This window comes from Siniperca chuatsi, linkage group LG15 (assembly GCF_020085105.1).
Source record: "Siniperca chuatsi isolate FFG_IHB_CAS linkage group LG15, ASM2008510v1, whole genome shotgun sequence".
Taxonomy (NCBI): domain Eukaryota; kingdom Metazoa; phylum Chordata; class Actinopteri; order Centrarchiformes; family Sinipercidae; genus Siniperca; species Siniperca chuatsi.
Window position 1 is genome coordinate 9,931,195 of NC_058056.1, and position 116,336 is coordinate 10,047,530.

At 40.8% G+C, this 116,336-nt stretch overlaps 5 protein-coding genes and 3 long non-coding RNA genes across 23 annotated transcripts; 3 read left to right on the forward strand and 5 right to left on the reverse strand.

Moving 5' to 3' along the window:
• Nucleotides 1–5,207: 5,207 nt before the first annotated feature.
• Nucleotides 5,208–6,428, reverse strand: LOC122861694. Its single transcript, XR_006374553.1, has 3 exons — nucleotides 5,957–6,428; nucleotides 5,694–5,790; nucleotides 5,208–5,440 (listed from the first exon to the last, which is right to left on the reverse strand). It is a non-coding gene; the product is annotated as an uncharacterized LOC122861694 (long non-coding RNA).
• Nucleotides 6,429–6,902: 474 nt separating this feature from the next.
• On the forward strand, nucleotides 6,903–45,330 carry fndc5a (fibronectin type III domain containing 5a). Of its 4 annotated transcripts, none has more exons than XM_044166873.1 (7): nucleotides 6,903–8,307; nucleotides 30,876–30,991; nucleotides 32,230–32,350; nucleotides 32,536–32,734; nucleotides 40,057–40,146; nucleotides 40,298–40,431; nucleotides 40,884–45,330. In XM_044166873.1, the coding sequence occupies exons 4-7, from the start codon at nucleotides 32,551–32,553 to the stop codon at nucleotides 40,935–40,937; spliced, it is 462 nt and encodes a 153-aa protein (XP_044022808.1). In that variant the 5' UTR covers nucleotides 6,903–8,307; nucleotides 30,876–30,991; nucleotides 32,230–32,350; nucleotides 32,536–32,550; the 3' UTR covers nucleotides 40,938–45,330. The 4 variants fall into 4 exon arrangements, 3 of the variants coding, with proteins under 3 accessions (XP_044022808.1, XP_044022807.1, XP_044022806.1); XM_044166871.1 differs by lacking the exons at nucleotides 6,903–8,307; nucleotides 32,230–32,350 and adding exons at nucleotides 8,330–8,824; nucleotides 8,934–9,498; XM_044166872.1 differs by lacking the exon at nucleotides 32,230–32,350 and having other exon boundaries at nucleotides 6,906–8,307.
• A 1,084-nt stretch (nucleotides 45,331–46,414) lies between these two features.
• On the reverse strand, nucleotides 46,415–53,108 carry LOC122861864. Of its 6 annotated transcripts, none has more exons than XM_044166869.1 (7): nucleotides 52,972–53,108; nucleotides 50,389–50,462; nucleotides 48,987–50,215; nucleotides 48,701–48,858; nucleotides 48,343–48,443; nucleotides 48,121–48,220; nucleotides 46,415–48,029 (listed from the first exon to the last, which is right to left on the reverse strand). In XM_044166869.1, exons 2-7 carry the CDS (start codon nucleotides 50,441–50,443, stop codon nucleotides 47,900–47,902), a joined length of 1,773 nt encoding a protein of 590 aa, XP_044022804.1. In that variant the 5' UTR covers nucleotides 50,444–50,462; nucleotides 52,972–53,108; the 3' UTR covers nucleotides 46,415–47,899. The 6 variants fall into 6 exon arrangements, with proteins under 6 accessions (XP_044022804.1, XP_044022801.1, XP_044022803.1 ...); XM_044166866.1 differs by having other exon boundaries at nucleotides 48,987–50,218; XM_044166868.1 differs by lacking the exon at nucleotides 52,972–53,108 and adding an exon at nucleotides 52,550–52,862.
• A 142-nt stretch (nucleotides 53,109–53,250) lies between these two features.
• Nucleotides 53,251–58,414, forward strand: LOC122861863 (WD repeat-containing protein on Y chromosome-like). The gene has a single exon (XM_044166864.1). It carries the CDS (start codon nucleotides 54,105–54,107, stop codon nucleotides 57,498–57,500), a length of 3,396 nt encoding a protein of 1,131 aa, XP_044022799.1. The 5' UTR covers nucleotides 53,251–54,104; the 3' UTR covers nucleotides 57,501–58,414.
• Nucleotides 58,415–65,334: 6,920 nt separating this feature from the next.
• Nucleotides 65,335–70,502, reverse strand: LOC122861982. Of its 4 annotated transcripts, none has more exons than XM_044167121.1 (7): nucleotides 70,357–70,502; nucleotides 68,904–69,058; nucleotides 68,315–68,437; nucleotides 68,189–68,216; nucleotides 67,964–68,008; nucleotides 67,151–67,259; nucleotides 65,335–67,063 (listed from the first exon to the last, which is right to left on the reverse strand). In XM_044167121.1, the coding sequence occupies exons 1-7, from the start codon at nucleotides 70,421–70,423 to the stop codon at nucleotides 66,967–66,969; spliced, it is 624 nt and encodes a 207-aa protein (XP_044023056.1). In that variant the 5' UTR covers nucleotides 70,424–70,502; the 3' UTR covers nucleotides 65,335–66,966. The 4 variants fall into 4 exon arrangements, with proteins under 4 accessions (XP_044023056.1, XP_044023058.1, XP_044023057.1 ...); XM_044167123.1 differs by lacking the exon at nucleotides 70,357–70,502 and adding an exon at nucleotides 70,200–70,337; XM_044167122.1 differs by lacking the exon at nucleotides 70,357–70,502 and adding an exon at nucleotides 70,043–70,136.
• Nucleotides 70,503–73,165: 2,663 nt separating this feature from the next.
• LOC122861640 lies at nucleotides 73,166–76,946 on the reverse strand. Its single transcript, XR_006374518.1, has 3 exons — nucleotides 76,250–76,946; nucleotides 74,280–74,364; nucleotides 73,166–73,718 (listed from the first exon to the last, which is right to left on the reverse strand). It is a non-coding gene; the product is annotated as an uncharacterized LOC122861640 (long non-coding RNA).
• A 1,521-nt stretch (nucleotides 76,947–78,467) lies between these two features.
• Nucleotides 78,468–111,505, reverse strand: ldlrap1b (low density lipoprotein receptor adaptor protein 1b). 5 transcript variants are annotated; one of them, XM_044167919.1, is made up of 10 exons: nucleotides 111,255–111,505; nucleotides 95,559–95,701; nucleotides 94,362–94,474; nucleotides 91,503–91,617; nucleotides 90,388–90,460; nucleotides 86,963–87,058; nucleotides 84,125–84,219; nucleotides 83,656–83,690; nucleotides 81,256–81,287; nucleotides 78,468–80,511 (listed from the first exon to the last, which is right to left on the reverse strand). In XM_044167919.1, exons 1-10 carry the CDS (start codon nucleotides 111,337–111,339, stop codon nucleotides 80,465–80,467), a joined length of 834 nt encoding a protein of 277 aa, XP_044023854.1. In that variant the 5' UTR covers nucleotides 111,340–111,505; the 3' UTR covers nucleotides 78,468–80,464. The 5 variants fall into 5 exon arrangements, with proteins under 5 accessions (XP_044023854.1, XP_044023853.1, XP_044023852.1 ...); XM_044167918.1 differs by having other exon boundaries at nucleotides 84,086–84,219; nucleotides 111,255–111,502; XM_044167917.1 differs by lacking the exon at nucleotides 81,256–81,287 and having other exon boundaries at nucleotides 111,255–111,502.
• A 10-nt stretch (nucleotides 111,506–111,515) lies between these two features.
• LOC122862429 lies at nucleotides 111,516–114,812 on the forward strand. Its single transcript, XR_006374695.1, has 2 exons — nucleotides 111,516–111,654; nucleotides 112,114–114,812. It is a non-coding gene; the product is annotated as an uncharacterized LOC122862429 (long non-coding RNA).
• The last annotated feature ends 1,524 nt before the right edge of the window (nucleotides 114,813–116,336 follow it).

Genomic DNA, 116,336 nt, shown 5'->3' on the forward strand with positions numbered 1-116,336 from the left:
GAAAAAATGTTAAGTTAGTCTCACTTCAAACTTTGATGCATCTTAGAGTACTGATGGTACACACATGGCATTAATATTACAGTCATTTGAAGGCCATTGAGGGCCTTAAGTTAGCGCAAAGCCAGTGGTATCATATGAATCTTGAGATTGCAATGAATCTGTTGATAGCATGTCACGCTAGCTTACTGGGAAAGGGGCTAAATTTCGCTCAAAGTTGAACTGTCTATACCAAGTGGTCCGCGACACCTCAATGTCAAATGATTGCTTGTAATAACTTTTAAAGTGAAGTGAAGGGGCTTCATGAGCTCACCTTGTCTCACGTCCTCGGTAACCTGCCGCTGCTCCACTCTCAGTGGCTGTTTCTGAAACTGAGGGCCATGTGTGTCATGATGTTAAGCTTTGCTAGGTAGTGTTGATATAATTCTTATGATATAATGTCATTATATCATAAGACATTATATCTAGCTTAAACCATTCTTAAACTGCGTTAGTTGTGCTCACCTTTCTTTTGAAAGAAATTAGTCAAAAGCTGTTTTCCATCAGTTTGCTTTCTTTCTCTTTCCTTTCTTTCTTTTCTTTTTTGGTACACCAATGACTTACAGTGCATGTTGGTGCTCCAGCATCAGCAGTCACTCGGCTCCAATTAGCTGCATCATTCCAGGCTTTTCGACAAAGCATGTTGACAGATAAAATTGCCCTTCATCAAATCAGTCACAATTACAAAAACCAAGAAACAAGAGTAATTTGCCTAATTTTGGAGAGAGCACATTGACAAAAAAAAAGGCGTTTACTTGTTGCCCGTCAGAGGTGGCTGTGCCTTCTGCTACCATTAAAATTCATTTAGTTTAATTTCGGTCAGTTTAAAAGCTTCATCTTCTGTCGTAAGAAGCTTTGAGTCAGTGAGCTGCTGCCAGTTCAGATTTTCCCAATTTTCAGACGGGAGCGTGTCTTCCCACAAAAGCTACAGATGAACTCTGAATCTGCAGCGCTGTAATGGGATTATGAGCGGGAACTCAATCATCCAAGAGCTACAGTTGCTCCACATGTGAGCAGAACCAACACATTCGCTCCTCCTAACGTGTCAACAGTGGGTGCCAATCCAAATTTTGCTAAGACTAAAGAAGGGGAATGAAAGTAGGGAAGTTTATTGAACTTATTCCACATGTGAATTATAGTTCTTCTCTTCTCTTCCTCTCGCAGGTTTAATCGAACCTTCACCTGCTGTCACAGCTCAGTATTTGCACTGTCTCCTCTCCCTGGGCCAGAGTCCCAATCCTATCAAGCTGAAACCGGAACAAAAACCACTGTCCCTCGCCTCCTACTCTCCTTCCATCCCCGCTTCCACCCCACACCAATCTCTAAAAAATCCCCTCTCGGTCCTGGTCCTCACCTCTGAGCGACCTGCCAGAGCTCATAATCCAAACTCATTTTGAAAGGCAGAAAAGTCCCGGTAAGCTCCAATGTCGCATCAGGAAATATTGGTGCATGTAAAATATTTATGCCGGGGTGTTTTATTTGCTATTTCATTCAGTGTTTAAGAAAAAAAATGCTATATCAGGTTGTGGATTTTAGCAACTGTTTTGGACTTTTATATAATCCTCTGTGGCTGTTGTGCTAGGTCAGATAGAGTTCTTACTTTGTGACAAAAAGTGATAATGACTGGGTGTCGTGCCTCAGCAATTTCAAATTAAACGCATAATAAAATGTTTAAATTGTCTCAAACAACCATGGACTAATGCCCCCTGGCTGCAATATACATGGGATTTTATATTTTATAGCAAATAAAAATGAATATATGGACCATAATAGAGGTTCAGGATTGAGGTTATTTGCTGACATCTGAACAATCACCTCATAATGTTGTTGTGGTGGCAGCAGACTAAGCAAGATATCCAAGATGTTTTTATTCCCGGCCACCTCCAGCTCATGTTGGGGTATCCTGGTGGCATTCCCAATCTGGATGGGAACACACTAACATATACAATTTTAGATCCAATCAGTAATTTCTTTCCAATATTTCTCATCAGCACATTCTGTATTGTGTTTCTCAGCTGTCAATAAAAAAAAGACTTGTCTGTCATGATGTCTACGTTGCAGCTTTAATCTTCACATGTTCAGCTCTGTGGGCTATAAACTGTGCCTTATAATTATTCCAAACAAACTGAAAATTAAAAAGGCTTCACTTCCTGTGCTGCAGACAGAACTGTAGCTACTGGTTAGCTGGTTACGTCGTCTGTATTTTTACTGGGACTTTGCGGAATTTCACAACAAGGGGTGGAGTTTACCTTGTACAATTTAAAACTTACTTACTTACTAGGAGTAAGAGGTAATATGCAGCCCATCCTGACCAGAAAAACGGTTGTATAGGTCTTCTGTGCAAGCAGCTTAATACGACCCTATATACGTTTATTGTTAGGCGGCGGCTTTCAGTGGCCGTAGTAATTATGACTAGAGCAGTCCTCGTATGGAGGTGGATGGGGTGGATGGATGGGTCAGTTCACATTCAGTAAATACACTCTGCTTGTCGTCCATATTGTCCAGCCCAGAAATGCGGTCCTTGGTTATCCAATTCGGTGGGTGGGGCCGTTGCAAAAAACGAGGGTCCTAGAACTTCGGCCCTAAATATGCGGCCCTGAAACTGCAGCCTCCTCTACTGCAGCAACATGCTACTCTAAGCAAACACAGGACTTTGAACCAGGAGACCGGGGTTCGTGTCCCGTGTGAAACCAAAAGTATGTGAATTATGTGACTTTGGAGAACGGTCATATACGTTTGTTTTGGGATTCATTGCCAGTCGACCTGGCATGCTGTCAACTTATTTGACCTGAAACTTGACAAATGCTGCTTAATAATAACTCTTAAGTTTAATTATAACTCTTAAGATTTAAAATAACATTTCACAAAAATAACACAATATATCTCAAATTACGAAATGTTGTGACAATAACATTTGACTAAATAAGTAAATAACATCAGTTAGCATAGCATAATCTGACTTTTTCCACCCTTTCTAAACTGGATGAATACTACTACCTCTGAAACACACATATTTCTCCATGTATGCAGACATCAATAAAACAAAGATACTGATGTTTTGCACCTCTAAACTACTACTGATACTGTCAGTTTTGGATGTTATGCATGCATGCAGCCACCGACATGGAGACAACTCTGTTGTGAAATTTGCGGATGACACCATTATCATTGGCCAGATTTCAAACAACGATCAGACTTCATGTCGGGAGGAAATCAGAGGTGAGGTGCCTGCGCAGAGCCCAAAGGATAAGACAGTACCCACCCCAGCCACAGCCTGTTCAGCCTGCTGCCGTCTGGCAAGACATACAGAAGTATCTGCTGTCGGAACACCAGACTACAGAGCAGCCTCTTCCCTCAGGCTGTGAGACTGCTAAATTCACCCCCAGCACTCCCCATGTAAAATTGCTTTATCTCTATGACTTATTATTTATTCACCAATCTACTGTATATCATTTTTGTATATAACATTTGTTTGTTTTTTTGTTTTTGTGAGTAACAAAAAAGGGAACTGCAACTTAAATCTCGTTTCACAACCCTATGTTGTAAAATGATAAATAAATCAACCTTGTAACCTTGTAAGTTATGCTAGCTTGTATTGCTACATTGACTTCTTGTTTACATAGTTCATTGCTCTTGATTGGACAGCGCTATAGATGTTTCCTAGCAACCGATACACATTGCTAAAGTCTTTACTAGCTAAAACATTTCTTAAGGTTTAATGGTGCAATTTAGTAAATCACTAGTTTGAAACTAGCTAGTAGAAGTTAGGAGGGACTTTGTTAAATCTTAGTAAGGATTTATGAATAGCTGGTGCTACCCAATCCTGGTTCATGAACTACTATAGCTGGTGTGCTGACACGCTAGCAAGCCGGAACATGCTATTGCTATGCTAGAACTACTATCGTGCAATAGTTCCTGGAGCTTATTTCTCTTTTGTCTGTACTGGGCCATTTACTCCTCCCTGGCATTTTGTTAACACGATTGTACATCATTTTGTTCCTTTAAAGAGCTTTATTGAGGAGTGAAAAAGCTTCCAAGCTAATGAGCATGCTAAATGCTTGCTAACAGACTAACAACATCCAATTACCATGAATGCATCACCAAATCAGTTCTCACTCTTTGCTCTTGCCTTCAGTGTCTCTCGGCAGATCAGTAGTCTGTCAGGTGTGACCCAGGCCTGCTGCCTCCCTGCTTTCATTATATAAGCAGCGAGGCAGCAGTGAGCTGCACACTCAGAGCTTCCTAAAGGCAGTGTTAGCAAAAGGGACACTTCAAAGAGCAGGATAAGCTGAGCGTAACCTCTATAACTTTAGATGTTCCACTTCATGGCCCTCCACTCCACCTTTTGAAAAATGATTACAGGTACCATACAAATCCTTTTCCCTGACCAAACACAAACACTACCACACACACACACACACACACACACACACACACACACACCGATATAAACAACGTCTCCCTCCACTGGGTTGAAGCTCACAGGAACATAGATGAACTAGAATGTCCATAAAGACATCAGATTTATTGCTGATTTTCTGCTTGATCTGCGCTTATGTAGAAGACTGTAAAGTATCAGTGGGGCCAATTTCCAGAAGCAAATTACTCGCTTGGACTGAGTCCTTTATGTGTTTGCTGAGTGCTGAATTTAAAGACCATTAACATTCTGTTGGCCCAGGAATTTCATTGCAGTTCTGAATTGGAAACAACTTGTTGGCATCCAAACTTTTATAACACTTCTCCCTTGCTTATGCTGTTGGAAATCACAGGTTATGCTCATTTTCATCACAGATGCCTGTGAGCATCAGTCAGAATCAGAATCTCATTCTGGCATTAACACCATATCACTGAAGGGTCTTATATTTTAATTTTACAGTTAGTCAAGGATCATATTCATGAATGCAAATTTATGAATGGACAGCCAGAAAACTGTATTTTGGAGGGGAAAAAAACTAAAACTACACTAGATCCACACAGAAAACTCTTCAACACTCATCATTTGTAAAATATGTAATAGTTTCAGCCTTCATTATGTCTTAACGGTTTGATATTTAAATAGTTTGTGTTTTGTACTGAAGTGATGACATTAGTACAAATGGCTAGATCGATTCTGAGTACCTCTACAACAATCATATTAGCTGAATACACAGAAATAAAACAAGAACCATGGACGTGTTTGCTGATGCTGAACTTTAATTGCAGTACATTTAGAAGCTTGAGTTTGCTGTGGGAAGAAATTGAAGTATTATGCATTAGCTTTTTTTTTTGCTAATGCTTAATATTTGTTGCATGTTTGCAGTAGTTTACATGAAACAGGCCCAACCGCAGCAAGCAAACATCATTGATGATGATCGCATTTTCTACACACAGAGGGCCTCCTGGCTGAGCATCTTTCATCCCCACACTAGAAAACACACAACAGAAAACATCATTATGAGCTACATAAATTTTAACACTGACTCTGTCCGCATCATCCACTGGTTTATTAAACATGCCAGCATCCTGACAGAATAACCTCGTTAATTAGGAGGCTGTCTACAGAAACAACACATTTTATGTGAGGACAGAGATTTTCTTTATGTAAAGAAAAAAAAAGTCACTCCAATAATAATTCTTCATCCCTTACTCTCCTCCAGAGCCATTTCTTGATAACTTACCCAGATATGTCATCTCTACACAGTGCTCCCTGAAAAAACAGTTGCCCCATCTGCTGAACGTCATGTGTCCAGTTTTATCAACCCAGTGAAATCATCCCTAGAAAGACAAAGTCAGTCAAGTGGGAATAAGAAACAATAATCATCTTTCAGTAACTCAGAGTATCTGCTTGGTACTTAACTTACCTAACTACTAACTTATTGGTATAACTTATTTTTGTAACTTTGTCAATCGCCTCTAACAGTTGCGTTAGCAATTTACTCACCACGTTAATGGCTGAGATCTGTGAACACGGTGACATCACTAAAAACTAGTCCGATGGGGCTGCAGCCTGTGGAGGGGTGAGCTGAAGGGGTCGGGATCATACAGGAGAGGAGAGAGAGACTCTGGGTCTCTGCTGTAGATGGTTTTGTTTTGGGGCGGCCTGGTTCGTTTGACCAGACAAACCCATCTCCAGTCCTTCAGTTCAGTTCAGGAGAAAAGGCAGCATGGCATGAAGCCAAGAGTTCCGAGCATAAAAGCGGAAGAGATGAGAGGAAGAGGAAGAGAGTGGACAAAGGATGGCCAAACCAGTTCTAGGTTTGGGTTAGAGAAGCAGCGACCATGGGGAGTGGTGGCGCGAACACGTTACACCTCTTTTAACAGATTACTCAGATTTGGACATATCTTGCATGTCGCACAAGATATATATATTTCAGAATCAGAATCAGAAATATTTCCCTGAGGGGAAACTCTTTCGTTACAGCTGCTCACTATCCTGTCTGCACACAGGAACAGAGTACTAAGCAAATCAAAATATAATATGTTATAATACAGCTAAGATAAATTAAGTACAAAGTGGATATAAGGATAAAAGCTAAAATAAGTGTAAGTACCAAAGTGGATTTAGAGGTTGATAAGTATGTTCGGTATAATACAATATAATAATATAAGTAATAAGTAATAGTGCAATAATGAGTACTGTCAAGTTAAGTGTAGCTTATTAAGATGATTATGAGACGGTGGATATTGCACAGCAGTAATAGAAGTATGAATAAATATCAATAAATTAAACTGAAAACAGAGTATATTGCACTAGAGTAATAAACAGAGAATATTACAATTATTTCAAGTATTGCAGTGATGTTAATGATCCAATGTCCAGTTTAGTGACTTAGGTTCATACAGACTGACACTTAGAGGGAGGAGTTAAAGAGTCAAGAAGTCATTCCTGCCTGTGGAGGTCAAAGGAAAGCTAAAAGTTGGAAAAAGTAAGACGACGAGACGGAGCAACGGCAACAAGCAGCATGTACGTTGGCACATGCGCACTAAATTCTTTAGTTAATCTGAGAATAGTTTTCCCAGACATCCCCAACATCTATCATTTAAATACCAAATTTTAGGGATCATCCAAAAAGAGCTTAGTGTGTGTTATCATATTCTGACCTCCTCTTTCACACACACATACCAACATCCTGTGGGTCACTCAGTGTAGGAGAAGAGTGGCAGAGATGAAGAGGTCAGAGATGTGGTGTAGGGGGAGCTGTGAGAAGTAGGCCGTGTGCACTACAGTTTTGTCGTTATGCTGTAACCCCATCGCTATACAAGAACATCAATACTGGACGATTCTTCAAAACTCAGGGTTATGTGAGACTGTTCTCAGAAGAACTCCCTGGAGTGAATGTCTGCATCCCATATTTACTTCCTTTGTTTTGTTTTTGTTTCCTCGCTACTTCCTCATTGTGGGTATTAATACAGATTGTGGCCTATTGCTAGTTTGCACTAATGTTTGCCATTCAACCCATTTTTGGGCAAGTAACGTATTATCATTGTCTTTTTCTGTTTTTGCAATTTACTTTTCTTTTCTATGTAGTAGTTTCTATGATAATTGTCACCTTTTTGGATAATTTACACGATTCACGTAATACATTTTGTTTAATATTTCTGATGTCACAGACTCAACATGTTCTGTTACAATACATTTTTACTATGTGTTTTTTTCTATTTTGTCTCTGTCTGATATTCCTTATAAGGGTGTATTATTCAGTGTTATCCAGCTCTGCACTGATTGGTCCACTCTAGGAGTAGACTGACTCTTGATCATGCAGATCACAAACAGCTGAAGCGTGTTTTTGTCTTTATATATTGCTTGTAGTATTTTTACATCAGCCTGTTACAACTTGACCGCAAGTAAAGGATGTGGATACTTCCTCCACCGCTGCTGCTCATGGACACATTATGGTGATGATAGAGGTGTTTGGTACAGTGCATCTCTTTCTGTGTCAATGCAAACTCTCTTACTCTCCCTCTCACTTACACACACACACACACACACAGATGGCGGGAGAGAGCAGTAGCCTACAGGAGAGTGAAGCATGCAGAACAGCACAATAACCCCTCCACCAGCACCACCACCACCAGCACCACCACCAACAGTGTTCCTCTGAAGCACGTCAGAGGCAGCTGTGAATCGAGGTGCACAGCGGGGTGAAGAAAACACTTCTTGGGGACACAGCTAGGAGACAGTGCCGGTCTCCTGACTCAGGACTTACACCCCCACACACACACACACACACACACACACACATATATCCCAGAAAGCTTCAAGTCCACCGCGCGCTGCAGGGAAACCATCAGGTACTGTATGCAGACTTTATCCACCACTTATCCACTACTCGCTTCATCATGCGCTCTCGGTGCTTGTGAAACAATGGGGGGGGGGCAACCCCGCGCTAAAGTCAAGAGGCGTGTTTGTTTTGGAAGTGGAAAAAAGCAGTTCAAAGCAGAGACTTTATCTTTCCACCGGCGACTGTTTGCGTGGGCCACTGCATGCATATTTAATCGATGAGTGGGCAGCAGTAATTCAGAGTACTGGCTCACCGAGTGGGCAAGTAAAACAGGAGGATGAGAGAGAGAAAGTAGCCATGCTCGATCAAAGGAGATGGCTTTTGGTGACAAGTTTGATCAGACGGGTTCGTCGCTCGCTTCTGGAGACATGGAAGAAGTCAGCATATGAAATTATTACAGCTGTTAGTGTTTGATGGCTGGTCTCTGCGTTTATAATGTGAAATATGCGGGATGGAGAAGAAAATGGGCAAAGGCTGCTAAACTAAAAGCAGGCCATAACTATTAGAACAATAGAGAACAGTGGCCTGTAAGTATAGAAAACCCTCAAAGTTTCCTTTTATATTCCAGTTTTTTCGACATATAGTGACTTTTATTTTTATGGATTATTTAGCCAGGTTGTCTTGACTGTCTTGCAGCCTCCCTCTCTCACTGCGAAGCCTTAAATAAGGAGTCGGTGTGGCAGGCAGGGACAGTCCAGGCCCTCATATACAAAGCCAGCACGTTTCACTCTGTCTGCAGCAGCCGAGCGGCGCTGAGCATCACCTCCAGCAGCAGCAGCAGCAGCAGATCGGGGAGGGTTTTTGTGGAGCACAGTTGGAGGACCGATGACGCGAACGAGCGGCTCCAGGCTCGAGATCAGTCGATAATAATGCTCACTGGCTGGTCGCCGGTTGCCAGTTGCTGGTCGCTGGTTGCCGGTGGCTCGGGGACAGTCGAGGCTGTTGAATGAGCGGAGGTGTTGCTGTCCGAGGTGCTGAAAAGCGGCCGACAGATCCGTCGTTGTCCCTTTTCCAGTCGAGACGACACGCATGAACTGACCGTGAATGCCGAGCAGCACAACACACCAGCACACCAGTTCGGCGGTTAACACAGCTCCTCCGGCCAGAGTAAATGGGAGCGCACGTCGTCCCAGCGTTAGAAAGATGGAGAGATTTTTCCTGCTCGTCCTCAGCTGTCTCTGCGTCTCTCGAGTCACAGCGGGTAAGTTTATGTTTATGTGCAATTAGAGGGATGTTTCCATGGATTTTGGAGCAGCAGCTCGCACAGTGCTATTTTATTGCCTAATTAAACGAACCATGGAGGGATTGCAGTGTGTGAAACGCTGCTGTCTTACATGGAGCCGTGTTGTGGAGGCTTTAGATTTTAACCGGTATTGTTGCGAGACGTTGCGTAGTCTGTGGAAAGGCTGACGGTGTTTGCAGGCATTTCTGTGCTGTCATCTAATGAAACAAATACGAAGGGTTAAAATTCGTGGTTTGAACAATTCACATCTGAGAAATCTACATTGAGTCACAATCAGACAGTTGTCATGTGGATTCATTAATGTTAGTGGGGCCAAACTGACCTGTAACAAACTATGTTATTGTCTGTCTCTTAAAACAAAAAAAGCAAAGCAGTGTGTATGTTTGTGTGAGCCAAGCTGACCTTTTGAATCTCATTTCAGGCAGGTACTATAAGCTGCTGCACACACATTTACGAGCTCAATGTTGACCTGAGTCAGTGTGAAAACCAAAATATTGTAAGATTATTTGTTGACTGCTGATCATTACTAGACATTTTTATCCAAAATCTGACGGAGGGACTGAGGGATCACTGTGCTGCTCTTCTCTCTTGCACACACACACACACACACACACACATTTTATTTTTAAAAATGCAAGGTAGTCTTCATGTTTTGTTTTTATATTTTTAAGACTTACAAACATTTTCTGCACCTTTAGGTTTTTCATTACTTAACATTTATGAGCAGTATATAACGCTTCATGAATGGTTCATAACATACTATAACACACATCTTAGATTGCTTTGTTATATACATTTTTAAGTGTTTATTCATGTATTTGTAACTCCTCTGATGAAATATCCATAACTGATGAATACAGTTAACGAATACTTGATAATAGAGTATAACAGAGCAATAATCATACATAATGATGTAAGATTGCACATATGAATGAGGCCTTACAGTGCGTTATAAAGCATTTATTCAGTGTCTATACACATGTAGAAATCATTCAAGGGGAGGGTATCTATGTTATATTATGTTATCAAGCATTTATTAGATAGAAAACCTTGATTCAGCTCAGAATACAAAGAACAAGAAACTTCAGGTCATCATTTGATCACTGGTTTTTGCGATGTGCTTAAATGTTCACAACAACCTCACCTTAAGGTCCATTTAGTACCTGCCCTGGAGCTTTAGTTCATATCAAATGATCTTCATCTGCAACTTTGAACCTCAACTTTTAAGCAAACATGGTAAAAAAGGCTTCTCCCATCCTGATTTAAAATCCTGTCCAATGACAGTTGTACATTGTATTGTATTGATAAAGACCCCATAGTGTCAAAACGTTGGTCTGTTTGCACTATTACAGTAAAGACTGCAAATCAATTTGTGTGCTCCAGTCCCTTTTTTCAGATGGTCGAGAAGTCCTTAATGTTCCTTTATGTCATCCCACTGGTAAGCCTTGTGACGCTGTCCTGTCACATGTTCATGTTGATTCTGCAAGTAAATTCTGTGAAGCTTTCTCCATGACATTAACCTCAAGCTCTCTTATGCAACAACAGTGCCCGATGCCTTGGCTAATTCTTTCAACAATATCTGTCTCTCAATCCTTGACCGTATTGCTCCTCTCAGAATCAGAGAGAAAAAGCATAATCCTTCTTCATGGCTCAATGAGCACACTCTGGCCCTGTAGTTTAGCAATTTAATTAACATTCTCCACCATTAACATGTAGTTAAATTCTATCTCTTGATAAGTCAAGAGATAGGGCTTTGTGAGGAAATTAACCTGGAATCAGGTAGCAAGAGGTAAAATAAGGAACGAATATGTAAAATAACTGAAAGTAAGTTACAGAAAACAAAGAACGAGAAAGTAAAATAAAATCAGTACAGGTCAGTGTTATGTCCATATTCTTCACAGGAATGTCTTTTCTTTGTCTCTGAGAGGCATGCAGAAGAAGGGGGAAGAACAAACCCCCGAGCCATCATAAATGCACCCTGATGGGAAGGGGTGCAGATGAAGTGTGGCTGGTTCTGGTTCGTTCAGTTCCTGCATCAAAATCAGCATGTTGAAATAAAACTTCACATTCTGCCTATAACATTAATTTATCATGGTATATCAATTAATGTACATTTGACTCTGAATTGCAAAATTGTCTTCTTTTGTTGCTTGTGCCTTTATGGGTTATTGATGAAGTCCAGAAAGATATCATCCTGAGGGTTATTGAGGGTCATAAATTGGCCCATTGACAACTTTTATTGGTGTCCTCTTTGAGTCCTGGTGGGGGTCGGTTTTATGACCCGAAAGAACGTGAAGACAGGATGTTTGGGGAAGAGTTCCTCACAGAGCTTATTTCATGACACAGAGACCATGAGGAGAAAATGTTAATTATTTTATCAGTAAAAGATACAAAATGTAGAATCTACATTGATCCACCTTACAGCCCTCAAGAGACAATGCAGGAAAACTGAACAAATATGGAAGGCTAATAGGTTACAAGTCTCCCTTGACATCCTGAGAAGTCACATGGTCAACTATCAGACTGCTGTTAAAGAGGCAAGATCTGCCTATTTCTCCAGTTTGATTTCCAGAAACTCTGATAACTCCAAAGTCTTATTTAAGGTTATTGATTCTGTTGTGAGCTGTTCCTCCACCTCTATTACTGAGCTTAGCCCAGACAGCGAAGGAACTTACTTGAATTATTTTGTTAAAAAGGTGGAGATTAGGACTCGGATCAGTTAGTGCGCATGCGCCAACGTGCATGCTCCCTGTTGCTGTAACAAAAGAGTTTCCCCTTGGGGATCAATAAAGTATTTCTGATTCTGATTCTGATTGTTTCAGAAACGTGTGTCCTATATGTGTCGTCCCCCCACCACCACCACCAACTTATATGACTGTTTACAGCATTTTCGATAACTATCAGTCTGGTTTCAGAGCTCTACACAGTACTGAGACAGCCTTAATTAAGGTGACAAATGACACTCCTTTCTGCAGATAAAGCTCCATTCTGCTAGACTTGAGTGCAGCCTTTGATACAGTAGACCATTCCATCCTTCTACAGCATCTTGAAACTTGGGTTGGTCTAAAAGGGTATGCTCTCAACTTATTACGCTCCTATCTGTCTAATAGAACCTTTTCTGTTATTGTTGGAAATTCCCCATCATCTGTTTCCCATTTCACTCATGGCGTTCCTCAAGGGTCAATCTTGGGTCTGTTACTGTTCTCCATTTATATGCTGCCTTTGGGTCAGGTCATTAATAATGATAATGTACAGTACCATTATGCCAAGTTATATGTCCCGTTAAAATCGACTAATCATCGCAGCCTAACCCAACTTACCGCCTTTCTGAAATCAATTGTTGGACTTCTCAAAGCTTCCACAAACTGAATGACAAAAATGGAAATGATCTTGTTTGCCACACCCAATTCTTTCAGTCCGATAACCTGCCCTATTACAAAACATTAAGCCAACTGCGAGAAATTTTGGTGTTTTGATGACCAAGTAAAGAAGGTTGTTCAGTCATGCTTCTTTCAACTTAAGTTCATTTCAAAAATCAGATCCTTCTTATCCTTTGAGGATTTACACATGACTGTCCATGCCTTTATTTTTTCCCGTCTAGTTTTCTGTAAAGCCCTCTCACAGGCATTACTCAGGCTTCCCTCTAGCACCTTCAATTGGTTCAAAATGCTGCTGCTAGGATTATGACCGGTTCAAGAAAACAAGATGATATAACTCCAATTCTGGCCTCCCTGCATTGGCTTCCCATTCATCTTCACATTGATTTATATGCTGACCCTAAGGCAGCATATAAGCAGCAGGAGAACAGTGGCCCTCTGATTGGCTTTCTGGTTGTTCCTTGAGCCCGACTGGTGACTAAGGGCTATCTGACTTTCGCAGTCCGGGCCCCCAAACTCGGGAATGACATATCTGTTGGGATTAGGTTTACTAAATCTATCACTGCTTTTAAATCTCCTCTTAAAACATTCTTTTTTTAAGAGCTTTAATCTCTGTGTGATTTTTATTTTTATTTTGTTTCATTTTATTTATTTAGATTTTATTATTAATGTTCTATTGTATTTTATCTTTTTGATAAGAAATAATAAAATAAACTTATATACATTATATATTAAACTATATAAATAAAGTTTATTATTATTATTATTAAATGGACCTCAAAGTGAGAGTGTTTTGTCAACAGCTGTTTTCAAGCTCGAGAATAAATTATGAACCTCAGTGAGTCCAAATGTGACCACTTCAGAAACTTGCAGACTGAACTGTAACTGCATTAGTTTTGGATTCACAACTCAACTCAATTCAAGTATTTGTCTCCCAGTTTATTTTAAGACTTAGTCAGACACCTGCACCAGGAAAACCAGGCCAAATCAATGTCGAGGAGGATTGGAGGACTGGCAGGAGTGAGTGGGTGCGCTACTGCACCATAAAACTTACACTAAGGTGACGTCTTTACTGTGTCAGTGTTTATAGTGACTCATAAACAGTCGGCTGATCCTGGGAAAGGAAAGGTAATGTTTCCATTTAAAATGTAAATTGACTCTCTAACACATTCATCATAAATGAGGACATAAATCCTCACAGGCAATTTTCCCCGGTCCCTAACAGTTTGGAGAAAGAAAGAAAAAAAGAAAATCAATGAATCAATCAACGAATTGAACAGTGATGCAAGCAGTGCACAGGCTCCAGGCTCTTCTCTTTGTTTGAGCGACGCTTATAATAATGAGTGACGAAAGCTGAGTCTTTCAAGAGCTTAAAGGTTATTTTTTATGCTGTAAACCAAAAAATCTAGGAAAAGTTAGGCAGCCAGGTGATACATTCTCTGTGAGTGCAATATATTATGTGTCAAGTGCTAAGCCATCTAGCATCCATAGAGAGGAGTTAGAGGCCTCAGCTGTGAGAGCCAAAGTTTGCAAAAGCTACCCATCTTCTCCTCTCTCACACCAAATTACCATCAATCGACAAACAGACTTGGACTGTGAATATCCCTGAGCCGACATCCAATCAGTCAGAGAGGTGCAGAAATCAAAATCAAAATCATAATTAATGTGGTTTCATAAGATTCTCTGTGCTTTTGGTCACAAACATAGCAGTTTCTCAAATGCACATTACAAATATTTGTTTATGCTTTAAGGACTGTTTGGCAGACACGACATACTGCATTATTCTTTTTTCACAGCCTTCGGGGCTCTGATGTTATTGTTTCCAGACAGCAGTTTTGTCACGTGCATGAAATTAGATGAGTGATCACCACTGAACAAAGTCCATCATCAGAGTCAGAGGAGAAGCAGACAGTGTGCAGGGCTCATGTTCATGGTCCGACACTGAAACAATGATGTGGTTAGTTTTACCGTAAACATTAAATGAACTAATTATACAGCGGCAGAGTGTCTTTTTGGTGTATCTTTAGTCCTCTAAATGCAACACTGCTACCCTCATTTTATTCAAATGTGTGTCCTTTAGACCTGCTGGGTATCTGGGGCAGCCTCCTGATTGGAGAGCTGAATCATTACTGTTACTCTGAATAGGCTCTTTAACAGGGCACGGAAAGGATGGGATGTGTGTGTGTGTGTGTGTGTGTGTGTGTGTGTGTGTGTGTGTGTGCATGCAAGAGTCGTAGGGGATGCAGAATTGTGTGTGGATGTGATTTTATTAGTTTCCCTCTAGTCAATTGTTTGAGCACAATTAGCTGTTTGTAATTATTAGCATGTTTGCTGTTTGTACATTTTTTAAAAGCAGTTTACTGCACTTTTTTTCAGGAACTTATTACAGTATAGTTACAGTACACCACATAGTCACTGCATTTTCCTCATACAAATATGTTGCATCAGATTTAGGGTTTTTGACGGGGAAATGCAATTCCATGTAACTACAGTATGTTTTGTGACTTTCACTGACAGCATTTGTTTATTTCACAGTGCTACTTCTACCATATAATTTACAAGAAGACATAAAACATGCATTGGCAAGCCACCACTACAGTTAACTTAAGTTCCGAGGCTGCAGTCGACAACACAGTAAGGAGGTCTGCATCTCATATATTTACCAATCCATCTCACCCACTCTTTATTTTAATTATTAGAGGAAAGTGATGCCAGCTCTTTGTTACTTTACTACAGAATCAGTGGGAAGTTTATTTTCTAAATGTACAATGAATGAATTAATTAATCAGATTTTCTGACCTTCATGTTTAAAACAAAATTCATAAATCACTGACAGACTATGCTCTGTATAACAGTCCATCTTGGCGTCTTTTACAGGGTTTTGAGACAAAGTTAGCAAACTAAAACATATCAAAACTGAACCAATCTACAAAATAAGATCACTGTCACAAATCTCCCAAATCATACAGCTCACACAATCTGATATTTGGCTTCAAGATAAATGAGATGTGACAAATAATTCAGAGTTATTCTTTTGTTTAATATGCATATATGTCCTAAATTTAGTTTTTGACAAGATATCTTCAAAACATTTTTCTTCAAACTTGAATAAAAGCTTTCAAATTTCTAATTTAATTTAATAAAAGCTGGTTATATGTATATTGGTACTCTATGTTGGTTTTTGGCTGCATGCACACATGCATTTTTGGTGTAAAGACAGAACAAGCTTCAATATACAAAGATGAAGCTAGAACTAATTTATAAGCTTGACTTGACAGAGCTGGTGTATTTCTGGCACACAGAATTGGGGCTGGAAGACAAAAAAGAAACAATATATGTTTGAGAAGTCTGTCCTCCCCGTCGCTTTGCTGTTGTTGCTGTGTCAACACTGCCAAGATAATTCTCCTTTATCTTTCTTGTACCCTGTCACGTTTTAATTGTCACCCGTCCTCTTACATAAGTCTTTTTTTTTTTGACGAAAATGGAATGAAACAGGCATTAGAGGACAGACTGGTGTGATCATCTGGACACTGGTCCTGTGGGAGAAAGAGATGGCAATGCCAAAAGACTGACGTGGCAGCTGCAGCTCGCTGACGCACTCTGTCGTCTGTCCAGTATGACAGTATCACGTCTGTCATGTCGTGTGTGTAGGTGGAGGGAATCAATGCCAAGGATGTAAACCATTACATCCATTTACAAATAGAAATGCTTCCAGAATGCCATATACAGTCAACTGCATCCCTTTGAAAGTCCTTGTAGCGTTAATGTTGTGGACAAAAGCAGCAACTGAGAAAAATAAAGACAAAAATCATCCCAGGCAGTTAGCGTGAGATACTGAAACGTCTCGAGTGCAGGCATCCGGGAAACAAACATGGTTTCGCCAAGAGCTGTTCTGGCTGTTAATTCCCTAAAAATACTAATGGCTGATAAATCACTGTAGTATTTAATGAAATTCAGCTAAACTAAACTGTATTATTTGACACATTCACAAGTGACTTGTCCAAAGATAAATAAATATTGTGAAGATACAGTATGGGGAGAGGTAAAAAAAAAAATTCATTTTATGTGATGGTCACATAAAGTACACAAAATAGACACTGACACTGACTCAGCACTAAAACAAGGACAAAAACGAGGCATTAAGGAAATATTTCACTCTGAAATAAATGATTTCCTTGTTTTCCAATTAAAAAGGGAAATGCGCGTCTTCAGGAATGATAGATTACAAAATATGTGCGTAGGCCCCTGGATTACTCCTCTTCCAATTCTCCTCAGCAGCCCAGCAGAGGATAAAAAATACTATTTTTATTTGGCACTGGGCAGTCAAATCAGTGGGGGGTCCAGATGGTGTGTTTTACATCTGAGCAGTCTGCAGCACAGGTGGGCCCCCTAGGAGGTTACCTGCACTACACACTCACACACACACTTTTGCTCATTTGTCTTCTCTTACAAAAGTTTTGTGTCCTGTTGCAGAACTTGTGTCTGACACAGATAATGGAATGCATTTTCAGTGCTTGTGTAAATGTGACCATGTTGACAGATGCATACATACGTTAAGGTGTATGTCATTCAGTTTCCCACGATCGACCTTGTGCGTGGAGTGGCAAGTCTGGTTTGTGTGAGGGGCCTCAATCCTCAGTCAGGGGCCAGTAGTCACACAGCATGTACATGGACGTAGTGTCCGTGAAGTCACCCAAAGGTTTCTGAAGAGCCGTTGTGAAGCGCAAAGTGGGCCGCTCCTGGTGGCTCCGGCCATCGCCAGTACCTGACTGCGGCCAATCCAAAAATGGGCAAAGAGGTGGAGCTGAGGCGGGTCGAATGAAGCCTGGTTGCTGAACCACCTGATAGGGCACCCAGCTGTCACTCAAAGCAGCCACATCCTTAAATTATGCATAACTTTAAGCCTTAATATAATTTAAACAGGTTAGTTCCCCCCTCACAGTTGTCATGAAGTGGGAAAGTAGCTATAGAGACCAAAACTGTTTTTTGTACCAGGCTGTAGACATGTTTATTTCTGCTTTAAAGTTGGGCATGGTGGTCTATGGGGATTGACTTGCTTTTGGAGCCAGCCTCAAGTGGCCATTTGAGGAACTGCAGTTTTTGGCTTCATTTTTCAGCCCGAAAGGTTGCCGCTTGGTTTTTCTAAGGGGAACACTTGCTAGAGAGAGACACAGATATGAAGGGTAGTGATGGATAGAGAGAAAGCAAATGGATGTATGCAAAAGGGAGAGAGTGCTAACATTAGAGCCAGAAGAGAGAAAGACATTGCCGGAGAGAGACAGAGAAAATTCTAGTGGCAAAAGGAGAGAGTGAAACATGAAGGAATGTGAGAGAGAGTATTATTCACGCTCTACCCCTCCAACTGCCTGTGACACCAATCCTCCCAGGCAGCTACTGTAGGTGTTACTCTACCAGCTGTGTATAAGTCTGAAGTGAACACATTCATAAACTTAAATGAATCTCGGGGGGGGGGGGCTTGTAAAATAATCAGCCTCACGGCACTCCTTTGCCTTTTTGAATTAGCTGGCTTGTATTCTCTCTGCACACAATGCTGCATTGATTTTCATACCCTGCCTTTTGACATTTACTTGAGAAAAGTGTGTGTGTGTATGTGTCTATCTGATGGAAAGAACAGGAGAAAGATTCTGTTTTGCAATCCCACCCTCCCCACCTCAGCATTCTCATGGCCAGCGGGGTTGGAAATTTCATTTCCTATGAGTAAATAACTCATTTCTCTACAAAGGGACAAAAAGGCTCTTAGGTGTGATTATTTGACTGCGCTGGGCTGCTGTGTGCAGAGGCAGAATGGACCACAGAAAATGCACAGGCTCTGTTTCAACATGCACATGCAGAAAACACACGTACAGCCTGAGCTCTGTGCGCAAAAGTTTGGGCATGTCACGTTTTAAGAGCATATAGGTTAATCGTTTGTGAGCTCAGATCTTGAACACATTTGCTGCTTCTGTTCCTGTGGTGTAACTCGTAGTTACTTGTTTTGAGTGTGTACGTCAGGTGGAACACTGTCTATGGAAGGCTATGGCCAGGCCTATCGTTCATGGAATTGACCAATATAATATGTAATATAACCAGAGCACTATGGCCATTCTATATTGTACCTAAATTATCTAAGAGGATTTGTATCATCCATATTATATACATGTGCTTTGAAAGTGCAACCTGTATTCAAACACAGCGTTGACTGATCTTGTAGTAAGTGTTGCGTTTTACGTAGGTTACAGCCCCCTGAATAGCATGACAGGACCATACTGAGTTGCACATGCAACGATTTATATATATATAAAATATTTAGGAAATAGGTCAGCTGGCTATGGCCATGAGTAAAGCCTCCTACACACACAAAAACAGGCACTCTGTGGCTGTTAAAGGAAGACATCCTAAATTAATTCAAAATTAAAATCTAAAGGTGGACATTAATCTAGCCTCAAACCAATTCTTCCATTTATAAGCTGCACATTAGCCTACATTGTAAACCATGCTGATCAGCAGCCAGTGTGTGAGTAGCATGAGGCTAATCAATAGCAGAATGGTACATGAGTGAGTCACAGCTAGGCTCCCCTTTTCACCCACCATCTCCTCTCTGCACCCAGATTCCCATTGAAGTGTCAGTTACAGGCTAGAGAGCTTTACACACAGGCTATGGAGGAGCTGCCAAAAAGCCCCGGTGCAGTAGCTGTACAAAAACACAGTGAGGGAGCGTTGGAGAGACAGACAGCGATGAAAAGGAAGAGAGACAAGAACAGATAGACTGTGCGGGTGTGTGTGTGTAAGGGGGAGGTTTAGCACCAAGTGGCTATTACAGTCACAAAGATGAATAGAGGAAGAAATGCAGGAAACGTATGAGGTGGATTTCCTCTGACAAAGGAGGTGGTGAATACAGATCCAAAAGCTCTGGCAGTTGTATGAAACAAATGGCGGGACCAAGAGGAAGAAAAGAGGATTTCCATAGGAGAGCTCCTTTTTGTGGTTTATGTAACATTTCAAGCAGCCGGAGCAAAAAGAGGTGGACCAGCTGTGAAACAGTAGAAGGTCTCTAATGAAAAAGGCATTATGGGCAGTCAATTATAAAACATGACACAGCGTTACTGTGTGACTCCAGTGCGAACACATGCGTTAGCTAGCATTTCTAAATTATTCACCAGATGCTTTAGCTTATAAACGAGACACACTAACTCCTTGTGTTTGCCTCCAGAGTGTCATCCTGTGATCCTCCTAACTTCTGTGTATGAGTATGAGTGTGTGCGTGGGTGTGTGTATGAGTGTGTGTATAGGTATGTGTTTGGGGGTGTGTATGTGTATCCACAAGGACGACACCACGTGCCAAGGTCTCCTCTGACACATGCAAGGGCGAACTCCAGATCAGCACAAAATCCTGATGGCTCTATCATGGCACATTAACTATGAATGAGGGGGAGCTGACGTCCCTACCCCAGCTGTATGTATGCTAACCCCGAGAGAACGCAGCGCAACCGCAGCTCGCACAGCTCTGAGACTCAATAACATGTTAGCAGGAGGAACAAGCGGCAAGCAATTATAATTCCCCCAGTGCTGTCATTAGCTGCGGCGCGAGACATCGCTAATCAACATGTGCTAATTTATTGCCGCTAATTCATCCGTGGCCTCGCGCTTTCTAGCCGTTATGGCTGCAGTACAAAGTTTTATTTCTTCCCTCTACCAAAGTGTTCCTTCAAATGCACACCGCTTTGATATTCACTCCCACCTGCTGGTTAGACACCTTCCATACAAAGTGACTGTTTACTTACTATTAGCTGTGAAACGAGCTAAAGTGGTTTAAGTTGCTAACATGAATTACTAGCAACACAGCGATCCCCAAAGGGATTCAAAGAATGGAACAGGAAGCAACAAACACCCGAGGCCTGTGCCTGCCTCCAAAATGCCAGATAACAGTGGAATATGCTGTAGCTAACAGGCAGTTTTCAAATTAGTTTACAAACCTACATGCTAACTCATCAGCATTCCAGGGAGCAGAACGGGTTGCCCCCATAGACTGCACATTCAAAAATGTACTTATATCCACAGTGGAGGCAGTAGTTGCTGAATGCTCTCTACCTGATGATTATTTAAAGGCAAAAGCAGACATACACGATGCAAAGAGATGAGGACCCACAGTTCAATCTTGCCCTGAACTGATTGCATGCAATGCATTCTGCCTGCATTTACATCTTGCATTAACATGCCAGAAACAGATGGCTTGTTAATACCAGGCGTAAATGCGGTCTCTTATACAAGACAATTGTTGGAAAGAAAAAAAAAGGCCATTTACGAAACTTCAGCATCAGCATTTAAAAAAAAAAAAGTAGAATTATTTGGTAAAATGAAAAACAAACAAAAAACAATTCGTAGCACTCTATGATCTCCACCTTACGACAGCCCATGTTACCTGCAATATTTCCCCATCTATAAATCCACTCAGAAATTCACTACCTTAAAAGCAGTGAACTGCACTTTACAGTTTTGGGAAGCGTATGCACACAGAACACACTGAAAAGAGATTCAGAGTAAGGGGTCAGGAGGGAGGGATGGCAGCAGGAGGTGTGGGAGGAGGGATCCTGTCTTTCTGAGGCCGACAGAGAGATGAGGAGAACGTTCATTAAATAATGATAGGCTTTATGGACTAGGACTGTACACTGTGTGTGTGTGTGTGTGTGTGTGTGTGTGTGCGTGCGTGCGTGCGTGTGTGTGTGTGTGTGTGTGTGTTCACAACATGTCTGTGTTGTGAAACAGCAGCTCAGCTTCCTCTCCTTGACTGCATACAATTTCACACACACATGCACACACGTACTCCCTCCCAGTGAGTTCTCTAATGAACAGGGATATTAAGGTGCTGTCACCCTTCACACTCCTCAGCATGGGATAGACAACTAGCTGTCACTCTGATCATCATTGGGCTTAAGACACACACACACACACACGCCAGGGACATCCGTCATGGCTCAAAGTCACCCCCCTCTCTCAGGGTGAGGCAGACTGTGTGCCACAACGATGAGAGAGAGTTTAGGAAGACATCTGTCTGGTGTTTCATTAGAGCTGACTGTCATGTCACGTGGATATTTAAGGCCCGCAGTCACAGCCAACGTCCCCTCTCGTTGTCCCTCAGTGTAGCGCAATCATACGGGGGAGAGGAGATGGACAAAGACAGACAAAAAGTGACCAGAAGCTGTGGGACGTGAGGACACTCAAAGAGATGGCTTAACTTTGTTTTTCAGAAGGCTAAGGAGAAATAACAAGGGCCTGTTGTTGTTTTTTTTAACACCACTCCCCACCTTGTTGCAATCTCCTGCAATCTATATGTAATCATTTTACATCTTACTTGTCTCATATTTAATCTGGGCGTCTCAGAGAGATCAAAGCCTGTTTTCCAGGAGAGACTTAAAAACACAATGATTAATTTTCACATTACAACAAGCAGTCAGCAATATATACAATGGAACAAAAGAAATGCTAAACTCTACTACAATTAAACAAACCAAGTTACAATAACATGTCATTATTTTAAGATCATCCAAAGGGAAAAGAATTTCTAATTTCAAAGGGCTTTGCAGCAGCCAGAGCAAAGAAAAAGTACTCTCACCAAGATCAGAAATTTAGAGGCTTTATTAAAAGCTAAAAGCTCTCTGCAAAATTATAGGATTTAAGAGACATGAGGTGTGAGGTACAGAGCTTCACAAGTAGAGCCTTATAAGTCAGGCGATTATTGAGAAGAAAGAGGGGTAGAGTGACACCAGACTGATTCTATTGTCACATCTGGAAGACAACATTTTCTTTTCTATTCATGTCGTCAACAGACGTCATGTTAAAAGTCAATATCAGCTTCCCCTTTCATTTTTTTCAGTCGTTACTTTCTTTGTCGTCTCTATCTTTACAGTCTGTTCTTGCCCTTTGAAGAGGCCGTCCACCAATTGTACAAATGCAGATCAGTTAACTAGTCACGAGGAGCTCTACTCAGCCTGTGAAAACACTTGTAATGTCTTTTTTGGCTGATTGTGCAGCCTGAGTTAATAACATGGTGACGTGGTAAGGGTTATCTCAGATTGGGCTTGGATAGTAAGTTTATAACAGAGAGCCTGTGTTACAAACTGGGCGCATGGAGTTTAAAGACATGGGCATTTACCAGGCAGGGAGGGTCTAACAAGAGACGCTATCGAGTTTAATTATGTGAAATCAACATCATGTGGAATTACCTGTGTATTTTGAGCTTGACCCACACTTGGGACCAAGGGTGCTTTCACACCTAACCTGCACGATGCTGTTCTGGTGTGTTTGCCCATTTTGTTCAGTTCATTTGGGCTGGTGTGAAAGCTGTTAGTGAAAGTGCGGTGCGGACTAAACAACCAGTCAGAGAATGCCTTAAAAGGAGGGTCAGCTTACAAGTGACTTTAGGATAAATGCAAAAGCCAAACTACTTAAATGCATCTTCTGGCCGTGAACTGCCAAGGACGTAATCGATCTGTGTGAGCGACTGATATATTCATCCAAATCACTTGGTAACCATGGGAACACCTATGAGCATATCGGCACGTGAGTGCAGGGGTTTTCCCTCGTGGATCAGAAAGTGAAAATGAGTTAAAACAGAGGTGTGTTGAGCGTCCTTTGTAAAAGTAAAAGTTCCTCATTAAAAAAGTAAGTGAAATATAGTGACCACCAGTGTTGGGTAATCACAGTAATGTGATTACTTTTTAAAGTAAGGAGTAGTTTAAGGAATTACAATAACAAGAAACAACAACAAGAAAGCTAGTCTGGCGTAAAATAGCATCAGCAATGAAAACAGGTGAAGTCTGGTGAAGGTACCAGACATGCTCGGCCTGGCAGATCTGCTCAGGGTCCTGCATTTACAGATGACATAACACAGTAACACATTATGATTGGCTGTACCACGGAAAGTGTACGGATGCTGTGTGTTTGCGCCACAGACTACCAAATTTTGATTGTGCGATTGTTTTTGCACTGTATTACGCCATCTGTAAATGCAGGACCCCGAGCAGATCTGCCAGGCCGAGCGGTCGTGTCGAGATGGTAACCCTAGATTTTCGAAACTCTCGCACATGCGCACTTGATTCAGCACAGCAGTGCTTGACTCCGCACATGCAAGCAATGGAAGATATACAGGGAGCCACTTCAAAATATTCTTTAACGATGGCAGAGGGGACTTATTAACTCATTAGATATTGTTGCTGTATTGTAATAATGTCTGTATCTGAATTACTTTAAAGTACTTGAAATAGTATAAAGAGCGACAACGTCCACATATCTGGTACCTACACCAGTAGGCTAGTTAGATCCAGAAACAAATAAATAGGCATTATGTGGTTATGCAGTCATATTTGGAATTACATTTCTACAGCCATCTGAAGGTAGCAGGACCGATATGTCGTTGAGGAAGCAGTGCGCATTTTCAAAGCGATGCCCAATTACGCATCCGGCACCAGAGTGGATACCTAAATTCAGTCATATGCCACCAGCACAAGGCTCTTGCAGAAGTACACAGACTTATTTGGTTTTGTACACACCAAACTGGTCGGCTATAACTTGAAGTTTATACAATGGAAAACAGTCGTCACTCTGCATCTTCATCCATAAACACCAGGGGAGCAACTGCCTGCATCCTCTTCTTTCTGACAGGTCTCCTAAAAGTAGCTCCTGAAGCACGATGCTTTCATTTCCAACAGAGAAAGGCCCGCAGACGTGATAAATCCGGTGTGCCAGAGCAGAAACATGGCTGTTGTTTTGGTTAAATCTCATTGTAGCGGACAGGAAACAAGTGTGTGTCTTTTGTTTTGTTTTGTTTTTTAACTGGATTTTCCACATTTCCCTCCCTGCTTAGAGTCAGAGTTATGAGAAGTTTTCAGTTTAAACCATCGTGTAGCTCAACAGTTTAACAGACCATTGCATTACTCGCATTTTTCAATTGCTGCTTCACTGCAAGCATTTAAATGTAGTTTTGACTAACTGAATGCAATTTAATTAATAATTTAATTCATTCGATTATTTATTTAAATGAATGAAAATTGTTTAAGGAAGATAAATTACAAGCAACCAACAAAACCATTGAAACAAAGTTTGCTATGCTACAAAGTTTGTTGCAACTTGCACTGTTATTGTATGAATGACATCAGCATCATTATGCACGGAAAATACGGTGACCCAACTTTCCCCGTCTCCAGAAACATGAATTCAACTCAGAAAGGAACATACTGACCACATATTTCTGCACTATAATGATACACAAATGGACATGGATAATATGGATAATATAATCTCGTTGTTAGTATTTTGGTCAAGGTCTTGGCTTTTCATTTGTATTTTAGAGAGCTGATGATAAACATGTCAGTTATTCATTATGATCGTCTGCTGGTAGTGCCATGCACAGAAAAGAAGGAATGCTTATGAAAAAGAAAGAGAGGGAGAGGAGAGATATTGCTATAGAATTTGCAGTACAGAAAATGTGTTTAAAGTAGTTTAAATTACATTGTCCAGAAGAAAGTGCTCTGACCCCATTGTTTACAACACTGATGTAGTAACGTGAGATAGGAAAGCACAACAAAACTAAGTACCTTTGTATAGTCATATTGGTGTAAAAGCAATGCATAATCCACATAGAAAATGTCTATTTTTTCCATTCCAGCTCAGAAATGTACTATATCTACCTCCATATCAATAGTTGAAATGCTCTTCCCTAAAATCAGTATCGTATTGGTCTCAAAAAAAAAAATCAGTCAGGCTCTTGAACATACTGGAATTCTGTTTGGATGCCATTAAATTGCATCCTTCCTAATTTTCCTTTCTGGAAGAAACCAATGATCTAATGTGACTGAACTGCTCTAAACAACTGAACAATGAATGAATTTCATGAAAATATGTCCAATTTGTGGTGTGTCATTATGAATGGCAGTGTGGCAACATCAGGGTGGGAATAGAGAATATGTGGGTGGGGTGAGTGCCCCCTTTTTTTGCTTGGGCCCCCCAAATGTCTGTGCACATCTCTGGCAGGACCTGCAAGCAGGAGTTTGAGGTTGTGGGGAGGCAGATAGCCTCTACCAAAAGAGGAGAAAAGCAATTTCCAAAGTTGTCTTATTTAAATGTTCTTGCTAAAATTAGCCGTTGGTACGCCTACATTCAGGAGTCGCCTAGTTTTGTTTAGAGTTGGAGAGTGTCTAACCGCGCTTCTGAGGTCGGGACATGTGGAGAGCTGCAGCCACTGAGGCTAAGCTAGCTGCTAGACGGTCAGTAGATCCCTCCAAAACGTAGGGCTGCCTGCTTTTTAAACCACAATGTCTTGTTTTCTATTTCTACACTTTAACACAGAAGATGTGACGTGTGTGTGGAGGAGTTGGAGTTGTTTAAAGGCACCTTAAAGTAAACACATTGCTGCTGAGTGATTAGTAAAATAAGCTCATTTCTTTTCCAATTAGTAATGTGTAATGAGTTATTGATTACAGTTTTCAATTAAGCTGCCCAACACTAATGAACACGCAGTAGCTAGGCTACCTCCCTGTAATATTGGAGTAAAAGCCTGCTCGGTATTCTTCATATATATGAGTAGCGCAGTAATGTTCTGAATAACTAATAAATATCAGAATCAGATTTCCTCACGCGGGTCCATGAAGCGCTGATAATGCAGGATGAAATCACCAAAACTGCCCAATCAGTGAGCAACCCATCAGTCCGTATGAGTTCATGTTTACTCCTCTTGAGTCATTTGTTAGAAATCGGTGTGAACATGATTCGGACCACAACTGAAAAACAACAATGTATACTCTTTTCCCTTTTTTAGCATGTGCAAACATAGCGCATGCGATAAAAAAGGACTGTGTCAGAGTCCCAGAGGTTAATGTATTCCCTGAGGGGCATTACGAGCCAAACGTTAACAAAGACAGTAAGCAAGGACTAACCAAGAGATAATGAGTTTGATTTGTGACTTCTTCAGTCCCACCAGCCCCCTCCAGACAGTAAACAAAAGTAAAGCCACTTCAAACATCCCAGTCTTCCTCGCTGATGAAGAGATGCAGCAGGTCTCCATCCTGTCATTTACTGTTAGTCAGGCCATTCATCAAAACGTCAGCAGCACGCGGATGGAAACGTAACACAGAGGCCTGCTTGGATATGGCGTGCTGAATGTACAGTATGTCAGTGTGTATACAAGTGCTACAGCAGCCCGTCATCCTGTAATTACCAGCTGTGTGATTTATTTCCGTCGAAGGGCAAGTGAGTGTTAACCTGTTCAGCAACTCATTGACAGCATTTGGTTGGCTGAATTAGATTTAGATCCTATTAAAGACAGAAGAGCAGCATCACTTCTCCTCGTCCCTATTCATCTCTCTCAGTTCTGCTTCACATTACAAATATCAATCAATCCCAACAGGCCACGGCGATTCCTAAGAATTGATGCCTGCTGCAAATTAAAGGTGTAACGACATAGGCGCAGTTTAAACTTTAAGGTTGGCGGTTCACAGAAAAAAAAAATCGATAGGAAATGTAATGTGTACAACAGAGGCTTCGGGTTTACACGAAAATTAATGATCAGAATAACAGCAGTTAGTTATAGTCAATAAGAAGACACAACAAGGTCGATATTATTCCAAAGTGCATGTCAAGTTATAGTCAAGTTTATTTATAAGCATGTTTAAAAACAACAGATGTTGACCAAAGTGCTGCACAAACTAAAAGAAGCAAGCTGTAAACATCTGGGACAAAATATATGATACAATAACACAATGAAATAAAACATATATAACACTCAAACCAAATAGAGTATATATACACATACACACATACATATATACATACACATAAATATACAAATAGAATCCAGAAATGTCAAAACTCAGTCTGATTTAAAAGCCAGAGAATAAAAATGGGTTTTCAAACCAGTTTTAAAAGTGTCCACTGTAGGTGAGCTCCTGATTTGGGGGGGTAGGCTGTTCCATAATTTAGGAGCAGCGATAGCAAAGGCCCGATCTCCCCTGTGCTTTAATCTGGATATACAAGGTTTAGTTCAGCTCCTGCTCAAGCTTGAAAACAGACAACTCACTCTTCTTTTCCTTTTTTTATTTTCAACCCGCTTCGCTTTGTTTACTTTGTTACAGTCCAGTTTTGTTTTTAATAAAAGTGATATGAGCACTTAGCAGAGTTTAGTCAGTCTTAACCTTTTAAGAAAAAAAGGAAACATGTACACAAATGCCATTACTTTCAAACAAGTCCGCTCTTTAAATTAAACATTTTCTTATTTACTGTACCTATTCCCTTTAAATATATTTTTACAGTATATTCATTTAATTAGGCCTACACCTTCATTACAGAGCTACAAAGTACAACCATAAATCAAGCCAGACTGATAGCTTGTGTATGCTGCTAAACATTATTACCAATCAATCAATTATTTAATATTACAGTAACTTAAATTACTACCATAACCGGCGTTTCTAACATCAATAGACCTACCAAAACCAACACTTCTTCGATCAATATTTATGATTCATTTCATAAGCGCGAGCTGAACCCACCTTTCTTCTCTCCATGTCGACACGGCGTTCTTAATGAGCGTTGCTTTCCTCTTAGTGATGTGTCGGGTGTCATTTTTGTTATACAACCACTTTTTAACCATCAGTATGACAGAATATTTGCAATGTATTGCAGTTGAAGAATCTTACATATTTATTTCTTGCAACAAATAAGAACAGCGACCAGCAGAAGTGGTATTAATGAAGAGCCGTTTGAAGAAAGAGCCGGCTCTCGGAAAGGATCGGAGCCATAAGATCCGGCTCCCTTCAAAGAACTGTAATTCCCATCACTATCTCCTTTCTCTTCAGCGGTGCGTTAATGTAATAGCTCCGCTAGAAACTGAAAGTGAAACTTAAGTTCTTTAAGCGTTATTTTAGTAGTTTATATTATCTGAGGTTTGAGTCAACAATGCATTTTGCAGGAAAGCAAATAAGCACATTCCACAAAATGTCAAAATAAATCTTCAATAAATGACAATAGTGAAGAGTAAATTGAGATTTAGGACTGTACTGTATGAATCATCATCATTTTGTGTCAAAACAAAATTTGTACATAAACTGAATAATAAAAAATGCCTGATTGAGAATGTACTGAATTAGACATTAAGATTAAAAGCTAATGTCTCAACTTGGTTGGCCACAAATCCTGATAAATACAGTATCTTCAGATCAACTGATTTTATATATTGGTTGATTATTTTCTGGCCTTTCTTTTAGAAAATCAGAATGTCAAAATTTTCAGACAGCAGTTAAGACCTCTGACAGTTCACAGTGTGAATAAAATTGAATTAGCCCCGCAGGCATTAATTGCATCAAAATTAAAAGAAGAAGGACACTTTGGGAGTCATAACTGATTAGATTAACATGAATTATGATCCATGTCGGGCTCCACGGTGCATACTGTTGTATTTTTCTGTCAAAAAATATCAAGCCCCAGTATATTGTTACACCTTTTCTGCAAGGCAATGATGTCTTGACGTTGCCAGTGAACAGTCTGAACTTTTTTGTCCATTATTCTTGACACAAATTAAACTGCAAATGTTTTTTTTATCAGAAAAGAAAACTTACAGTGTGAAAGACAAATCTATTTCACACTAATTTGAAGCAAACTGTTCTCCTCTGATTTAACTTTGATCGTCTGATCTGCACGCACGTTCATTTCAGACTTTAGCCATTAGTTGTGTGTGTGTGTGTGTGTGTGTGTGTGTGCAGTAATTAGAGAGTCTTATTCAGTAGCAGCTGAGGCCACCAAAGTACACATGGACACACACACAATCTCACACTTAATTATACATTGAAACCAAATCATTATCCTCAAATCTTGTAGCCTGTGGCTCTGCCTTCTGTTTTCATTTAATTGTACTTCATTCTGATTCAGAACTTCCCAAAATCTTGAAACAGGTCAGTCACTGTACTCTTCCAGGAAAGAGTCAGCAGTAGAATTTAATGAGGACTTACACTGTAGTCAAAACTTTAATTATCAGCTATGAACCAACAATTAAAGTGAGACAGAGCTCAATCGATGAAGCCATATTACTGTCTAGCTTTGGACACTACCAGGAGGTAAAAAAAAAAACTAGGATCTGAAAGGCTGGGTTTAAATTTTAAAGTAAAAATTGAATGTCTGACAATTGCTTTGTACCATATTATTTTCAGCTTAATTTTTGCAATTTGCAAACAAAACTTTAGTTTATATGAGTTATATTCTTTGCCAGGATTTCTCACACTTTTTTAATGAGAGAAATATTTTGGTATGTGCAAATAGTTTTTTAGTTTTCATTTTATTTCTTTTGTATATATAATGTATTCTGGCATCATCCTTGTTGTTTGTACATGCAATATATTGTATTTTGTCTGGCATTAAAAAGTGTCTACCTTACTGCAGCGATGTTTGCTTGGGTTTTGGGGAGACTAAACCAAGTTGTCCAACAAAGTTGTTTGGTCTTTGAATAGTTTGAAATCTCAGCAGCCATTAGGTAAGCAGGTATAATGTTCACAATCTTAGTTTAACATCTTAGCATGCTAACATTTGCTAATTGTCACTAAACTCAAAGTTTTGCAGGTATATGGTCATAAACCAAAGTAATTTAAATTTTGCCTTACACTAATTTCATGAAAAGTGAGACTGATTTTACTTCACAGACTGCATTGATCCTGTCACATCATACATACTGCAATGTCTGCTGAGCCTTGGGCAGTACCACTGTAACACTGAGGAACTGTTTTGTGTTACTCCTAGATTCCCCCTTACATGATGCATTCAGCCCAGCCATTTATTCACACCACTGAATTTGGTTGCTGCCATCCTGGTGGCCATTTCTGCAACCGGCAGAAACATAACGGAACTGAACTTCTCATTTGCTTCATACCACAGAAGCTAAAACAAGCTTTCGTTTCTCTCTGTCTGTCTCTCTGTTCGCAGATAGCTTGTCGCCTCCTGTCAATGTGACCATCAAAGCGGTGAAAGCAAACTCTGCTGTGGTGACATGGGACATCCCCGAGGGAGACCCCGTCATTGGCTTTGCCATCACACAGCAGGTGAGCAACACACAGTACAGACACAACATGGATATATATGTAAATGTACCAAAGGGGTAGATGCAGTTGCTTAAGCAAGTATAAACTACACAGACACACACACTAATTGAATTAAGTTGTGGTTCATCACTGGTTGTTTGCTGCCATGTCCAGTTCTCTTTATTCCCTTGCTCTGAGTCAGTATGCATCATGGGAATTATCACAGGACACTGGATCCTGTTGGACTGTCTGCTCTCTGACAGCAGCAGACTCTGTGAAAGGGGAAAAGGGATATTATTTGCTGCCATCGTGCTCACATAAACACACAAAGTCAGACATACATTACTCTTGTTCGCACCCACAGACATTAATCATATTACTTTACAAGCTCCCATCTCATGACTTTACGGACACAAACACACACATGCACACTCATTCAGGAGTTGGGAGTGACATGATTGAGGAGGACAGCTGCAGGGTCAGTGTGGGTCACTTTCTCACAGTGGTACCGAGAGGTGTGTACAGAGGAAAGAGAAATGCTGTAGATGTGAAGGTACAAATAACACATGACGTTATGTTATTTCCAAAAAATCAACTAAAGTAGCAGCAGTAATATGCATCTGCCTATATTGGTGATAAATTATACAAATTATTATTTTTTTCTTTCCCTCATCTTACCTTACTGTACCTGTTGCAATACTTCCATGTTTTTTGTCTCTATTTTCACAGTAGTAAATGACATTTTAAAGTTTGACATTTTGGGATATATGCTTATTTGCTTTCTTGCAGAGAAGATCGACGCCACTCTTGAATTTCTTTCCGTTAAACATGAAGCTACAGCCAGGACAGTTAGCTTAAACTAGCATAAAGACCGAACAGCTAGCCTGGCTCTGTTTAAAGGTAAAAAAAAATCCACCTTCCAACACCTAAAGCCGACTATTTAACATGTTAAATCTTGTTTGTTTAATCCATATAAAAACAGATTAAACAGAGCCAGGCTAGCTGTTTCCCCCTGCTTTCAGTCTTTATGCTAAGCTAAGCTAACCAACTCCTGGCTACATATTTACCGTATAGAAATGAGAGTGGTGTCAATCTCCCCACCTAACTCTCAGCAAGAAAGCATTCCTAAAATGTTGAACTAGTGCTTTAACAATGAGCTGTTTCTGTATAACAGTCTAAACTGTACAACAGCATTTCTCTCAATGTCAAACTATTAAGTTTAACTTTTATTCAACCAGGACTTCTCTCTGCCCTAATAGGACACTTCTAAACATCATTTTTGCCACAATGTCACTACAGAAGGCCTCTTGAGCAGCCCAAGTGCCCATATATGCACCACTGAGTGGCCCAAGCATCCCTCAGTTCGCTAAATTGGCATTCGTGAGTGAATTTAAAGCCTAACCATAAGCCTCTACATGGTGGGTGGTGCCCTTTTTTATTTTCATCACTGCCCCTTAGTGAGCCAATGTACACCACTGTTGTAAAGCATGTCGACAGAACACAAAACATCTGTCCTCCTGCCGTAAACGATGTTTACCATCCTCTCCCGTGTCATACTCCAACAGAAGAAAGACGTGCGCATGCTGCGATTTATCCAGGAAGTCAACACCACCACACGCTCCTGTGCATTATGGGACTTGGAGGAAGAGACAGACTACATTGTGCATGTCCAGTCCATCAGCATGTCTGGGACAAGCCCGCTGAGCGAACCCCTGCGCTTCCGGACGCCGAAGGAGGCCGAGACTCAGGCCTCTAAGGGTAAAGGTAAAGTGGCACAAAGACAAAACACACACACACACAAATACGAACACTTGCTCAGTCACCACATAAAAAATACTGCACATTTCCTCACTCTGTTTCTGAGTGCAGATGAAACTTGGCCTTTTGACAATATCTTGACTGATTTTGTCTAAAGACCAATAAAAATCAATAGGCACACAAAGCGTGAAATGAAATTTCACAACAGAGTGCTTCTGAAGCTCGCCCCCACTGACCGCAACTCGAGAATAAAACATCCGAGGGGGGTGCATACTTCATCGTGTATTGACTTGCCTCAACGGACCTCACCCTGCATGCACCCAGCACAACTGCATGCCAAACCAAAATGAGGAAAGACATTTATCAGACACAGAGAGGAGATAGTCAGAGCTGCGAAGGGGTGGCGAACCGATGTGCTTTTGGCTTTTGGCTGAAGCGCCGCTCCATCTATTACTCCTCTCATTTTCACTCATCACTCGTGAGCTGCCACTATACTTCGATGCTTCCCAGGCTGTGGAGCCAGAAGGAGTCTGAACTTCTGTTATGGTGGCAAGTGGGCTGGCAGAGACATGGAGAAGATAAATACAATCATTGCAGAGCAAGCAAAACATGCTCTTCTCACCACTGACGCCTAATTAGCACAGGAAGTGTTTGTCTGTGTGTTGTTGTTTCTACGAGGGGAAGAATTTACAGAAATCAGTAACTGCACAGGATCCAGATAAACAAGTGATTTTTTTTCAAGATTTCATCCTTTTGTGTACACGCACATGCTTGTTTCTTTGAAGTAGCAGATTTAATTCTCTCTCCTGCTGTTGAATGCCATGAAGACAGAACAGTGGCTCCAACTCATGCACAATGCACAGGAAAAAACAGAAGTGCCGCATTACCACAAACATACTCAGGCAAACAAAGAGACACATATATAGTTTTATTTAGAGTGGTAATTACATTTTTATGAGGAATGGTGACAACAGGAAAATGATACACTCCTTAGAGGAAAAGTTTGACATTTGTGTTCTTGCCAAGCGTTAGATGAAAAGATTGAAACTACTCTCGTGTCTGTACGTTAATCATGAAGCTATCGCCAGCAGTCGGCTAACTTAGCTTAGCATAAAGACTGAAAACAGGGGGAAACAGCTAGCCTGGCACTGTCCGTAGGTTTTAATATCCACCTACCAGCACCTTTAAAGCTCACTAATTAATTGTATTTTAAAGAAAACCAGAGTGTAAAAATGATAATTTGCCTTTTACTGGTGTGCTGGACTTTCTTGGCCAGGACAAGAAATAGTCTGGTACCTAAAACGAAAAATTGAGGTTTTTACACTTTGTTTTTGGTACAGATTCAACAAGCATGATATAATGTGTTAATTAGTGAGCTTTAGAAGTGCTGAAGGCAGATTTTGTTACCTTTACACAGACCCAGGCTAGCTGTTACCAGTCTTTATGTTAAGCTAAGTTAGCCGGCTGCCTCTCAAATAACTCTCAGGAAGAAAGCAAATAAGCGTATTTCCCAAAACAATGAATTATTCCTTTAAAATCAGCAGGTCATCGCCGCGTCCCAGAAGGCGACCTTCCGTTGTTTTTAAAAGAGATTGCTGAGTCGAATGCAGGAGATGCCTCTATGAATGTTTGTTTGCTTGTTTTATTTGGAAGGCTGTTAGAGGAAGCAGTACTCTGCCTCAGTTCACTCATCCATTGCCCAAAAATGTAAGATTTCCACATATTGGCAGACTCTGCACACACACACACACACAGCGAGTGAAAGTCCCTATTCGCTGCAAGGCAAAAAAGATTTCCCTGCTCCTCTACACATTTCCCACCATGCACACATTTCACAAAGCAAATCTCAACAGACAGCAGGTCTGTGATTAATCTTCCTTCCCTCGTGCTCAACAACAGCTTCACAGTTTAGCTCAACACCACACATCCTTCTGTCTCATTGACAGCACATGCTCAAGGATGTCTGTTTAATTAGCTTAGCTGCGTTGAGACAATGAAACCTTTTGATGACAGATGAGCAGATGTTCTTCAAGTCAACGTTTTGTAATGCAGTGGAAAATCAGTGTAGTTAGGATTCAGGATCTACCACAGTGTCAAAATGAATGTTAGTTCATTTTCCATATAAGAGCGAGACAGAGATTTGTTTGTTTACACTGAAGGGCTTTATTTTGCATGATTTGCCCATATTTTTTTCAACTAGGTAGACAAATAACAGATACTGCACAGGTGATCATTAATCATTTTTACTTCTTCTCTATTTCAGAACTTCTTAAGAGATGTGATGCACAAAATGAGCCAGAAAGAGAGAAATAGAGTTCTGTTACTGCAGATAATTGCACAGGGTAGAGAGTGTGAAAGAGAGAGTCTCTCAGTACAGCTGTTAGTCCATTGTCTCGATATGACAGGCGAACGTCCCTAGAAGAAAAGGGAAGTTTTCACCATCCTCGCTCAACTGCTTAGCCCTTCTGTTCTGCCATATCATGCTGATCTCAGTGGAAAGAGCAAAGGATGGGCCCAAAATGATGGATTATTCCATGTTGCTTCTAATTTCCTCTTTCACAATGGGTTTAAGCTTCAGTAGATCAAAGGAAGTGAGAGATGAAAAAAGAAAAACAGCACAACCTGTGCACAAAACAGAAGGAAGCAACAATGAATCAGAGAAGGGGGGGGGGGCAGAGAGTGACTGACAGAGATGAAACAAAGGGAGGACGTCACAGAGGATGCAGCAGCACAGGAAAATAAGAAATCCAGTCAGTGAGCAACAGACTGTTCCCCGAAAAAAACTATGTGTGTTTTCGCACAGATGTACATGTACACTCTCTTTGGACAAATTACTTACAGACACGCAAACATGGAATATAAAATGTACAGCAAACAAGACTCATTGGTCTCCTCAGATCTGATAAACGAAGAACTTCCTCTCAATGGCCCACAGGAAAATTCTCAAAAACAAGGATGGAACAAAAGTTTCTCCTTACATCTGTCACAAAGGAGTTTGATACGCATGTGAAAACAGGGCTGCGGCAAAATACTGTAAGATATCTCCCCAGACAGCATCCCTCAGCTCTGCTACATCCCATCGGATGAATAAAACTACTCCTGGGTTTTCTTTTACACTTTGTGGCCACTGAAGTAGAAGTAGCCACATAAAAGACAACGGAAAAATCCTCTATGGCTTTGGCACCTTAAAGGTATAGCTCAACATTTTGGGAAATACATTTCTTCACTTTCTTTACGAACAATATCAATCTCATGTCTACCACTGAAGACACAGAGGTTTTGTCCTCAGTGTTTTTTTCTAGGAATGTGGGGGAGCTGAAGTGCAGCATACATCTTGCAATATAAAGCTACACATAGTGGGTTTTCAAGACAGATACTAATATTTTTAAACTCCTTAAATCTGACAATTTTTAGGACAAGAAATACATTAATACATTTTACAACAACCTTACAGTTTATTCCTGGCGCAGTATAAAACACTTTCACATCATTTAGAGAAACTCTGGGACACACAAGTGTTTTTAAATGATGCCAAATTTTACAAAAATATAAGAACAGTTGAATGAATGAAAAAAATATCAAAATTAGGGGAAAATGTTACAGAATTTTCAGGCAGGTCGCTTCAAAATAATCGGTAGGTGCGGGGGCTTCTTGGAATAACCACTTCTTCTGTGCCTAGCTCCAGCTATAGCACGAGTTGCCAGATACGCTCGCTGAGCATACTGCAGATTGGAGACAGACAGAGGGTAATATATAGCTTTTTGTCCCTACTATGGGTCAAACCCAAACTCCATGCAAGTTTTTAACACAGGCCAGTGGTGGAAGAAGTACTCAGTCCTGCATTCGTATTTTTACTTAAGTAAAAGTACAAACCAATAAGCATCAAAATATACTTAAAGTACCAGAGGTAAAAGTACTCATTATGCAGAATGACCCATTTCAGAATAATATATATTATTGGATAATAATTAGGGATGCATTAATGTGTTCATCACTTTAATGTTGCAGCTGATAAATGTGAGGCAAATTATAACCATTTTATATACTTCATCTGCTGGGTAGCTTGTGAATTTCCCCCCAGGGATCAATAGAGTTTTGTCTTAACCTATAATAATACATTATCATTTATTTGTTGATTATTATTATGTATTATTAATCTGAATCTGCAAAGTAACTAGTAACTAAGTTATTAAACAAATGTAGTGGAGTAAAAAGTACAATATTTCCCTCTGAGATGTACTGTAGTAGAAGTATAAAGTAGCAGAAAATGGAAAACTAAAGTACCTCAAAATTGTACTCAAGTACAGTTCTTGAGTAAATGTATTTAGTTACTTTCCACCACTGACACAGGCTTTGTGTCAGAAGCCCCTGATGACATCATGGGTTATTTTCTCAACGGTGGAAAGATCGTCATGAGTAAAATCTGTAGAGTTGCCCTTTAAACAAACGCAATACATTGTTTCCCAAAATGTTGAATTAACCCTTTAAAGGACATTTCTTCTGGCCAATTGATGTAAATTGTTGCTCCGTTGTTTGATCCAGTAACATAACATCAGTTTTACGATGTCATGATGACACCACACAATCTAGTAGCAATGTAGGTATAGCAATGGTTATTAGGAGCTTCAGGTTTGCACTTTAAGTATGAAAACTAAATATTAGATTATAAAAGTGACAAAACAGCAAAATAGTCTCCTCTTTATTATCTCACAGAATTTAAGATGACATATCAGAAATATTCCAGTGCTGCTATCTGTTATCGCCTGGGGTATCAGTGTGCATCAGAGGTGTTACAGCTGACTGGTTAGCCCCAGTGAGGCTGGCTGGTAACAGTGTCAGGCGCCTTGGGCTGTTGCGCTTTGATTAGTTAATACTGGGCAACAGAGGCCAATCGATCAGCAGAATTGCTTGTTGCTAAAAGCTACTGGAGCGTGGGGTTCCTGCCACACTGGGCCGTCCAAATGTCACCCACTGCATATAATAAAAGGATAGGAGTGCTCTCTACGCTGCAGCGAACTTTAGATCAAGCCGCTGACTTCCTCAACACAGCAGTGCAATAAAAAGTTATTACGTGTTGCTGCTTTGTTCGACACAAACCTGCAGGCATCTACAGGCAGACTGCCGTATGTGCAAACTATCGAGAAAACACACTTCTCTCTTATCTCTCTGATATTTCTCCTGATGGTCATACGACTTCAAAGTTGATGATGGGATTTCATTGAGGCTGGTGTGGATTGATCCTGACCGCTGTGATTAACTTGTTTGCATTGCTTTATCTCTCCAGCACGCTCTAGTGCGAAGGATCCCCAATGGCCTAGATGAAGGCTTAACTATTCTCTTTATGTTCTGCCTCTCTGTGATCTTTTGACTCCAGCAGGCGCTCACAGAGTCAGGCATATTAGTGATCAAGCAAAACACATCTCTATAGCTGCTCATGTGCGCGTGCGTCTGGCTGTGTTTATATAGTTTAAGATGCCTGCCTGTATGAAGGCAGTCTTTTGAAAATCATCACTTCTTTTTCCTGCTGCAACCAAGGTCCTTATCAGCACCTGTCCTACAGCTCCCTGCCATTACTTTGCTGCACCTGTAATTTAACGGCGACAGAAGACTATATACTACTATAAAGTATAGACTGATCTCTGAACGGGTAAAAGAGCTCACAGAACATTCGGGGAATAAGACACCGACCCTCAAACACTGTGTGAGGAAGTTCAAGATCTCAAGAACTGCAACTGTCTAAAGTAATAAAGTATGTCAATGAAACCCCACATGGATAAAATGAGTGAGCGGCATAGTTCAATCAAGTCTGCTGTTGCTCTAGAGCAACATGCACTGAGAACTTGGACAGCAATCAGAATCGTATCCTCTCAGGAACAGCAGAAAACAGGGAAAAGGATGACTTTAAACCATATTTGTGGAGATAAGGTGCCCTACTGGGGTGCCTCGGGAAATAGCGAGAATTGGGAAACGAGCAGAAGTGAACTCGCCACATTGGCTGGTAATTACCAATACTACGGCAGAAGCAAAGGCAATAATAAATGGTAAAAAAGTTAAAGAATTTATCAAATTATGACCAGAAGAAAGTTGTTAGAGTAGCCCCTACAAATATTGCACACACTATCAGCACGCTGTTTGCAGATATCCCAGGCCAAGACATAAGACAGTACTTATATGATCAGATATGACAGAGTTAATAATCTAATTTAAAAAATGACCATGAGGGGCGCCCCAGTTCAAATCCAGCTTGCAGCCCTTTGTTCCTTTGTTGCATGTCATGTTATTTTGTTAAATTAGTCTCACAAGGGAAGGCTGAAATGAAATATACATTTGTGATGAGAAAAAGTGCTCTCTCAAAAGTCAGACTACTACTTCAGCAAAAAGAAAAACGACCCTCCCCCTTTTCTGACCCTCCTCCTTCCCTAATAATAATAATAATAATAATAATATTTCTCATACAGTCCCTTGATTACATAAGAGGAAGAAATGGATATCTGAAATTGTTTAGCGTTTGATATCTGAATGTTACATCAGCAGCACAAATTTTAAAGTTACTCGAAATACAAACCTCTTCTCTGATCACAGCACCCTGATCTGTCAACCGTTTTACCTCTGAGGAGATGGTTGATGCACAGTTGTTATACCACCCACAGGATCTATGTGCTCATTCTGTGATACAGCATCCTGGCAGTTCTTATTACAAGAGACTGGTACTGCATAAACACAGCGATGCTGACTTATTTGCCTCCAAGCTCAGCGTGCTTGATGTGTCAGTCATTAGACTCAAAAAACCCTGATTTTACAGATTTCTTTTTTTTTGCTGATATGTTGTATAATTTTGCTGTTTTGCTGCCAATTAGCTCCTTGTCCTCCAAACAACGACTTGCCTTAAGACTCAGAAATACTACCGCCTCAGTGGAAGCATAAAACAGGCTGCGATGATGATGCAAAAACTTTATGAGAGGCCAGTGAGTGTAAAAAGGAAATTATCCGAACTTTAGGTCAGGAAAGAACATCTGAGACAGTGAGACAGTGGACAATACTGTCATGTTGGCAACATCAAGAGAAAATTTAATTGAAAAAGTTGCTGGTAATTATGGGCTCTGATTATCAGTGTGGGCAGTGTGATAGCACATTTTAATGAATATACGTGTCTGGAGCAAATTTCCTGTGTTATTCAATGTTAATGTTAAATTTGTCATTTGTCTACTGTTTTTCAGTTATAATTATATTTATTTTTATAATTATTATATAGAATTTGACATTTTTGGTCAAGCCTAATCCACTTCCAGTAACAGCCAGATAAACATGTTGCCCGTTGACTCCTTCAGACGAAGTGACGATGGAGGAAGTGGGCCAGACCACCCAGCTGAGGGCAGGGGAGCTCATCATCATCGTGGTGGTACTTATCATGTGGGCAGGTGAGAACAAAAATGTTTATTTAACCAGGATCAGACGGCTTCTCACAGTGTTTCTGTCGTAATCGTGCTCCAAAAAACAGCAAATCCTGCGTTTGTGTTTAGAGGATCCCAGAGTTGGCTGACCATGAATCTATTCTGCCTCTTTTCCCAGGTGTGATCGCTCTCTTCTGTCGCCAGTACGACATAATCAAAGACAACGAGCCCAACAACAATAAGGACAAAGCCAAAAACTCCTCAGAGTGCAGCACTCCTGAACATCCGACGGGGGGGCTGTTGCGCAGTAAGGTATAACCCACCCCCATCCTCCCCCCGGGTGCCTCCCCCTCAGCGGCGCCGGGCAGGTGAATGGTCCCGGCCACTTCTAGACTTGTTCCACTGACACTTCATGCAATATCATAGTGTCATCTGAAGCTCAGCTTCAGGCGTCAGCTAAACACTGCTTCAACATGGCACCATTATGTGCATGACTTTGCAGCATTCAAATAGCAAACACACAAGTCATGGCTTCTAATAAGTTCTGCACAGGGCCCCCATACCATATCCATTTCCTGTGCTCATACCAGTGCAGAAAACAAAAGTCAAAACAAACCTTTATTCCTTTCGCTCTCTTGCTATATACATCAATAAAACATCCAAAGAACAGAGGCATCCTCATGCTCATTGAAGAAGCGTATTGTCTGATTCCTGTGAGTCCTCCAGCCTTCTCACACCTGTCATCTTCCTCTCTCCTCCCACAGTTCCCCAAGAACAACAACAATAGGATGCCATCTGTCAACATCATTGAGGTGTGACTGCCAGGACGTCTTCTCTTTATCCAAAAGACTTTGTGTTCTCACAAACAAGCGGGCCCCTTTTAAGCCCATCTGCTTGTTAGGATGAGGCTGGGACTCTGGGCCCCTCGGTGGCGCTTACTCTCCTTTGGCACGGGGCCTGGCGCTTAAGCGAACTTGAAGGACTCCAGGGGTCAGGCACGGCCTGGCTGGTGCCGGTCTGAGAGCAGAGTCGGAGGAGGAGTGACCGTGGCGAGAGTTCGGTGGCTGCACCGTGATCAGTACCATGGGGCAGCAGAGATTAGGGCCAAATGGCTCCGGCTGTGGAGAGACTGCAGACAAACCAACCCCAGGGACCAAAGCCCATGAACAGACCTTTTCATTCTCTGTCTCTCCCTCTGTCAGCTCTTTCTGCTCGCCACCTTTAAGTGCATCAACGACCATAAACCTGGACATTTCCCATTCCTGGGGGGCACTGAGATGCATCCACTTTGTTTGAAATCATCCCCTGTACTTTAATCTCATCTTCTACACAGTATGTATTCACAACATCCTGTTTTCTACGCGTTCTTAATTGAAGGTAAACACTGTAGATCATTCAAGTGTATCCCTGTAGTTTTACTTATTTGACTCTTAACAAGGTGCCACCAGAACAGTCCTGTTGTTCTGGTATCCGAAACTCTTCGATGTCCTGTGGGAAATGTTTTCATTCTGGCGAGCTCGTTTTCCCCCCTCAGGGAATCCAAACTCCACCTGGCTAATTTAGGAATCCATTTCTTAGATGTGCTGTGATGACGCCAGAGGAGCTTTAGAGGAATCACTCCAGGGCTCACCACCAGAGCTGAATCACACAGTCTTGTCGGCAAAGACGAAACTCAAATTGAAAGGCATCTTCTGATGTGAACACATATATACAGTAAGGTCCGTAACAGGCCAGGTTTGGCATCATCTTGGTCCCATTTGTCCTCTAACTTGCTTTTTTTTTTTTTAGATTTCTGAAATTTTACATTCCACATACAGTATGAGCCCTTTAGAAGTTCCTTGTGTCTTTCTCTTTGAGGGTAATGAATTTCAAACCATTCTGGGGAGGAAAAACAACAGTGCATTCATCTAATTAATGAACTTTAAAAGGGACTGGACTCTGTGGATGTCTCCGGAGAAGTGGACTTGCCATGTAGAGACGCTGAAGAGATCCCTAATATCAGCAATAACGGCCTTCGGAGAAGCACGGAAGCAAGGACTCAAACTCTATAGCCTCTTCATCCAAGGTTTCCCAGCATGCAATGTTCACACAGATGAACAAACTGCACATTGAATACGAGGGAATTAATCCTGAGCCTCATTTGCAGGTGATCCCTCTCCTGAACTATCAGAGAAAAGTATTTCAGCGCTGTTGTAAAAACTTGTAAAAAGTTTCTGATGAAGAGCATGGGGGAAAAAAAACTTTTTATGAACCCAGCCTTCAACCCTGAGACATCCTTATGACATCCTGAACAGAAGGGCTTCTATCAAGACGTTTTTCACAAATCAAAGTCAACATTTGTGTTGAAACTCCATGTTGAAGAGGCTAAAAACAAGGATGAGGGATCAACTGTCGCCATACGGTACTGTGCACTGTATACTGTAAGGGAACTTGTTTTAAAGAAAGCAAATGGTGTATTTGAGGGCTGATTCAAACTCAGTAGTGCTGCCTTAAAAATAGTTATATATTATGATTTATTTAATAAGATGGAAGGCCCTGTATCTCACTTTTGTGTCATATTCATTAGCTTTCACATGATATTTAAATGTGTGTGCAAAGTAAAAGGAAACATTAGCTGAGGTAAGTTTTAAAATCTGGAAGAACTGGTTGGCATTTAATGTGTAAATACATTTTATATTTCATTCTTGTTTGTTGGTGTCAGTTTAGAGAGCCTTTAATGAAATATGACACGACTAATGTGGAAAATGTATAGACTCCTAATGTAAAGGGGTACTGCTAATGGTGAAAATGTAGGCGATTTCTTTATGTTAATACACCGCTGTTAAAGTCCTGTCATTAATGAGCCTTTTCATAACTCTCCTCTATTATGTATTTATATTACATTATGTCATTGTGCTGTTTATGTGTAATAAGAAAAGACTCTTTCTTATGAGGGAAATTTATGAAAAGTGCTGGATGCTTTGAATAATCATCCAAACATAAGAGCCATTTAGCAGCATGATAAACACGTCGGCTCCTCTTGTTCTGCACGGACTCCATCTCAGTCTGCGATAGTCATTCATTGTAAACTCAGACGAATACATGTGTGGACACAAACACAAGAGGTCACAGCTCCCCCAGCCTCGAGTGCAGTGGAAGAGAGAGACACACTAAAGGCGGTTAAGAGAGAGCAATGAAGGTTGCGGTTGAGCAGAGTGGGTAGAATGATGAGTAATGCAATGGTAGGATTCTATCACTCCCTCTCTTAAGAAGAGTGGAAAAGCTCAAGGTTGCGCTCCTCCAATAAGCACTGAATCATGTCAGAGGAAGGAGCGGGTTTAAGGTAAAGTCACAGAGAGGGGAAAAGCGACTGATTAACACGGACGTTAAGCGGTTGCAGGACAAACTTGGTGAAGCCTTGAAACTGTGTGCTGCTGCGTTACCCAGAGTGATCAGCGCTTCACCGAAAACTTCTGCGGCTAAAGGTTGAATCCATTTTTCCCCAGGAACACTACACCGGTAGCTGGCTCTCTAATCGATAGGCATTCATCCACGCAGTAACGGATAATGATGATTGTCTCCCTGGATGATTTCTTTGAACTAGGGCCATGTCTTAAGTTAAGTTTGCCAACAATATATTTCTCAACGGCATTCCCTGCAGGCATTTCTTTTATTTACGTTCCTTCTCCTCCATTGCTTAAATGAGTTCAGCTAGCTACATAAGAGATTTACTTTTAAAGCTGTCACAGCAGTTTGACTGAATAAAGTTCTTTCAAAACTGAGTGTATCATCAAATCCAAAATATGATACACTGCTAGGTTGCCATTGTAAATACTGTATTCCTTATTACTGATTTAAATGTAGGGCTATTGTAAACATCAACTTTTGTGGCAGGTTAATTTTACTGTTAATCGTTTAGACATTTTGGAAAATTTGTTTATTCGCTTTCTTGTAGAGTTAGTTGAGAAGACTGAGCGTATTTCCCAAAATGTCAAACTGTTCCTTTAAGGATCTGAACATAAGCGATGTGTTTGAGTGAGTTCTCCTACACAGAGATGATAATCCAGCAGCCTCAGTTGGATGGTAAACAGCTGTGGAATATTATTTGATTTTACATAGAAGTGGGTTTGACCATGTTAAATAACTACAGAGATCTTAAATGTTGGGTGAATTATTGGAAGACAGCTGGGTATCTAATTAGTGTCCACACATTTCATACCGGGGCCCCGTTCTTCATACTTGGATAACCGAGTTATCCAAATCAGAATGTTGACAATTTGACTTGAGTCTGGATTATTTGGTTCTTCGAAGCTGGTTTAAAATTCATCTGGACCTGTTGTCAGAGCAACCAGTCCTTAAACCCAGACCTGTAAAAGTTCAGGCTTGTTGATAGTTTTTATGGTGAACCTCATACATGAAGTAATTTTCAAATACAAATGGCGCCAGGAGCCAGAACATGAGGCATTTAATTTGAAATTAAAATGTGTCATTTGAACACTGAAACTTATTAAATGATTAACTGCAGAACTCACTTTACTTAAATTGTTAATGCAATTAAAGCTGCTTTTTAAAGAGATTTTAATAAAGTTTCATTTTCACAGCAGGCTTATGATTATCACTTAAAGTCTCAATCGGGGAGAAAACTGGACCTAACTGGTCCTACTGCTAAAGAAACAAACTGATCATTTATAATAATGACAATCTAAAATAGTGTTTCTGGTTAAGCTGTAAGCTGACTGTAAGAACTCAACATTCCTCTTCCGCCCTTCTGGTGGCAAACCGCTCTTAACACACTGAGGACTTTCTTTTAGTGTGAGGCCCACAGTGTTTTCTCATGCTATGTATGATACAATGCCTGAAAAATACTGTATTCATGGACTATTTTGCAGCAAAAAAAAAAACAGGGCAGTAAAGAGACACTGGATTTTTCAAAACAACTTAGACAATGTGTATTTTGTATAAGACTAGAAACATGCCTGGAAACTGAAACATTACAGAGAAGTTGGACTATTTCATTATGGGTTCTTGAAATATAGGAATGAGATCCACAAAGAAGCATGGTTTTGAAAAATTAACTGCTTTATTAGTGTTATGTTTATATTCATTGTATGAAGTGTCATTGTTTAATGAGGGCTAGCATGGTTTAACTATTATGCACAAGGTTACACAACTTCAATTATGAAGAATACAGTGTATGCTTAAATAAAATTAAAATATCTAATATTTTCCACAGAAGGTCTGTGTTTGATCTTAATCGGGAACAAAAACATTAAGTGGTGATATTCAAAAAAAAAAAAAAAAAAAGAGATATGAGATTGTCTAAACCTTTTTGGACAAACAAAAGTCAGGGTGGTGAAGTATTTTTTTTCCAAAGAATACAATTCTACAGAATCCAGGAACACAGGCTCCCTTCTTTGGTGAATAATACATGTGATTCTCAGACTTCTCCAGGCTTCAACTGTCAGAGTTTGCTCCATCAAAAAAAGCACAGACCTACAACGGCCATCTTAGTTACAGGGCAGAAATGGAGTTTTGCCTCAAAGACATTAATCCTCCTGAAAAATTCACCCAACAACATGGTTTCAGGCAACTGCATTTACTGTTGAGTCAGCAACTTGTGTAAGAAAACGTGGCTGAATCTGCAATGAAATCAATGACACTTAAATAGCAAAACACAATAAATCATTGGATCAATTGGATCTTACTCAAGTTCCACATTAGATTATGTTTGTTTGTCTCTGCATCAATACAAGAGCAATCGTTTGACTGTGGGCTGAGCAGCAGAAAATGAGGCACTCCGATTTTGTAGCCGACATGCATGACTTGTATCTCTCAGAGTCTTTTGTTTTTGGTCGTGGAGTTTGTTTTGACAAAACCCAACACAGCCGCAGAACTGTGAGGCATGCCAGACGAACACAAACAGCTTCCTCGCTGCTGAGATCCTGCTGACTGTCCTGCATGACTCTGGCGGGGTGAGACATTGTTGGAAGGTGTAGAGAGGTGCTGTGGCTGCTCGGCTGCGCACGTGCCCTGCAGTCTGCGCAGCATGCAACACGAGACCTTCACTGACACCCACACACTCTGCCTTCTGGATGGCTGGCCAGGGACAGGCTGCCCCACTATCTGTACACACAGGATTACTTTAACAGCCTGCATTATTCAACGGATGGGACCCGTGCTGATTTGGGCTCCCTGGGGTCACTTATCAGCCTGTCCCTGTGCACAGCATTCAGATTGTGCGAAGTAGACTCAAAATAAAACTGACAAAGATGCAGCACTATTTAGCAAACATTAACAGAGGATGACAACTATTGAGTAAATTGAACAGGCTAGGCTTTATTATGAGTGCTTCACCAGCAGCACTGTCTCACCCCCACACAAAAACACAGTCCTGCTCTGACTCTAGGGGCAGAGTTCTCCATTCAGCGCCTGTGAGTGGCACTTACACTTTTCTTACAATGGGCTTTAACCACAGTGCAGAGAATACTCCAAGCAACTGAGAGTACACTGTGGTCGCTGCTGCTTTATAATTAAAAGGTCAGTTCACACAAATCACTAAAAACATTTAACCCCTAGTGGTAATGTTACTGGTCAGGTTTTGAAATATCCACCACAGACTTCTGCTGACTCCGCAAAAAGGAGGTACAAAAGAATTTTGTTTGTGGTGCTGACAAAATTACTTTTGAATAACTGAAAAGCAAAATTTCTGGGACCATGCACAGACCTTGTTGTGAACAGCTTTCCTATTTTATTCCAACGGTATAATGAAAGGTCTGTGACTCGGAGATAATCCATATTAGCCATGACATTATTAATGGACACATTTTCCCCCATTACAACTAAGGATATGGTTGAAAAATGCTTATATGATGTGGGTAAACTGACCTTAATAAACAACCAATTCCAGCTAACACCATGCTAATGTATGGAACACAAAATTCAAACAATTTCTGCCTGCCTAAAACATTAAATCACATTATACATTCAGAGTTGTGTTGACTGTCATGTCATAAAAAGAAGTAATCCAATATTTGCATTGGTTTCCTCCATCTTGAGCTAAATGTGCAAGGATGCCTGTTTACATAAATCTTTCAAGATTTGTTTGGTAAACATTTCCAGGCTTACATAATAAATTTACATCATAAATTACTCTGCTTTGCCCTGCACTATACCTTAAACCAACTTCTCCCTGTCCGATCCATACAGTAGGCTTGATGTACAAGGGTGGACGATGTAACAGAAACACGTGATATAATGTAATCTAATAAGTCTGCTAAATTTGTTCAAGTTTATAATTTTCTACTCTGCTAGCTGCTGTCATTTCACAATTATCTACAGTAACAGATGGGAGGCTATTATAGGAGAAAAGAGGAAAGAAATCAACAGGAACAGAAAAGAAACATGTCAAGTACAGGTCTGGACTGTTCTTATCATACCAGAGTAAACATAAATGGTGAATACCTTTGCAGTCACAAGAAAAAGTACAAAATTTCAAACGGCTGATGTACAAAACGTACTTAAATACACATTAAAACAGGCATAGTTTCAAATACAGTAAAAGACAAGGCATTTAAGGTGCTTGAAACCCTCGAGTGCATAGTTGAAAGAAAAACATGGAGGAACACTGACAAACCAAAAACACACCACAAATTCAACTAAAAAAGAAAAACAGTGCAAACATTGATACAAGGCCCCCTTCGTACTTGGCACAACATTAGATATTTTTCATAAAAAGGACTAAAGTATGTTGATTTCGTACGAGGTTAAGTGCCATCTGTTCACAAGACAGACAACTCCTAACTTAAGGAAACTGACTTCTTTCAAAGATTTTTGGGACCTTGGCAAAGCGCTTGTGTGTTGTACAATTCTTGGCCTGCCATTCATGGAGGGCCATTGTTGGCATTAAGTTTCCAAACCGTCTTTGGTAGTTCCTGAAAGTAAGCACAGATCCCAAGCCACATGTTTTACGTTGGTTGAAAAAAATCCACACCTCTTCAAAGAAACCCAATGATAATGATGTACCTGCGTGTGAGGTCAGAGGGATGCTGCCACTGTCTGCCATTAGTGCCTGGTGTCTGTTCAGCCACATGGGTCATCAGGTTCAGCAGCTCAGTCATGACATCTTCAAGAAGCAAAAATGTGCTTTTTAAAGACCAGATTAAAAAATGTATTTTTTCCTTTGACATAGATAGACAACAATAATAGATAAACAGACTGACTGACTGACTTTAGGTGATGTCATACCTTGACCTGCTCCTCGATTCTCATTCATGTGTCTGGTGACTGAGTGGACATAGAGCCGTTTCTCACGCTCCCAGTCCGCCTCCCTGTCAAAGATCACCGGCCTGAAAAAGACAATGTCTCTATACAAGCACTCTCAACCACATTCAGCCATACGAGACATTTTAGACAGAAATCTGAGTATAGTGAAAGCAGAACCATGCTCAATAAATATGGACCTATAGACCCTGATGACACAGAAAGGCAGGCAGGTAAAAATATGAGACTATTATCAAGGATGGACACAGTTGCCCTTACAACCAAACCTTCTGCATTGTGTTTTATATGGTCATACGGCTCCCCCTAGAGGTGACAGAGGTACCTTTGCCTCCTGGCACTGTTACCACATTTGGCACACTGGGGACCTCTGTTCTCCTTTGGGATTGGCTTGCTAGGCTTAGTGTTCTGCTCTGGCAGAAGAGGTGCTACTGGTTTACTGCTGGAGGTGTGGTAACTGGGAGCCACCACAACTGATTTTACCTTGAAAAAGCACAGAGGTTGTGTGTGAACATACAGTACGCACAGTATATAATGTACAAAATGAGCTCAGTAAGTAAAACATGACTGCATGTGTGCAGGACCACATCACATGAGCTGAAACAGCTTACCTGTACTCGGAGAGGTAACGTAGTTTCGGAACTGGTGTCCAGAGTGGCTTCGTCTCCAGGTGTGTCCTGACACTCATCGATAGGCTCTCTCAAACCTCCCTGCACCTCCTCTGACACCTGTCTGCTCTGCTCACTACCAGCATTCAACTTCACTGTGACACTTTGACATATTGATGATTCAAACATGGGGGGACCAATATTCCACACCTCTTCAACATCACTTTCTAACGGCTCTACAGGAGAGTTCACAGACAGTGGCCCACCTACGATAGGACTGAAATCACTAACTGTGAAGGAAACATGCTGTCCAGACAGAGCAGCTTGTTGACTACAACCTGGCTCAGATGAACGTTCAGGATGGCATTCATCCTCTGGCACCTCAACCTCACCTATCCTGAGCAGGGGGCTAGAGGCAGCTGGAGGCAGCTGAGAGTATACTGACTGAGAGGGGTCCTTTCCTATTTTAAGGTCCTTAATGTAGGACATGGAGAAATAACCCTTATCCTCTTCTACATCTCTTACATTGTGATACAGTTCTTTCTTCAGCTCCTCTCGCCCATCTCCTCTTTCCAACTCTTGTCCGTGTGCCACAGTGGGAATTAAGACTGGCTTATTTTGAAATGTGTTGCTACTTGGATTTTTGCAGCTCTTTACATTATCAAGAAATCCTTCACCAATATAAGTGCCAAAGGGATTGAGGCACAAGATGTCGTCAACATCACAGTCAAAGGCAGGTGCAGGATTTAAGAGGACCTTCTCACACTTCAAATGGTGTGGTACAGTCCACTTATTACACCCTGGCTCTGTTGAGGACCCACATTCCACATCCTCAAAGTGTAGCTGAGAGCTCACAATTTCTTTTATTTCACTCCTAATAACTTGTGTCTTATTGAACAATGCAGGCTTAGAGATGGCATAAGGGGACATGGAGTCCTGTCTTGCAGGGGGGCTGCAGTAGTCCATGAAACACCCGACATCTGGGGACAAAGCCTTTGAACTAGAGGCCTTTTTTGCTGGAATCGCATAACCATCATCGAGACTGGAATCATCTAATTTCCTTTTTTCAGCGCAATTGTTCACTACCTCAATTTTAAAATTAATAAATGGATTACAAAGCTTTCTCGGGTAATGCAGACTGGTCTTTTGGTCGCAAGTGATCATCCTTGAATATACAGACAGAGGTTTCAAGTGTTCACATTTGGGTGGATTGAGCCTATTGAAAATCGTGTCTGCTGGAAAAAAAACACATACATCAGATAATCAGTTAGCTCATACTCAAGTATTTCAGGAAAAGCAAAGATATTTCTGTTTATTAAATCCTACATAAGATGCAACAAGATTCTCCCCCTAACAATGGAACCCATCAGTCCAAGTTTTAAACATGGCTTTTGCTCTTACTCACCTTGGACTGTATGTGCCATGTCTACCACCTCTTCCCTAGTGAAGCCACTCTTCATTCCCGTTAAAGCCCTGTGTCTGAAACAGAAAATACAAACAGTCTCACACAAGCACAGGGTCATCTTCTGAGCTATTGACAAAAGAGAAAGAGTGTTTTCTGCTTCCTCACTCAGATGGAAAACTGCATCAGTGTAGTTTTGTAACAATGCTCTCCCTCCAAAGTAGACCTGAGGGGTGTACTACGAAGCAAGATTAGTGTCTTAGCCAGGTATTTTGAGCCTAAAGCCAGAGTTTTCAGTGTCACAAAGGTGGCTCTCTTTTAACCTGGCACCATGGAAACTTATGCTGAAAACATAACCTGCTCGGGAGGAGGTTATGTTCAGAGTTTCGGCTTAAATCGGCTGTAAAAAGTGTCCTTCATTATGGGACAGTATCAGACTTAAATGCACTTCTTGAGTATGTTTAAATCTGCTATATCAAGTTTAAAGTTTCAGAGCTCTGAATGTGCAGCGGCCACCTTAGAAAAAAATGGGAGGCATTGAGAGTGCACTGAGTGGTAAAATACATATTTTAACTTATTCTGCCAGCATTCCTCTATTGCCTTATTTGCAACAACAGTTTTTATAGGCCTATTCTTCACAGCTCTCCATTATAACAACAAGAGATCTTGACTGAAGACAGAGTAACTAGGAGCATGGTGATGGCAACTGTAAAATACCACATTGTAGATCTGAATTTGGACAATAAGCTTTCTCCATAAAGGGCTGTCAACTCTGGAACACATTACTAACTGATATTAAATAAATCCCAGATATAAAATCCTTTACGGTGAAGTGCTGGCTAAAAGGAAACCAAAGTTGTAAGTTTAAAATCACACTGTAGCCCACATGTAAAAGCCCAACTAGCGACAAGAGGTGAAAATTACTGAAATAGTTATAACAGCACATCAGTGTCATGCACTGTTTTGAAACTATGTTAAATTGCATCTGCCCTATCAAATAAAATGTCAATAAAAGTAGGCCAGACTGTATAATCAGGCAGCGATTACGTTTCCCTCAAAATGTATTTAGTGTTGAATTAGTTGCATATAAACGTAATTTCTAAGAGACAGGGCTGGTCCATTTTGTGCGAAGAAAGCCTGGCTATGTTGAACTTGCTTCGTAGTATGGTCACTTTGGGTTCTAACATCATCATCTTGTTTTGACCTTATTGTATTTTAATTCATGTTCAGACTGACTGAGCAAATCACACTGCTGGTTTAGGTCACCATTTTTACATAGAATTGTACTCATTCTTTGCCTCATTAATAAGAACTGCATGACTAACCAAAACACTAAAGCTAGCCCCAATTAAGTCAGAAATGACCCAAAACACACTCGCTATGCTAGTTGGTTTATCTTCACAAACTCCTATTGGCAGCCAAGCTTGGCTTTTTTTCTATTTAAAAGATTTTTTAAAAGAACACAATTTCTAAAGATACCAAATTTATATGAAATGATGCCCGACTTATCTTTCTATTTAAGTGGTAACTTAACGTTAAATGGCGGAGTCCTCAAAAATATGTCTTGGGTTTCAAAATATCATGTCATTGTCAGCACAAGATTGCAGTAACTGAAGTGGTAACTTAAAACTTTAACAAATAGTGTTGCATGCAGAACCTCATTACAACACATAAAGTTGATCTACCCCTACATTTAAGAACACCTTGTTGTAAATCTCAGGGATTAACTTGTCATGGGAGTTAATTTATGGTTAGCTAAATTCCCTCAATGTAACGTTAGCATGAAGTTTGTAGCTAACTTTAGCTAAAGCCCAAACATTTAATACCCCCGGTGATGTAAAAACTTGAAAGTTGCACTTAAAACTAGCGAAGTTGGCAATTTACAAACGACACTATATCGTTTCGTTACCTAGATAACAGTTTCCAACATCCAGCTAAGCAACACTGAAGGTGATTCTCAACGGTAGAAATACTCGGCGGGCAATAACGCTAGCTAGCAACAGTTAACGTTACTTCCTTCAGACTTCGGCTATTGTTAGCTAGCTAGCGTCGTTAACGTTACTAATAATTTACAAAAGGTAAACCGTAAGCGATAAGTTGATGCCAGCCAACTGAACTTAATAGAAATGCTCTACTAAAATGTAACAGCACTAAATAAACTCACCAAAAGGAGCTCCTTTTGAAATTCATCCAAACGAAAAACACTAACGTCGCCTGTCGCTCACCACACAAGATTCGTTCTCTCGGCCGCGAGCGCGGCGCACAGGTGCTTGATACAAGAACGTGCACACGGTGGTGGGGTCGCTGAACTTCGTTTTGTTTGTTCAGATATTAATGACCTCTGAATTTACAAAACTCAGCCGTTTTCGCCGAATTTAGAAGATCAGACATCGCCTCCATAATATGAAATTTCACAAATCTGAAATGACCGCGAAAGTAGAGGATCAGTGAAAGCTACCTAAAAACATTTCGCTCTGTGTGAGCTTGAGAGTGCATTTGTTTGTGCATGCTGTTATAAACGAGTTGTCTTGAAAAAACACAAACACATGAATTTTGCAGGATTTCAAGGTGTTACACTGATTCTACCTGGCTGTGGCTGTCCTGTGTTATTAATTGTATCCTCTGCATTTGTTGCATTTTCCTTTGGACTCACACTAATGCTGCACTTTGAGGCTGAAGCAAGCAAGCGTTTCTGCTTTCCTAGATACTACTTTGGCTGAGAGAGAAAATGCGCTTATATTTGTGATTTGTGTGAACTGGCCCTTTACAATATGATCCAAGGAGGATAACATATGTCCAGTTTATTAAGGCAAAAAGAATGTGCACTCAAAGACACTTGAAACATGTAGTACAATATGTATGTAAGGAAGGACTGCTTATGTAGGCACAGGGGCATTGAATACCAGTACAAATTATTTGCAACTGGTTGCTTTAAATTAAAAATAAATAATATTGGCCTTCAAAACTTCAACAGACCAAAAATCTATCCAGTACTTTATCAATGCCTTTTTAAATAATACATTCAGAACAGGATTAGAATTATTTGTATTTTTAATCTAAAAAATATTGTTTCTATGGCAGCATCTCCATGGAAACAAATCTAAAATCTCAATAAAATAAATATATTCCTGATATCACAACACTGGGTGAAAAAAAGAATGAAGCACATTGAAATCAGTCACTGTCATTCATTCACCCTGTCATCCTCTGTCATCCTCCCTCTTAAGCTTTGTTTGTGCTCGATGAGGGTGCATGAGCCAAAAGTGATGTCATCGCGTCTCTTGCATCGCGCCACTTTTAAGAAAGCTGTAAATGTTTAATGTTTAAATGTCTTAAATGCCTTTAATTATGTTCTGCTGTTTAAATGTTTAATTGTTATTAGGTAATGAATTAATGACTTCATCTTTTTCATAAAGAATGGGGGGGGGGGCACCATACCTAGTGGAATTGTTGAAGTTATTATTCCTGTCTGCAGCTTGTTTGAAATTTTTGTTTTTATTTGAAATTTTCATGACATCATAGTTGGATTCTAGAATTTAAAGATCAAAGACCAATTGGCTTTGATATTTGATTCTAGAATCTGGCTTTCTTCCATGATACTATATCTGGACAACTCCCAATGTGTATAAGGATTTCTCTCATTTCAACAAACATCCCCAACACTAAAACACTAATTAACTGGTTAATTGGTTGATTGACATTGGTTAATTGAAGTTGTAATGGAAAGCGACACAGAAACAGAGGAGGACCTACCCGAAGAGGCTCCCATAGATAGTGAACCTACAAAGGCTGACAAAATGTTTACGGCCAAGGACATACCGAGGATTGTAAAATTATTCAGAGAGGCTGATGCTGATGGAGGTGGAGGCCTAGATATTGAGGAATTTTGTGTGGCGATGCAGCAATTATACACCACCGTCAATAAAGAAGAACTGATTGTTCTGCACATGCAGATAGACACAAACTGTGACAAGACAGTGGACCTTGGTGAGCTACTGGACTTCTTGTTAAATAAAAACATGGCATCGGATAACATGGATTTCAACAATAAAATCTTTCCTAAACCTATAAAAATGATACCCGTGGATTACGGTAAACCAATCATTCGTCTGTTATTCCGTCCCTATGAGCATGACAGCGAACTTGATCATGGTTCTGGTGTTTCAAAACGACAAACCAGGACTTATCAGAAAGGTCAGTACCTCTCCATCACCTCGGATGGTACCCTCAACTTCTGGACTGACAGCTTTGACACCCCATACACAATTACATTATACAAAACACAAAAGGCACTTCCTTTTTCGCATGTCAAGAAAATGTGTGTTAGTGACATGGTGTACCTCAGAGAACTCAAACAGCTGGCTATCTCTACTTCTGACAGAGAACTGTTATTCTATCACTGCAATGAGTTCCCTAATACGTTTGAAATCGTTCACGCTTTAATAGTAGAGGACAACACAGTGAATACCATGAACTACTGGTCCGACGGCACTAAAGCAGTGTTTTTCTTTGGTGATATAAAGGGGGTTTTGTCTGTGTTTATCTCCCACAATGTACAGAAAAACGGCCTCTTCTGCGCAGAGGCATACGAGAAAATCTCTCTGCAGAAGTATCGAACTGTATATGTTTCAGCCCTGTTAAAAAACCCCTCTAAACACTTTCTATGCGTTAAATTCCCTATCTTTAATGATATATGCAGTCAGAGCCAGTACTTTCCATTACTTGACTCATTTGCCATCTGCAGTAGTTCATCAAAGACAATGGTCCTCGCTGCCCTACCCAAACTAGCTAGAACCAAAGTCTCTAAAAAAGTCTTTGAGAGCAGCGGAGATCAGGAGTTTTTCACCTGTGTTGAATATGCCCCTTCGGCTGGGCGTCTGGTGACTGGTGGTACAGATGGCTTACTGCGGGTGTGGTTTCTCCACAATACCTTGTCGTGCGAACTGGCATTAAAAGGACATGTCAAACCCATCACCCACATTATGTTCAATCGTGAGGACAAAGTATTTGTCACTTTATCTGAGGACAAGAATATACGTGTGTGGTCTGAGGACGGCTGGCTGTGTAAGCAAAGCTTCCATGCTCAAGACATGGGACGGGCCCCAATCTCCAGTGTGTGTTATAACATAAACAACAACGAGTTATTCCTGGCTAACTCAGATATAGGAAAATATCTTGGAAGAGGAACAGATGTTTTTCAAGACACGTTAACATCCCATGACAAGCCCCTGTGCTGTGTTCTCTATCACAGCATTTTCAAACAGGTGGTCTCTGTTTGCCAAAATGGTGTGGTGACAGTGTGGGACATCTTAAAAGGAAAGGCCATCATGCAGTTCAAGGTCACTCCACATCAGCATGTGGGGTTCACTGCCATGTCATTTGATGGGCCACAACGCAGAATAATCACAGTTTCCCAGGATGGGAAAATGAGACTGTGGAACTTTAACAATGGAACAGAGCTTGAGGTTCTTCCTGTTACCGTGCAGAGGGAGGTGACAGGTATTGTCTGCATTAACAATAGAGTGTTTGTGTCTGGAAGGAACTCCAAGATCATTTTTGACCTGGATTTAGTGGAAGATGACCACAGGTTTTTGGAGCATTATTATTTAAAAGACATTTCGTGTATGGATGCGTACGAAACCACACTGGCTACCATCTCCAGCAATGGAAATATTGTTATCTGGGATGCCGACACTAGCGAGGTTCTCTACTTGCTCAATACCAGTACGAGCACTCGAATACACATGGCAGACAAAAGAGCTCAAGGCCAGACAGGGAGTCTGCCTGCTGAGAAGAGTCAATGCAGTGCTCCATGTAAAAAATCTACAACTCTGGCTGGGAATAAGACTGATGTGAATATCAGTGCTCTTATTATGTGTTTGAAGACCAGGGAGGTCAATGCTGACACAGCTACAATGCTGAATTCTGAAAATGGTTACATCTATGCCTGGTCTGTTATTAGCAAGGGAGGTCTGTTAGGAAAGTTCAGGGCAGTGAATGCAGAAGGTGCAGGTATTACCACCATGTCGACTGATGTCAACGAACAGATATTACTGACTGGGGATAGTACCGGAAAGATTTGTCTGTGGGACATTCAGGGATTTGGGTTTAAACAACAGACAGACAAAGGGCCATTTGAGGATATAAAAGGGTGGCATGTGTCATTGTGTCCACCTCCTCTGTTGCGCTCCTGGCGATCTCACCTCACAGCGGTGGTGAGTGTTCAGTGTGACCCTGCTTGTAAAAACGTAATTACTGCCGGGTTGGACTGCAATGTCCGGCTATGGACAAACACAGGCTGCTGCATAGGTGTCTTTGGGAAAGACCAATGGGACGCTGCGCAATTATGCCGTGAGGAGAATGCTGACCAGGAGCAGGCAGGAAGAGCAGGCACAGCAGAGACACAAGACTCTCAAATGCCATTCCTTGAGTCTCCGAGGTCATCATCACCCATATCACCACTACCATATTTTGAAGACCTCTATGACAGAATTAAAGAGGCAACCACAACACCTAAAAATATGCCAATACTATCTCATGATCAACTACTTGCCAAATGCGGACAGTTGCTCAAGCTTAAACCAGGATTTGACAAAAAAAAAGGCATCCACCTGCTACATCTGCTCCCTGAAAACGACAAGAACTCTACACAGCAATCTTCTAGTGAGGACCAGCAAAGGTCTAAAAATACGTCAACACGATGTCCACCAAACACCACGCCAACCACAGGCTGCACCAACGCTACAGACAGCTCGCTACACATGCAGCAATCTGCTGGTGCCGTCAAGCAGGGATTTGAACAAAGCTCTCCTCAGACTGCATCTCTATATTTGAACCAGACTAGATCTAAATATGGACACGTGCACAAGATTCAGCAGAGAGACGCATTAAAAGGCAGTGTCCTCACACCATGTCCACCAAACACCCTGCCAGGCAAGCAGGGGTCCGATCTCACACCAAAGCATGTACATTTCCCACCCATCTCAGACACAGTGCCGCTCACATATAGTCAGAGTGAGACCCAACTCAAGCCACATCCACCTCAGACCTCGCTCACCACAGGCCGCACTAACGCTACAAAGAGCTCACCAAGACTCAGCCGGGGAAGACATTAAAAGGGAAAGTTTAAAAAAGTAAAAAAAAAAATGAATAAATAAAAAATGAACAATATTTGCTGTGAGTATTTAATTCATTTAACAGTTTCATTAACACTCAATTGGCTATTGGCCAATGCTTTTGCACCACCATACTGTTTGGTCTAAATCATTTTTACATCAAGGTGACTTATCTAAGAAATAATGTCTGCACACTATAGAGGGTGCACACACACACACACACACACAACACACACACAACAACAAAAGAAGGCTTATATACTGTATTTTCTGTCTCCTACCTTTTACAATCTAATGTATGCAGCATACCTGTGTGTTTCACTTAGCCCAGGATGATTTATCTAAATACATATGTATGTACAGTATATGCCTTACATGGTGCATGTTTATACGAATTATAAAAACACTATATGGGAAGCCCATGATTACCAAGACACACATAAACAAAAAAAAAAGTAGAAAGTAGAAAAAGAGACTAAAAAGAAACCATCAGGAAAAAGCTGTCATAAATATAATTGTAATTTTACAAGGTTACAAGGTAGATTTATTTATCATTTTACAACACAGGGTGTGAAACGAGATTTAAGTTGCAGTTCCCTTTATGCTACTCTAAGAAACAGACGTTAAATGCAAAAATTATATACAGTAGATGATGAATAATAATAAGCCATTGAGATAAAACTATTTTACATTGGGGAGTCCTGGGGGTGAATTTAGCAGTCTCACAGCCTGAGGGAAGAAGCTGCTCTGTAGTCTGGTGGTCCGACAGCAAATACTTCTGTATGTCTTGCCAGACGGCAGCAGGGTGAACAGGCTGTGGCTGGGCTGGGTACTGTCTTATCCTTTGGGCTCTGCGCAGGCACCTCACCTCTCCGATATCACTGATGCTCAGTAGGTTGGGACCAATGATCTTATGAGCGGTTTTAATCACCCGCTGCAGAGCCCTCCTGTCCTGGGCCGTGCACATCCCATGCCAATTTGTGTTGTTTCCAGTCAGGATGCTTTCTATTGCTCCTATGTAAAAGTTAATAAGAACTTGGCACAGGAATTTTGCCTTTTTAAGTTTCCTTAAGAAATATAGCCATTTCTGAGCTTTCTTGACCAGGGTGCAGATGTGAGAGGACCATGTCAGGTTCTCTGTGATGCTGATTCCCAGGAACCTAAAACTGTTCACCTGCTCCACCTCAGCTCCACTGATGTGTGAGTCTTTGCCTCCTTCTTCCTAAAATCAACAATCAGCTCCTTGGTTTTGCTGACATTGAGCAGTGCGTTGTTCTCGGTGCACCACTCTGCAAGATTGTTGATTTCCTCCTATGAAGTCTGATCATTGTTTAAAATCTGGCGGATGATGGTGGTGTCACCCCCAAACTTTAGAGTTGTCTCCATGTCGGGGGCTGCATGCATGTGTGTACAGCGTGAACAGGAGGGGGCTAAGCACACAGCCCTGAGGTGCTCCAGTGTTGAGCATTAGAGTGGAGGAGGTGTGACCGCCAATCCGAACTTTCTAGGGTCTGTTTGTAAGGAAGTCCAATATCCAATTACAGAGTGTGGTACTCAAGTCCAGAGTGCGACGTTTTCTAATAAGTTTCATGCGGGGAGATTGTGTTGAATTCTGAGCTGAAATCAACAAACAGCATTCTGATGTAGGTGTTGTTCTTCTCAAGGTGTGTGAAGACTGAGTGGAGGTCAGTGGAGATGGCATCCTCTGTGGATCTGTTGGTTCTGAAAGCAAACTGTTGAGGGTCCAGGGTGGCTGGGATGTTGTTCTTTATGTGCTGGAGAACTAGTTTCTCAAAGCACTTCATCAGAATGGGGGTGAGTGCCACAGGGCGGTAGTTGTTTAGACTAGACACTGCAGACCTTTTAGGTACAGGGACGATGGTGGCTGTCTTGAAGCAGGTGGGAACAATTTTCTGTGACAGTGATATGCTAAAAATGTCAGTAATAATATCAACTAGCTTTGGCACATGTTCTTTAGTACACTGCCAGGGATGTTATCAGGCCCAGCAGCTTTACTCATATTCACTCTCAGCAGGATTCTTCTCACATTTGCTGTGGATACTGACAGTCCTCTGGAGGCAGAGTAGACTCTACAGCTGACTCTTTGAATGGGATGTTCCTGCTTTTGTAGCCTGTGATGTTTTTGATTGCCTGCCACATATCTTTGGTGTTGCAGGTGTTGAGGTCTCTCTCCAATCTCTCCTGATGTCTCAGCTTTGCCTCTTTGATGCCAGCTTTCAGTCTCGCGCTAGCAGTGTTGTAAGCTTCCTTGTCTCCTGACCAAAAAGCAGCTTTTCCACATGACATCACGTAAATCCAATATTGGATCTTAATTCTAGAGCATAATCCTCATATCAAAGTTTGGATTGCAGGGATACAACCCATCAAATGTGAAAATCCAAAATAGCTCTCTCTGACTTGTGTCAGTGTCCACTCTTGGAAAAACACAGTGAAAACAATAATCTGTGTTCCAGAGCAGATGTTGGTACCACTCAAGGTGGTAAAATATAATCACAAATTGTAAAATGCATGTCTCTAAATTGTATTTTGGTATGATAACACTTGCTTGAATGTCAATTTAAATTGGGCCATAGGCACTAGTCCATATCTCACTCTAAGCCAAGTTTCAAAACCTTAATTAATTGATAAAATAATCTCACCTCAAGGTCCATTTAGTAGCTGTTTTTAATCATATCACATGATATTCATCAGCAGAAGTCTTTAAAGCACTGAGAAATTAATCAAAATTTTACCATTTCCCTGACAACTGAGCACACTCCATCTGCTGATGAAATTAGAAACTCACTCATAGTTTAGGCATCCAAGGTGAATCTGTTTCAAATGTTTTATCATGTTAGTCACATACAACAGAAACCCTCAAGCCACTGTTTAAGTCCTCTAATCCGCCCAACCTAACTCAAGCGTGTGTCCCTCCTAAATACAATAGTAATGGTTGTCAGATTCCTTTCAAATTCTTTAAGCGTATCCTTGAGGATATATCTGATCCTCTTGAGATGCAAAGTATCTGTCAACATGGTCAGCCATTGTTTGAGTGACAGTGTTTCAGTTATTTTTTTGAATAAATAACAAAAGGGGGATGCATTGTGCTTCATGAATGTGTCCATTTTCAAACATCACTGGAAACCCCAATTCATCCATGACACATTTTCCACACAAATGTTCAGTACTGTCAAAATGACAAAAACTTAATGTTCACTTGACACAAACACTCATCCCTTGTCAGCTTAACATAATTTTTTTAAAGATCACCATTTACAGGGTTTCAAACCTGGAAAACAAACTAATACACCGGGAGAACAGTGACAAATATGAAACTCTGAAGATGTGTTGGAGAAACACTGTAAAAAGAGTGCTGCAGTTGTGAAAGGAAAGGAAGGAAGGAAAACTCAACAACAAAATAATGTTTGCAGAGATTAGAATTTTTTTCAGTTTGTCAAAACATCATGCAAGCCTTAAAAACGTAAGTTTTAATCTTGCAAAACTTTTTTTTATTAGATTTAAAGTTTCAACCTTTCCAAGCTTTTTTTTCTGTTTCAAAATATGACATGCTGTTCATATTTTTTTTGTGTTTTGGGTTGTTAATCTTATACAGATTAATTTACATAATAAAAAGCTATTCTTTGCTCTACTTTTCGGACAAGGCAAAAAGGGTATGTTGAGTTCACTCTTATCATTGGCTTGTCTCAACTCAGGCCATGTTTATTGTTTATTGGGATCCCCATTAGTTCTTCCTGGGGTCCATATTCAAATAAAATACATTTAGTCAGCAATGTTTGCACTCGCACTTCATACAGTAAACAATAACGTTACAACATTAACATTGCATCCAACATTAAAATCACATCAAAACTCTACATAATATACAAAACATTAACACAATTAAGCTAGAACTTTTTCAATTGATTGACAGGTAAAACAACAATAAGTAGAGAATATGCAGGTGTTAGAGGAGCACAAGAAACGGACCACAGGGGTTATTACTGATGAGGAGAAAAAGACAATACTTGATTTAAAAAACATAAATGTCATTTTGTGTAAGAGGCGTTTTTTGACCAAAAGTTGCTTGAGCAAAGTGACATAATGACCTTGGTATGATGCAATAGATATCACATTACATTGCATGTAAATGTTAAAATGTAAAATCTAAATGTCATAGAAACCATACAAAATAAAGGATATGAAATGTAATATGAAATGTACAGTAGACTACAATAGACTGGGATCTTTATCAGACTTTTTTGATGAAGTTCTGTATTCAGCTCCGTTTGGAAAGACAAACAATTGCATTGAAAAGCATGAGAGAATCTGAAATACATTAATAGATTTTAATTTTGGAATGGTTACAGTCAGTTAGGCTTTGTGACATATGTATTTCAATGGCTGTTACTCAGGGTAGATGTCTTCACAGCTACTTTAGCACTTTATTTGAGTAACTTGCAACACAAATAACCTTAACTCTATATCAGTATTAGTAAAGTGAAACCAGTACTTCTACTTAAGCAGAATATTCTAACAATGCTTCCATTTTGGATTCTGGGCGAGAGATCACCTGTCAAACCACATCACAGGCTGTCTCGCAATTATGGCCATGCACTGACATCACAGCCAGCAAATTCAGCGATTTTAAGTTACCTCATGGTTTCACTCACATGACCTACAGTAACCCTAACAGAGAAACTGAGACGATAATGTTGTCTTTGGTGGTGTGAGAGGCATACAGTTTCAGATGAAGCTTTGTTTAAAACTTGAGAATATTTTAATCAATGTAAGATGAGGGCCAAGATATATGCATGTAAGGGCTCTATTTTTAAACTTTTTCAAAAGCTTTGTTTTTCTTAACAAATGGAAATCCCCACACTGCAGAAGCATTGTTTCCTGTGAGTGAGGCTGCAAACTGTATGACGCCACACACATACACACACACACACACACACACACACACACACACACACACACACACACACATACATGTTCACAAATTCACAATCTACCAAAACTATCATGACTTCTGAGTTACGATCACCTCTTGAAGTTCAGAATGGAATTCCCGCAAGTCTGAACACTTTGTGTTTTGGTAAATCATGAGTTATCACTGTTGTCTTGGCAACCACTGTACAAAACAACAAAACATGACAGGCTCCATTTTGAGGAAACTAAACACAGCAGATTCCCTACCCTAACCTGTAGCTGAGTCATTATGATTATCCTAACAAAAGATCATACAGCAACACTCAGTCTTGTCACAGATTATGAATGAGGCTGTGGCCTCGACCACATCCTGTCTACCAGCAGGCATTTACTCAACTCAACGTTATTTATAAAGCACTTTCAACACCACAAGTGGAACCAAAGTGCTGTACACAAAATATAAAAAAGAAACAGAAAAACAGAAAACAAACATATGACATACACACCTACAAAGCATTGTCAAAAGCTAAAGAAAACAAATAAGTTTTAAGCGCACTCTGAAAAACACCCAATGAAGGACAAGTTTTTAGAGACAGAGGAAGGTCATTCCATAGCCTAGGAGCTGCAACAGAAAACGCCCGATCACCTTTACATTTTATACGCATACGTGGAACCACAAGAAGCAACTGATCATTTGAGCGCAGAGATCTGCTGGATTGACAGCGGCTGATTAAATCAGTAACATACTCAGGGGCCTAGACCATGCAGAGACTTAAAAACGTACAACAGTGCTTTGTATTGAATTCTGCATCGTATGGGTAACCAATGTAGTTTAATTAAAACCGGAGTAATGTGTTCTCTCTTCTTAGTACCCGTTAAAAGTCTTGCAGCTGAGTTCTGAACAAGCTGCAAACGGGAGAGAGAAGCCTGACTCACACCCAAATACAATACATTACAATAATCCAAACGTGAAGACACAAAGGCATGAACAACCTTCTCCATATCGTTAAAAGTAAGAATAGATTTCAATTTAGATATTGATCTAAGATGGAAGAAACTATTCTTAACAACAGCATTGATTTGCTGCTCAAATTTGAGCACAGAGTCAAAAATGACACCAAGGTTCCTCACGCTAGACAGTTTATTCCCAGGAAACAACCCCAGGAAGTCAACATCCACACACCCCTTATTTCCAAATAAAATGATCTCAGTCTTATCCTCATTTAATTGGAGAAAGTTATTTGCAAGCCAGCACTTAACTTCTGCCAAACATGCATGAAGAGACTGAATGGCACTTTTATGCCCATGTTTCAGTGGTACATAAATTTGAGAATCATCTGCTTAAAGATGATACTGAATCACGAATTTCTCAAAAATAGAACCTAGAGGGAGCATATAAAGGGAAAATAAAATTGGTCCCAGTATTGAGCCAGCTGTGACCTGTTTGATCCTGTCTTACAAAACAGCGGGCAGGTTCAATGACCTTAAATTCATTTTATTAACAAACAAGAATGATCGCAATTCCACAACTTCCTCCACAGATTTATATAACTATTCAAAATGAGTACAGTTGATATAACCTATGTTAGGGCACTTCAATAAGAGTAAGACGAGGGTCGACATAGATTCTGTACTTACAGTCCGCCAAGATATTTAGAAATAGCACATGGTGGTGAGGGTTAACACTGTGATATTGTGATTTACAAGGTGATATTGCCACTGGCATTGCTCCCCTGGGGGAGGCTACTCATCTTCTACCCTTTCTCAAATCTCTGTCACAAAAACAAGGTCACATCACACATCACCCAGTAGCACATAACATTTTGTACAGGATGAATTGTAATAACTTTGGTGATCCCTTAACTTTTTCTCAGGTCAAACTTTTACTTTGGTTAGTCGCCAGATTCCTGCAAAGCTAATGACATTCCCATTTGTGTACGTTGCTGACATTAGCATTTAGCCGATATCACTGCTGTGCCTAAATACAGCCTCACAGTACAGCTATCATGGCTGCAGACTCTAAGTCTTGTTTATTGACTGATTATGACAAAGTCACTGCAGGTGTAAAGTTTACTGAACTTGAAGTTTAGTGAAAACTCTTATCTTTGTCAATACAAAATGTGCAGTCACCTCCAGTTGCTATTTATAATCTAGATAGCAGGGTCATGTTTGTATGTGATCACTTTTGCATTGTCTGTGACCGCATTCTTGAGTGACATGTAACAGTACGCCTGTTTCTCATTGGCTGAACCGGTCACACCATGTGAACAACTAGTATGCTGTCACATCACTTGCCTCATAAACTCAAGGTCATGACACCAGCAAATCAGAAGTGGAGCAGTGTGTTACTACTTTTAGGTCCAGGCTAAAATGAAGCCACACTGCTGTTTGCCACCTAGAACCATATGCATTGTAGATTATTTCATTAAACTTTGACAAATACTTGTTTTACATTCAGCCAGTAAGAAGTTAACTCCATGAGAACATTTAAGGTATCTTGTATAGTTCCAGAGAAGCTCTCCATCCTTTATCAGCAGTGTTCACTACTTTTACTGTTTTCTTAACATGTAAGATACACTTTTTACAGCTGACCCTGCTGTGGCTAAATGCCTAGACAGGCAGAGGCAGTCTGTGTAGCGATGTCAGGTTACAGAGCAGTTTGCTAAAGAGCTATGTCATGGGCAAGCCGTTATTCAGATTCTGATTAGCTTTTCTTTGAGACAGCTGCTGGGAACTTTTACAATAACAACTGAATGAAATCACTTCCTGTCACGCTATAAGAGTTCACCCCACCTCACCCAGCTTCACTGGCTGAGACAAATCACCAGATATTAGACCACACCCTGTTGCTATAAACACATACCGCTACTATTACATTTGACAGCAACAAAAATAAAAACAACTCTTGGTTTTAAATAGTAGCTTTTTATTGTTTTTGGCAAGGAAAGCAATCCACTATGAAACAGCTTAAACAGAGTGCTGATACAGAAAATGTGACATGATTTGATGAATGATAAAAAATACAAAAGAGACAGAGTAAAGAGAAGGACTCACAACGTATAATTTAAGACCAAATGACATACAATGACTGGACAAAACCACCTCACATGGTAATGCAATCCAATACAACGATATCTTCACTATATCTTGCTCCACAAAAAAACATGTATTGGATAGAATTACATTGCACACATTATTGCATCCAAACCTTGTATTATGTTTATAATAATTATAGTTTATAAAATAGAGATCATCTAAATAAATCTTAGCATATAAATATTATAACAAATAATAGAATATTTATATCCACATATAAATATTAGGTATCATTTAATATTTCATATTTATATTTAGTGTATTATCCAACAGTTTGAACAGAATATTATATTTAAAACCATCTGTATTTCTCTGTGCAAGGAACGACTGAAGTATGGTAAGAGGGGTTGCTGTAATGCTACAGGACACTGAAAGGGCACTCCCTGGTGCTGCATTATGAGTCTCGTAGCTTCCACAGCTTTGGTTCAAGTTAACACCAATACGGGGGTCTTGACTGGACCTGGGGAGGCAACTGCATTACTACTGGGCCTTGTTTCTCAAAGTACACTCGCTGGTGCAGCAAAGAGTCTGTCAGCCTCCACAGCCTCAAGAACTATTTATCTGTGCACCAATACATCACACCTTACTACAAGGCTGAGCCTGTTAAAATAATGTATTTGTACTTTGTTTGCAACACGAGCTGTGTTACCGAGCTGAGATGCTGCTTCGTTAAACGTAACGGAATTTTAATGCTGAAAATCTTTCTCACTAAACATGAGACTAATAAAACACTGGCGAGCAGCAAGTCCTTTAAGTGAGAGTTTGGCATATTACTTACAGAGCAAAGATGCATGTCAAACTGTAACTCAGCATCGGTCAAACTGACTTTGCTCTAGTCAAAAGTGATACAAACATATAGTTTCCTAAATCACATTAATGTACACATGATTGTCCTGAACTGATTATATATATATCCAGCAGTGGCATGTTGACATAATAGTAGTAGTGGATGTGGGTTGTAGGAACCTAATTAAAAACTGATTAGCTACGTTGATAGTTATTTGGGCTACTAATCCAATAATCTTTTACAGTAACATAATGTAAACGGTGACATGAATGCATAAGACAAATCAGAGATCTAAAATTTGGATTTAAGAGGGACAGGAGAAAGATGGTTCCCTACAGAGAGGGACGCTGCTACTAAAAGAACGTAGGGGAAACACTGTATAAAGCATGAATATAGTTTTCAGCATGAATATGTAATAATGCAGATTTAAGGGTGCCACAGTATATTTGCTAAGAAACTATTCTAGATGGCAGTCTACTTTTACATACTCCATGATAATAAATGGAGTTAAATTGAAAACCCCAGGCACATTCTCAGGCACTAACAATGTATCAAATCATGACACCACTGTAGCGGATAAAATGACGAAGAATGACGATGAATTTGATAAAATAATTACATCCCTTGTAGAAAGGTGAAAGGAGGAAGGTCTTCCTACTCATTCCCCACCTCCACACGAGCTGCTTTTAGGTCAACGTTCTGCGTCTTCACAGCAGTGTAAATGCATCCCAGCTGGTTACAGCTGCATATCCTACCAATGACAACGGAGCATTATTTAAAAACATGCCAGATGAGGGCAATGCATGTCATTTTATATATTGACGTGATTAAAAAATACCTGGGAGTTTTATCTCTGAATTTGCAGTAGCAGATAACAAGGAGCAGCACCACCACCGGCAGCACGATAACAACAGCAACAATAGCAGGAATCCAGCTGCGCGAAATCTCTGTCAGGAGAAAAGAGAGTTTGACAGTTAATCTACCGACAGACAACATTTTATTTCATCAAGCCCAATTGTTAATTCAAATAATGTCATTATCACAAACAAAATAGGCATTGTCTTTTAGCTTACTACAATGTATGCACTGTATTTGAATGGAAATCTACACAACTGGTGGCCTCTTACACTCATCTATAAAGAACACAAGCAATAAATAATCTGTGGGAGGCAAAATGGGCTTAAACATGCTGTACAGAAATGAATAAATCCACAGATTCATAGGTCTGAGGTCTGAAAAGGCATTCTTTGCTTTTGGAAAAAGCCAATGTAGCTTCTTAAATGACAAGTAATTGCTGTCTACCATCTATGAATGGAACCTCTGTCTGTGGTCTGTGGTGTTGCAATTGTGATTTCACAACCTCAAGCACTGGGCCTTCCTGCTCTCACTCCAAGTAAAACAGACAGTAGTACAGACACATGATGTAACCTTACATTAACAATAGTTACTGTAAGGTTTGCTTACACTGCAAAACACGAAGAGTGAGCGACTGAACAAACGCACTGCTGTCCTTTCAGCTCGCTTCAAATCATTTCTAATGTCTGATTCTTATCTCTTTAGATAACTGTTCATATCTGGATTAAGGATGTAACCCATATCTGATCCAAATGATTAACTGTAATATCATTTATGACTTTAAGTTCATCCCTACCTTTCGCTTTCTGATCCATTTGAAGAGCAAATAAAGTGCAATTGACTGTAAAAAGAGGACATTCTTATATCAGAACATAAACAAGAAATGGAAATACACATTTCACTTCAAAATAGATTAACTAAAACAATTACCATCAACAATACACAGTAAACTGTAGACCAAAATGTTTAAAATGACAATGGAAATGGATATAAGTTAAGTCTGACACGAAATAATACTCACCAGTACAGATAGCCGTGTAACCTGACCCCTATGGAGAAAAAACAAAGGGACAATACAGTGAGATTATTATTGTCAGGAGGATGTCTGTGTGCAGTAATATTTGTTCACATGTTAAAAGTGTAATACCTCTGAGACGCAGTTTTCTGCGAAGACGATCTTGTCAAAGCACTGTGAGGTGACGAGAGTGTTGATGGTGTTACTCAACACCAGATCAGGGTTTGCTCCCTTGTGATGTGCAATCACACCGTTCTAAAGTCAACACAGAAAGGGGGGAAAAAATCAGTCCGTCATGCAAATCATATAACAAAAACCCTCAGGCCCATGTCTGTTGCAACAAGGATACAGTGCAACAAGCTCGGCTATCACACTGCAAGTAACTCAACTACCAATGGACGTGTGAGTGATATTTTGTAACTAACTGTACTTTTTACTGCAGACAGTATGACATGCCATAGCACAGTATATAGCATCAATAATGGCTGCATTCCATTCAGGTGTGCCTGTGCTACGGCTTGGCTACTGTGCATGTTGACCTAGTGGCATTGCTTACTGGCACATTTAAATTAAATGGAACCATTAATGTGATAATAATAATAATAATAATGCTATTAGTTACAACACTGCTTTTCTTGCTGCGACAAACCAAAACATACATCATGAGAAATAGTGAAGAAAAGTGAGAAAACACGGAGCTATTCTGTCCTATCTAACTTACACCTGTCCCCGAGTCTGTCCACGAGTACTCGCACTTAGATGCATCGACACCTGAGGCATGAGACATGCCTGAGATGTTATACGTTGTTTGGTCATCATCAGTGACCGTGACAGTGCAGTTAATGTCCTGTGCACTGTGAAGTTGTAGTAAGCCACCTGTGGACAAAAAGACAAATACGTCACAAGAAGCAAGATTATGTTATGACATGCTCTTAGCATACATGGCTTTTTAGCAGTAATAAACTCCATTTCTTTGTAACATGTTGTAGCTTCCATAATCTGCACCCTCTAAATCGCAGGTCTATCTTCCTAATGGACTTCAACACCACTGTCACTCCCCAGATGTAACAAAGCTGGAAGTTATGCTAATACTAGTCTTCTTTCACAGTGCCTAATACATAATTTCCGATGTTTAAAAGACACCATAATCATATTCTGGGTTATTCAATAATTAATTCACAATCAGAATATCAATAAATACAGATGCAAATAATGAATAAATAATATAAAGGCATTCTGCCAGTAGAAATGATTCCTGTGCCTCTGAGCAGGACACAGTTTGTTCAACAAGTAACAGAGAGAAAACACTGCTGCTCAGTGATAACTGTGTGCCTTAGCCTAGTACTGGCACGGTGCACGTGTGCAGATGCAGACACAAACTCCATAAAAACGTCTCTACAGCTGTTAAAGTCGACTGACAACTGATCCAGCTGTGATCAGCTACCAAGTCGCTGTGGGAGGGTCATACGACGTATATGTTGAGTTTTCCTGTGCTTCTCCATGCATCTCCCATAGGCTTCAACAGAACCGGCCCCAAGCAGCAGAGCATTAGAACGGTGTGATGACGTCATAACCCTTCCTGCTGTTTTTGTTTCCGCGTTCTTTCAGCTACGGCTACGTAAAAAAAACGTCATCGTCAAGCTAAGCTCATCAAATGAACCGGCTAAAACTGCCCTCCCCTCTCCCCTCCTAATGTGCGAGTGTTGTTAAACACGAGAAATGCCTTGAACAACATGGACCGACAATGAAAATATATCGAACATTTCTGACAGAGAAGAAAGCACTTTATCCGTATATTTTAGGCTCGATATACAAATTAAATGTTTAAAAAAAATACTTGAAGCGCTACATAGAACATACACAAACTTCTTCTGACAGGTAACATACTCCGAGTGAACTAACCGAGCGTTTAACACCCGACTGCTAAAATGGCGCTATATGACAAGCTTCCTTCTAAAACAATATTTTATGCCATACATCGTTCATTGTGTTCATCCTCATCAAACAATCTGAGTACCTGTTAGTTGACGCGCGCCGAGTGATGCAATAAAATAGTTTTGAGTGAGAAGTTCTGAGTAAGCAGATTAACTTTGAACACTTTGAAGTCTTTGCTTCTCTGCTGTGCATGTTACAGATATGGTTTCAATTAATCATCGAAATGGAACACTACTCACACAAAAATAAGCACCACGCCACGATACGCATCCTCCCCGCTGCCGAGCTGTCTTCTGCACAATCCATCAAGTTAGATTGGAAAACCGGCCCGACCAAATATTATTTTAATTATTATATATTTTTCAAAATAAAACGCGCTGTGTTTCTCCCATAGGAAGAACACGTGTGTAGACTTGTGGCTTGAGTAATATGAAATATAATTCCATTATATTATATTATTATTTCTCCTGTTAATATTTCAATAGCGTACTTACTTACTCCATTTTCAGTGTCCTGAATGTTTTAATGTAGCTCTCTCCCAAAGTGCATAATAAATCATACTTTTATTTTGAAAGTCCTTTTTCCTGCTGATGCAAGGTGTGAGTAATTTGATTCTGTGATCACGAGATGTGTGTAATGTACCAATAGTGATATGGACTGTTTTATTTGACAGGTTTTTTTTTTTTTTTTTTTTTTTTACATCCGTCTCACCTTTTAGGTCGAGTAATTTATTTTCCAAAAGTTTCGAGAGATCTACGGTATATGTGTCTTAAGTATTGCACTGACATCAAAAGCGTCCAAAATAACTCCGCTTAAATATAGCAGACAAATTAAATGTATTACGAGAAACAACACTGCTACATGGGGATACCTGCAAACTATTTGTGTGCATTACTTTAACGATGTAGCCTACTGTTTAGGACCTGAACTGCCAAAATCAAAAATAAATAAATGACTCAATAAATTAATATGCCATTAAATGCACGAAAAATAATATTAAAGTGAATGTAGGCACTAAGTAATTTATAAAATGTGACACAAATTGATATTTCTGATTTAATTTGCTTCTATATTTATTTACATTTGTATTAAGTCCCCTATTTATTTACTTCCCATTTAATTTTATTTATTAATTAGTTCATTCATTTTTTTATTCATTTATTAATTTAAGTGTATTTATTTATGTATGTATTATTTTCCCTATTTATTTCTGTCGTTTCTTTTTACATTTCTTTATGCATTTCTGCTTCATTATGCAAATGAGGGGGCGTGTTATGGGGTCAACTTTTCACCTTTTGGTTGATGACATCAGCTGACTGCTGCTAACTGTAACGTTAGCTGCCCTCAGCTAGTTAGCCGTGCAAATAACTGACATTGAAGGTGTTAACTTATGCTAAATGCATAATTGTGCAGTGTGCAGTCTTTTATTAACCCCAAACAGTGTTTAAAAAATAAACACTGTCAGTTTTCTTGTTCGGTTATTTTTGTCTTAATCAAATTTCAGTCGTTTAAGCTACACTCAAGTTTTAGCTAGCTATTTACACTAAATTTGTAGCTAAGTAACTGTCCATGACTGAAGACTTGGAATAAAAAGGCTTCCAAAGACTTTCAAATGGTTTATTGGATTACTTTTGTCTTTCTTATTGTAATTTTAATTATTTACACTCAAATTTGATACAAATTTACACAAAATCTATGATTTCAAACTTTCATCTCTCAGCGGCTAACATTAACGTTAGCTAATAAGCTAATTACCCAAAGGACAGGAGTGATCAAATGTTTAAAAAACTTTAAAAGGCTTCAAAATTATTTTAAAGGGTTAATATTCTTACGCTTAATTGAACTGGGGTCAGTCGCTGGTCCTTCGGGGTTCCTTGTCCGTGGGTGGTTTCTGTAGCCACTAGCTAGCAACTTGTCAAATATTTTAACAACTTTATAGTGTATACACTGCTTTTTGGATGTATTCACAATTCTATGTTTTATTTTAGTTTAGTGGTTTATTTTTATTTTATTTACAGCCTTTAAGCTAAACTTGGAGCCTGACTAATGGTTCATGTTGTAATTGTAGCTTCAGCAACAATTTAATGGTCTCTGTCAGCCATTTTAAAGAGCTATGGCAGATAAATGGAAATCCAAGGGTGACACACAGTGGAAATATGTAGTTAGCTGACAAAATTGTTAGCTGTAGCCCTTTTCGTTAGTCAAATATGTGGTTAGACCTGCTGTAGTGAACACATTTTAATTAAAATGAGCAGCGGATAAACCCGCAGTTGTATAGTGCTGTCTGTTATTATAGCCTAATCAGTTTTGACATAACTTCACTTACAAAATATTGCTTCAAACATTTAAAGAGAACAAATTCTTGGCTAACCTCACCTGGGAGCTGCCGTTGAATAGGTGACTGTCTATGCAGCACACTTCTTCCTCAAAATCAAAAGGCCTTATAGTCTTTTCACTTCATTTTGTTAGTTCAGCTCTTCATTAGCGACCTCTTTAGTTTAGAATATCAGCCATCACCTCCATAAACATGAAATCACATGATTCTGACAAGAAATAAAAGTTACCTAAAACCTCCTTACACTGTAGGAGTTTGAGAGTGCACGTGTTTGTGCACGCTATTATATAAACAATTATTTTTCCCCCCGACATGCTTCTGTGTATTTTGCTCATGGAGTTTTTATTAGTAACTTGCTGAATAGATTTGTGCTATTAAAACAATAACTTTTACATTACAGCATTACAACTACCACCCGTACAATGACTGCAGGTGTTTTGCATTCACATCTTGTCACCAATGTGATGGATTACAGTCTGGTGATCTGAATATTTCCAGATGGATGATGTGCATGTGATCATATTTATATTATATAACCTGAAGACAGACTTCAGTTTGATGATAGCTATAAGTTCAAAAAGGACACAAGACACAAGATGCTGTCCACAAGCAGCATCCACTGTGATTCAAAGTTGTAAAACAATAAAACATGAAAAGAGTCCAAGAGGAAGAGTGAATAGGGGCTCTGTATATAAGCCTGAAGAATGACTGGAGTGTGTAATGACATGAAATTCCATTACATGCTGTTAAGTGCAAAAATCCACACATCCTGTAGACCTTGTGTTAACCTTTACCTCATTTAATCAACTGTTCCAAACACATAGTAGTCATATCTCACTTTGTACATTTATATACTGTACATAAACATATACTGTATATACAAACACACACTTTCACGAATGCCATGTACGGCGAGCAGCCTGCTCACGTTGTCCTTCTCTGGTCGTGTGGATGCAGAAGCATCAGAGAGCCACTAGACGGCATCACTGAGAGGACGAGGCAGCAGGGAGAAGGTGGGAAACCTTACTGATGTCACATTACATGATGTCTGTTTTGCCACTTCTCCACTCTTCAACCTTGTTTTACCACCATTTCTCCACATCTTTCCCTTCTTGGCAGAGGCTTCACTTTAGAACCCAAAAGTGTCTTTTTGTGCAGTGAAGTCTGCGTCCTCTTGGTCCCATTTGCCTGGGGACAGGCACTCTTCAGTGTTGAGGGTTTACCCCAATGTCCAGGACCTGGGGGTTAGTGCGAGACTCAGCGAGTCTGGAGGAACAGAGGAAAAAAGACGTTTTATTATATGTGAGAAAATGAAACATGTAAAAATGAATAATGTCTTCCATCTTGTTGTGACCAGTCAAAAGGTTCTGAGGTGTGTTAATGGTATATGGCCTTAAACTCAAACTGAAGAACATGTATCTTAAATCAATTAGAAAACGAATTATCTTCAGGCCCATATTTTTACAAACTCCAGAGGACAGAAAACATGAGGTTGGCTTTGCCTCACTATCATCAACATGCACTTCAGAGGTCCATCACAAGTCCACTGCCAGCAGATGGCAGTGCAGTCTCTCACATTACTACAGAAAGCCATTCCACATTCAACAAACTGATCTTCTGCTGCTCTACTATTAAAGGGTAAGTTCACATAAATGACATAGGAACATATTCCAACTAACCCATCACAGCACCCTCCCATGCTGTTGACTCCTAATACAGTAGAGGTAAATGAAAGCTGTGGTGATCACAGCATTGACAAATTTCACTTAAAAAAGTCCCACAAAGGGCTGTCTTAGAGTGGTTTTCTAGTGGTCTACTGGTTCATACCTTCTCATTCATACATCTGGTGACAGGAGGCACATACAGCTGTTTATAACACTTTACGCCCACCTATCTGTCCGGGACCCCCAGCCTGGAACAGACAACATTTTTATACAAATGGAACCGTACAAGTCGTTTTAAGCGTCAGTCAGCAACATAAGTTGACATACTGTGGTAAAGTGTATGTGAAGCCATGTTCCAGTAGACACTGATGAACCTTACAACCACCAAGCCAAAGCCAAAACTTCCACATTATGTCTAATATGCTGATACTGCTCTCCCCCAGAGGTGACAGAGGTCACTACAGTTTGACTCCTGACACATTTGGCACTCGGGGAAACTCTGTTCTCAGGTGGGCTTGGCTTTCTGCTCTGGCTGGTTTAACCCTAAAGCTCTCAGAAATACTTGTTCAACCCAAACCCTTAACCCAACCCCAAAGGATATAGAAATGATTAGAAATGTAATACAGTGCATCCAGAAAGTATTCACCGTGCTTCACTTTTTCCACATTTTGTTATGTTACAGCCTTCTTCCAAAACGGATTAGATTCATTATTTTCCTCAAAATTCTACAAACAATACCCCATAATGATAACGTGAAAGAAGTTTGTTTGAAATCTTTGCAATTTTTTTTTTTTTTTTTTTTTTTAAATAAAATAATCACATGTACATAAGTATTCACAACCTTTGCTCAATATTTTGTTGAAGCACCTTTGGCACCAATTACAGCCTCAAGTCTTTGAGTATGATGCTACAAACTTGGCACACCTATTTTTGGGCAGTTTCTCCCATTTGTCTTTGCATCAGGTTGGATGGGGAGCGTCGGTGCACAGCCATTTTCAGATCTCTCCTGAAATGTTCAGTCTGGGCTCTGGCTGGGCCACTCAGGGACATTCACAGAGTTGTCCCGTAGCCACTCCTTTGTTATCTTGGCTGTGTGCTTAGGGTCGTTGTCCTGTTGGAAGATGAACCTTCGCCCCAGGCTGAGGTCCAGAGCGCTCTGGAGCAGGTTTTCATCTGTACATTGCTGCATTCCTCTTTCCCTCAATCCTGACTAGTCTCCCAGTTCCTGCCGCTGAAAAACTGACTAAGGCCCTTCTCCCCCGATTGCTCAGTTTGGCCGGGCGGCCAGCTCTAGGAAGAGTCCTGGTGGTTCCAAATTTCTTCCAGATACGGATGATGGAGGCCACTGCGCTCATTGGGACCTTCAATGCTGCAGACATTTTTCTGTACCCTTCCCCAGATCTGTGCCTCGATACAATCCTGTCTCGGCGGTCTACAAACAATTCCTTGGACTTCATGGCTTGGTTTGTGCTCTGTTAACTGTGGGACCTTAAGTAGACCGGTGTGTGCCATTCCAAATCATGTCCAATCAACTGAATTTACCACAGGTCGACTCCAATCAAGTCGCAGAAACATCTCAAGTATGATCAGTGGAAACAGGATGCACCTGAGCTCAATTTTGAGTTGAATTTTGAAAAATGTGGTTTCTTTGGCTTTCATCATTGTAAGCTTGCATAAGAGCTACAACCAGAAGATACAGAAGAAATGCTAAATGATGTAAATTACCTTGACACAGTGTGGACTTTTCCCAGCTAAATTAAAACCCGTATAAGGGGAACTTTTAGGCACAAAGTCAAAAATGATGAACTTGATGGAGTTACCCACAGTTAGCTAACTTTTTATTTCACTCAATTTTGAAAAAAAAAAAATTAAAAAGGTGACTGTCTATCCAGCTAACATTAGCTAAAAGCTCAAGCATTTAAAACATTTAGTGCTTGAAAAACAAAAATTTGCACTTACTGAAGTTGATACTTTACCGTCATTTTACCTAACTAACCTTAGTATTTTAGTGCTTTCAACTAAACTAAGCTAATTTACTTAATTTGAAAGTAAGTACATTTAGCTAGCTGTCTTAGCTTGCTGTTACCAATAATTAACAAAGGCAGGCAAAATTGTCAGAAAGTTAATACAAACCAGTGTTTCAAGAAGACAACTATGTAAATTAACTTTTACTGGACAGGAGAGGACTTTTCACAGCTAAATTAAAAACCCTAAGAGGAACTTTGGAGTTCATCCCAAAGTAAGCTTTTCAATTAATCCAATTTTGGGGGGAGAAAAAACTTTTTTTCATGTCTGCTCATGTTAGCTAAAACCCCAAGAATTTCAAACGTTTGGTGTTTGAAAAACTAAAGTTTATACTTATTGAAGTTGTTAGTTTGCAAACATTTTTATCTTTGCGTTACCAAACAAACCTTTGTGTTTTACTGCATTCAGCTAATATTGAAGGCGGTTGTCAAGAACGTAAATAATGTTAGCTGCATACTGTGGTTAATACAGTAAGCTACAATCAAACAATCAAATCAACACACGGTAAGTGAAATTTAGATCCTGGCTGAAATATTCCCATTCTGACAGTGAAGGATGCAGCCTGTTTGTGGGCAGACTAGTGCTCACTTTAACTGATGGATGTTAGCGATAGGCCCCTTTTAAATATATTTACTAATGAAATAAAAATCATTGCTCTTCTGGCACTGACACTGCTGTTTTAAGGCTATAGTCTCCACCAGAACTAAGAATCAACCAAATGCACCACATATCTATGGTGCCTCTGGGCTCCATGGTGTGATGAAGGTTCTCCAGTCGTTCCTTGTTCCTTTGACAGCATTTCAAACATGCCTGATGGAGCAGCAGCTGCTGGTGTTGAAGACACTACTGGCTCAGCTGAAGAGGAACCAGCTGGGGAGACATCAGCCACTGATGGGTCACCTGATGAAGGTGCACCTGTTAACGTGATGAAGAGCCGGCTGAAGAGAGTCCAAAAATGCATCTGCAGGGCCATAAGGAGAATTTTCTAAACTGATTTCACTTAAATTTCTTCCTGCGTGTGCTTTGGAGATGACATTGTGATTGTTTGTCAATAACAACACTAATAAAATGACAGAACACCTATTCTTTTTCCAAGTGTAAAACAACATGACCTTCTGTGCCTGCTTCTGCATAGCTTTCATTTAGACTTGCTGAACTGGTGTTAAACATATAGATATACAGAAGCACAATAGGCACATTTGAAGTTTCAGCACATAACTTAAGCTCTGCGTTGCCTTTATCCCCGTGTGAAGCATTTAAACATCCATTTAAAAATGCATTTACAACATTTACTGTGATCACCAACAACAAATGAGAGCCTTGAATCAGATCTGGTGGGAAATCTGCTGGGCTGCTTTAGAGAGCTGCTGTTCTTCCAGCACAAACAGAGCTGCAGATTTCAGAATTCCTGTCAACAGCAGGCGATAAAAAGAGTGAAAAGTCAACAGAAAAATATGTTTGAATTCTTCAGTGAAACCAAAGAGACTCTTTCACTGAAGCAACATGTCCATTGAGGCAGGAAAGAGGAAATGTAGTTGTAGTAATAGTACCACTGCCTTTAGACAACTATACGAGGTATGAATCCTCTCAACTAGAGATACAACCAACAATTATTTTCATTATCAATGAATCTGCCTTTTATTTTCTTGATGTAATGGATTGTTTAGTCTACATAATGTCAGAAAATAGTGAAAAAATGTCCATCATAATTTTCTAAAGGCCAAGGTGACATCTTTAAATTACAAATGCACCATGCACAACCCAAAGATATAAATTCAAAAATAATAGCAAACAGAAAAAGCAGCAAATCCTCACATTGAAGAAGTTGAAAATAGAGAATATTTGACGTTTTACTGATTACTTTAATGTCGATCGACTGATCATTTAATTGTCGTTTCAGGTCTAATCTCACCCATGGTCTGATTTGACATTATTTTCAGCAGGTTAATAGGATATAGTTAATATATATTAATAAAGTACCTTAAAATGGTGCCAGATCTGTTTGTGTTTTGGAAGGATAAGATACCTGAAAGATCAGTCTGTCATTCGGCCTGTCCCTTTGATCAAAATATCAACTATTAGCCATTTAATTTGCTCTGGAAATTCAAACCTCCCAGAGAACTCATGATAAAATGTTAGAACAGACTTCTGTGTGATGTTTGCACATTGCTGAATGGATTTGTGCCATTAAAAAAGAACTTTTTACAGCAGGTTTAGCTTTTGGACTGATCGCCCATTAATGAGCTTAATATTTCCAAACTGGTGGTGTGAGCTTCCTGTTTACAAAACATACAACAATCTTATTTTGGAATAAACATCACGCAAACACAATTTTACTTTTATTGAAATGTATGTAAATTAATGAATTAAATAAAATGTATACATAAACAAATGCCAAAAATAACACTGGGAACCATTCCCGGAAAAAAAATAGTAAACTAGCAAAGTCAATGCAACAACATACAGATGGATGACATATTAAAGGAAAAGCCAACATGATGTGTCTGAGCCTCCAGAACAGCTTCAGTGCTCCTTGCCAAGTCTGTGGAACTCTGTTGGAGGGATGAACACCTCCTCCACGAGATGTTCCCTCATTTAGATATACAACCTTGATTTAACCAGGTAATATCATGGAGCTCAAGATCTCTTTTTCAAGAGACACCTGAGTACAGCCAGACATAACAAGCGGACATATAGCATCAGAGACAGCCACAGACATTACTAAATAAATCTGAGGATGAAACTTTATATCATTTGGTGTTATGGAGATGGTGGTGGAGAGCACGGTCTTACAGATTGGTCCAAAATCTTCCATAAGTGTGAAACCAGGTTGAGTGACTGCAAAGGCCGTAGCATTTTATTCACCATTTCATCATTTTCATTCTCATCAAATCGTTCAGTGAGCCGTGGTGCACGGAAGTATCTGCATTTGATATATTTCTCCACTCTTTAACTCAGGTTTTTCCTTTAATTTGCCCCCCATCTGTAATTTAATATACAGTGGTAGAGTGCCATAAAACAGTTTCCCCCTTGGACTTCTTGTTTTGTTTTTTTCAACTATGAATCACAGTTGATTACTGCGACTTGCTGACATGGTCAAAGAAAAGACTGTAATGTTAAAGTGAAGACTAAACAACTCTAGACGTCCCTCCCCTTTCCAGTCTCGTCCATGAGCCAGAGGGGGATTCATGACTGGCTTACTTTGAAACGTGTTGCTGTTTGCAGTTTCGCAGTTCTCTACAATGTCGGAAAATCTTGTGAGACGCAAGACTGTCGTCCACATCACAGTGGGGAAAAAAAAAGCATCATGAATCCACTGGGATTCAAAGTTGTAAAACAATTTTAAAAAGTCCAAGAGGAAGCGCGAATAGAGGCACTGTATATATAAGCATGGATAATGAGTTTGATGCTTATTGACATTAAATTCCCTTACATGAAATGTGTGCTTTTAAAAATGGATGAATGCTGAGTGCAAAAATAGATTTTGCATTAGAAAAAAAAAAATAAGATTGTCAATTTGTTTTCATCCATTTTTCACACAAACATAACTTGACCAACACATACACACTTTTTTTTTAAAGCTTTTGTTGCCCAACGAAAGGCTGAATCCTTGAAGTACATAGGTAGTAACTTTATTGTTTTGCCCATTACTGGAACTGGTGACTTTTCCCTCTTATCCAGTTACATTTCTCCATCTCTAAGTAAATCAAGTACGTTAACAGCACCCTTAATGACCTTTACCTTAATGACACTTGAACTGTTCCAAACTCAAATCACATCATAGTTCTTATATCTCACTGTACATTTATTCTCACACACACACACACACACACACTTTATTTAAATGCAATGTACACAAGCACATACCACGAACACATTACGAAGAGTGAATGGGTAAACAGACACAAAAAAAAAGGAAGTAATACACTGACTGTAACAAACATTAAATGACTGCATGTTTTTGAAAAGGGATAAATTGGTTTGTATTGCTTTGGCTGTTCTGTGAGCAGCCTGCTCACGTTGTCCTTCTCTGGTCGTGTAGATGCAGAAGCATCAGAGAGCCACTAGACGGCACCACTGAGAGGACGTGGCAGCAGGGAGAAGGTGGGAAACCTTACTGACATCACAAATGTCTTTTTTTGCCACTTCTCCACTCTTCAACCTTGTTTTACCACCATTTCTCCACATCTTTCTCTGTCTTTCCCTTCTTGGCAGAGGCTTCACTTTAGAACCCAAAAGTGTCTTTTTGTGCAGTGAAGTCTGTGTCCTCTTGGTCCCATTTGCCTGGGGACAGGCACTCTTCAGTGTTGAAGTCCTGAGGGTTTACCCCAATGTCCAGGACCTGGGGGTTAGTGCGAGACTCAGCGAGTCTGGAGGAACAGAGGAAAAGAGACGTTTTATTAGGAACTGCTATGATAAAACCTGGGTAGTGATCAAGAGGATTGATATTACTAATGACAATTCATTACATTTAAATAGCTTGTGAACAATGGTAGGTGCAGTGTGTACAGAATGCATGGACATAAACATGAGTTATAAACAGAGTGGCATCCCCATTTGTAACAAAAAGAATCATGATTTTAAAAAAAGCAAAGCGACATGTGGCCAGATGTGACAGTAAAATGATTCCCTTCGTGAACTAATCATGGCAGCCCAACATGAGGCCGCCCTAACACACATACAAAATGCCTATTTAAACATCATATTAACATGTCAGACCTACACACACAATTTTCATTCACCATGACATCTCTCATTCAGTGTCATGCCACTAACAGAGTGCAAATCTGATGGATGTGAGGAGACACAGAAAACATTTGTGATGAAGACGTGGACACAGTGGCAGACTACATCAGGTTCTGTGGCAGTGAACCTTTATGAAGCTTAGGGGTGGATCAAACTGTGGAATGGCACTGAGGAGTTTCCCCCTCTTGATGTATCTCTAAGTAAGTCATACAAGCCCTGTTAATGGTATATGGCCTTAAACGAAAATGTGAAACTACTAATCAGCCTGTTTGAACACAGATATCCAGACAGATGAGCAGGCTTGAATAGTGGGTTGACTAGGGGAGAATGAGGTGGAACTCACTAGATCCAGTGAATGACATTGTTACCTGAGTAGGATTCAAAGCTATCCAGACTGCGGCTGGGGGTGCAAAGGAAACATCACAAGTCAGGCAACAATTAAACTCGCAACTATTCTGAACAGCCTTAAAATAACGTGAATGGATACATTTATGTGGCCACAGTGTGACTTCATGTCCAAATTCTTATGCTTACAGTTGACCAACATAAGGCCTTGACATTAGGGTTAACTATAATTAATAAACAGGCCCATTTTTACCTCAGTCTTTGCAAAAAACAAAACATATGCACATCAGACTGGCCTTTCTCCTCACTGTGATCAACAGGCACTTCAGAGGCTTTTAACAGTGATCAACACTCCACTGCCAGCAGGCGGCAGTGCAGTCTCTCAAATAGCAACACAAATAATCTCGACATGAATTTATCTGCAGTTCATAGTGAAAAGTACAGGGACAAAACTGCTCATCTAAGAGAATTTAAATGCCAATCATCAAAATATAAAAAAGGATTTAAACTTGGGAGCAGCCACTTTGAACCTCAGAATTATAACTAGTTAGTGCGCATGCGCCAACAGGCATGCTGCCTGTTGCCGTAGCTCCGTCTCGTCGTCTTAATATTGATATTATTCATACCTCCATTACTGCTGTGCAATATCCACCGTCTCATAATAATCTTAATAGGCTACACTTAACTGGACAGTACATGCACTAATACTTATTACTTATTATTATTATTATTACATTGTATTATTATACTGTATTATCATCAGCAACCGGTAAACCCACTTGGTACTTCACACTTATTTTATTTTATACTTATACCCACCTGGTACTTAATTTATTTTCTGACCTGTATTATAGTGTATTGTATTATATTTTTTGCTAGTACTTTCTCCTGTGTGCACTAACGTAAAGGCGAGCTGCTGTAACAAAGAGTTTCCCTCCGGGGATCAATAAAGTTGATTCTGATTCTGGTGTTGCAGTAAGGGTGCAGATGGTTTTGCTGCCTGTTACATGATCTCTAGCATGTTGGGAGGGAGGAGCCTGTGATGTTTACATACTGAGCACTCGGATCAGATTGTAATCACTAGGGAAGCATAAAGAATATTAAAAACAAAAAACAATCTTTCCCAGTCTCAAAGTAGCTGTATATGGTGCATGTGTTTCTCAAGCGTAATATAAGTTCCACCCTCCGACTCACAAATTGCTGCTGTTTGTTCTTTCTGAGTAAGCTCCCCCACAGTATTATTTCAGATAAAAAGAGACTAGTGATGACAAGGCACATTTTTGTTACCCAACCATAAATCATCCATTAATCCGGAGCTTATTTCAATCCTCACGCAAAACTGTATGTGCCACACACCAACTATCAGGTACAGTGAAGATAATACAACCACCATCATTCTATAATATTCTCATTGTCTCTGATTTTCTCTTCCGCTGTGACACCAACATCAACCAGTACAATCCGCTTATCCTGATGGACAAAGATGGCAACCTGGCCCCTAAATTTCCTTCAATTACAGAAATCTACATGTGGATGCATCTCTGCTTAAGATGGGAGCATCCACATTAAGCACAGAGCGGGAGATTAACGGCGTTAGGGTGTAATTACAGTGTGTGCAGACAAATAATCACCTGATAACGGGGCTAAAATGGCCTCTTAGCACTTGATTACAGAGACTGTGGAGTCCATTCTCCCTTTCACTAAATGACAGTGAGAGAATAAGATACCCACTGTCGAATTAGCAGACGGAATGAAATAAATGCACCAATAAAGTGTTGAACGAGTCTTTGTGGCAGTCCGAAACAAATATCTGTAAACAGTTGCACTGTGCAACCTGACAGCAGACCGCCACAACTTATCGGAGTGTGCTGCTGATACAGACTAAATTGAAACATTAATCACAGTGGACTCCAGCTCCATTCTGATTAGTTTGTTGACGGCGTAGACAGTTTAAGGAATTCCAATCAGCACAGACAATGGACTTTCCTGTCAACCTTGAACCTGCTAATGATGAGCCCTGATCTGAGATTTTCCTCCTTGTGCTTTTATTCCACTACAATGACACTATACCGCAACAGTTACTTTACTATGGTTTGTGATATAAATACCAAGCAACGTCTCCCTCAGCAGCACCCACGTGTAATCACAGGCTTTCTAAGCTCACACGAGCAGTGTGTGGGCCTGAGATGATGGTAAACGGAGCCTTCAAAAGCAGCATGACTCATGGCGGGTGTCGGCTGTGCCCGGGCCTGTAAACTCTCCTGCCTGTGGGAGTGCACCGGGCCGGGCCGAGCAGAGGGAGAGGCAGTGTTTATTACGAGAGTGGCCCAAACCACGGGCGGCTATTTCCGGAACAGCAGCTTGTGTGGCTGTTTAGCAGAGCCCGGGCTTTAGGCAAAACCCAAATCCACACTGGTTCTCACCTTGAGAAAGCCTCATCCAGACCATCCTCCAACTCCTGCCAGACAGAACATACACATATTGGTTAATGATAAAGTTCATGAGATGTTAATACACTGACTCAGACATGCACACAGTCACCTACTGCCACCTTTCTCTAGCCTCAAATGGGGATTAATCTACGCTACTTGCAGCCCACACCCTCTCCTGCTATGTGACCCTTTGATAAGGTCAGTTCTGTTCAATGGGCTATTGTCTAACTCCACATAGCAGCTGTATAACTGTAGAATTCACTCCTTTGAATACAACAGGTACAGTACATCACCGGGCTCTTCGGCTAATTAATCACTGCTTCCCTCCCCTTTCCCATTAGTGGTGCATGGCATTCGTCTCTTGCCATTTTATCAAGCCTAAACAGCTGAAACTTACTGACCAGCCCGACTCTTGTCTTACCCATACAGTATTGTTGTTCTCTGTTGCGTGATTATGCACCATAAAGGGATCCGATTCAGTCTGCTTTGTTCCTGAGTGGACCAGCGCTGCGTTGGCTCCCTCTGCCAAATCCAGAAGTTTTCCTGTGGCTACCTCTGTAATACAAAACAAACACACACACACACACACACACACACACACACACACACAAAAAACATTTTAGAAAATGTACATATAAATGCATTAAAATTCACATGCAACCTTACACATTCACCGTTTAAGATTAAGCCCAGAGACAACAGTGTAATAATGAAGATAAATGTGCTCCAAGTAACCATCTGATTGGATCCTGTGATTATCATACTCTCATGCAACAGTAAACAGCAGCATGTATGCACAAAGTCTACGACGCCACGCTATTCGTTAAGGTCCACTTTTCCTTATTAAGCCTCTACTGAATCTCACAGATACGTCACGATGCAGCCATCTGTGGATTGTCACTTTGTGATAAGTGAGCACGGAGCAACCCCCTGACTCGCACGCCTAACCACGGTGACACCGCTGATCTGTAATGGGATTGGCTTGTAATGGCCTTGCCTGATGATTAATGTGTGTCAATAATGTGTGTCAACACTAATTTCTGTCTGGTCTTTAGGCTAATGTTGTCCATAGAGAACAGTGAAAACTCAGTGACTCTTCTAATGCAAGCACAACTTAACTGCACTCTCTTCTATGCTGAAACTTAATATTCCTAAATGAGCTTCTCCCTATTTTCTATGTTCCTCAAAAGAGAGGCTCACATACAACTGAGTCAGCATGCAACAGCAATTCCCTTCAACCTGTCCTCTCTGTCAACACTGGCTCAAAGGCATTTACAAAAGGCATGTATTCTGCTGTTATAAAGAATGCAATATTGCGGGACTGGGACTGTCATTCATGGAGGGGGATCAAGGCTCATCTGATGGTAATGCCTCCTAAGTCAACAGCTCAGTCTTCGTTGAGGTGGAGGTGGGGCTCTGGGAGCAAACACTCAGCTGGCACATTTAACGAGAGCTGCAACAATTAGTCGATTAATTAGATGAATTAAGTCAGCAACTATTTTGGAAATTGGGAAATTGTGGTGAGCATTTTCAACTTTTTTTTTTGACATTTTATAGACTAAACGATTAATTGAGAAAATAGATAGCAGATTAATCGCTGATGAAAATAATCATTAGTTGTAGTCCTAGATTTGACCCTGTGAAGACGAGGAGACTGAGTAAAGGATTATCAGTCTCAAGCAGGAAAAATCCCCTAACAATCAGGGTGACACAGGAAGAAGCGGCATTTATATTTGTAGACACTGTAAGGGGCCTGGCGCCGGGCGAAGGCTGAAGGTATCATGTCTCATGTATAACGCTGACTCACCTCTGACAACACCACTGATCCTGAGAGTCCCTCTGACTCAGTGGCATGTCATTTGATCAGTCAAAGTGAAGGGTACATAAATGTATCCTTCTGATAGCTCTAAAGCTCTGCTGTCCCCAATCACTGCTTTAGAGCTGGCGGTGAAAACCTCTGGCCGGAGAGAAATGCTCTGCCCGTTTCAAAAGGCACTCAGAAGCTTCTGCCATGTATTACTCTGCTGTACAATTACGCCAATTTGCTTTACAGAAATACAATCCACTGGCAGCCAAATGACCCACCGAATGGTCAGTGGGATAATGCACACCAAGCCTCTCTGTTGCCAAAATCTGTTTCCAAGTCCTACTTTGTTGGGTCTTCTCACTGGAGATCATCCTTAAAACCTGTGTCGGCCATAAAACGCTGCACATTCAGGGCCACAGCCCCAAATAAAGTGCCTGAACAGATTTAGAGAGATCCCTCTCTGGCTGGAGGCCACCTGGCTGGGCAGAGGGGGGAGCTCAGTACAAAGCTGATGTTTTCAGAAGTTTTTGGAGATGCGTGCTAAAAACACTGCTTCTGTGTCAAACTGAAACCTCCAGTACCAAAAAGATCACAGAACAGCAGCCAATGGCATACAAAGTGTGACAGCAAAAAGGCACGCACAAAATAGACTAACAAAGAGAAAGCATTATGAGGAATAAGAGTACAGCCATTGTGCCACGGGCAACAGGATGCTCCTCATCTCACTGTGTCTTCGGCTGGGGACAATACATGGAGCCAATAATGCCTTAAGGTTGTTTGGCTCACTGGATGTCAACAGTATGTATTGAAAGCATGACCTGTGTCTCAAGTCCGGGAATCTTAGTAAATCTGATATAACAATGGGGTCAATGTAGGCCTCTTTCATGCTTTTTTACACAAACAGGACTGTAATTGTGTTTCCAGAGTCAGACAGAATACGACAGTTTGTCCATGAACAGCTCTCCATTATGATAAAACGTTATGGGGATCGGTGAACATTTGATTTTTTATGGATCTACAACACAGCAAGGGGGCTTAATGTTTTCAAATTAATCATTCATCATTGCCATTATCATCATAAATAATCACCTAAAAATGTAATTTGCTGTTCATTGTAATGATGCTAGCGAGAAAGAATAACCTAGAATATGCAGATTGTTGTCAGCTGACCTGTAGCCTCAATATAAGCCAACCTTTGACAAGAGGCTGAATACTCTTCCTCCCCCCGAGGCTACGACTGCTGTGACACCGAGGGTCAGAGAGAGAGAGAGAGAGAGAGAGAGAGAGAGAGAGAGAGAGAGAGAGAGAGAGAGAGAGAGAGAGAGAGAGAGAGAGAGAGAGAGAGAGAGAGAGAGAGAGAGAGAGAGAGAGAGAGAGAGAGAGAGAGAGAGAGAGAGAGAGAGAGAGAGAGAGAGAGAGAGAGAGAGAGAGAGAGAGAGAGAGAGAGAGAGAGAGAGAGAGAGAGACGTGATGATGGGTGACATGACTCACCTCCTCCCTTCAGGCTGCCCAGGCTGGCCGAGCTGTCCGACTGGGAGTTGCTGGCTCCTTCTCCGTCTGAACCTGACTTCACTCGCTTCTCTTTCTCTGTGCGGGGGAACGACAGGGGGTACAAGAAAACAAAAAGAAAAACAGCAGTCGGTGAAGACGAGCGAACTATGATTGAGGAATCTAACCGCAGGGGTGAGTGCCTTTGCAGTGTGTCGCTAAAGGAACTGTTTACTTTTCTGGCTGCAAAAAACGTGGGTATTAAATGTTTCACTAACCAAGCATATAATGTGTGTAAACAAATTAGCAGCAGTAAATTGGCAGATAAGTTTAAGGCCATTACTTAAGCCATCTGCCAGCTGAAACCTAGAGGGCTTGGGCTTCAAACATTATAACACACATCATCCTTCATACAGCAGTTAGTACAGAAACGGCAGCATTTAAATAGAGTAGGCATAGCATCTGGGTCAGACGGATAATAAGCTCTGCTCGCACCCAACAGTTTCAGGTTTTCCACACAGTGCAGGCCACCAAGTGCAACTGACAACAGCTTTCATTGTATTTCCTGCACAACACTGCTCTCTTAAAACTAGTAGAGTTGTTTCAGGGTTCATACCTGTCAAGCATTTCAGAATCACTCCTAGGAATAGTGCAGAAATTTAAACTAGCACTTGAGACTAATGTATAAAGCCTGCTACACTGACTTTCAGCAAGGAACAGGACTACTCCTGGGAGAGGGTGCAAAGAACACTGAGAACACTCAGAGCCGCAAAGAAAAAAAATTATGACGTATTGTTATTCTTTGACAGTTGCTGCTACAGTTATATATGCAAAAATATGAGGACAAATGAATCATAAGATGATATTTACAAATTGGTATACTGTAAACAAATGTAAATTAAAATAGGAGGTAATTTGACTCAGCTGTGGGAAATCAGTTGAGATATCTTTCATTATGCAGCTGACATCTAGACATGATTGTGTTCAAATAAGTTTTAGTCCGCTCTCACTGAGGACCCTCATCGTGCGCATTATGAGGCTCAGAAGCGCGAGCAAAGTTTGATTTGCAAATGCTTACATAAACACCCATCTCTGCCTTAACTCAAATGTCACAAGAAAGTCACACAGGAAAACACGAGACCTTCTGAGCAAGTGTGATTAATTCCCGAGGGGCCGAGATGCTTACCCACAGTAGCTCAGGCTTTCAATACTGGGGCTACTCATTACATGTTCATTTCTGTCCTAAAGAGAACTGCTTACAGCAATGAGGTGATTTTTTTTTTATTTCATCATCCTCGGTCTAGCTTAGTGATGGCAGTGTTACAAAAATTTCCCCGGGCACCTGTTTTTCCCCCCATGGCCTTTCCAGTGCGTAGCTTTCAGTCTGACTTGAGTATCAAACTCCTGCTGAACATGGAAGCAACTTAAATACATGCCAGTTCAAAGCTAGCTGTAGTGTTTACAGTGAATATTCTATGAACAGAGATGGGAGCTGTAATATACAGAGGAATGTGGGTCAGGAATGTGTGGTGGGCTGTGGAGAACCACTGTGGGTGGTGGAGGAGAGTTTGTAAGAAACAGAAGCAGCAAACTAGACAGACATACAGTAGATACCCCCTCTTCCTGCCCCGATCCTCTGGGGTCTTGTAACTTTAATGAAACAGACTCGAAAGGATTTTTTTCTCCCTCCCGATCTCTCTTTCTTCTTCTCTGCCACAAGAGAACACCACTACCTCTTCCTTTCCCCTCCATAACCCCCTACCAGCTAGGCGTCAGTTCACCTTTATCAGTGACACCGTAGTGAACTATAAGAAAACAGCTCAGCAAATTAAAAACGGGTTCGCCTAGAAAATGAAGACGAGGAGAGGTGAAGAATGGTGAGAGAAGGAAGGAGCAAGCAAGGGTGCAGATTTTAATATTCAACTCAAAAATACAAACAACTAAAAAGAAGAGGCGTGAGGCCTGTGGCCTTGATCTTGGGAAAAAATAATCCCACCCCCAAATGGAAATGTGCCCACATTAAAACATTCCTAAACACCACAGTAGAAGAAGAAGAAGAAGAAGAAGAAGAAGTAGAAATGTGGAGTAATTAAAAGAGGCTGCTAGAATTTTCATACAGAGCAAGTGTGTGTCTCCAAAGTACTGAATAAATAAGCTCGCCTTCGTGTGAGACAGAATCAATGGCACTGACACTGAATTTGTCAGGGGGTTGAGCTCCCACTGACACACGTGCACAATCATTTTCCTTTCTCTCTTACACACTCCCCACCCCAACACCCCTCTGTACCCAGCCTTTCATGGTCTCTTGCCCTCTCTCCTCATCCCCCATCCCCCTCCTTCGCTCTCCTCTTCTTCACCCGTCTCTCTCCTTATAATAAAACAGAAGCGAGTGCTGCGATGGGGGGAGGAGAGGGAAAAGAAAATAACTCAACGGGGGGAAGGAGGGGCGAAGGTGCCAGGTGCAAAACAAGACAGACAGCAACAATGCATAATCACAAAATTCAAAGAGCACCTATAAAGGCAACACACATGTAAAGATGAAGAAGATGAGAGGGGGTGGTGATGCAGAAACCAATATTATGTGGCAAGAACTGCTCATTTACTCTGGAGTCATACATGCAGTAAATTACATGCATGTTCTGCTGCGCTGTACAAAAGAATGTGCGCGACACCATCCTTACACAGCACTTTGAACACACACTGTCTGCTTATCTCCTCAGCGTAGTCTACTATTCAAGGCGCTCACACATTTAAAAGAGGTTGAATGTTTTTACAAGTTTGACATAAAACAGAAAAATATAAATATATAATGGAGGAGAAAAAATATATTTTATGCAGTAAAGATAAAATATATCGAGGGAAAATCCCAGCTCCCACACATCTGAGTCCTATTCTCACTGTAAAAGGAAACAGAAGATTTACTCCAGTCAGCCCACCTCTGCCCCAGGCTAACCTTAATTCCTCTCCACCCCTCCCCATGCCGATACCTAGATGAGTCTTTAACCATGACTGAGTTGTCTGTAATAAAGAGGCTTCACTAATCTAAAAAAGGGTTCTCTGCTCTCTGGGCAATGATTTAACCACTGGGGCGCTGGTTCAATCAATGGGGACGTGTGAATGAGTGAGAGAGGGAGAGAAAGAGAAGGACAATGACTGGCAGGAACAGTTCTCCAGTATTTCACATGGCCCCTCTAGAGGGTGTCAAGGCCAAGACCAGGAAGACAAGAAAATGTATGCTTCCACGTTGTGAGGGAAACCTCAGAATAAAAGACAGGATCATTGTTTGGCCACTAAGAAGGAAGAGAAAGGATGTAGGCTATACAGTAAGTGGAGAAAATAATAACAGCGGGGGAGGAGAGGGAAGAGGAGAGGAATGTTTTCACTCATCCGTCACACTCCTCTGATCGTCGGGGGGCGACCATGCGTACCTTCCTTGGCAGCCTGCCAGAATTCAAACGCCACTCTGAAAGCCTGAGCCACTGTTAGGGTTACCGCCTGGGCCTGTTGGAGGGAGGCAGAGAGACAGACAAGAGTGAGATAAAGCGAAAGAATAAAAAGGAAGATGAATAATATTCGCATGCATCTCATCCATGGGAGGGAAACTCAAGGAAGTTGAGGAGCTATGACCCTGATAAAAACAGGAACTGACCACCAACACAAGGAGTTTCTTTCCAGACACTTGAAGAGGGGGAAGAGAAACCCATGAGCTCTATGGAAAGTTGTTTATGTAACTGGGAGGATACGTGGCCTTTTGGCCAAAACTAAATTAGTGAGGGGAAGGAAAAGGAGGGAATGGATCACTCGTTCTGCAAACCTCCAGGGATGAAGGAATGCCAGAGAGGGATGACAGCCTCCCCGCCCTTCATGTTCTCACTCCTTGTCTTTCTCCTGACTTAATACTTGGACATTTGCATACATACAAGTAAAGTGTGGCTCAAAGTGGCAGTGCAGTTGTTCTCAGGTCTCTTTGCAACATGCCGTATCTGCATAAAGTGCTTTCCACAGATTGCCAGGAGCAAAAGCTGAATCGAATACCTGAATGCAGAATTCTGCTACATAAAGAATCTGCAGCCTACATCTGTAGCTACAGCCTGTAGCCTTATTTCACTATGGATTTATTTATAGGTAACCAATGGCATTAAAAAAATAGCTCAAGATTTTGGGAAATTCACTTACTTGCTTTCTAGAATAGACTAGAAGCAGGGGGAAACACTAGCCTGGCTCTTTCCAAAGGTGAAAAGAATCCACCTACCAAACATCTCTAAAGCTCACTAATTGACATGTTATATCTTGTTTGTTTATTTTGAACAAAAACCAAAATGTAAAAAACAACAAGCACTGGTTTTATGGGGGGTTATGGAAAGAGCAGTAAACACTATATCTAATATTAAGATCCAGTTGGTTTCAAACTCCACTTACAGAAGGTGAGTATGTGTAACTTTGTCTTTCACATGAATAAGTTATTGGACTACTTTGTTTAAACAGCCTACTTGTTCACACAGTGGGTGTCTCAGAGACACATTGCACAAACTCATTGACTTACCATTTTTCTCTTGGGGCAGAGGAAGGCATGACACTCCAGGACTTCATTTTGTTGGCTCTGGACGATGTAGGCAAACACTTTGTCATGCATCTTGTCCGCCGTGCAATAGGATATTCTGGAAGGAGAAAAAAAAAAAAAAAAAAACACACACAGATGCACACACTTTTAATAAAAACCCTAAGACTTTATTGAGTCATCACAGATAAAGTGGGGCCATCGTGCAACTTCATCTGCACTAAGCCCTTAAGCTAGTCCAGCAATCTGATTCAAACTGTTCAATCTAGCATTTCTCTTAACTGTTATCGGGGGGAAAAATCCCTGGCATTCTTGAAGACAGCTGCACTCACCGCATCTCACCGCTCTGCACACGATCAAATACACGCCCCAGCTGTGTGCAGGTACCAATCTGAACAATGTCATGAATTTGAACTGAACATGTGCGCAGTGGACATCTGTGCTGTCTCGCCAAAGGGATGCCGTTCCTTTCTGCCTTTTTAAACAAGTTACTACATCACACTCCCACTGTGTCCACCCGTTTAACAACCTTGACACACACAGTTTTAAATTATAGCTTTTAGATGGAGCCTGACCCCTGTAAGGTACATGAACAGACTCACACAGAGGTGATTGTTCCTGACTTGTTGTGGTGTAGAAGGTCATCTACTGCACTGAGATTTTTCTGTGTCGCATGAGAGAGAGGTATCAGTCTTGCTTGTCAGTCTCAGGTGCAGAGTAGGGCTTCAGATTAAGCTGTAATGCTCCTCATCATCATGTCATTACCCTAATACCAAAGTGACGGGTACACTGGCCAGTGGGGGAGAGAGCCCCAAAATGATGGAGGAAGGCTATAATGAATGTCTGCCATCTGTCCTTCCTTTCCCCTTCGAGCATCAGCGCTGTGCTCGAACTTCAATGTAGGATAGTCACACACTCAGTTAACTAATAAATATAATGCGTGGAAATGATAAATAATATATATTATTATATAAATAACAACAACAACAACAACAACAACAAGAAAAGCGAGGGAAGAAAAGTTTGGAGATGTTTAAGAATCACAGCTGCTGTCTGAACAACACAACCGAGATTTACGGGCAAATGTTTGGGAAAGAGGGCGTCAGGGAAATTGGGTGTCTAGGCAAATCCATTTCTTTTATTGGTCATCCATCTTATTAGCAGATGTCTGGGGAGGAGAGATCCAATGGGGTGCAAGATACAACCAGCTGCTTTATGTCTTCACACCCTCCTGAGGTCACAGCTGGACCCACCTTACGCAGTCAGCCTTTTAATTGCTGTGGGAGTTACCTCATATTCTTCAAATGAGAGAATCCTTCATCAGTGCACCATTTTACTGGAGATGCAAAAAAAGGGGGTTGTAGGCACTGGGTATTTTTCCCCACACAAACTAAAAGAAAAGCTGCTGTACGATACATTTATCTGAAATTTGTGATGAAGACATCGTCAGTGGAGCTGAAACGACTAGTTCAGAAGTTTTCAAACTGTGAGGCTTGGCCCCCCTTGGGAGATGTGGGAGAGTTGAAGGGAGGGCGCAGAGGGAGAGACATGAGGCAGATACTGCGAGAGGTGGAGCATCCAGGAGCATGACGGTGCTCTAAAAAAACAACAGGAAGTTTGGCCTGTCTACCAACACGGTAAGCAGCTGCAGGGGGATTATTCAATTAATGAATCGACTGAAAATTAATGAGAAATTTTGATAAATCAACTAATCATTTAAGTAATTTTTTCCAAGCAAAAATGCCAAACATTCTCTGGTTCCTGCTTCTAAAATGTGAAGATTAGCTACAGCTATTGGATTAACTACTGGACTGTTAGTCAGACAAAACAAGCAGTTTGAAAAATAATTCCGGACATTTTATAGACCAAACGATGAATCGAAACAATAATCATCAGATTAATCGTTATCTGCAGCCCTAATAGTCAGGGAATCAAAATTGCACAGAAAATACTACAACTTTTTGCCTTTCCCCTCCTTTGATGGACTTCTGTGTGCAATGTTCCTCGGGTTAAATCTGAAAAATACAGCCCAGAGATGGAGATACCAGATTTTTAATATAGATAAATGCTGTAAATTTACTCCATCCTGATTACTCTAAGCTGCACAGCCAGGAAGCAGATGTTCAATGATAAGTGATGCAAAATTGACCAGATGGGGCAAATGAAACTGTTCCCTAAAATAGAAGAACATTGAAGAACAGTGACACTGGAAAGCCAGAAACATGGTCAGTATAGACAACTTGTCAATCAAACTGTTCTAGGATAACTTTAGAAAGCTGTTAAAAATTGAGATTTTGTCCTCAATCTGCCAGATTTTAGAAGAAATCATTCAACATAAGCCTATTCATGCTTGGAAAAATGATGGAAAGTCCCAGCTCTCCTTGATATGTAGACTCATAAATGTGGAATTTTAGAAAAGTGATTCAAGCTTGGCTCATAAGCTCGAGGCCAATGGAGGTTAGGCAGCTTTAAGTGTGCAGGCTGTGGCAAGCAAGTGAGATCTGTAGGCATTTACGAGAGAGAGAGAGTGTGTGTGTGTGTGTGTCAAGCTCAGAAATACAGCTGAGAGTTGAGATTGATGAGACATACTGCTGATAGACTGAATACTCTCTCTCTCACACACACACACACACATACAGAAACTCTTTACACTGCCTTGGAGTACCACACCTTCTTACACTCACATTCATCCAGTGATGGGTGAGAGCAAAGGGAGAATAACAACTTTTGTTTTATTGCAGGTGATAATGACAAGATTAGGGTGAAAGTATGTCATAACTGGGGCCTCCCGACTGTGTCAGGGACACAGAATGTGTCAGGAATAGTCGAAAGAGGAGGACTGACCTGTATATGGAGATGTTTTCTATCAGCTGGTTGGAGGCACTGTCAAAAAGGATGATTCCCCGTGGGGAGACCTTTAATGTGACTTTCTGGAGCTTTTTCCCACTGGCTTTGGCCTGGAAGGAAAGGAAGACGGAGAAAGAAAGGGTGGAGGCCAAAAAGAGAAAAGAAAGTGTGTGAGTGAGTGAGTGTGAGTAAAAAATAAATAACTAAAAAAATCAATCTAGCTAAGTGTCAACCTTGTATTTATGTAAATAATAAGACTGCTTTTTTCAAGTCAATCAAAATCCACTGATGCCAGGGATACCAATCTTCTAAAAAAATCAAGTTACAAAGCTAATTTCCTGTCATCAAGCTTTCACGGATGCCAGACTGTAGGTCAAAAGATGGCAATTAAAAGATAAGTTAAATCCTTGGAGATATGACAGACCTTTGAACTAAACATGGCAGAGCTGTTGGCTTGAGGAGCAAAACATGCCTATTCCATAAGCCAATTAACAAAGACATTGTCAAAATAAAACACAAAAACTTAGAGAAGAGAACCTAAGAGACATCCAATCCAGAGTAAATTACATCTTTTCCAACTATGGCCGGACAAAATATTACTTTACACAAAGTCCACCTATTACACTATGACAAGTTAAAAAATATCCCATTCAGCAGTCGAACATCCTTTTCAAAGGGACACCAAGGGCAGCCAACAGATTAGGCCCAATCAGAGCCTTCCTCTCCATACATCACCGTGTCCCGAGTCCCACCATTCTGCCGCCGCTAACTTCATTATCCACTGAGCTGCCAGATCCAATAACATTAAGCCTTTTCCACCATGATAAAGCTGGCTGAGCCATATACTCAGCAACAGTGTCCAAACTAATTGCATCCTCCTCTAAATGTCAGCCTGGGCCTCGGGGGGGAAAGTAGGCAGCAAACCAGTTGCTATTCACAGAGGTGTCAGTCAGCTCATAAAACAGGAGAAAACTTCTGGATGACTATGATTTCCAAGTGGCGGAGGTGGAGGAGATGATGTGGGAAAGATACTCTGTGTGTTTGAGAGAAACTCATTTTCTGGGAATAGTTTTCTGAATAACGGTGCATTGACAAGAGGTTTTGGGCACCCTGTGTTTAAGCTATTCCAATTATGTGTGTGTGTGTGTGTGTGTCTTGCCTGCTGCAAGCGTGTAGGTGTGTGTTGTCTCTCACCGTGGCCACTATCCTCTTGACAGCAGCCGCAGACAGCTCCTCTCCTTTGGGCTGCTCAACCATTGTGACCCCCAGGTACTTGAGCTGGAACACCATGCCCTCCAGAAGGGTCTCCCTCGTGTCCGTCCAGTTCTCTGGAAGCTCTGCAGATGAGAGACACGCACCAGTGACACTTCTGCTCACCAACAACCCTGTGTGTTGTACTATAAGGCAGGCTAAGAGATGTTTGTGTCAGACATGTGTCAGTACAGCACAGCATTCTCTCAGTCCACTTGTAGGATGGTAGACTCAGCTTCTTTAGATACGACAGCAGCCAAACCATAACCTCATTATGGTCGCGTGTTTTAACGAGCACAAGTGCTCTGCAGAGAAACAGAGAGAGGGAGAGAGACGTTCTCTGGTATTACATTCACAAACACGGACCAGGTAAAGCAACAGTGATCGTTTTGACCGGCAACGTCATTAACAACAAGCCTCCTCCACACCTGCAGCTGTGAAAACAGAATCGCGAGTTGTGGGAGAGGGAAACAGAGAGAGGCGGAGCGGGTGGTGTGGAGAAGAGAAAAAGATAACTGAAAGGGAAAAGCAAGGTGAGCAGATTAAAGTAGCTGTGAGAAAACACGAAAATAAGGTGGAGAATTAAGTAGAATTAAAATGGTGAAATAAGAAATAACCTACTATAAATAAGGTAATGGGTTCTTAATATTATGGGCAAACAGAGTATTTTTATCCATGTGGTTAGAAGTCTGAAGGGACTTTGGAAATTCTGGGGTTAAGTACACGTTTACTGCAAACAACACTTTCTGCAGCTGCTTCACAGTTAAAGTCTTCAAGAGAAGACACTGTTACGCCGGGGACACACAGGAGGTGGAAGCGCCACGCTAGGTCATTTCTCCTGCGAGCAGTGTCCTGGCTGTTCACACTAGAAGCGCAGTTCTCCGTGCAGGTCAACAAGCGATTCTGCTCCTCTGCTCTTTTTTAATCACAATAAAGAGCTGATCTTTATAATAATCTCATGAATTGATAACTTAAAGCTTTGTATGTGTTTCTGCAGGGCGTCGCTTCTTCTGCAACAGTGAAGTTAAAAGGATCGCCTTGTGTGATGATCTGCAGGGAGGGACACACACACACACACACACACACACGCCTGTGTGTGTCTGCTCGTCTCTCTCGCTCTCAGTTTAGAGACAACTGACAAATATGTGGAATAAGTACTTAACTTAAAAAACACAATCACAAACAGTGATACTATTTCTAATAAATCTAGTGTATGGGCAGATCTTCATATTTTTTATCATGTGGGGGGGAAAAATAAAACCAAAAAGCACTCCAGGAGAACAGCGGGGAGAGGGGCAGAGAAATCAAGTTGTCAAGTGTTGGCAAGCATGGGATATTATTTATCAGAATCAGATCATTTATATCATAAGTAATATTAATTTCTATCGTTTCTAATAGATTATCACTGTGTTTTGTTGTCAGATTTGCTCGCAGCACGTGGAAAAAAAATAGACCAGACGCTGAAACTTTCGCTGCTGAGCGCGAGCCGGCCACATCGCACTCTGATCAGCCCAACTGGTTAACATGGGTGCCGAATGGAAGTGGGCAGCGCTTCGGGGCGCATTGCGGCCTCCTGTGGAGGCGGAAGTGCCGCCTGACTGCCTGACTGTGCAGCAGGAGCTATAGTCACATCTGGTAGCTTAGTTTAGGTTTGTGAGGTTTCAACTGAGGTTTAAAGTTTTTTCAGCTAAAACCACTATAGAGACTCTTCATACACCACAACAAAAAAAAACTTTTGAAAAAAAAAATTTTAATCAAACATCAGTGGTGGTATTTTGAATAACCATGCTTTCACTGTTTTAAACTAGGTGTCAAATACATGTTCAAGAGATAAAACTGTTTGCCAGAACTCAATTACAATCCTGCCAACTACTGCCGGGGATGTCATAAAAGATCATCTCCTCCAGCGTACTAGAGAGTGATATGTATCCAGGACTCAATACTGTAAATTCTTCTGGAGAATGAAAGACTGAGGCTGTGGTTTTGATTTCTTTTATCAGAGGAATGCTACGTGAGCTGCTCAAGGCCTTCTCTTCATATTATATCCGTATGAAGATAGCCGGGGGTGCCTGGTTACAGGACTACACCACAGAGACGGAGTAGTGAAAAAGAAAAGAGCAACAGGACCTGCCTTCCAAACAACAACAAATATTAGAATTATGTTGACAGTCCACACTAGAGCTTTAACATTCAGCAGCTTTCAAACTGACCAAACATGAGTCAATTAGGAACCAGCTGAACAAACAGTTTTCTGATACAGCCAAAGAGGAAACTAAATTTCAGAGTGGAAGTTCACGCAGTGAGACAACAAACTGATTCTCCATTATTCAGCCATTTGCTTCAACAATAAACATGCTAACTTCGCCCTGAAGCTCATAAAAAAGGTTTATGGACTTGCCGCTATGTGGTGAGATACTGAGTGGGGGCAGGGGGATCCATTTGTCTCCTCTAAAAAAAAAAAGGTAGGTCCATCAGAAAACACAATCAACAACATCACGCCCTCCCTCCTGGGTGGTCTTCATGGCACCCAGTATCTTCAGGGTGATCTAAATAGAATCCCGTGGTCACCACCACCATGTCTTTGAGATGTGCAGCCAGCTATAAATGGTAAAGAAATGAAGAAAAAAAAAAAAAAAAAAAAAAAAAAAAAGGTTCTGCTCATGTGCTTTACAATACTTTCATGAGTCTCAAATGCTGGGTTAACCCAAATAATATCAGTTTAAGTTAAGCTTTCACTGAGCAATGCATTTCATATTTTATTAGCTTTTAATGATGAAACAGTTATTGATTAGCACTTCTAATTTACATTGTCTAACATTTAAAAAAGATTATCAAAAAAAGTAAATGTATTTACTTCAAGGTGTTTTCACAACTACATTATACTATTCATCTGCAAAATGGCCAGTAGTCAGCCCAGTAAGTGAAGTGTTTTAAAGCTTTTTGAATATATTTATACTTTGTGAATACTATCACTTGGCTTAAGAACCCATATCATTTAAACCACTTATAAAAAGGCAGCATAAGCTAAACGATAACATTCCTTTCTTCTTCAGCCAAACCAAGCAAACCGTGAGTGGTTATAAGGGTCTAAATGTAGCTCTTACCAAACCTATACTTAAGTCATGGGTGAGTCTGACATTGAACACCCATTCTCAAGTTCTTGGAGCTCCTAAATGTGGGGAACAGATCAGGCTGTAGTCCTCGGCCGATCCTGTAGTTACATTAGTGCCTAGATAAGTAGCACCGTTACTGTAATAACATCTGTGGCGAGGAATCATTAGCTCCTATTCATGAACTAAATCAAGTTACCAAGTGGTCCGAGTGGACAATAAATGTCCATTACGAGGTGTAGATACGTAGGACATTTTCAAACAGTTACAAAAATATGATGGAGCTAATGCAGGCTTAAGCTCAGCTAGCATGACATTTCTAACCTTTAGTGCTTGCTCTTGTTTGTAAAAGCAACCGTGAACCTGAGTCCAGAGATTTTCAGCGTTTTCAAAAGGCAACAGTGCTGACAGGTCTGCTTCACTGGATTACAACAATCTGTCAAATGTGCTTTAAAAAACGCTCTGAGTGATTCAAGGCTTAGGAGAGATGTCATTCACATAATACACACAGCTGCAGCAGCAGGCTTGTGCTGGTCCAGCAGAGATATCAGAAGCAAGCCTCTGTACTTCAACTGCCCATACTAATGCTTGCAGGAGGCTAGTCTCTGGGGATGACCAGCAGTTCACCCTGACTGGCAGAATCTGGAATCCCCCGTCCCAAGAGATCCTGAGGAAGCTACTGTAAGACTAGACCACGCAGATGATGGGAAATCTTTAGTTCAGCCTGCCTGACATAGATGAGTAGATTAAAAAACCCCTTTTCAACCTCACTGTAGCAGATTTAGTGAGCAATAAAACAACAGCTTTCTTCAAAAACTGACACAATGGCAGTTCAAATGAGCAACTCACGAACTGGAGCTATTTTTAGACTGGTGCATATACCCAGAGTGCAGCTTTGTATGGAATAATAATCCATTTTCATATTGGTCACATTTGCATTCACACAACCAACCCCCAACCCAACACCAACACCAGTATCAGCCCCCTCCACGGCAGCTCTCTGCAGCTGCCGTGCTGATTAGAGCAAACTTCAAAGGCTTCTTGGCTACGCTGGAGCTCTGGCTGGTCAGCAAGCGCAGCTCGCCTGGGTGACACTGCCTGTAACTAAGCCAGAGTAAGCAGGGAATGGAGCGCTGATGGTTGCTCAGTGGAAGGGGATGGGATTGTGGAGGCAGGTAGAGGGCCGCAGCTGCTGCAAACATCAGTGAGTGTAAGATGTGCGAGGGTTTGTTTAGCCAATCATCTTCAAAGAATAATGGGGCTAATGAGCCAGTGGGGTTCATTCAGTCTTGCTCTGGCTCCTGCTCTGCAAGTCTTCACAGGACCAGGTGCCCGCGCCCAGAGCCTCTGGAAAACTTTTTACAGCTGCCCAGCTCAGCACCTCTTCACACACTCAAACCATTACATAAATATCAACCACACTACAGAGTTGTTCATGCCAGACGAGGGAAATGTGTTACGGAAGAAGACTCAGTGAACAGTAACAAAACAAATAGCTGCTGGTTGACCGCCAAATGATGGGAGCTTGAAAAATAAGAATTTACCATTCCCAGCATCTGTCAACACTGGATTAACTCCCAGATGCGACTCTGCCTGATGGTCGATCTTCCAAATAAAGAATTAAAGCCCTCAAACAGAATGGCGACAATCTCCTTTGCTCCATTGTTGGGCTTTAGCAGATAAACGTTGGTCTCAGAGTCGAAATATAATATTTGTTGCTGCCAAATTAGTTTGTCTGAAGGTCAAGTTAAGGTTAATATTTTTTAACTGGACAGTTAATGTTGCAAAATAGCACTAACTGTGTATTTTTGGCTCCTTATATGTACAAATCATGCCACAATTCAATAGAAAATATAAGTATATATATAAATAAAGAGGAGATGATGGGAAAATGGTTACTTGTCTCTGTCCAAAAGTTGTTTTCCGGTTACCTTTTGGCTAGCTAGTTTTAACTGTCGATAATTACTCATTTCATGTGTAGTTTGTGACGTGATAACAGTTAGTGCAGCAATGTGCCGTACTCATAGCCCTTGACAAAAAAAAAAAAACCCATTGGCAGCCACTCATTGAAGCGTATCATTCAGCCTGTAATCACACAGCCAGTGTGAAGTCCTCTCTGCCAGTCAGATGGAAACCTGCTCCTATCCCCTCTGTCTCCTCCTGCTTCAGACAAGTCTCAACACTCCACCGGCAAGGCTCAGCCAGTAGAAGAGAAGAACCAAGAAAATACATGCAGCTACTTCCTCGCTCTGCAGTTCACCGAATCTGAACTGGAGTAAAAGTCTACAAACGTTTAAAACCTCTATAATCACAGAGTGTAAAAAGCAGCCAGGTTTAATAATACAGGAACATCAGACTTCTGGATCAAATGCTCCTGTCGATGAGTGCGATAAGAGGTCATTAAAGCAATAAGGTTTCTTCAGAAAGAATGTGTCTGATGGCATTTTAGACTGCATGAGAATGTCAAAATGTGTTTAAGACACATTTAAAATTCCTAAAATCTGTGATATTTCGACGTGTTTCAATTGTATTACCATTTCGAGGGAAATAGTCTGCACAACTTCTCAAAATCTAAGAAAAGACTAAGCCTACGCCATATCATACCACCTTTTCCCCATTACCTCTGCTTTGACAGACTTTTCTCTGATATGGAAAAGGACACCAGTATTAACAGTTACTGCAGGCTATATATACTGTGTACGACCAACTGTGGCCAAGATTTGCAGAGTTCCGGCAGGTTATTGGAGCTGTGGGGTTCAATGATCCCGCGAGCAGAAATCCAGACAGTCTGTTTGTTGTCGGAGGGCTCCGAGTGTCAGGCCAGGCTGTGGTTATCCGACCGCTCTGGTGGTTACACAAGACTGTTATGGAAGAAAACGCACTAGAAAGGCCTTAGTCTCTTCTTTAAGATCCGATCATTTGAGTCTATGCATAAGCTGGGACTTTTCATGAAGATTTAATGAAGCTAAAACTACAGAGGAAGTTGGGCCCTTTTGATGCAACAAGAGATCTGGAAAGGCAAGACAGCACAGAGGCCTCGGGAATTATAATCATAGGGATTTGAGGGCTGAGCCTGCGCGGCATTAGAGCATGAGAAGGGGTGGTGGATGTGGTGGTGGTGGGTAATTTGGTCAAAGCAAACACAGAAGAACTGGACAAGGAAGGGTCGGAGAGGATCACTCCCTGTCAACGGCCAGCGACAGTGACAGTAATGAGGAGAGAAGATCTGCTCTTCATGGCCTTACCTCTTTAAGAAGGGAAGACAGACAGAGGGGGAGGGAGGGAGACAGACAAGACAGGCAGAGGCAGCGAGACATTCATAAATGAAGAACAAGCTGATAAAAGAGAAAAAGGAAGTGAGGCAATCGTGAAATGAAGTCCAGGAATAAATACCAGGAAAAATATGCAAATGAAGGCAGCTAGTCAAAATTCTCACCATAAATTCACATACGTACACACAACAAACGTAATGGACAATTAGGGAGATGCAACAGTTTAATCACCGTGGAAACAGCAGGAGCGCTCTGCTATGCTGTGAGTGCAGGCTAAATAAGGTAGTTAATACTCTGGGGCTGGCAGAGAGGGAGATGTGCATGCAGCGACACAGGCATAAAAACACAAATCACCACAGTGCTATCCTGACAACTTAGTCGTTTTATCACTGAGATCTAGCTTGCTTCCAGCCAACATTAATACTGCTTCTGTGCTTGAAAATGGATGAAAACGCTTCTCTAAATACAAGCTATGATTGCCCAACGATTGAGGACAGACAGAGATGAATTAAAGATGAAAATGCCCACTCTTCCTCCCAGTCAGTGATACTTTCGTCAACCGAAAACCAATTCAAATTCGTGACAAAGCCGAGTAGGTTATATGACTATGGTGTGACTGAGTCAGATCTACTGCGACTTTACACAATATTTATCACAGCAAATAGTAGGAGTTAATGTTCTAGCAGTATCCGGGAAAATCCTTTTACATCCTTGTTATTGACATCATTCTACAAGTGATACCAGATTTTGTCAGCAAAGCTACACTAGGCCACAGCAGTTAGTTATGTGGGGATTCTAGGGAACGGGGAGGGGGGACTAGCAGCATTGTGGCCCAGCTTGGTTTAACATACAAACACAAATAAAGACTTTCAGGTCAACAGTCAAAGCACCACCACCACCACTCTCCAGCTCCAGCAGGCTCCACGAGTCGAGCCTGCTGCAACGAGCCTGCTGCAACAGTTCTTTTCAGTGGTGTCGCACTGGCGTCAGTGCATGAGTGAAAGGAGAGAATCCATTCCCAGCGCGTTCATCTGAGCCCTCTGGATCCCAAACTGTGAATGAGTCATTGTTTTTGGTCTGGCTGGACACACTCCTGCCCACCTGCATACCTTCTCGCAAACAAGTTGGGAAATTAATACATTTTCACTGGGGCCTCTGTCATTTTAAAACACATGTGCTTCCAAACAAGGAAACAAGCACTGAAACCTGGCAAATAACAGGCTCTCAATTCTTGCTTTGGTTAGAGATGTGTGTCACCCTGGGATATTGAGAAAAGGTGTGTACTCTGGCTGCCTTTCACACTATGGACAGAAGTAGCCTAACACTATCTGCTCCTTAAGTCACGGGCAATTCTCAACCCAAACAAATTGGCGTGAGAGGGAATCTGTCGTGTTTGGGTGCAAACAGCAGACCAACAATTTCTAAAAGTCAACAGCTGGGCACAGTGCATTTGTCAGCGACTGTTTTCAGCAGCCGGTTGATACACATTTTGTGAGCTAGGATTTCCAGCAGCGTGTATTTAGAATCCAAATAAACTACACCAAATAAACTACAGTACCAATGTTCATCGTAATAAAGAAACATGTCACCCATTGCAAAAGGTGTGGCTCACTAATGTGTTTTTAATAGTTTTTGGACTACAATGGAAGTATATGGCACAGAGAAATAAGAGACTTATTCTTTAAGACAAATCACAAACAACCTTTGAAAACAAAGGGAGTGTCTAAAAGATCAATAGTTCCCAATTACTAAGATATATTCCAACTGCAACCAATCACTAAAGCAAAATTTGCTCATGTATCTTCAGCTATTTAAGGCCTCAGCTGACCTAGGACTGTGCTAAGATGACCTCCTCTTATCTCACAACGACAAGACACGTGCGAAAAAGACCTATTCCAGCATTATTAGATTCCAATCAGGACACTTTGGGCTAATTTAGAAACTGCCGACTCAGATGAGGAAAGACGCCTGGAGGGATACACAGAGACACAGCACAAAGCTTGCTGAGAGAGCCTTGGACAACCTCTAACTATGCCACAAAAAAAAGTTAAGTCCTACAATTCTATTGTAGACTATCTTCTGTGGTTGAGTCTCATGTAACCATGTTATGTACTGTATTGTATGTGACCTTATGTGTTCTGTTCAGGCTGTTGATTTCAGTGCAGGTCAGAGACGAGCACCACCATCACCACTTCTTAAAAAGAGACACAAAAGAGCCATTACAGGAAAAGGCTGAGAGAGCATTGTTAAGAAGAGAAAGACTGAGTGTTACTCAAAGGGAAAAAGTGTGTTACTACACATGGGGCGAATGTCACTGTCTGTCCCTGCCTGGTACAAAGACTGATCCAGTATTCTTGTTCCCCCTCTAACTTCAGCTTCTGTGGAAAGGATACAGGAAATGTTTTAAATATCATCGGAAACCCAGGTCAAAGTCTCGCTGTGTGACATACACAAATACACCAACAACATTAGATACAAATGACCGCAGAGACATACACTACAGGCCAGTTCACTAAAGGAGCAATCGATACAAAGTAAGACGAACAGTCAGTGGGGGATCCTTTATGCCCAGCAGCCTGTGACCTCTTTTTTCTTTGTCCTTGGGCTCCAGGGTGCTACTCTAATTTCATCTTCTACACCAGCAGGCTTATGATATTCTTAAATTTCTGTGTTGGAGCATTCCCAATCATACAAAGGAAGTGTTGCATGACTGTGTAGCTATCAGTATTTAATTTGATGACCATTCAAAACAATTCCAGTTGGGTGAAGGAAAGGATTTGCAGAGGATAAGAGTCTTATAGTCACGGTTTAAGTCGTGAGACACGCATGTGTTTCAGTATTGGCTAAATCCACTCAAAGACGGAAAGTGAGGAGAGGGAGAGGGAGAAGAAATGAGTGGTCATGCCAGTCAGGGATTACAGCTGACGACCTGCTGAGGCCAGAATGTACTCTCAACAAGAAGCACGGTTATGAAACGTATCCTTAAAGCACCCTGTGCATAGCCATGCTAAACAGGAGGAGCTAGTTTCTATTGCAACTCAAATGATAATGACAAATAAAGATGCCATTTTTATAAAGTGGGCTGGGTGCATCTTTAAAGCTAGGGTAGGTAATGCAAGACAGCTACATACTGAAATGATCCAACCAAATAATTTCATATTGGATGGGCTTGTTACAGGCCTGACAGCCACAGATAATAGATTGTTCTCCCCCCCAAAACATTTGATTCATTGATTGGTGTCAGAATGTAAAGAGAATTTCCAAAAAAAAAAAAAAAAAAAAAGTGTTGGCAGCGCACATTTGATGACCGTGATGCTCGTGCATTAGTGCGATATGTAAGGAAACAAACAGAAGAGCAACTCTTCCTCAGGTGACTTGAGGGCGTGACCAGAGTGTCAGCAAGAACAGTCGGTCGACAATTACATAGAGAGGTTTATTATAGTAGGGTTGCAGTGCATAAACCCCTCATTACAAAGATGAATGCACATTTGAGAGTTCAGTGGTGCAAAACCCATTGGCACTGGTCTACAGAGATGTGGAAAAAAAATGATATGGTCAGATGAGTCATCCTTCACCATACTCTCGACAAGTACATGCGTGGCGTACACCAAGAAAATGGTACAGGCTTGAATGCTCGACCCTTACAGTGAGGGGATCCGGTGGCTCTGTGGGGGGCATGGTTTGGGTCCACTTGTCCCCTTAGAGGAAAGGGTCGCTGCAAATCAATACAAAGTTGTTCTGAGTGATCACCTTTCTATGATGAAACATTTCTATCCTGATGGGAGTGGTCTCTTGGAGAATAACAGTGCCCCCATCCATAAGGCACGAGCGGTCACTGAATGCTTTGATGAGTATGAAAATGATGCGAATCATATGCTATGGCCTTCGCAGTCACCAGATCTCAAACCAATTGAGCACCTATGGGAGATTTTGGAGTGATGTGTTCGATAGCTCTCTCCACCACCAAATGAGGGAATGAGGGAATATCTTTTGGAAGAATGGTGTTCATCCCTCCAATAGAGTTCCAGAGACTTGTAGAATCAATGCCAAGGAGCATTGAAGCTGTTTTGGCTGCACGAGGTGGCCCAACACCTTAGTGAGAGACTTTATGTTGGTTTTTCCTTTGTCGTCACTTGTCTGTATCATAGACTGTAGAAAACATGAAAGTAGTGTCTGCAACATCAACCATAGGTTTCTGAAGAGCCGTTGTGAAGCGCGAAGTGGGCGGCTCTGGCCATCACCATCTTGGCAGTGCCCGACTCTGAATGTTGACTGAATCAAAAAATGGGCAAAGAGGTGTAGGTGAGGCTTGCTGGACCACCTAGCGGCAAGCCAACTGATAAGGCACCCACCTGTCACTCAAAGCGGCCACTTCCTTACTTATGCGTAACTTTAAGCCTTAATATATTTAAACGGGTGAGTTATAAAGAAATTCACCTCCCTCACAGTTATCATGAAGGGGGAAATTAGCTATAGAGACCAAAACTGTTTTTTTGTACCAGGCTTTGCTGCGGGTGAAGAAAGTAAAGCCAAAATGATTATAAACATAAAAATAATGAGATAATTGATGAATCGTTTTAGTTTGTTTTTTTTTAAGCAAAATTGCAAAACATTGGATTCCACCTTCTCAAATGTGAAGGATTTGCTGGTTTTCTTTGTCAGACGTTAGAAAACTGAATATTTGGGGGTTTCAGACCGTTGGTCAGACAATTGCGTTGATTATGACACACCTCCTGATCGAAGCTGATAGTGATTCCACGCTGGTATTTGACACACAAACCCGAGACCTGCAGCAATAGAATGGGACCCTACCTGGAGCCATTCAACTGAATATAATAATTTGGACCCAGCCCAACTCAAGTCCAGGGTCAGCTCTCTGTTACTAAGAACCGAGAGGACCCACAAGGACCTCTAAACCAAACCAGTACAATAAAAACAGCATAAAATGAAAAAGAAATAAACCATTCCTTTGTTCAGTCACATTTCACCACAAGGGCTGATGAATATCCTTCTTGTTCAACTAGTCAGTGTTTGACACACAGGACCACAGATTTGCGCAATGTGTCCCTGAGATTTTGGAGTTGTGCATGTCAGCTTCTCTACAGCCTGTCTCCAATATGATTATGTGCTTCTTTGCAGAGACATGTTTCAACTTTTAATTTTGGCAGCAGTGACAGACACACAGGTGGAAGCAAGAAAGACAGGTCAATGAGAGGTAAAGGAATCTTCCGTGGATAAAAATAATCCCCTTGCATTGCCACGGACTTCATACACAAGATGAGTTTAGAGTAAAGGGTGTGTCATAAGATTTCACTACCACTGGCAGTGAGATTTTCTCCAAGCCATAGCTCTGGGTATATGGGGACCTTGAAGAAAAAAGAAAAGACAAGTTTTGGAACAAGCATCAGAGTGGGTGCTAAAAAAGAACAAGTCCTACCTGAATTACAAGCTCACCGGGGGGGGGGGGGGTTGCACTAATGTCTTGCTCATGCTTTAGGAGCTGTAGAGCAATGCTCTCATCATGCCTGCAGTATTATCTAGTGTTATTAACTCACTTGCTCAGAACAAACTAACAGGGAAGGAGTTGTAATTGCTGGGGACACTTAATGACCAACAACGTAACTGCTCCCAGGCTGAGATAGCTGTTTAAATATACTTAATTGGGATTTATAGGCTTTCCCCTTGCTGTAAAAGTCTTAGATGGTGTTTATTTAGTCACCAAGTTCCCATACTAACAATGAAGCTAAAGATCTGTGAACTAACACACAGACCATATGTCTACACATATGGTTGAAGGAGATTACATCAATTATTTCTTACCAGGAAGGTGAACTGGTTAGCCATTGTGCTTCCTGCCCAGACTTCCCTTCTGGCTTCACAGGATGGCATAGTCTTTCAAAGTACTGTGACAAAGTGGGACAAATATGTTCTATTTCCTTGGATAAGAAAAAAAAACTATCTTAGCAGGGGACTTGGTTTTCTAATTTAGTTTCTGCCATAAATGTGTTTAATTATAAGATGTCTTTTGGAACTAATTTTGCAGTTTACACAGAAAGGAAAATTGTGTTTACTCTGAAATAATAAACACATGGGAACAGGTATACATTTTTCTAATCACAGGCAACTGAATGCAATATAGCAAAGTGAATAACAGATGCAAGTCGATCGGCTTTTGCTTCACAAATTCATCATAGTGCAATTTACTGCTCAACCTAGCCTAGCCAGTTACTGGTGTAATGATAACAATTCTGATCCTGTATCCTATTTTTCCTGCTGTGTCAGCTGAAACAAGATAAAGTCAAACATCCATTTCCCCACAAGATTAAAAATCGTCCTCTGGGAGAAACAGTGACAATGCATGATTGTGCAGTCCTGTCCACAAACACATTCACATGTGACTCCATACACTGACTCCACACACAGAAGCAGCTTACAAATACAGAAGATCTAACAGGGCTATAAATCAGAGAGGAGTTTACAACTCCATGAAGGAATCCTGCAGGAAGCAATCTCCATTACAGCCTGACAGCCCTCTTTGGATGACTTTGTCCAGGGGACACTGACTGACCAGGGCAGGGCCAGAGGTGCAGACCACAAACTAACTATTGTAAAATTTAAAAAAAAATAAAAAAATAACAGTTCGTAAGATAAAAAAATAAGGTAATTAAGACCTACTGTGTCTGTCATTAACCGTTATGCCATTTAAATTAAAGCTACAGATGAATTATTTAACACCACCTTCTATCACTCCAGTGATGCTATCTGAATAATGTACAAAATGCTATTGAGTCAACAGCTACACCAACTACCATCTTCGGTGGCAGGATCGTCAACATTGGCTCACACGTCTAGGTGTTACATATGATGCAGTCTAAATGGTTTAAGATCATACGCACTTCCTCATTAGCCATCTGCATGGGTCGAATGACATCCTAATATGTAGCTGCTTCAATACTGACAACCTCACAGAGACAGCTCGTTGACCAGGAACATGGGAGGGAACTGTCTCTCCCCAATGCAGACAGGGATTTTCTGCCTCCCACACTTTTCAGATTGGCAAAGAAAATAACAGGGCCTTCTATACCTAGAAAGATGGTAGAAGTTACATACCACCCCCCCCCAAAAAATGGGAACTATTTGGATGTAATGGGAGGGCAGCACAGGGAAGCATTTTGTCAGCTCTGCAGACTGCCAAAAAGCAACTGAGCTGCTTATAACTATACAGGAAGTGACATGGCTGACACATTCTTGCCCATGCAGAGGCACACGACCGCAAAAGCAAGGCAAACGCAGCAAAGTAGGTGCTAATGTCAGCCTACTTTAAATGTTGACAAGCAGTGATCATTAAAGAAACACAGGGCAGTTTTATGAAAACAATACTGGATCCTGTTGTGATCGAGGACTGACAGTGGTAGAAAAGGAATGCAGTGCTGATAGATGCCAAAGAAGTGAATAGGCTGCTTTGACAAGGGCAAGCCTACACACAGGAGAGAGAGGCAAGCTTACTGGAGACATGTGGCAAAACTTTGCCTCAAATTATGGACCTGGCTAAATCTAGGAATGTTGTATTTTTGACTTACACATCCCAGGTCAGAAGGCACACTACTAAAAAGGAATTACTATTTTTTTTTTATCCTGTGGTCTAAATTACAACAGTATCTGGATACATATCGTGTAAAAAAACAAAAAACGAAAAAAGCAGAAACTTACTGACATTACATGATGAAACAAGTTGCCTTTTATTCATGACTATGCAGTTCACTGGTGACTACTGAAACACAGTTAAACATATAATTATATCACCAGATTAAAAAAAAATGAAAAAAAATGGAAAGATGAACAGTTATTTGATCATAGACAAAACAGGAACCTCAGATGAATAAGTAATGTGGGTGAAGAAATTATATGATAGATACAAAATGATTGACAGAACCAGCTTCTCCCTGCTTAACTGTCTGTTTGTGGCAGCAGCAGCAGCAAGAGAGAGAGAGAGAGAGAGAGAACGATATTTTTTGCCTCAGATTGAATGTGGGGTCATGGCAAAGCTCACCATCAGCCTAAGCTTCCGCATTTGGGATTGATTGGTCGTTAGCCCTCTGCAACCACTGCCTGGTCAGATGTGGAGGGACAGTGCTGATTGTGCATCACTCACCACAGAGAGGAGTGGACCAAAACAAAGCATCGATTGCACTGTCTGACACGTGTGACATCTTGCTGCCAACTGGTCTATTGTCTATGAAATAAAAATAAAAGGGGGGGGAGTCATGGGAGCAGGGGACATCCCCCCTTTGTGTAGGCATACATAAAAAGGGTCTGGGTGGCTCAGCCTGCATGTGAGAGCCACGCTAGCATTGTCAGGGTGATCACGCTCAGCCGCCTGGGTGATGACTGTACACATTGGAGGGAATAACAATATGGAAAACCCAAGTAAATTCTAAAGGTGGCTTTCATGATAATTAAACCGTAATCTGATTTTGGGATTAGGATAAAAGAGACTACCCTATAAGATTTAGACTATGCAACCCCTTTCTTATACAACCTCTCATTGTTTGTTTCACATAGTGTATCGCCTAGCAACAGTGTGTTGCTAGGATTGTACAGCCTTCATCTTTTCATGCCTTTTCACTCCCGTGACTCCCCTACTTCTCTCTCTCCAGTCGCTCAACAGACCAGATCGCAGGATTAAGCTCCCCGCTGAGCCTCTGGTGTACATTTCAAAACCGTGTCAGTCAGTCCGCAGAGTGACGTGGCAGACAACCACAGGATTTCACGTGAACCTCAAACTCTGGTCGTGACACGCGTCGGCTTTCGGTCCGGGTGAATAAAAACGAGCAACTCATTCGACTTGTTGAAGATAAGCGGAGGACGAGTTTGGGAGCTGAACTTGCTGCTCTGTGCGCAGAGGAGCCTCAACGGGAGTCAGGTTACGAGCAGCGGAGCGCTGCTGTCACTTTCAGCGTCAAGTTCAAAAACATAACAAAACATTTCCGACTTTAAATGCTCGCTCTAATGGTAAAGTGTTCGTTTTTCAAGACGCTAGGTCTATCAAACACGCCCCACGCTGACAGCTAGTTTGTCCCGAACAACTGTAGCTGACTGTGGTCACAGACGAGTTGTAAAGTGACGCTAAGTACACGCCGGTTATAATGTTAGCTCCTTGTCGAGGCTAGCTCGGTTTAGCCAAGTTAGCCTTGATTTAGCCAAAGCAGCACCAGCTAACGCCTTCACGATAATGTATTGAACGACTGAGTACTCACTTTTATGTCTGCCCGAACCCCACGACTGTTTGGCGATACTGGGGCTCCGTATAATTGCCCTTCCAGCGGATTTCAAAGCGTCCATATCGTAATCCAAAAGTGGGGCAAAGAGCCCGACAAGCGTCTGTTCGTTTCTGTCGAAACACTTCGCTTGGTTTAAAACAGCCCTGTCCCGTCCAAACTTTATTTCGGCTGGTGTTTTGTCCCCTCCGCACTGTTAGCTTTTAATCGATGGTAGATTATCATGTTCGTCCTCCTGGGCGGCGTTATGTATGTAAATGAACCGGGTAACGTTCGTGACGCCCGTTTGTGGAATCACGCGAGTGAGGTTGTTGCAGCAACCAACAACGCTCACATCCTGGGCGGGCGGTGCTGCTGCTGCTGTTCCTGTTACTACACGGTACAGATTTACTCCCAGTGACACATGATTTGGTAGTCTCATCACGGGCGGTGTGTTGTTAGACCTCTCATGTTTAATTCAGCCACATGACTTCTTCTTTATTGAGCTTCTATTCAGTGGAAATGTCAGTAATGTCATGACCAGAAATAGTTTGGTTTGGAGGGTGAAACTACTTCAATTCAGTTGACTCACCTTTTCAGGTTTATGTAGCACTATATAGCAGCTAAATCCATATTATGGATTATAGTAACATCTATCCTCTGACCATTATGCTGTTAGTGAATGATTTTGTTCATTATTGTGTTTTCCTTATGGCAACTGGCTAAACGTCATACTCCACAATCCTATTTATTATCACAAAAATGTCCTTTCAATGCCTGGTTTTTGTTACATATTCACTTAATATAATATTATTTCTGATTAAGTGTATCCTATTCGCTCTTCTGTATGTAACCCTAGCCCCCATATTCTGCCCAAGTGCTCTGATGGCCCATCATTCAAGTGAACAGCTGCAGGGGAGGAAGGCTGTAAAGGTCCTGTCCTGGAAAAGTCCCTGCTGGACATCTGGAGGAGAGGGGTCTCCTGATGAAAAAAATATGAAGTTAGGGAGATCTAGACCTCTTTTCACAGTCCTGAAGAGGAAACCCTGCTGGCCAGCCAGAAGCAATTCATGTCATATTGACCTCTTTTGTGCATGATTAAAAATACATGTTTAATGGCCAAAAGGATAACTCTTCTGACAGATGAAATATCTCTGAGATCAAAATGACCCTTTGTAACCTTTTATAGTCCAACTTTCTGCAGAGTGTGAGACTTTTTAGATGATGCATGGACACAATATAGATCAAGTATGTTTAGTGAGATATGCCAACCAATGTAGCAGGCACCATCATACCCACAAATAATATTTTTCTATTTATGCTTGGGTCGAACTTTAATACCTTTTCAGTACCGAGCAAAATATGTCCATAGCACATAGTAACTTTAGTCTTATTTAGTAATTCTTTGATAACATCCTGATTTTGTATTGTAATATTTGCTGATTATTGACTGTTTTTAGGCAAAGTTTTTCTTGTGTTGAGACGACATTAAGCATTTTGTTACGCGGAAATTGTCCTCAAAGTAAGAAATATGTTGGTGCCGAAACTTTTGAATCGAATTGGGTCCATTATTGAAACATTTAAAATCATACCAAGTCCGATTTCTACGTTGAGTTTCACTGAGCTTACATCATCACCCACCAAATGAATCACTCAGGAGAATGGCTTTCAAAAAATCTTGCAGTACCAGATTTCATAGAAGATGACAAGCTCAGATACAAGAGTACAATACAATACAATATTGCCTAATATGTCCTTGAGGACATACATCACCACTGCACACAACGTCACAATCTGAAGCTCAGTTAGCAGTGACATAGCACTGGGTTTGTTTTGTACAAAAAATGATTCCAAGGGAGAATTATCAGCACATCAGTGTAGCACTGTAAACTACACAATCCCTCTGTACTCAGGCAGGCGCATTCCTTTTAAATTACTGTTTGTTTATTGGCGTTTACAACCACACTTCACTGAAAGGCTTGAGACAAAAGAGTGCACTCTCTTAAAATAATAAATCTGCCAGTTATTGAAGCAGGCAAGACCTACCTTGACTTTTAAAGCAGCCACATATGTAATAGTCAGCGCCGCCGCTCCCACCACGCGCATCACGCACTGTGCGTAGGGCACCAAGTGCTGAGGGGGCACCAAAAATAGCCTAATGAATTTTTTTTTTTAAATGCCGGTATTATTTAATTAGCCTATAGAAATATTAGGCACATTTTAGCCATGTATATGTAACAAAAAAGGTGGAACAAGAAAGATATTTAACAATTGCTCTAGTCTAGTCCCCCCCCCGCCCGTGCTGGATGGTCCGTTCCGGTTGTTCGCGCGGGCGCCTGCCTGACGCAGTTTGACAGATTTGAGCATGGCTCCGAAAAGACAGCAGGAGTCGGGTGCTGAGAAACGAAAGAAGAAGAAACTGCGAGATGATGCCCGTGCATCACTTTCAGGTAAGTCCATGTTTAATCATTCATAAATACGGGAAATGTGCTGCATGTGCGTGCTGCTGCTAATCGTAATGCGCCTCGAACTTGCTGACGGTAATGTTAGCATTAGCAAACTATGTTATTATAACTTACAACTTCGGTGCAAGCTAAATTGAGATTTTACGGTTAAACATTACCTATTTTAAAAATAACTGACCTGACACCAACTAGCTGTTACTTTTTTTTTTTTTACTATCTTTCTTTAGATATTGAGCAGTAGTTTATGGTTTATTTTGACGTGACGGTGGTTAATACTTTCTCAGTAACGTTAACAGTTAGCAGTCAGTGCAGTGCACATGGTAGGCTAACAATTCCTGTTATGTATATATATATATAAAATATAAAATGTCATTATGAATTATATAAAGCAAACATTACTGTTGATTTGTGTGCATTATCGCACCTCATTCTATTATGCTTTATATTAGAGTAGATTTAGATTTACATTTATTTATTCATTTAGCAGATGCTTTTATCTAAAGCGACTTACAAATGAGAACAATAGAAGCAGTTAAACTAACAGTAGGACAACAATATGCAAGTGCTATGCCTATGACCCTTCTCAGTTTAATCTAACGCAGAATTTTTTTTATTGTTTTTATTTTTAATAATAGATAAATAAGGAATAAAGGGGGAGAACTGCTTGGCTGCCATGCTTTCAGTTATAAATGTTTATTATATTTTTCTGGTATAAGAGTCTTTGTTTGAATATTTTGTCTCTTTCTATACTGATCCTTTTTCTTCGTATTTCTAAATTATTGCAGGGGCAATGCTGAGATACGTCATTTAGGAGGAGCAGACTGAAGACAAGAAGACTGACTATTCTTGTTTGTACTTATTGATGATTATTTAATTTAATTTATTCAAAGTGACATTGAATTTGCAAAAAAAAAGTCTGGATTATTTTGATATTTTTTTATTTTGCTATTCTGTTTACTGTTTACAAAGTCAGCAAAGCTGTGAAGATTTTACTTTCTCTTTTTAGTGTTCTTAAGTTTTATACTGTGATGCTGCTATTGTGTGTTATTGGTATTGAGTTATGTTTGGTAATAAAAAGTTAAACTGGCAAAAACAAACGTTTTTTTTTTCTCGGGGTCGGGGTGGGGGGCATCATAAAGGAATTATGCTTAGGGCACCAAAATGGCTAGCAGCGGCACTGGTAATAGTAACAGTAGGTGTGAATGGGAAGAAAAATCAATGAGTTTCTGCTGGGAAAGAGAGGAGAGATCCAGCTGCACATGAAGGTAAATGATTTATTCATACACAAGGAGAAACACAAGTACGCAGCCTCATAGCATCGGCCATGGGAGTGTATCCATAAACACATCTATTCACCCACACTGTAAATACACACTCTTCAGTGATCATCTGAGAAAACCAATTCATTTTTAATCTATTTCACCATGTTCCTTGTTTTCCGGAGGGACAGGTACAGAGGCACGGGGGTGGAAAGTGTATTTCCACCAAGAAAATTGCTCATGGACTTTATGTTAATTGAGTAGGTCAAGGGAAACAGGAGAGCTATACCCCGAATTTCTCATTTATGGCTTCTTCTCTTCAAACAGCTGGATTTACTGTAGATTTGTTGGGCTAATGACATTGCGAGTACAGCTGTGCCAAATGAAGTCTGCTAGAAAATACCTTTTATAATCTGTTAATTCCACATGCTTGACTCTGCCAAACAGTGTGTTGCCAAATTGGAACAAGGAGCACAATAAAATACTGAGGATTGAGTGTAAAACAAATTTATGCCTAGCCTAGGCACTGCTTAATGCAGAGAAAATGAGCGAGGAGCTTTACCCACATTTGTCTCGCTGTGCAGGTTAATCAAGCGTATTTGGGGAAGCCTGGCTGTGACAGAATGCTGAGCAGAGGGCTTCTTTCATGCATTGAAATTCAGTGTCCTTGGCAAAGGGATTCTTTATCTCCCTCCCAAAATTTTCCCAGTGCATTAGATGAATGCATTATCACTCAAATCAAAATGTGAGGCAGCCCATAATTTGCTCCCTTCTATGGTTCCATCACTGACTGAAATCTCAAGCCCCGAGGTCAGCAGAGCACAGAAACTGCCTGATGGTGATTACTTCTGAATTTGAAATGGAGACAAAGAGTGGGGTGTAGAAACGTGTGCTTAAATACTCAGTTTTAACATCAAGGACTAGCATTCCCCTCTGGCATTATTTAAATAGTGCACACTCCCAACTTCATTTACCTACCAACCCAATGCTGCTGGATAGTGTTGTGGTAGCTCCACTGGTCACCAACCATTCTTTTGACCAGCTCTGATTAGTGGTTAGCATGAACAAATTATTCATAGATTCCTTTTGTCAGAGCTAAATGGGATTTTCTGGTCTTGAAAAGAGGGAATTAGTGGTTCTTGACAGAGTTAATAACCAGAGCCTGAGTGGACAGAGATTATCTCTTTTAACCTGCATTATATAGATAGACACTACCTCCTAGTGGCAATAAAATGACAGTGCATCTAATTTCCAATACCAGAATATAGCCAGATTAACAACTTGATGTTTTTTTCTTTTGGCAAATTTCAAATAACTTGTTATAATACAACCCCTATTTAACATATTGTCTTACTTCA

Bases quoted from the DNA above. Each gene is read 5' to 3' on its own strand.
- LOC122861982 (XM_044167120.1), bottom strand. From the start codon at position 69,753: ATGACGTCATCACACCGTTCTAATGCTCTGCTGCTTGGGGCCGGTTCT. The intron at 68,009-68,188 runs GTGAGTATTATT...CTCTTTTTACAG, and splicing joins TTACACGGCTATCTGTACTG to TCAATTGCACTTTATTTGCT. The intron at 67,064-67,150 runs GTATTTTTTAAT...TGTCATTGGTAG, and splicing joins TTCAGAGATAAAACTCCCAG to GATATGCAGCTGTAACCAGC.
- fndc5a (XM_044166871.1), top strand. From the start codon at position 9,342: ATGCCGAGCAGCACAACACACCAGCACACCAGTTCGGCGGTTAACACA. The intron at 32,735-40,056 runs GTAAAGTGGCAC...TGACTCCTTCAG, and splicing joins TCAGGCCTCTAAGGGTAAAG to ACGAAGTGACGATGGAGGAA. The intron at 40,432-40,883 runs GTATAACCCACC...CTCCTCCCACAG, and splicing joins GGGGGCTGTTGCGCAGTAAG to TTCCCCAAGAACAACAACAA.
- ldlrap1b (XM_044167915.1), bottom strand. From the start codon at position 111,339: ATGGACGCTTTGAAATCCGCTGGAAGGGCAATTATACGGAGCCCCAGT. The intron at 91,618-94,361 runs GTCAGTCCTCCT...TTCTCCTTCCAG, and splicing joins GAAAACATCTCCATATACAG to AATATCCTATTGCACGGCGG. The intron at 80,512-83,655 runs GTGAGAACCAGT...CTGTTCCTCCAG, and splicing joins CTGGATGAGGCTTTCTCAAG to ACTCGCTGAGTCTCGCACTA.
- LOC122861863 (XM_044166864.1), top strand. From the start codon at position 54,105: ATGGAAAGCGACACAGAAACAGAGGAGGACCTACCCGAAGAGGCTCCC.
- LOC122861864 (XM_044166866.1), bottom strand. From the start codon at position 50,443: ATGAAGAGTGGCTTCACTAGGGAAGAGGTGGTAGACATGGCACATACA. The intron at 48,859-48,986 runs GTAAGCTGTTTC...TGCTTTTTCAAG, and splicing joins CGTTACCTCTCCGAGTACAG to GTAAAATCAGTTGTGGTGGC. The intron at 48,221-48,342 runs GTATGACATCAC...TGCTTCTTGAAG, and splicing joins GAATCGAGGAGCAGGTCAAG to ATGTCATGACTGAGCTGCTG.